This window comes from Empidonax traillii, unplaced genomic scaffold (genome assembly GCF_003031625.1).
Source record: "Empidonax traillii isolate 1590-97213 ecotype Southwest subspecies unplaced genomic scaffold, ASM303162v1 scaffold416:size516265, whole genome shotgun sequence".
In the NCBI taxonomy this organism is placed as follows: Eukaryota; Metazoa; Chordata; class Aves; order Passeriformes; family Tyrannidae; genus Empidonax; species Empidonax traillii.
In genome coordinates, this window is record NW_020955609.1 from 335,817 (window position 1) to 479,995 (window position 144,179).

Consider the following 144,179-nt stretch of genomic DNA (forward strand, 5'->3'; position numbering starts at 1 on the left):
AGGTACTCAATGCACATTTGCAAGTATTTATATATATTTAATTAATGAGAGATTTATTTTTGAAGAACAAATGTGGATGAATTGTAAAAGAATTTGCAACCTACATCCACTTGAGGGTTGACATCTTTTATTTTGTCCTCCTGAGGCCTCTGGCCCTTCAACATAAATCTGGTTTTCTTGGCTTTGCACAGGAATCCATTACAGAGAGTACCACTCCCTAAGTTGTACTCTGAGTTGAACTCACCAGTTCAAACTCATCAGCCAATTAAAAGCTGATGAAGATCAAGAGTATTACTGACTGTAAGGCAACATGTTGTTGATGTATCTTTTGTTGTGGAATTTCACAATTGATACAAGCATATAACCAATATTTGGAAAACCCAACCCAGTGGTCAAGCTTAAGAGTCTTGCTAATGAAGCTTTTTACTGATTTGTCAGTGGTCCACCTGAAACATCACCTTATAATTCCATCAGTATTTGTAATATTTCAGCCTCAAATCTTTAATGACCTCAAGAATAGTTTGTATTCCAATCTGGTTGTGAAATCTGTCTGCTGCCAGAAGTGGTAAATACAGATGGGGTGATTTAAAATACAGATGGGGTGATTTAAAATTTAGTTCAGTATCTTTTTTTACACTCACAACTCTCAGGCTCTCAGATCTGAACATCTCACACGAAGAGCTTTTACTGAATTAAAGTCCACCTCCAGTGTATGCAAACAGCTCTTCTATCCGTGATCATCTGATAAAACAAGTAGCCAAAATTAATATCCATGGTATTTGGCAGGTGTTCTGGATTTACTTGTGAGCATTCACACTCTCCAGACATCTGCCCTTGCTGCCTGCTCCACATGACATTGTGCCCAGTCCTTGTCCCACACTCAGATAGGTCAACATTTAGTGCTATACAGTCGAACATATCTGGCGTTCTGCAACCCACACCTCTACCTTTGCTGTCAGTGTGAGGCATGTCATTCTGCCAAAATATTTTGTTCACAAAATGTCATCATGAAATGTTTTGACATTATCTTTTCAAAAAAAAGTCACCCCTTTCTTCATTTGAAATTATTTGCTGAATTCTACTTGAATCAATGCATAAATTTGTTCATGTCCAAAAGAAATCAGATTTTTGACAAATTAATTGTTCTCAGAAATCCAGTGTTAAATATTCTGTGAAGAGATGCACCTGCATACTCAGATGTGCTATTACAATTATATTTGTAGGTGTTTTCCATGGCAGCCTACCAATGACTAGATGAAATTGCTCATCTCTTCAACTCAGGATTCAGTAACAACTGACACTCTTAAGAGCATTTTGAAAAATGAAAGTTTCCTTAATGGTTCAGTACAATATTATTTGGTACAATTTTTTTTGTTACTCGGATACACTGTAAAAATCATAGCATTTCAAAGTCCCTTGGGGTGCTTAGTATAAGAACTTTGCGCTGTATAATACAGAAGCATAGAAAAGGCTGGTATAGCTTATAAAGGTAAATATTTTTGGTGCTGCTTTGTATGCTGAGGTGTGTTTCTCTTCTCTGAAAAAATGCAAACCAAACCACCCCGCAGACATAAAATGGCCTTAAAAGAAAAAAAAAAAATCACTTCTGAGATAGAAAGTGTTACCAGTAAGGTCCTGCACCAAACCCCACAGAAGTCAGTGGAAAGACCTACTGACTCCAGCTGGCTTTTGGAGCACTGTATATAATACCATAGTGATATCAATAGTTAATTTCTGTATTGCTATGTTCTTCACGTATGAACAGCAAGCAAGAAGTCCACCCTGCCAGACCACTGGTAAAAACACAGTAACAGGCAGGTTTGTTTCTTTTTATTGTGTGGATGTTTCAGTATTAAACATTCATAATTGGAAAGCCTTGTTTGTTGCACACACACACACACAAACCCCTGAACTATGAGACATAAGCATAATCCAATTACCCAGCTGAATACTCAATTGAATCTTGTGCTAGAAAGTGATGGTCCCGTGGTATGCCTACAGTGCTAGAACATACAAATTATTAAATTCAAATTCTAGCTATCAGCTACTGATGCTCCAAGGTAGAACTGCTTCTCTGCTTCCATTTCCCTTTCAGTAAATACTGGCAAAGTGCTTATTTATATCTGTACCTGAAAACATCATAAATATAACAAACAAACTCACACGTAGCCATAAATTTACAAATCGATGTATATCAAGCTGCATTTTTTTTTCTTTTTTGTAACTTTGATTCTTTACAAGGAAAAATGTTTGATGCAAACAGTGTTATAAACTAATTAAATTTACACATTATATGCAATATCTTTCACGTTCCTTACTAAAGCTGTTATTTAAAAAAAAAAAAAAAAAAAAAAAAAAAAAGCAAGGCTCCCAGAAAGGAGCCTTCTCATTTCTGAGGACATATTTTGTAAGCTTCCTGTATTGTTCCATAGGTGCCCAACACCTGGCTGTGATGGTTCTGGCCACGTAACAGGGAACTATGCATCCCACAGAAGGTAAAACCCATCCCATCATATGGGGCCGCAGTGCTCAGGGTTCTCAGCTAGCAGCAGGTGGTTTTTATTCTGTGTGCTTCTTTCAGCTTATCTGGTTGTCCTCGTGCCAGGAAAGGAGGTATCAAAGTGACTCCTACCAAGGAAGAAAAAGAAGATCTTGAACTTAAGTGAGTACAGAAACAGTGATCCACCACCAGCGGAGAGGGGTAAATAGCCCGTAAAGTTAAGGACTTGAGGGATCATAGGGAGATGTCCCAGTAAATCTGAACCATGTGAGAATAGTGCCTAAAATTGGAACCAGACCAAGTGTTTCTGCTTCTAGTGAAGTAGGTGGAGTCCATCACCGAGGAGACTGAACAGTGAGAAAGGATTGCTATATCTGTTTGCATTGGTCCAATTATTTTAAAGAGTGCTATGGAAATGCCACCTAGTTGAAAAATTTGGCAAAATGACGGAAAATTATTACTGCCTGAATTGAAACATGTCAGCTAATTAAATCAGAGTGACACCTTCAAAATATGTCCCAGAGAACTTAAATATATCTAAGTCTCATGTCTTTATGTACAAATTAGAATTTCACTTAAAGTGGAAGCTCAACAGAGATTCACTACATCCCCGGCTTGAATGCACATTCCATTAAAATCTTGAATTTACAACTACCAGAATATAAATGTGAAGACTAAGTTGCTTGCAATATTGTCCTTAATACTTGCTAATGAAATATGAGAAACTGCATAATGCTGACAGAGCAACACAAGAAATCCCTATCCTTTCTTTGCAAATATTTGCATGGGTTTGCATATAAGTTTCCCAGGTATAGAACCCACCCTCTGCTTCATAATAGAAACCTAGACAAAGAGGAGAGAGTGTTGACCTTCCATACACTTGAAGAAGTGTGATTTATTGCCTGCAATGGAATTTTAATTTTCTTTTCAGGTAAAAAACTATCTAAATGAATGTTTTATTTTCTCAGCCTCCACAACTGTATTTTAAATTTTCCTGTCTTAAGATCATCTGAACCTCCATAGCTCAGCTTACCAGGAATTGGATGCTCAGGTGCAGTGTGCCACCAGGGACCAATTCTTAATCCATTAATGTAAAGTAGCAAAGGCAGCTGGAATTGTTTTCTCAGAGTTTCTTGAGACTGTCTTTGCCTGCTCTCTCCAGCAAAAACAAGGATTCTTTTGCTGTGTTTCTGTAGATGTCCAGTGATAGGTTGTGATGGCCAAGGTCACATATCAGGTAAATACACTTCTCATCGCACTGCTTCTGGTTGTCCTTTGGCTGCCAAGAGACAGAAGGAGAGTCCCGTCAATGGGTCTTCACTATCCTGGAAACTGAACAAACAAGAGCTGCCACACTGTCCTTTGCCAGGCTGCAACGGGCTGGGTCATGTTAATAATGTTTTTGTCACCCACAGAAGGTATAACTTTGTGTTTTCTCTTCTCATTTTTCCTTAACATTCCACTGTTGAATTGGCAACGTGCGAGGTTAGAGTCAGAATAAACTGTGTTGAAGTCTTTTGAGTGGCAACCAGGTTTACATTGCAGGTAGCTATAAAACAGAATTACTTCGAGAGATTTAGACTTTTATGTCTTTTTCTATGTTCCCATTGCAGCATGACTTTCCAAGGTCTTCAGATTAGCACAGTGCCTACACAGTTTAAAATTAAATAAAGTTTTTCCTAGGGAAATATGGATTTGTATCTGCATATCTTTAAAAGAAAATGGAAATATCATTTAAATGTCACCAGAAAAGTTTTAGCCTAAAGGCGTTCATTTAGTCTTTCTACCAGTGGACAAGTTGTTTTCATAAACTTTGTATTTAAACAGTTAGAGTCACACATAAAAAAATTAGCATGCAGAACTCATATGGATTAAAAAAGTTTGAAGTTATGACAATCTTACAAAGAAAATTATTCTTACAAAGGAGTCACACATATAACCAATAACAATAAACATCATCTATCACTACGAAAACATTAGTATACTCTGACTGTATTCAATCAATATTACTCAAAGAATCTGCCTATAATATCTGAATTAATATCCGCCAAGTTTAGTTTTCTATCTTTAACAGGAATTAAGTCTGCATTCTCTGTCGCCTTTAGTTTCTTTCTAACACTCTGAACCAACGTCTCCAACACAAGAATATCCAAAGTGACTTGAATAAATTCAGAGTCCAGTGTTATCCTAATTTTATGATTTACAACCCATGTTAAAGTCTTTACATTAGGACACCATTGTAAATTGTAGCTAATTAAGCAGGTAGCATAAATAGTATTTTAGCTGGTGGAAACTAAAAGTACAGATGACTTCTGTCCTACATAAGGCTGAATAACGCTCAAGATGTTACAAGCAAATATAGCTTTGTGATATGATACCCTTTCCTCGGACATTTGAAACCTAACAAGTAAGTCAGGCTTTGACACAATCTTCCAGTTAGCTCTCTGCTCTGGGCAGAGATAATAAGCAGTAATTTTGAGCTGAAGAAGTAGCATCTTTCCCTGTATAGCTTTCAGCTAAACCAACAAAAGCTTGTTTTCTTTTGAATTAATTTTTTTCCAATGTGTAAATGCCATGTCTCTTAGGATTTTTGTTTTTAATTTTTACACACACACACACACAAAACTCAACCATTTTTCCTGTGGAACAAAATTTTCCTTCACTCCTTACTTGGCTACATCTGAATACAAATCCTTCTGCCAGTTCTTCAGCATATGGGTATTTCTGCCTTGTTATTTATAAAGATAGTACTAAGGCAGTGCAATTCATCTTAGCCCTTTAGTGGGCTATAAAAATTGCCTCAGATAATTACCAGCTGATGAAATTGTAAGCTTTGAAATAGCAAAATGTAATTTAATGTGAACAGTGGTTAAAAAGCAAACTGACTATATAATAGAACCATTCCAAAAACCTATTACAGCCTATAGGGTATATCCAGAGTTATTATTGTATTGATCATTATTATGTATCAACAAAATGATCCAATAATTGTGCACCATGGCAATCATCCTATTAACTAAATTTTTTTAGGATAGTAAACTTGCCATTTCAAAGAACCATACTGCCCCTCTCCTCTGGAGCACAATCCCCCAATAAAAACAATTCATAAGCACCGAAACTTCAAGAATTCGGTAAATGCGTCTTCATGTAACTTAAATGTAGCTGCCATTGTTATTTTGATTATTTTGAAATATGCTTAAAAGTTGTTTACTTAAAGGTTGAGATTTCCGTACCAATTTTCAAGATAGAATATACAGTTAAATGGCTCTTTACGAGTTATGTCATTCCCTGAAGCTATACTATAATGGAGATACTGATGTGACCTTAGGTACAGAGGTCTGTCCAAGTGCATGATAATATTGCCTGAAAGGATTGTTGCCATTTTCAAGTGGGTGCTAATGTTTTTTTTCCCATCCGTTTCAGCCTGTCTGGTTGTCCTCTGAATGCACAAACCATAAAAAAGGGCAAAATTTCAGAAGAATTAATGACTATCAAGCTTAAAGCAAGTGGCGGTAAGGAGATTTGTAAAAGATGATGACATTTATTTAGATAGAAGGGCCCTGACTCCCATTTATACTTATGCCCCTTTATGCCATTCTGGCATTAATTCTCACTACTTTCAGTTGTCCCTAGTAATAAAAAATCTTGAATAATAAAAACCTTTTCCTGAGAGATTAAAAAATTATTCTCATTTACATCATGATAAACCAACGTTGAGGGTATTGTCTTGTCTGAGAGCATTATTTTTTTATTTGGATATGTTTTCAGTACTGTTGTTATTAATAAATTATTAGTTACAAATCAGGAGGACTTAGCTAGCTAATGATTAAGGTGAGAAGGGAGAAATATTGTGGTCAGAAAGTGACTCATCTCCCTAACTTGAATACTACATGGTTTATTATCTATGCAGTGCTTAGGCAATTTTGCTAACCCAAGTGCAAAGCAGCAATTACCAAATAGTTACAGGTGGAAATGTGCAGGAGTCTCGTTTCTTATACAATGTGCTTTAGAAAGGTGACCATTGAGCCAGGATTCGGGAAACTTAGTCTTTAGCCTCCAAATGCTGAGCAAAACGGTTGTGTTACTGCTTACGCATTTCCTAAGGTGGCTCCCCAGCAGATTCAGTTCAGGGCTCTAGGTTTTAACAACTGGGGCACAAATCTCCAGGCAGAGTTGGTCTCAAAGTGATGCTAAGCAGAAAGAGCAGCATGTATTGCCAGCAGCTATAACTGCTCTGTATTTTTCAGGACAAGACTTCCATTAAAGAGCTGGGTTTGGGTTGGTTTGGTTTGGTTTGTTGTTTTTTTTCCTATCTAACTTGTTGCAATGTAAAATCTACCTTCCTTTTTTTTTTTTTTTTCTGTAATTCTTATTAACTTTCAGATTATTTCCCTTTTTGTTGTTACTTAAACTTCACTATTTATCATATATAACTAAAGCTATGCTTACTGAAGTTATTCTGCTCAGAGATTTGCCCCCACAGAAATTCTTGCAAGATCAGAAGCAAGTACAGATGAGCTTATTTAAGTCAGCAATTATACCAGTGAAGATGTTACCATGGGGTGTTTCCTGAAAGAGAAGGGTTGCTGCTATGTTTTTTTACAACAAACTAAAAAAAACAACCCAAAGCCCATACCCAAATATTGCAAAAATGCCCTTATATTTTAGGATAAACTTTTCCCTTTCTGGGCAATTTTTCCTTTCTGCGCCCTCCAGCTTGTAGTTACATGTTGCAATGGGGAAGAAAAAGGAATTGTGAAACACAAGGACTAAGATAGCCTCTTCTATGTTTCAGCTCATATAGACGTTTTACAGGTAGGAAACAATTTTGAAAGTAAAAGCAAAGTAAAAGACAATTTGATGATCAAGACACTTGATGAAATACTTGTCATTTTCCCCTAGTTCAGTAACAGGTAACATAGCTTGTTACTTGTACATCAATTTACACGTGGATACTTTAAATCTGATCTTGTTATTTTCTACTATTTACAGGTATTGAGAGTGATGAAGAAATAAGACACTTGGATGAGGAAATAAAAGAACTGAATGAATCCAATCTTAAAATTGAAGCTGACATGATGAAACTTCAAACTCAGGTATGATATAAGTGTGAAAGTTTTACCTTTTCTTACACTATGTTTAAGCATGATAAATAAATGAAATACCATGTAAATGCTATGTTTAAACACAGCTAGTCTCCTGTGCACTAGTTTTCTCATAGCTGTGTGGCACTTATAAGTACCAAAAATCCTACATGGTCTTTTGTCAAGTTCTTGTTTGTTTGTTTTCTGTAAATAAGCACTAGGTTCCTGGGTATTGTGAATGACAAATTCAGGGCAGTTGGGAACTAACCTTGGCAAGCAGAAAAAAAAAACTTATTTACCAAACAAAACGTTCATTTTCCTTTGTTGACCAAACATTTGTTGACCAAACCATGCAGATCTCATGACTTGAGTTTTTAGGGAGGATATTACCTCTTACTAGCACACTCCAACTCTTAATGCAAGTTGACTTTATTCTTAGGTGTACCTAGGAAAATCTCCCTAGTTAACCCACTGTCAGTTACCCAAATAGTTTGAATTTTTTCTCCAGGCAACACCTGGTAAAGAATGTATGCCTTTTGCTTATTAGTGTAGCAGAGGAGTTTGATAGGAGTTGCAGGAAAGGGTTTATTTCGTTATTTTATATACTAGAGAGGTTAAATTGCCTATAAGATGCTGATAGTGGTTCTATGGAATGATCTGCATAGGTTCCATCCCTACAGAGACCTGGAACCGACTGGAAGCTCACATGGGTCAACTGGGTAAAAGCAAGAGCAGAAGCTTGCTCAATATTTTTGGAATAAGAGTTTAAGGAAAAAAATCCTAAGTGAGATCTGAGAACTGAATATAAGTCTAAACTGATATAAACCAAAAGGAGTGTAACCACACCCCTCCGTATGTGTACACTGGAATGTGTAGTGTTGATTCGTGCTGGTTTTGTAATAACCACTGCATGTTTGTTCTAAATAAAGGAGAAGTCCATGCCGCTTTTGCTGGATCTAAACTGAAATGTCTGTGGGGATATCCATCCCTAATTGCACTGCAGGGGGGCTGAGCTCAGTGCTTCAGGACACTTAGTTCTCTCTGGTGATCACTGTGCTGTTTGCGCGGAGACTGCCCAATTTATGCAGTCAGATTTCTTCTCCCCCGACTTGCTCCCTGGTGAAGGCAGTCTGACCAGCAAAGCCTGAACTGAACTACAACAGAAGCAATAACTCCCCTACCTCCTTTTAATCCATCCCAGTCAGGTGTTGGGCTGCTATGAACAGCCTCCAGAGGAGAGGTTAGGATGTATGGCAGACAGGCAAAAAGGGGTGTCTTGCACTGAGGAGCTTTGCTATGTGTGAGGAAAGAAAGTAAAGTGACCATGGCAGGAGGCAATTAAGTAGTGCAAAGAAGTGCATACTATTAAGGGTAGAGTGGTCATAACAATCTCGGATGTGACTGCACCCTTCTGTGCCTTGCAGAGCTTTGGCTGGGCACAGGGATGCCAGTCCTTGTTTCAGCCCTGCCCCACTGCCTGTTCCCAGGGAAAGGAGAAGGGCAGGAGGAAACCAGGTCCTGCAGTTGCTGTTTTTGTTTTTTTCAGCACTGCTTTGACATATAAGCCTTCAGAGCTGAGTGTACTCCAGAGCTCTCACTTTAAAAAGATGTCATTTTTCTACCTTGGCTGCTTTTTCCTGCTCTTCCCAAAACCCTCCTTTCTGTTCTGTTGGTCAGAGATCATCTTTGTGATGATCGCTGTGCGCTCAGCCTCTCGTATCAGTTTCCCTACCACTCTATTTTTCTCTTATTGTTTCCAGTGCCAGCCCTGCTGCTAATCCCAGCCAGCTCACAGCTCACCCAGGAGCAGGGCGGGAAAGCAGCACAACAGCTAATACCCGTGCCCTTGCTTTTGTGGTCGATCAGCGGGGATGCTGTAAGAGCAGGACGGCAATGTAAACATCAACCTCCTTTCTCCTTCCCTCTGCCAGCCCTGCGGCCACACTCTCCATCCCAGCTCCACAATGACCTTCCCCCCTGAGCTCAGCTCCGTCCTCCCGCTGTGGGCCACCCTCCAGTGCCTTCCTGCCACAAGGTTTCTCCATGAGCAAGCAGCGAAGTCCATTGGTTCAGAGCAAATACAACCTCTTCTTTGCTCTGAATATTCAGTGGAGAAGTTTTGTCTCTGCTAAAAAGACATAACTGAGTTTCAGATCTGTTTTAGTCCCTCTCATAATCACTCGACTTATATTTTGGGTTCAAACTGCAGTTACAATGCTGCCAAGGGTCTATCTGTCTGTGTGTTTGTGCATGCCTGTCTTTTAGATTACATCTATGGAGAGCAATTTGAAAACAATAGAAGAAGAGAACAAACTCATAGAGCAGAACAACGAGAGTCTGTTGAAGGAGTTAGCTGGCTTAAGCCAAGCCCTTATCTCCAGTCTCGCTGACATTCAGCTTCCACAGATGGTAAGACCACAGCCAGCAGCTTTGCACCTTCTTTGAGACTGTCTTGCCAGCACTTGAAGCAGATGAGTAAGCTCAGGGACCAGCAGGAGCACTGGAGCTACAGCAGTAGAGAGCTCTTTTAGCCTGATTTACTTTACAGAGATGCTGGGTCATGAAATCTCTGTAATGGCAGGCGCAGTTGTTTCCAGGACTGATATCTTTGTCCTGTACCACACTGTGCAAGGCAGGCTTTTTCCTCATCCCTCCCTATCTGAACATCCACCCTGCACAAAGAGTGAAAATTTCACACTGAGAATCCTTATTTACTCTGCTCCCAAATCAAAACTTTAACGTGTTTCATACAGGCAATTTTTCTGGAGCCTTCTCAAAAATTTCACACCTTACTTGCAAACAGAGACCAAATCTACAGAGGTACTTGGGTTTCCAGTCTCCTTTCCAAATGTCAAGAGTGCCATTGAAAGATTAAGTAAGGACAGTTAGTTGGAATGTCAGCCACAATCTCAGAGCCAAATAAGAGACAAAAAAAAAAAAAAAAAAAAAAAGTAACCATAATACCTAAAACTCCTTTGCTTGCTTGGAGAGTGTGTGGATCCCCCAGCACATGCAACTCCTGTCATTTCCACAACCCCTCCATTAATTTGGATGGCTGCCCTGTTTATGACTTCTCCCCAGTTGCCATATTGCTACTTTTCCATGCTTTGGGGTTGGGTGTTTGGGGTTTTTTTGCCTTAATTTTATCTCCCACAATTATAATCTGTTTTGTCTTTATTTAGGGGCCAATCAGTGAGCAGAATTTCGAAGCATATGTAAATACACTCACAGACATGTACAGCAATCTGGAACGGGACTATTCCCCCGAATGCAAAGCTCTGCTGGAAAGTATCAAACAGGCAGTGAAGGGCATCCATGTGTAGGATGTGAAAGCTGCTGGGCAACAGAAATTACTTAACAGCAGTAAACTCCAGATGGATCTGTTAGGAGTTCATGTACTGCTAAGGGGTGTAGGTTGCCATGCTGCATTTACAATTGCAACATTGCACTAATTTTTTCCCAGCTGACATAAAAAAAAAAAAAAAAAAACCACAACAGACTATTTGTATTAACAGCAATGCACTCTGTTAGTATATTGTATTTATTTCAGTACAATTTCTTTTTTTTTCTTCTTTTGCACTCAGTTTTTGTAAAGTGAATGTAAAAAGTGTGTGCAACTATTTTTTATATTTTTTATTTATTTCTAATCAAAGAGTTGTTTTTTTTATCTTTTAACAGCATTTTTGCGGCCTGCCATATTTTTACAAATGTGTTTATTAATTTATTTTCCAACAGGATTTTAAATAGACTGAAAGTTATACTGTAAATTAAATAACTTGCTGGGTTTGTACAGGAAGATAAAAAAAAACTATGAAAGTAACAAATGACTGAACCGTGGTTCTAGTTTTATTTTCCTCACATCCTGCTTTTTTATAATGGCTTTGTATCAGAAATGGGTTTGCAGTAACATGAGATGTGAAGATGCATGGAATGAGAAGATAAATGGTGCCCACTAGTGGGGAACCTGGGCTCTTAAAAGCACAGTATGCTGGAAAACAGTGTGTTAAAGAATACGTTAGCAATAATGAAATATAGCAATCAGCAGAGCACTTGACTTGGCTGTGTGATTTAGCCTATGAGAATGATTATTTAAAATGTTTCAAGAGAACTTCAGATTTATTTTACCACTGCAGTTTTTGCTCAGAGTTAGCTCATGAAGGGAAATGACAATTATCTCTAAACAAGAAGGGTAATTAGGTAGGTACTGGTACTTTTTTAGTATGAGACGTTGAGGTTTTACCCAAGTGACCAGTATTGCTATGGATTTGGGTTTGAAAAATGCAAACACATCCCAAGCTAAAGGCTTTTTACATAACGAGTCGAACACATCTCCCCTGAAATGGCATTTAATACTGGTTTGAACTTAACGGCAGCTGAGAAGGCAGCGGTCTGGAGGGGAATAATACCCCTCTGGCCTGGCGGTGGTTGCTTGTCTCTTGGAACGACTGGTAGCAACGCCGTGACTGGTTTCTCCCATCCTTCTTCACTAAGACTAGGCTGACACTGAGTTTGTTACCAGTCTCTTGGTAGGATACCAAGTGCTACAGAGCGTAAGACAGGTGGAGGTGTGGACAGACGAGCACTTGCACAGAGGTGCCAGCGTTGCACCTTGGTATCTGGTTAGCCTGGGTGTGGAACTTCTGAGTCCGTCAGAAACTAGCGGTTGCTATAACAGAGGCAATGCCTATTTCAGGGATTGTAAGTAATTAAGCATTGTTTCAAAAGTTTTTTTTATATTTATTTTTTTTAAGAAAAAAGGTATAAACAACCAGCTAAACTGCCTTTTTTGTATGCACACACACCTCATGTGCATATGTGCCTCAGTGTAAATGTATACATGGATCTAGCGTGTGTTTAATTTTCCCGTGCTATAATGAAAGTGTTTATTTTTATTAGCCGCATTTATATTTAGATTGAATATGATGGCATTCACAGGCTTGACATATACAATTATATTATTACTGTTTCTGCACAAAAGTACTATTCAGAAGTGATTCAACTATCATGCACTGTGGTCACTGTACTGCATTAGGTGGGGCTTGCTTTTTGTTGGGAAGTTGATTCAACTCTCTGATCTTAGTTTAGACAGGGGAAAATGTATGTTCTTAGGAGCTATGTTTCTTTTTAAATTGATTTTTCAAAAGCTACCATATGTGCTGTCTAATATAAATAGGAGAACACCAAACAAAAATTTGCTATTAAAGTTATTGTTCTTGCTAAAAACACAAAAAGCAAACATTTGTTATACTTGTTAAATGCATACAAAATTATTTCACTCATTACAAAGACTAAAATTTAATTTACTAAATATTTTAACAAATTTGTTATATATTTTATTTAAGTAAAAAGAAATCTCTTACTGACCTATGTATTTATTATTATGATTTACTATGGCTTCAGGTTAATTTATCTGTGTTTGGTTGTTTGCTCAGGATGTTCTGTGAAGTATGTTTGTATTTATTTGCCTCCCTTGTACTTGATGTGTTTTGTAATGTGCACTGTTTTTTTTTTCTTTCAGTTTTCCTTTTTTTTTTTGTGTTTAAATGCATTGATGAGCTATACTGTAAATTAGACCTTTTGTAAAGAGCAATGATGTATGCATTTTTTTAATTTGGAGTAGTTTGTATACTGTTTCTTCATACAATTAATATTTCTTACATCAAAACAACAAAATTGTGTTCTGTGCTGTACATTTGGTGTATGGTAGAAAATAAAATTGATAATGAAATATTGCAGCAAGTTTTTTTGGGTTTTCAGCCTCTAGATGTTGACTTATATTACACTTTCTTAACCACACCTGGCACTATACAATGTGTCAGATGTTTCACTTGCTTTGTGTACAAAATGTGTCATCCCTGTAAGTAAATTTCTGATATAAATAATTTAATTAGTGTTTTACTTTGTCAATTTGAAATAAGAAGGAGAAAAATAGAACCATTTAAGAGGTCCTTTTCACTTCTGAAGGGAAAAAAATCAAGACGATAATCACTGCATTATTTAATGCATTCTTCTCTTGGCAGTTGTAGATTTCATTTATACTGATAAAGTACAGGATTTGTGCTGACCTTTAACAGCTGCTAAATGATGTTTAAACATAAAAGCCATTGTAAAGTTTCCAGCAATTCGGAACCGCCCACTGTTCCAGTGCAATTTTCTGCGGAGAATTGCAGTGCTTAGACGTTGCACAAATAAAAATCTGCTGGTTTTAGAAAGACAATATTTCCACCTAATGGACTTTCTTTTTTCACTGCTCGTTGTAGCGAAAACAGGCCAGTTTTATTTAGAATGCATGCTAATGGCTTCAGGAGCATTTCTTGTCTCAGATTCCAACCTTCCACAGATAGAGAATAATTTTCACTTAGAAAATAAGGCAAATTTAAATCCCATAAAGCAGCTAGTAATTATTTATTTAAATAGACATATTTAGATAAACCATAATGGACCCTGACAATAAAAAAAATTGTCCTGGATTTAGATAGAATAGAATTTCAAAATTTGCATCACATGAATCCTGGATGTTCACAAGTCTTGACAAGTTTGAACTCTAGAGTCAGCAAAAGACTGGGATGGAGACAGACCTGTCCTGGGAAGCTCTGCTCCACTGGGGTTCAGAGTTTTCTTTGTTCTGGGACACTTACCCAAAGACTGCATGAACTGGTTCTTAGTTAATTATTAGTTACTTACGTAATATGTCTTAATGAATATAAAACAGTATTTTTAGAGGTTCTTAAAATTATTTTCACTTGGACCTTCAGATAAGCAGACACTAAAGGGAAGTGTCTTACACATCACAGATAAAGCAGAAACAGGTCTCCTTTAGCAATGTGCCCTAATCCTAAACAGATAAAGACTGCAGCCAAAATTTTCATTTTATCCGACTGCCTAAGTTCAAATTACAAATTTAGCCTTATTGTCAGATAGGCAGCTCTTCACATCTCATTTCTCAAAGATCTATGCTAAATCTGGTCATCTGCTGTTTATAAGATTGGGGAAAGACAGTGGAATGAGGTTGTTAGGTTCTATGTACACATTAAGAAAACTATGCTGTATTCTCAAATGTTTCCAGCAATCTGAGACAGGGACTGGGAGCAGAAAAATGCTTTTCCTAGTGGTTTTGGATAGGAAATATGATATCCACAATTAATTGATTACATTATTATTATCTAAAGACTATCTTATCTACATTCATCCTTAAACAACTTGCTCTGATAATGTTTCAGTCTTGAAATTACGGCCTTTCTCCAATAAAAAAGAATAATGTAAATACTTTAGCCACATTCGTTATTGAACTTATATAAGCTGAGGAGTTAGGAGTATCCCAAAACAACAAAACATGTTGTGCTTGAAACAACTTTTCAAACCATTTTCATCTTCTGAAGTTTCCTTTTTTTAACAAATGTTCTGTATCTTTCCTTATAGAAAGGGGAAAAGTACTTGATTCAGTAAAAAAACATAAATTCCAATTACTGACCTAATTTTAAAGGAATTGAAGTTTTAAATACCAAGGAGAAGGAAGGAGAGCAAGAATAGTTAACATTTGTTTTCCTGACAGATCAGAAAGACTATCTCGCTTCTTAAATAATCACAATGAAGATTTTTGAGTCCATGTTGTAGAAAAAAAAAATCTGTAGAAAACAGATTGTATTTTATTCTATTAGATTTAGGATTTTATATAGAAGTCTATATTTTATATATAATTTTGTTTCTATTTACTAATTAAGTATCTATTGTCTTCTACTGACTTAGTATATCAAAGTATGTCATGGTTTTTCTACTCAATGCCCCTTCATTCTACTTACAATGAACTTTTAATAAGTCACAGGATTTCTCGATGGAAATTTGCTATCATGTAATCATACAGAGTTATGACAGAAGCCATCCCCTTGGTTTCTCCCCATGTTTCATCAGTGCAATACATTCTATTTTGCCATTTCTGCTATGCTTAAAGTTTTTTTATGACTTATGCAGCTGTATAACTTGGACACTGCCAGGAGATCTGCACCAGATGAAGTCCTTTGTTCAACTCAGGATACTGTGAGATGATAGAGCTCTATTTAGCTTTTGTGTAATGTAGGACAGTGACCTAGTTTCAGTACCTTTCAATATCTCATTCTGGCTTCGTTTTCTTCTGTCTCTTTTGGTCTAGTAAGTCTTAGACAGCCAAGCTTACACATAATTGCATCAAGGATTAGTCTGATTTCCTGTCTGACTTCATGGTACAAATTGCTTCAACTGCATTTCATTCTTAACAAATGTTCTCAGGGACATTGTCTAAGTAAATCTCAGGACTTTTCAGTTATGTGATAACAATTACTATTTAGGTTGCTGCTGTCTGCTCCTGAAACTGTTACTGCATGGGATTTTTTCAAACCAGCTTTTGGTGCCCAGCACCAGATTTTGGTGCCCAGATTCACATCATTTGAAGTGGCCTCATTTTTAGAAGCTAAATGCACAGCTGTTTTTGCCAAGCAGGGCCTTTTCAAAACTCTCTTCTCTGGCCAATCCAAATTACTAGCTAATAAGTTTTCATATTATTATTTCATAGTATTGTTTGACACATATATCTATATATATAGAGAGAGATATAGATATATATTGTTAACACTCATTTGCATGGACAACACACTCTAAAATTCCATACTTGTATCAAACCAGGTATCAAAGAAAACATCATTTATGTTATAGCAAGTTTAACTCTGATCCATACCAAATTCCTCTTTTAAGGTTTGTGCACACCTTTTTTAACTTATTTTCTAACACAAAATAAAAGAAGAAGAAAAAACAAAGGACTGAATGTCATTCTTTATCTTACTGAAGATATCATCTGTCCAAACAGTTCCCTGAAACTTGGACTAGGGTTTAATGTTATCTGATCTGAAATATTCCTCAATTGCATGTACCACCTCATGTGCACCCTCTGCATGCTACTAAAATAAACAAAATCTGGATTAGAAGCCAGTTTCTATACTGATTTCAAAATTATTGGGATGAAATTGGTTTGATCCTTCAGAAGCATGATGAGCTTAGTTCCCTTGGGAGGAAAGTATCTAGAATTGTGAGTCAGTTTATTTAATCCTGATGTATGGTCAAAAAGACCTTAGGGAAGGAATGAAGGCTTTAAAAAACTCATAAAAACTTACCAGGATAACGTGTGTAAATTGAATTCCTTCAGAGAAAGTGCAGTGCAATTGCCATAGACTGAAGAACTGAGCTCTTTGCACTGACACATGGCAGAGACATCACATGTAGGGCATCAGTGCTGAAGACTGTGAGGGGATGTCTTGTGTTTCCCAGCTGGCAGGAGACAAAATGGCACTGCAGGAAGCCCAGCTTTAGGCCTTACTCAGGCTTAGGGATAAATCTGAGCAAGACACTTGATTTCACATCTGTTTTCACATCTGGGAAACCAAAATGACTCTGAAGTGTGTAAGGAATGAGCAACACCATAGGGTGTTGTGGTGCATGCATGTGTATACAATAAGGAAGAGCCAGAGCTCATGTATAAGAGCATGGAGCAGCTATTACTGTGTGACACGCAGTACACTATCAGTTTCACAACAGCAGTTGCTGTGCTTGATGAGAGACACCTAAAGTACCGCACTACACATCACATGCCTTGAGGGCAGTCATAACTCTGATGCAACCAATTCGTTCCCTGCATTTTAGGGTCACTGCATGGTCCCAACTGAGGCATTCAGATCTGCTGCCTCTGGTTTGGTTCCTACACCTGTCAGAACCATCTCCACTCTATATACATCAAGCTCACTAGAAATCTCTACTCTTCCCGTTTCAAACACTATCAGCTCTCACACAAAGCCCATCGTATAGGTTTGGCTCCTTTTTCTTTCCCTTCTAAGGCATTATTACAATCTTCATTTTATTGCTATGCTTCTTACATTGTTCCCTTTGAAGATGTCTTCTAGTTAGTGCTGCTGGTCAGTCTCAAACTAAATTTTCAAAATGCAGAAGCTAAATTTCAAAACAACAGAAGCAAAGGCTATAAAGCAGAAGCATTTTTACTGAGATAATGGAAGTCCTAGAGATTTTGTGAAAAATCAGCTGATGGTTATGAAAGCAAAATTATGATTCATGGGAAGAGAGGAGGGAGGTTCAGCTGTTACAGATTCTGTTTGGCAAGGGCTGGCTCCAGATCAGCATGATGTACAACTCAGACTAGCAGCAAGAATTAGTGCAAGGTTGGCCAAAGAACTGTAACCTTGTGCTTGGTGCAGTGTCAAAGGATGTACACAATACAAATTTTATGCATGAGTATAAATATTTGAGCAAGAAAGCAGATAAAAAAGCAGTGACTGTAGCCCCTGTGTTAATAATGACACTGATGGGGTCAGGGGCACAGGGCAGAAAACCACAGAAGTCCATTGAGTGCCATACTGCATCAGCTCTATCCAGTGCAGAACAGCTCTGTTTTCCAAATGTGAGTCTTTACCAACTTGGTCACACTAAATACCTGGTCAGCCTGCTATGATGCCATCATGAGTAGTGTTACTACCTCTCCTTCTTGGGGAAGCATGCACTACCTCTGAGCTCTGGCTAACCCCAAGATGAGCTTATGTCTGGAAGAATGAAGGCATTTCCCAGCATCAGCTGAGCAGGCAAAGCTTTGCTGGGGAAAAAATCAGCGGTGCAAAATTCCAACAGCCATCATGTCTGCTTTCTCAGGCTGAGGTGGGGGTGGCTGGTGACGGGGAGGAACCAAGGTGCTGGCTGCGTGCCTTTTCTCCTCTGCACGTTGGCACCTTCCCAGTTGCTGCCATTTCCAAGCAGGTAGTGATTGGAGGCTGATGGCTGGCTGGCTGGAGGCCGCTGGAGGCCTCCAGTCTGGAGGCAACCCTTGTTGGTTTTTTTTTCTGCAAGAGGCTTAAATCTCCTTTCACCATCTTGGGAGCATAGCGTGACTGCAGCCATTGCTGGCTGGCCCGGCTGCCACTGTTCATGATGCCCTTTTTATTACCAGATTAGAGGACATTGTCGTGATGCGTATGAGGCCTTTCAGATAAGGCGCTGTACAAGTTCCAGCAGGTTCCAAATACAACAGCGCGGCTTTCGCATCCAGCCTACAGGATCAGAGTTTATTTCCCCAATGCAGACAGCTTTGCACTGCCTTCCTGTTAATTAAAGTAGTGATTACAATACTGCACTGTTTACATGCAAGATTTTGCATGGTCTTGGCCATTCACGTGCAAATGAACTTGTAAGCCTTTCTGTGCCCTAAAATCTGCTGATGTCAGTCTTCCAATTCTAACTCCACGTTGTAGGACATGTGGCTTTCTATAGCTTAGCTTTGATGCCCCCAAGTCATATTATCTCATTTCTGAGCTTCATTATGATAAATCTTTCACTGGTTTTAAATAAAAAACTTTAATTGTACCGTTCTTATTCAGCTTAGGTTTTGGCTCCTGAAGGCAGCAGTTTTAATTGCATCATTTGTATAGTGGCCCAATATGTTTTGGTGTGAAAAGTGCATTATCACGTTTAATTTTACATTATTTTCCCCATATGTTTTAGTTACACTAAAACTTCAGATGGGAAGTGATGAAGCGTTCCCACTGCTCCCTCATTCTCTCCTCAGTGATTTTTAATGAGCTAAGACCACACTATTTTCTTTTGTTCTCATCAGTTGAGGTTTTAGGGAGATGTTTATTTGTAGGGTAATTCTTGTATTTATGTAGAGCAAGGCATTAGACATTTTTATCCTCTACTTATTAACAAGCCAGATGGTACCGGCTGCTACCCACACAGTTCCAATTATCAGATGGCAAACTGAAATATACGTGGGGCAAATGAGAAGATGTATATTAAAGAAGCATCATGAAGAATTGGCTTCTCAGAGATGTTGATTCACAAAGGGGTACTAGCAATTAGGTATGACAGCCTGCTGCTGAACATACAGTGTTGGCCCAGGGGCACAAGCTTTCAGCCTCCAAAATTTTAATACTATCTCTTTCTTTCCCCTATGGTATGAATACATATATTGGAGATCTAATTCACGTATTTCATCCTTTAGATTTCTTGTCCGCTTCAGAGTGAGATGTATTATCAAAGACAATCAGCAAATTAAGATACCTCAGGAAGAAACAGAAGAGCTGAAAATTAGCATGAAGTTTGTGCATCATGTTTCCTAATACACTCTCATGCTCTTCTTGGTATATACCTCTCTAACATCAAAATGTAGGATCCAACAAGTTATTGCTATTCCAGGTCTCAAACTGACCTAGAAATTACAAAATTACATGTGGATTTTTGCTTAAGGGTAACTCTCAACTTCAGGTTTAAATATGAGGGGGTCTGGTCATGCTTATTATGGTTGGCTTCATGGTCTTTTAAAATAAATTTTGTAAATTCAGAACCTGGACCCAGTCCTTACTTAGGGATTCACTCTACATCACTGATACATGCCGGTAATAAAAAATGAGCATTCTAATGGCAGTTTTTATATTTCTTTGTTGTGTTTTGGGTTTGTTTGGTTTGGTTTTTTTTTTTTTTTTCCTGGCCAGAAGACACACCCTCTATAGGAAAAGTTTTAGGGTAAAAACTGTGCACTTGTACCATCTTTATTTTGACACAGAAATAAAGCACAAGCTGGCTGTGAAGATGGTGAATTATTTGGAAAACTTTTTGTGTGACATTTCTATTCCTTTTCCCTACCAGCTGAAGCTGAAAGTGCTAACCCAAATAAAACTGTGAAGAAATTGATGTCCTCAGGTCAGAACAGCTAGAGGGAAAAGCTGTATTTAAGCTAAAGTAATGGTTTTTTTAAGTCCCTCAGTCATTCATATGGGTTACTAGGAGGTTAATCATCAATGTGAGTGGATTTTGCAAAAGTTGTATTGTGAAGCATTTCAGGCTGTTTCTAGTTTCTGTTTATAGTATCCAGTCAAGTGAACAACTCTCTCAACAGCTGCTCTCACAATGCCAGGGAAAAGGTACTATCCTTGCAGCTGTTTCTGGCTCTAACACTTAGAACCTACAGATCTTGGGGAAGTCTTCTGCATGGTTTAAACACCATCTACACTTCAAAGAGTTGACTATGTGCAAATGGCACATGTGCAAATTCTCACTCCTATTCATGGAGAAGTGAAAGATGTGTGCAGGCATTTGTCTGCCATTTGGTTACACAAGTAAATGCTGCTTCTTCTTTCTCACCTTCCATCTGTGAAATGGAGTGACTAATAACATTCTTTTCCTCTTGATGTTAGCAGTAAACTTGAGCAAGATCTGCAGTGGTCCCTGGGAATCTCTAAATGAGATCCTAAGTGTAAATCGATGCTACAGCCAGTCACACAGTTTTGGGGAGTTCAGACAGAGCTTTTGTACCTGACTTAATAGGTACAAAAAATCCAAAACAAACCCAAAACATTGTCCAGTGCTTGTTCATTCCAGTGAAAGCAGCCAATTGCCTACATTATGTTACAGATAAAGGTTAGGCAAAGTACAAAGATTCAAAATAAGCATCTCCTTTTACATCCAGGTTGCAACTGCCAGTCTCTCTCGGTTTACACAATTATCATAGAGGTTCAGTTTTTTGCTTTAGTGTCCTAAAATCCACCAGGTCAAACTTTAATTTGATTTCTGAAAATAAGGAAGCCAACACTTGATCAGATGCTTGGAGATCACTGACATCCTAATTATTGTCAGGTCTGGATTGCAAAGAAGTGATTCAATAGCTGAACATCTGTGTACTTGCTCACATAGAGTTGCTGTTTCACCCACAAGCAGCTGTGGAGTAGACAGGCAAAATTCTCTACATGGTGATAATTACAGTGTGCATTACAAAGGAGGCATAGACATAAGAGCATGCAATCAGATTGGGGTTTTTTAACTTTGGAACAGAGAAACGCGGCTAAATCCAAGGCTAATATACATAAAATAGGTTTCTCAGCCAAAAGATAGGAACATTCAGTCAGATCTGAACAAGATTAGGAATTTCACTTACTAAGCAGGAAACTCTCTTCAGTCTCGGTTTGCTTCTATAGAAGCAGTGGCTAAGAGCTACCCCAGGCACACAAAGTCTTCCAGGGACTAAAATACAATTGATTGTCTGTGGATCTGCATTTTGCTTTAATATGCTTTTATTGCTTTTTACACATGCTTAACTGCTCTGTCCTAAGCAGTGGCATTAGCCATTATATTATCATTACTGACAACTGAAGTAGTGGTGACAGCTGAGTATCTTTATTGAAGATCACGATCTTTTCATCTCACATCTTATGCTCTCTCAGCCTTTTGGTCACATCTTTAAATGAATACTATTGCAGGCCCAGAAAAAAAAAAAAATTGAATGAAATCTTTCTCACAACCAGCTATGCACTGCAGAAACACTATAAAGTAGAGCTTAAATGAAATAAAATGGGATTTCATTAATGCATTATCCTTGTGCACAGGACAGCCTTTTCTCTGCATTGTGGATCTATAAGCTCAACTTGCTTTTTCATTGCTAGGAATTGAAAGGGATTCAGGTATGAAACACTGCCTTCCTTGGGTTAATTCTGACACTGAATTTGCTGTTTAAAGTTTCATAAGAAAGCATGAATGTGCTAGTGTGACCTGTTTGGGATCACTGCCCACACAGTGAGAGAGAACAGTCTCACCCCAGGTAAACAGAGAAGCCTGGACTGTTGCAGGAGTGAATATATCACAAAAATAAAATTATGCCAACGTACAAAAAGATGAAATGATGTCAGGAGTCCAACACTGTACCTTATTTTACAATGGTTGCATTTTATTATCATAGGGGCTTCTGGTATAGTAATGACTATGCAGCAAATTACTTTTCTAGGCAGTAGTTTGGTCCATGTGTTTACATTGTATTTACGGTGAAGAAAAATAAAAATCAAGTTGCTAGCATTTTTTACCAACAGGAAGTCTTGGTTTTGCAGCTGATACATTCAGGAACTGTATTTTCTTCATTGTCTAAACTGGTTCCATAATTTCACAGTTTTTTCTCTGAGGGAAGATACTAGTCACAGCAAGATTTCTGATGGGAAGAAAAAAGAAGCTAGGTCATTCTATAAAAGCAAACCAGCTGTCAAGGTTTTGGTTGTTCCTTTAATAGGTAGCTGTGGAAAAGCATTGTTTGGATAGAATAACTGCAAATCTGGGATTGTGGCATTATGTAGTGTGCACAGGAGGAAAATAAGGAAATGGAAGATTTAATTTAAAGTAAAAAATTTATTTAAGGAGACGAAGAGATGTGAAGGCTGGTAATGGGAGCCCCACAAGGACTGGGCACCGACTAAGTAGAATGTGTCTTTGCTGAGAGTTATAATATTCTGACACACCTGGAACAAAGGTGTGTGGTCAACAGGCTACTGTCAATGACTCTAGATGCCTAAAGTGCAGAGTATCTGGTATTGATGATGTTGTGGGTCTCCCACCAGGAAAAGTCTGTGAGGTGGCTGCAGGCAGCCTCTGGCTCTGGGGAGAGGCTGTCTGGGTTTTCTGGCACAGGAACAGATCTGCAGTGCCCAGGTGTGGCCCAGGTGTAAACCCCCTTGCTTAAAGCCTGCAGAGAAGCGTTGGTCCATCGTTGCCTGTGTCCCCAAGCAATATTTGACACCCTTATATCAGCAGTGTCCAGAGGGCTTGTAACAATTTATACTAGCTGGGGCTCATCCCCTTGTATTTTATATCCCACAGCAGAGAACAAAAATTCAGCAAGATGCTTAAACGTGTTAGTGTGATTTGAACACAGTTGTTCTGCTGACCTTAATGGTGCTATTCACGTGCTTTAAGCAAGGCCTGCACTCAAGTACACTGCTGAATCAGCTGTTATGTGTGTACTGAAATATAACAGTGATTTCTGCAATCAAGGCCAGTGCCAAGCTCTGGTACATCCCTGCCTGGAGTCAAGATATTAGACCATTGCTGCTGTGTGTAGTAGCTGGCATTGCAGCTCCTCTTCCCAGGCCTGCTGAAGATGAGCAGGAAGCATCCACACAAATTGGCTCATGCTGCTTCTTTAATAATTCATGTATTTTTGCTCTCTTCTATAGTTAATGAACCTCCCCCACTCTCACCCTCGTACTCTCTCCCTCTCCCATTCAGTCAGTTTGTTGTGGTTTCATATATCTAATCCATCTGTCACTCGATTATAGCTATCGAGCACCTGTTATGTATTTCTAGAGTTTCATTCAAGCTGTTGACAAGTTATTCACAAATTGGCCCTTGTCACACTGTCATCGTGTGGAGTGCACTTTAGTGAATTCTTTTGGGTACACAAAATAATGAACAGAAGACAGCAAGGCTTGTGAATTAAGCAGTTTGCTATCCTCAATATTTAAAGAACCGTTAGCTAATTGGAAGTTTCTTGTTGGTGATATATTTTTTTAAGCCCTTTCCTTAAAATATTTTGTCTTCTCCATGCAGACACTTTTGCATGAATATGCACAACACAACTTGATTGAGCTGTCAGGGTAAGCTATGTTGACAATGATGCCTTATTTTATACAGTCTATGTTGCAGCTGCGACAAGTTGATCATTGCTTCCTCTGTACAATGCTACTTGCCTATGCTGCTTTGATACTAGCAGGGAAAGCAGAGGGCTGGCTGATGGGCTAACCCTCAGTAGCTGAAAAACTCTTCTCTTCAGGTGGTTATTTGTTTTATTTTTCTCTCAAAGACACCACACAGAAATCAGGTATCAGAGGAGACAAAGGTCACCATCCAAGAGTGAAGCATCTCCTGAACAAAGCCTTAAAAAGTTAAGGTTAAAAGTAGATTCAGCTACATCTTGAAAAATCCTCACTTTCATAACAAGATTTCAAATATCTCAGTACCGGAAGGTCTAGAAATAAATTTTTTCACTCAGTTTTTATTTCTGCTTCCATACAGTTGTTACTTAGACTTTTGTCCTGCATTGCTCATGTAACTCTTAACTTCTGACTGTGATCTGCTGTCACTCCCAAAGTTCTCTTGATACTATAACCAGCTTTTAGTGTTGTAGTAAGGACCTTGAAAGTAATGTGGTATGAGGATAACATAAGCTAAAAGAGGATTCTAACATATTCTCCCAGTGCAGTGTGTTAGTGGTGTAGAAGAAGGCATTTGCAAATACAGGCAAAGTGATTGATCTGTTTGCAGCTATGAAATAAGTTATTTATGCACAACTTGGCTCAAAACAAGTGAATGTAGTACATGCATATCTATATATTTAAAATCTATTTAGCATCAATGAACATATGTACATTTTTCTAGTGTAGTCTGGGAATCCTTTGAATAAGGTTCCAGGGCTTCAGTGTTTTGATCTTTGAAGAGTATTTTTTTTCCTAAATTCAAAAGGACAGAAACTAAAGTTTAGCAATTGTCTTGTCCATATGGGGTGCAAATATAGCACTAGAAAATTATCTGGCAATTGCAAAGGGGCTAAATTACTTCTGCTCACTTGTCAGATTTCTTAATGCTTGGCAGTTTGATGTTGTAAGATTTGTTTTAATTTGTGGTTTCACAGGGAAAAATCCAGCCTGCCTGATCATTGCTCTGATAAACCAATAGGTGGCAGGACTTCAAAGCAAACTGTGAAATAATGAAGCCATTATAAAGAAGTTTAAAATAGAAAGTGCAGCTGTCTCAATAGTTAATAGCTTAACAGTTAACTCAGAAGATGTTATTTTTAGAGTTTTTTGAATATGTTTATAATCATTTAATGCTCAAATCTGTAAACTGCAGTTCAGATACTCAAAACAACTTCCTTTCAATTAAACAAAACAGAGTTTCAGGCTGTTTGTAAGGACATTTAGGTATTAGAGGATGCTGATAGGCATTCATGATTTTTAAGGCATGTAAGATTCAGATTCACACAAACATTCAGATATCTAAATATTTAGTTACTTATGCTGTGTGATACTGTGAAACTGATCACCTTTTAGGATCCCAGCATAAATAGGTTAAGGTAATAAATTCCAGTTTCAAAAACAATTTCCCTTGAGCCAGATCATACACTCAAGCTGAAGAAGCTTCACTAAGAGTTTTAAAACCAGATCACAAAGAATCCATCAGTGCTAATCAGTAGTGATAACTTCTCACCTGCTGCTATCCAACACACTCAAATGAACCTAATCTCAACTTCAGTACCCCAGTACTGAGCTGCTCTGCCCCAAACAGAGATTCCATAAGCCCTGACACCAGAGTTTTAGCCTGGATACCTATCCCATCCTTGTATTAGTGGCTTACCCATCCAGCAGTGTCCTCAGCATGCCTGAGGCATGCTGTTTCCCAGTACCACGGCAGAAAAATAAATACAGGCCACCTCTAGATGGAAGGAAAGCCCAACTCCAGACTACATGACAGCTGAAGGATAATGAGAATAATAGAATAAGTGCAGCAGAGATGGCCTTCAAGACAGGCGAGGTTTTGACAACTAGGGCACAGGCTGCTTAAGTAGTTGACTTGGCTGTGGTGCCCATGTCCAGCAGAGAGCTTGCAGCCAAGAATCCTGAGTGAGGGGAGACACCTCTAAACTGGCATCACATCAGTTGCTTAGATGCATAAGCCCCATTCTTCAGCTTTGCACTATTGGCTAATTTAGGCAGCTTCCCTGCTCAGCTGTTTGCCTTAAAAAGCTGAAAATCCCTTTCTTACAAGCTTAGCAATTCCCATATAGGGATCCCAAGCTGCAAACAGACACTCAAGTTGGTGCTGAAATTACAAGCTGTGAGCAGTTGAGGAGTTGTGTTGTGCATCTTTGCCAAACAATGCTGAAAACCATCTCTATAAATCCCTTCAAATCCTAAATCTTGCTGGCTGTGACGAAACTAGGCTAGGGGAGCTTAAATCACTTTTGAAAATTAATGTAGGATCCTAAGTCACTTATGTGCCTTTCAAAAATTTATTCTTAAAAGTTGGATGCTCAAAAGTGATTTTGCTTCACAAGAACTACTGTTAAGTTTCAGAAATTATTTCTGAAGTGTGCATGAATAAAAAATTATTCATAGAAATAAGGATATCACCATCTGTTTAAATAAAAGGAAAGCATAAAACAGGCCCAAAAACATACTGAGATTTTTCAGTTCATCACTTTGAAATGACTTGGTTTTCACTGGCTTTAAAAAAACCCTAAAATGTGTTCCTCCTAATTTTTTTTAACACATAAACCCAAGTGTTTTCCAAGTATCTCTGATGGGTGGTGTGGGTATTTAATTACAGGATCCTGGTAATGAGGACATCTTGGCCCTTTGTATTGTTTTCTTGGGTGAAGCCAAAAAGAAGTCTCAGGTGTTTTATAACTGCTGAAGTATTGTACTCTAAGGAGCTCACAACACCATAAGTCTTATTTTTGCATTAGAAAAATGAGGTTTGTAAAAATTACATGTTTTACCTTCATTTCAGTTTTGTTCGTCTTCTGTCTTCAGTGTGATTTAGGGGTGTTCCTTCCTACTGTGAATTGGTTCAAGGAGTGAATAGCTTTGAAGAAAAGAAGTCAATATCATTTCTAGAAGCAGCTGTTGAAGATCATTGACAGAACCGTATAAATTTGGGCTAGATTCAGGTGTTGGTTACACCAATGAAAAATCAGCACAAACCTCACTTTTATATGTGCTTCTGATGTTGCTACATTTCCAAAATATGCACCTGTAGTGAGACATGAGCCTGAGCAGAACACTTTGTCTTAGTATCTCTGTTGTCTGCTCTCGAGCAAGAGCAGCCTTTGTATATCTATTCATTTCCTTTAAATGCTTTTTAAAAAAAATTAGTTAGGTAACAGTAAGATTTTCTTTCAATGACTTCTCACAGCAAAAGGCTTGCACTGTCTCTATGCATTGACCTTTCAGCAAACATAGGGTGAGTTGCCATTAAAGGTTTTTAGGACATTATTGGCAAGTGTGATTTTTTTTTACTTTAATTTTCATGCTACTTTGCTTTTGACTATGCACAAGGGATATTTTTAGATTATTGATGACTGCACCATCTGGCTGTATTCTATTAATACCAATATAACTGAGTTTTGCAAACTCTCTCCTTCAGATCAAACCCTTCAGCAACACACCTTTCCACAGCTACAGTAGGTACTCTAGAGTGAATGACCTTGGTTGCACTAAACAACAGAAAGTATTTCCTCATGTTTTAAGCAGTATTTCTACCTGTACTTTCTGGCAGTTGTGAATATGGGACTTCAAAGTCAGAGGATGGAAACAGATTTCAAGCTTAATTATCTCATATCATCAATTCTGAATCCATCTGGATTTTGCTGAATGCAGAAACTTGATGGCTGGGGTTCCTGTTAGCAGTGTCATGGTCTAAAGAAACACTGAAGGACTTTGCCTGGTATGGATTGCTGCAAGAGGGCCCTTACCAAGAGAATGGAAGTCCAGCGTCGTATTTGTCAGTCCAGTGGTATAGCAGGACATGGAGAAATTCCAATATTTTTGACCCTGGAAAAATTTCTACTAGGTCTTAAAGAGGTTGATCTGAAAGCAGTGCAGAGAGTCTGGACTGAGTTTTTTGTAGGCTCTTTTCCTTGTGGTTTCCAACCACCACTGTAAGAGAAAAAAATCAAATATTTCAGTGTTTGTAGCTTTGCTTTCAACAACGATTTTGTCTGGCCTGTGTGTTTAATTTTTAAGTTCTACATGATGTTTTCAGTGCTTCCATTTTTTTTTTTTTATAAAAAGCATATTAATTCACAGAATTCACAAGAATATTGGATTAAGCACTTGGCAACCTAGTTATATCAGATGCTATACTTGGTTTTACTCATAATAATGGAATCGTTTTACCATAATTTTATAATCCTTAGAATTGTGACTTTTCCTTACTTTTTGTTTTGAGACTTAATCCTTAAAAGCAAAAATTTGTTGACACAATGAGTTTTGATACTACAGTGCTGAATATCCATGAACCTAAATGACTAACAAATGTTAGTCACAGAGATAAAATGAATTGCAAATAGGGAATGTCCTGCTTCTGCTGCTCCCCATATTCTATGAATTATTTTAAAAACATTATTATGAAAAAAAACCAACCACATAATCTTTTGTGTGAAATTTATTAAGAGAGAAAAATTTTATTATTGATAATAATTTTTTTTTTAAAGTGTCAAGATCAACTCAGAATAAAACCCAGCATGGTAGTAGTACTGTCACCTGGATATATGCCTGTGTATTAAGATACCTCGATAGACAGAGAACAATCCTTTTTAGGATGGTGACAGCAGGACTTGAAACAAGGATATTTCTGCTCTGTGAGCTGCAGAACAAAGTCCTTTATCTGAGAGAAGGGCTTTACCAACTTCTATTCAGCCACACTGGAGAAACAGTTGGCTGAAAACATAGTATACAATCTTTGTGTTGGTTATAAGCCTCTGAAGATAATTCTTATGGAAATTATTTTTATCTTCTCCAAAGGGAAAATGTTTTGGAAACTCCCTGTGGGTTTCTCAGGCTGTTGGTTCATTACATGGATTACTCCTGCAGTGTTTTAGGTTTCCACACTCTGGACTGAGTTGTGATTCTATATCTATCTGCATTTCTTTCTTTTGCTGCCTTTTTCTTTCTCCAACCCACATTTTTCCCCACTGGGAAATAAATTGTTTCATATTTTTCATTTGAAGCTAAGGCTCCTTAAATGACTTCCATTGAGTTTTTCCAAATCAGGTTCCATTAGCAGAACAAAAATGAAAACAATTCCTGCTGTGGTGAGCCTTAAGAAATGGGTTGTGTAATGAACCAAGACAATGGGTGATTGACAGTCAAGAATTTATTTGGCTTTAGCCCATTTAATGAAGCCAGGATACATACAAAAACCCCTCACTAATGAATAGACTCCCACATCTTTCCTAATGTCAGCAAACAGTCAACCTTATATACCAAGGTAAATAAATACTCAGGTTTAAGGATTTTGATAGTATATGTCCCCAACAATGAAAAAAACATGGTTAATACTCTTTCTTGGGGTTAAAGAAACAAAATTATTTTAAGAGCTACCATTGCCAGCTCTGTGATTGTGGACTGAGACACAAGTAATAATGGGATGGGAGTCGAGCTAATAAGGATATTGCTAAAAGCACAAGGAACCATAGACTGCTAATATAGCATTATAACAGCAGAACAGCAGAATACCAGGAAGAGTAGAGGTCCCCAAGAATTTCTGGAAAAGAAAATGGCACAGTGCCAGCTGGGGTCTTCAGTGCTGGCTCACTGCCAGTATTTCAGGACATCAGATAGGGTGAGTACACCTTGTCACTGTGGTGATTACTGGAGGAATGCTTTTGGAATCCCACAGAAAATGTTCTTGGGTAACCCATTTTAAGAAAAGTAATCCATTTTAAACATATCTGACTTCATAGGACAGTAGAATGGCCTGGGTTGGAAGGAACCTGGTTGGAAGGAAGGCCTGGGTTGGAAGTTATAGTTATAACCATCCTGCCAGGGGCAGGTACACCTCCCACTAGACCAGTTTGCTCAGAATTCCGTTCAACCTGGCCTTGAACACCTCCAGGGATGAGGCATCCACAGCTTCTCTGGGCAACTTGTACCGGTGCCTCACCACCCTCACAGTAAAAAATTTCTCTCTTATATTTAAACTAAACCAACCTTCTCTCAGTTTGAATCCATTCCTCCTGTCCTGTTACTACATGCCTTGGTAAACAGATTCTCTTCATCTTTATTCTAGGCTCCTTTCAGGTACTGGAAGGCTGAAGTTATGACACCCCAAAGCCTTCTCTTCTCCGGGCTGAACAATCCCAATTCTCTCAGCCTTTCAGTCTTCTTAGATAAAAGGTTGCCATTTTCTGAAAGTCTACCTTTGACATGATTCAAATGATCACTTAAAACCTGGGGTGGTAATGTCTACTAGATGACTCTGAAAAATGTGGTCCAGAGTTTAGGAATACAGTATTGTAAGTGGAAGTTAGCATTTGAATAGGAAAGAAATTATATTCAGAAGGAGTGCATAGACTTTTTGGTCCAGAGGGTTCACACTTTGTATCAAATCAATTATAGTATCCCACAAAATGCTCTCCTGGGAATCTCAGAGTATGATATCATAGGTCCACTTGTCTTTTGTAGGAAGTGAACACTTGCAACTTCCATAGACTCAGGGGAAGCAGAAAGTCTGCAGCATTTCATGTAACAGGTCCTTTCATTTGCATTTTTTCCACACTAAAGTGTAAACCATTATCTGTTGTGTTTTGGTTTCTAGTCACTGGACTCTTCAGGATTCCACCTCCAAATGTGGAGAGACTCAGATCTTAGCACTCAAAGTCAGCCTTTAATTATAGGCAAGGAGAGGAGAAGTCTGATCTGCACTGAAAACTACCCATTTTCTGCTTTGCAGTATTTTTTAATTTTAGATTCGTAAGTGACTTTTTTTTAAGCCTCTTCCAGCATGTTTTTTAACTAAGGTAAAATGAAAACATTCTGACCTGGGAAAGACCCATGAAGTTGCTATGCAGTGAGTTGATGTGGAGGGAAATTATGTTTTCTGGTTAGTCCTGTGACATATTTTGTATTGATAGGACTTCCAGATAGCCCTGGTTTGGACAGATGGACCACAATGGAAAAAAACAAGTGTTTTCCTCCCTTGCCTTTCTCCTTCAAAGTAGAAACTAGGTTGGGTTGATAATCTTTAATAAAATAGAAGTATTGCCACATAAGCCTGTGCTATGGATAACAGCATTTGTTCCTCTGAGTCCGGACATTGTGACCTCAAAGAAAGCTGCAGCACTTACTTCTTAGCCATGTATGGTAGTTTGATAGAAACCAGGACCAGTAATCATAAGTAGGATTAAAAAAGCAAAACATCTGGGGACCACCAACCTAGATTATTGAAACATTTCTTTTTTCCCTGTTAAATATTTTTACATAAATTTTAAAATCAGCCTCAGAATCTTATTTTGGTAGCTGCCTTCTGTAAGAAAGACTAATGAGTAGTGCATAAAGTTTTGGATTAATGCTACACGAGGAGTGATAAACCAAGAATGTTTCCACTCCACACTTGAGGTGTGTCTTGGGGAATGCAGCAGGGTGTTAGTTTTTTTGATTCATAGAATCATAGAATCAGATGGGTTGGAAAGGACCTCTGAGATCATCAAGTCCAACCCTTGATCCACTACCACCACAGTTACTAGACCATGGCACTAAGTGCCACAATCAGTCTCTTCTTAAAAACCTCTGGGGATGGAGAATCCACCACCTCCCTGGGCAGCCCATTCCGATGCCTGATTACCCTCTCTGTAAAGAATTTCTTCTAATATCTAACCTAAACCCACCCTGGCAGAGCTTAAGCCCATGCTGTCTTGTCTGCTGATAGCTGCCTGGGAAAAGAGACCAACCCCTACCTGACTACAATCTCCTCTCAAGTAGTTGTAGAGAGTGATGAGGTCTCCCCTGAGCCTTCTCTTCTCCAGTTTAAAAAACCCCAGCTCCCTCAGCCTCTCCTCACAGGACTTGTGTTCAAGTCCCTTCACCAGCCTGGTTGCTCTTTTCTGGAGCTGCTCCAGCACCTCAGTATCCTTCCTGAGTCCTAATAGTTCACACTTATTTCATTGTCAGGGAAACTACTGCTGCAGGATATGCTCATGTAGCTCTTGTCCACCACAGCTGCAATTTATTCAGATCACTGGACTACTACAGCTTTTCACAGGGAGTTACTCCACAATATAGTAGTGCTATTGAAAAATATTTGATAAGCAGCCTTTCTCTTTCCTTTCTCCATTTCATTTAATTTCATCACGTTATATGTGTAATTCTTCTGTCTCTAATTGCCTTTTAAAAGTTTACTAGCATATAGATATTTCGAACAAGTCAGGCAGCTTCAATAGGTAGGGAGTCTTGAGCATAAATGATGGAAGAACTGGGCTGTAATTGAAGGGAAAACCTAATCAACAAGGAGAAAATTCTCGTCATTATGAACACAATGTACCTGGACCACTTCAACCACTTCGATTCATACCTCTCACCTGTAACCAGGCTGGAGGAAAAAGCTTTTATCTTTGTAATACCGTGGGAGGGAATGGTTCTCTGCAAAGAGGGTGTGTGCCTACAGAGATGCTCTGACCTCTAAGCCTTGTCACAGCTTTTACCACAGCCTCCCCTTGGCTACATAAAGTGATTACAGTTGGCTTTGTACGTACATCCCACATGCGAGACTTTATGAGCAACCCAGTCAGGCTGGCAAAAACAGGGTGCAGTGGAGTCAAACTTAATTTATTTCTATGGACTAGAAGCAGAGCTCTAGTTGCCTTGAAAACTTCCATGTGAAACAAGGTTGAGCTGTCAAATATAAATATCTCCATGATTAGGGAGGACTATTTTAAGTCTCAGTTTGGGATTTGGGAATTCTTCATTCTAGCCAAGTCTTTCTGGAGGATATCCTAAACTTCATAGCAGGTAATTATTTCAACTAATTACAGACAATCTGTTCTGGAGAAAATGAGTATTAGTGCAGGACTGAAATGTAATAGAAGACACATATGAGCGTCTATGCAACATTTCCACTTCCAAAAAGCATCAGAAATTTTTGTTCATTATTTTAAAAGGAACCTTAAGTCACCTGATAATATAAGTAGCCCTTCTGCCAAACCTCAAAAGCCACAAAACCCCCAGGCTTCAGGCCCTCAGCATGTTGTTCCTTTCGACAATTTTTTAGAATTCTTTTTCTGCTGATAAATATCAGCTCACAGAATGAAAACAAGGCAACCATGAGAGTGCTCCTGTTTCAAGTGGAAAGAGCAATCATGTGCATCCTGCAAATTTCAGGTTGTGGTGTAGGATCTATAAAAAGCCCATCCAACAGATATGAAGGAGTTAGCCTAATCTGGGAGTATTAAACATATCATGACTTCTGCTTCTGTGCAGGTGTGCCCGGATAAAAACTCCTAATATTTTTTATGTCTACACTCCACAAAGTTAGAAAAAAATGATTTTGATGAAAATAAGAAGACTAAAATACTATTTTTTCCTGAAAAAAGTCTATTGAAAATTCATTTTATACTAGTCAAATAATTTTGAATAAGTTAAACACAAACTAAGCACTATTGAGACCCTACATTGAGTGCTGCATCCAGCTCTGGGGTCCCCAGCACAGGAAGGGCCACCAAGATGATCAGAGGGATGAGACACTTCTCCTAAGAGGAAAGGCTGAGAGAACTGGGGCTGTTCAGGCTGGAGAAGAGCTTTGGGGTGACCTAATTGTGGCCTTCCAGTCAGTACCTGAAGGAAACCCACAGGAAAGATGGGGAGAGACTTTTCACAAGAGCATGTAGTGGACAACAGGGAATCGAACTAAGAGTAGGTTTAGACTAGATATTAGGGAGAAATTCTTTACTGTGGGGGTGGTGAGGCACTGGAACAGGTTTACCAGAGAAGTTGTGGATGCCCCATCCCTGGAAGTGTTCAAGGCCAGGCTGGATGGAGCTCTGAGCAACCTGGTCTAGTGGAAGATATCCTTCTCCATGGTAGGGGGATTAGAACTAGCTCATCTTTAAGGTCCCTTCCATCACAGGCTATTCTATGATTCTATGAGTGTAAGGACAGAGATCCAAAATGAAGTCACTGACTAGTGTTTACTAGTCTTGCAGTTGTAGCATATTTCAGGAAAAGTCAAAAAAATTAGTAAAGGTAACAGTTGACTACAGAATCCTAATAAAACTTCAGGACTAAATTTTAGGGAATCTTTACAGATCTCATCAGAGCACATATTGTAATGCATTGTATAAAATCCTTTTCAGACTAGGTAATTTAAATCAGAAATAATTACTTTGAAGGAAGTGAAGCAATGAAGTTTAGATCACCAGATCTAAGAACATTATTGTTTCCTCAGACAGGCTGGTACTAAAGTCTCTTAATCATCCTTAAGATAATGATGTACCACAGACTGCCACAAGTAGTGACAATATAAGGATTATGCATCTGACATAAAATTCTGAAAGGTAAAGTACAATCTCCATTTTGCTGTCCAACTTTCATTCTGAACTTTCTCTCTTTAGTATACTAAACAGAATTATTCTGCTATGAGAAGATCGAAATTTTTTGTTTATAAAAAGAAATAGGGAAATATCTATATGCTGTAATGCTAGGCCATGGTGCACTTCATTTTCTTCGTGCAGTGAAGGTACATCCACGCCAAAAGCACAATGCTAATAATCTATAAACATTCATACTAAAGCAGTCAAGGACGGATAAAGATGCATTTCACTACTAGACAGGAGGATTTCCTCAGCATTCCTTGGCTGATCTGCAAAGTCCTTCAATGAAAGTTGCACAAAAGTTGTCATCTTACCTTTAATACAGATTCAGTCATTAAATCAATTTTCTTCTCTCTCTTTTTCTCTCTTTCTCCCTCTCTCTCCCTCTCACAAATATCCTGAAAATAACCTTCAGCTTCTTTAAAACATAAAGCTTTGGTGTTTTGGAGAAACTGTAATGAGCCAATAAACCCAATTTGGAGGCTGGTTAGTACCACATAAATTAATTTCCCTGCTAAATGATCAGAGTCACATCCACCTTTTTCACTACCATCTGCCTCACAACAAAGTTGGCACTGTACTCCTTTGAGAGGTGGATTGCAAAAGTGTCATTTAGGAAAGGCTTATTAACAAAATCCTTTCTAAGTTCCAATTTTCCTGTTCCAGGGTAATAATCACAGGCAGCATATATATACCATTAGCAGGAAACCCTCAAACGTCCATATGGCATGCACTTAAAAAAAAAATAATAAAAAATAAATTGAATATGTGTATGGATCTACACAAATATTCACCTTCATTTTCAGGGATTTTCCTATGTATTTGATTATGACAATTCTGCTTGTTGTTTGTTCTGCCTGTGAAGGAACAGTCCCTGCCAGCTGGGGTATTTCAACAAGCACTTTGCCACACCTTTAAAAGGGCGATGGAACAAACCACTTTTCCCGAGCTTGCTCCTGATTCTGCCACTCCTCACACCCCCTCCCCCTTGGTGTGTGACAGGCATTCAAACTCACTCACTCGGCTATCTCATTTAATTCCTCAATTGCTGAGTACCCTGGCTCTGGCTGGAGCTGCTCCTAACCCCCTGGGACTCTGGAGCAACACCTGAAGATAGAAGGTATTGGGCATGGAAGGATAGGGCAGTCTGTGCCAGTTCTCACAGGAAGATTATACGCAGTGGACAGAAGGGTCCCTGAAACCTATTTGGATGTCTAGTGCTCCTACTACTTTTTGAGTTTATTTGTTATTTCCTGCCTATTTTCTTCCTCTTGACACACAAATGCTTTTCCTTCCCCTCTGTGTGATGTGGAGAAGCAAGCTTGCTTTGTAGTTTGCAAAAGCCACACAATCTCTCTGAGTTTACTTAGCCCTCATGTTTACCAACTGTTGTAAAGCAGGACACCACCCAAATTTTGTTCTTAAATTCTGATTAAAAACATTTTTTTTAATTTTCTATTTGTTGTGGGTAAATGTACATGGAGGCTAAGATTTTCTTTATATTGAGAAGACTGTAGTGAAGACAAGGAAGTTTTAAATTTAGACAGGGTCTTTGATTTTGTTTTTTCACTTAGGAGAAAAATGCAGTGACAAAACTGATTCATGGGACAGTGGGGTAGTATGTTTTTCCATGTGAAGGAAGAGAGGGAAATGCTGAATACTCAAGTTAAAGTATATACATATGTGTTCTGCTTTTTTGTAGTCATGTCAGAAGTAAACAGTCCCACAAAATGGAATTTTACTAGTGTCATTTATTTTGCAATGAATGTTACTGTCCCTTCCTGGGCTGAGGTGTCACTAGGCCATGAGATTTCAGGCAGGGGACCAGTACCAATGTGACATACAAGCAATTGTGTTATGTTGTTCTCTTTCACTACAACATGTTATTGTTCACTACAGCATGCTGTTGTTCCACAATATATAGCATAGAGCGGAGCTTTGGTTTATTTTCAGAAATAAAATGTATTTTTTTTGCTCCAAATTCTTAAAATCTCTGTTTTCCCCCTCTTAACACTAGGTCTAAATACTGAAGTAGTAGTAGGAATTACTTGGGTTTCAACGTTCTCTCCTTTCTAAATAACTAGAAAAGACATCATTAGGACAGTTCCCATAATTTTTTTTCTTATTAAGTATAATTAGATTATTTAGTATTATTTTTTTCTCTAATAGTTATTTCATCTGTTTTGTTTTTGTAGGTATTGTAGGGAGGACTGGGTTTTAAGAAATTATTTTCAATAAATCTACTTAGGAAACTCTTCAGACAGTTTGAGCAACAAAACCAGTAGCAGTAACCACATGAGTCAAATTTCACTTCAAAGAAGCTTTTGAAACCCTACTGTGGATTTCTGATCTGTTTTCTGTCCTCAAAATTGAATCCAAATTACTTGAATGTAAATTAAAAATAGCAAACTAGATGACTGTAAAGTTCAAAACCTACACCACAGAATTACTAACAGTCTTTCTTTCAGATCTATTGTCTTCTTCAATTTAGAAAGAATTGAAAGCTTCCTTCTTCACCACTAAAAATTAGCTGCCAGTAGAGCATCTAGAAAACTTATTATATCAAATCTTTAATTCACCTTTCTCAAGGTCATTATAATCTCAAAATGATACTAGAAACTGCAGAGCACATACATGTTGCATGACAACACCAATACTAGGTAACAACAAAACCAGACTATCTTCATGCCTCAGATATAGTAGATTGAAGAGGTACAAGCTCGTGTTTCCTCCTGTCAGTAGCTCAGGCGGTTCTTCTCTATTTCATCATTCAGGAGGTCAGTGCAGGTTTTCCTTTCAGTATGGGAGAACATTCTTGTTCTTTCCCTATTTTGACTGCAACCTGCCTCTCAGATCCTGAAAACATACATATGCCTATTTTGAGCAAGGAGTGGTTGCTCAAAAATCATCACTGGCACTGTCAGCTAAACTGTGCTCTAGGACTGCGATGAGCATCTTAAGGTCTCTTCACTTTGGATAGGTCTGAGAACTGGCAAATTAATTCCAAATAATTTCCATGTGAATGAGGTCTAACTGAAATCTCTGGACTCCCCACAGCTAGTTTCTGTTTCTCCACCTGAATTATGGAGTCTTCTAGCTTTAAAAGAAAAAAAAAAAAAAAAAAAAAAAAAAAAGGGGAATTTCTCCTGGGGAAGAAAATTCTGGGTAGATTTCTGCCCAGACACATGAAAAATGTGAAAAGTGCTTTCAAGCAACAAAAGGTAGCTTCCTTGCAGCAGGAAGCATAGCTGGCCTGTCCCTTCATTGCAGCCTCTTTGTTAGTTGCTGGGTGGTTCAGAGAGCTCCTTGCTGGCTGGCAGCAGTCTAACTGCACTGCACAAAGCTGCTGAGCCTGGTTCCTTCCCCTGTGAAACACGGCACACTGCACTTCTTAAGAAAGTTTAAACATATGTTTTCCTGGGGTTTGTGGTTGAGTTTGAATACAGGAAGCATTGTAGCAATGCCTCAAAATTACTGATTGCCTTTCTCTTATTTCCATCCTCAACATCTTACAAATACAGCCTATGTTTCATTTCTGTTTCGCAGGTTCAGAGCCATTTCACTGCCAGCTAAAAACATAGGATTTGTTTACACTGGTCCTTAAAACACTGATCAGTGTACCTGAAATGTCAGTTTGCCCTGAGAACATTAATCTGGTCAATTTTCCACCATGTACATGATCACAAAAAGCAGAACTCTGCTAGTCCTTCATGCAAATAAGATTATGTGCACAAGGCACAGTGTTAGTATTATCACTGGAGGCATACTGTGCATTCATATAAGGCTATTTTAATGTGTTTCTGGTGTATCAAACCTTTTTATAGACATGGTTGTTGATTTTAAAACAAAGCCATTTTTGTTAGCTTGCTAAACAACAAACCTAAAGCTTGGAAACATAGCTACCATTTCTGTGTACATATTTTTGGCACAAATACAATTTTTTTTAGGGTACATTACTTCCTATTCTAGAGATGAAAATGAAACTAGTCACTGCATGTTTTCAGCTGACTGGATGTAAATCTTTGAAGATGCAGAAGCTACATAACAATATCTAAGATGACATTGTGCTTGAGGTGGCAAGTCCTGTTCAAGCACAACAACATACTATTTGGAAAGCTTGCAAGATTTATTAACCTGACCACAGCACCATGTAAAATGTGGCTCTGCCATTTCTTATTTTGTTCTGAGCATATCCAGACATGAGACACCCTGGATAGCTACATTTTGAAATCCAACTATGAATACACAATGCTCAGCTAGGAGGAAGCAAGTCAACTACAGGTCAAGTTCTTTCCTGATCAGTTTCTACCGTCAACTGACTTCAGCGAAATGAACAGCAGGATGAAGCTTCAGAACCTGAATCTGTGCCCTCCTTCTGGAGCACAGTGAAATTCTGCAGGGACTGCTACCAAGAAGGACTGGAGATGTACTTTGGAACTCTTTAAATGCTTATCTTGAATAAGCCACAACATAAGGTAGATGTGTATAAATCTCGTTTTTATTAGTAATCACTCCCAGAATAATAAAAGGTTGGGGGTTTTACATATATAATTAGAACCCAGTTTATATCAGAATAGACACTAGAAGAGCATACTTTTAAATCTGAAAAAACTCTAAAAGGGAAGACAGAAGAGAATTTGAGGGTCTTCCAGTCCCAAGTATCATAGCAGAGCCAGCCTTCACATCCAATCTTGCTTTCCAACTAACAAGCCAGTGACTTTCCAAGTGCCCACACTGCCATCTCTCAAACCTTAGGGAAGGGTGATTTTTTTCCTTATCACGTGTTTTGGCTGTGATTTTGATGTTGCTCTCCCCAGGAGTCACCCACCCGTGTTTGCCATGCTGTTTCCTTTCTGGATCTTCCATTTTGCCTTCTGTCTGCCCTGTCCTTCAGTTGTGAATCTTTCCTCCTTGGATCATGTCCAGGAGTTTCTGGGGAAGGTGACATCTCCAGGAGGCAGAGGAGGACCCAGGGTGCTGTAGCAAGGATGAGGCAAGGAGACTTTCTTTCCACTGACCTGCCATACGCTTTTGAAAGAAATTAACGGACAAACTTCATACTCCCCCTATATCCTAAAAATCCCCCAAAATCTTACCTTTAAAAATAAAACTAAATAAACAAAAGAAGACGTCTAAGACACAGAATTCCACCAAAGCTTAATGTAGCTGAGCAAATGTGCCATGACTGGTACATCTAAGAGACTCCTTCTCAGCTGGAGCACAGAACAAATGGAGTGAATAGGCAAACAGAAAAAGCAAAAGATAACTCCTTTATCATTACATTCCTCTTTGCTCCACACGTGCACTCTAAAGCAGTGTTTCCTGGGCTGGGCTCATGTCAGGCTCTGCAGGTCTTGAAGCTCGCATGTCTGAGGGTCTCACGCAAGATACCAAGTCCCTGGTGCGTGGGGTGTCTCAGATGTGTCACATTCAGCATTTCAGTGATGCCTACTCAGCATTTTGCACGTAAGTACAAAAATGCTGAGTGCTCTGTTCATGCAGTCTGGAGCAAGTCCTGGGTCATACCATCAGGGTAAGTCATCTTCCCTGAGCCCTACAGCTCTTGGCCTCAGCCCAAGGCAAAGAAAACCAAACAACCAAAACCTTCAAAACCTACTGGAAACCAGCTCAGCTTTACCAGGTGTAAGGACATGGTTTTACGAGTTAACAACAATATTCCATGAATAGAAGAGAGCTCCTCTGTTGGCTAAGTTTGAGAAAACTTCTTGGTTACTGTGTGACTGGGGAACATGTCTAAGAAGAGACTGAGGTCCCACTCTGCATATCCAGGTGCATTTTCTCCACCTGTATTCTGGCCAAACCAAAGCCATCCAGTACTGAAAATCACAAACCTGCTCAGTGCAGAGGTGGATTTGGACTGATCTTTGCTGATGTAAGCAAGCCTGAAGGGGCAGAGCTAAATACTGCAAGTGTAGTGCTGAGCAGGTATCCACACACACATCCCTGCCTGGCTTCAGCTGCCTTCTGGCACCAACTGAGCACAAACACCACTGACTGCTCCCTGTCGGTCACATCTGAAGAGAATTTGGCTTGTTTAATATAGAATAACAAAGGCCAAGAGAACACTTATCTTCTAAATATATAAATTATGTAAACTCTGGGGACAAACGTCTGTTAAAGTTTAAAATTAACTTTTGATTAGAGATGGGCATAGACTGGGCTTAGATAAACTTGGGTATAAACAGGTGAACTGTGAAGGTCTGAACCAGCCTTTTGAGGGGAATTGCAGGCGATTGTGGAGGGGAAGGCAGGAGAATAGAAGAGGAGGACAAAGCTGTAATAAAGCTGTTTATGGACTGTAGTTAAGGGTGAATCAAGAGCTGTGAAAAAAAAAAAAAAGCTGAACAACCCAAACCAACCATAAAACCAAGAAGAAAGTAAAAAGATGGTAATAGAGAAGCCAATAGAATCTCAGACTGTAAGCTCTTTACAGTCTGCCTGCTGTAATCAATAGATATATTTTGCTGGGATTGTTAGGCTGAAGTCAGAGCGACAAAAAAACAGGGAATGTATAAACATGCATCTGTGTAAGAGTATGAAGTACCAATAACTGTCCAGGGAACAAGTTACTCAGATGCTGCCGCTACTCAGGAGAAAATAAAGCCTATTTGCCTAAGATGTAAAGATGGTGTTTTCTGTGTTCACATGATGGTACCAACTATTTCACTATCCTGAAATACTTGTTTTCTTTGGTTACTCAGGGTCTCATTGCCTTGAAAAGTTTCAGTAATTAGTTTGCAAATACCTGATTTGTGGAGCTTTATTGTTTGGTTTCAATTGGGTTGGGTGGGGGATTTTTTTGGTTTTTTTTTTTTTTTTTTAGGTGAAAGCTTGAGTTTTGTTGTGTGAGGGAAAGAAATCAGAGCGAAGGCAACAGTGTAGCTACTCTGACAATCTTGTTCTGCTTTTTAGTTTTGGGGAGCAGTTAGGAAGATCATCATCTCTCCCCCAAAGACACAGGACACACAGAGAGGAAGAAATTCAGTGGGAATAAAGGTGGGGAAGGGATTCACTTGGGTTAGGGGTTTACTTTTTTTGGATTTATTTCTGCTGGTGATGAGTTCTGGGATTTACTGTTTGGGTTTTTCTTCGTTTGTCTTCTTGATGCAACTCCAGCTAGGGTGTGTCAGCCTTCCCCACTGCTCACTGGAAGCCAGCTGCTCTTTCTGCAATCTATCTTTGTGTTGCTGCTTTACAGAGAAACAGTCTGAACTGACAAGATAACTAGACCATCACTGTTGCTTTGAAGAGCCTGTGGAAGCTTGTAAGTGGGTGGAGGCACTTGGTATGGGGACATGGATCTTTTTGTGTCAGATACCACACTTTTTGAAGTAGCCTTAAGATAAGTAAGGACATCACTGGACTAGTAACAAACCTGTCAAGAATTTGGGAAAAATATGCAAGATGCTTCTCATTTTAGACCGAGAAATGTGACCTTTGAGAGTGCAGGTGGGATCTATCTTAAACAACAAAGAGGGAGAGTTGGAAATATGGTGAAAAGATGACAACAAACTTAAAGAATTTTTTTTTTGTCTTTCACCAAATTGTTTGTCAGTTTGTAATATGCCTGTGAATGATGAAGTGCTTGGAAAGATATTGCTGACCTCCTTCAAATCCCTCAGAAAAGGAGTAAAGGAGTTATCTCTGTAGGTGCTGCAGGCATTGAAATGATCCACCTTCAGCAGGGATAGAGATCCCCAGTGAAGTACGCTGTATTTGGCCTTTCTGTGCCGGAAAGAGGAACACTCTGTCAGTCCTGCTGACTTCTGCAGTTAACCTGGTGCTTACTACATGGTAGTGTTGTCTTTTTCCTGAAATATATTGCCATTACGTATGTCTGTGATAAAAAATATTACCCTTGACTAGTTAAGTGGTCCTCTCTGATTCTCTGTATATATCTATTCTGACATTAAACAACCAGGTACTGAAGGTGTGTTGCTTAGATATTAGAGTGGTAGGGAACTTAAGCATCTAGAAAGAACCCTGATAAATGATACACTCTGCAGATAAACCTCTGCCAAATTCTATTCAAATAGCAAAGGGATAATGTGAATATGACTCTAATGAAGGAAGGCTAGAGTTGCCATAATGCATGCAGGTGCAATTGCTCCAAATCACTCTTAAAATCCATTTTCCTGCCAGTGCTCATTCTTCCTTTAAACAGAAGTTAATACTCTGCTGACATTACTGAACTCCATCATGCTCATTATCTCAGGCTAGCATTTAGATCAGGTTTTTGGAGGTGAAAGACCAATTCATTAACTCTATTGTGTCACTCAATGACTTCCTGTGGAGAGATCATAAGTCAGATGGGGGGTGTCACTGCTGGAAGATAAAAGACAGCTATAAAGTAGGAAGACAACTGGTATAATTCGCAAAAATGAGGAAAAAATTACTCTATAGCCTTTAATTTCTATTCATAGTTCAGGCTTTAAGTATGTTATTTAGATAACAGTGCATTTGAGTTTTTGTTTTTTTTTTTTTTTTTTAAATGAGTTTCAGACAGGGAATGGAAGAGGTTATTGGTTAGTTATTTGATGTTGATCTAAAGGGGGAAATTAGAATAGGTAACAAATAACACAGTAATTCCTGCAAAAAAAAATGAATAAAAATTGGGTGCTCTAAAGCCAGATGTGTTAAAATGCCCACATACACTAATTTGTCTTGGCTTATAGAGGAAAATTATTACTTTGTCAAAAAGAGAATTTAATGAAGCTGTTTGAATTGTTGTTAAAGAAAGAACATCTGTCAGAATCAAAATCCACCCATTTGATTAAAACAAAATTTCCCACTGTTTCCAGTGGGTAGAGAAAATGTTTATTTTTAGAATACTCTTTGAAGTATTCTAAAAGAATTCTTTTCCCTGAAAGGAAGAAAAATTCTCTCTGAAAGATTTTTTTAGGACTTTTAAATAGAAAGTAGGTTCCTACTGTTACTGGTTATGACTGAACATGAAGTTTCTCAGTTTGCACATGGAAAATAGACATGCAAAAAATCTTATTTTTTTTTTTTTTGCTTGTAATTCTTGTAATTGAGTTTTTCTAAGAATTTTTTCATATACAGGTCTTTGCAAGTGAAATGAACAACTGGTTAAGAAGCAGTGTCAAATAAGAACTGTCTCTGCCAGAGTGCTTGGCAGCCTCTATCCACCTTCCCTTTACCCGTTGCTCAATGAAACTATAGAACATCATGGAATCATAGAATGGTTTGGACTGAAAGGGACTTTAAAGATTATTCAGATACAACCCCCCTGCCAGGGGCAGGGATACCTCCCATTAGACCAGGTTGCTCAAAGTCCTGTCCAGCCTGACCTTGAACACTTCCCGGGATGGGGTATCCACAACTTCTCCGGGCAACTTGTTCCAGTGCCTCACCACCCTCAAAGTAAAGACTTTATTCCTGCTATCTATCTACATATCCATACACCTACTCAACTTAAAGCCATTATGCCTTGTCCTGTCACTACCTAGCCTTGCGAAAAGTCCTTCTCCAGCTCTCTTGCAGCCCTCTTTAGGTATCGGAAAGTGCTATCGGAAGGCTCCCTGGAGCCTTCTCCAAGCTGAACAACCCCAGCTCTCTCAGCCTTTCCTCATGGCAGATCGTTTGCGGGACTCTATCCTCCCCAAGCTGTAAAAAGCATTGTGGGGCGAGCGGATGGAGGGCCGGGGGCGGGCGGGACGGGACGCGCCTTTCAATAGCGTGAGATACCGGCGGGGCCGAGCGGCAGGGCGGGCGCCTGCAGCAGCCACCTTCGGCCAGCAGAGGGAGCGCCGCGCGTTGTCGCCGGGCCGTGCTGGCCGAGCCTCCCGCTCGCTGAAAGGGCAGGAAAAGAATCCTTGGAGAACAACGCCTTTAGGTAGGCTCCCTCCTTCGGCTGACGGCACGGGGATTTCCAGCAGGTAACACTGACCAAGGGCGGGGATTAGACAGGAAACCAGCAGGTGTTTATCAGTCACAGCACGACAAGAAACAGCGCCACTCTTAAAACTTTCAAGGTCTTGAGCTATCCAAAAAAACCCCCCTACGACATGGGAAGCCTAGATCTTCTTCAGTTTCAGATCTGTTCAGAGAATCACATCATCACAGTACCCGGTTGGGCTGGAAGGGACCACAAGGGTCCTCTGGTCCAACCTCCCTGCTTAAGCAGTGTCATCCTAGAGCACGTGGCACAGGATTGCATCCACACAGTTCTTGAATATTTCCAGTGCCGGAGTTTCCACAACCTCTCTGGACAATCTGTTCCACCGCTCAGTCACCCATACAGTAAAGAAGTTCTTCCTCATATTGAAGTGGAACCTCCTGTGCATCAGTTTCTGCCCATTGTCTCTTCTTTATTGACTGGCACCACCGAGTGTGGATCCATCCTCTTGTCACCCTCCATTCAGAGGGATACATACACTGTATGTATCACATACAGTGATACTTATATACAGATACTTATATAGAGAGTTAACCCTCTTCACAGATTTCACAGAATACTCTGACTATTCTAGATTCTCAAGGGGCTCATAAGCATCATCGAGTCCAACCAGCACCATGGTCTAACCAACTGAGCTAATCTCTCATCCCAATAAATCCTGGGGTTTTTTCCCTCTTTGTTGTTTCATATCCATTAATGATGCAAATTAGCGCAGTTTTCAAGCTACAGATGAACAAAGAAGTAAGTTTTCCTTTCTCTTAGCTGGTTTGGAAACAGCTACCTTCACTTCCTCACCCTGCCCCCATTTCAGCTGACTCTTTAATGCTTAACTATTCCTACCTCAAGTGAGAATCTCTCTACTCCTTTCAAGATGAAAAGCACAACTGAAAGGAACCACAGAAAAAAAAAATAAAGCTAAAGTGGTATCAATATCAATCTTCCTATTATTAGAACAGTTATTTAGTGATAAATTTAGTTCCTCCTACTGTGTTTTCTTTTGTTCTATTTTTCACCACTTTTCACAAAACCCCTCAGTACTTCTCACCCATGTTATTTCTTCTGTCCCCACTCCCCACATCCTGCAGTTGCACTCACTTGCAATATTTTCTGCTATTAACAGACTGGTTGAATTTTTTTTGCATCAGGTAGCAGCTCTGTAATTGGAGACCTTAGAGTCACTTGATATAAAGATCACTGAGAATCATAAACCATTTTGTTCTTGGCCTTTTCCACCAAAAACATTAGCTTCTGAGTCAGCCTGCTTTGAAGCTAGAGAAGCACTACATATTGTCTTGTTGGTTTCTGACTTCAAGCAATTCTTTTCTTCCATTTCCTCCTATTTTTAGCATCTGAAGGCTGAAATTTTACAATATGCTATTGCTCTTTTATTTTTTTCCCCAGGAACAAATGTCAGCACATCAAAAGCTCACTGCTTTTAGTGTGTGTCACTTGAGATCACTGGGGAAAAAAATACTTTGTAAATCTCCTTATTGAATCATTAACCGTGGGCGCTACTATGAATAGTTTTCACAAAAGTTCTGAGATCAGTCATTTGAGCATCACTTCACTGCTAAGTAAAATCCATAAAAGCTCTCAGCACTGAACAAGGGGACTAAAAATAAACATTATCACAAAGGTGAAGAGGTATGCAATCAAAACATTTCTCATGTATGTAGCTTTTGTATGTGTTTTGATAGATACACCTTTTTATCATTTGCAGTGAAAATACCTGTACACGCTCACATACACATATACTTGCATTGCTCATCTCCTCCCTGTTTAGATGCCAGTCTTAAATCTTCCAGACCTGAAATGCATTCTGCAGCAATCCAGTCCTCTCAAACAACCATACAGTAGTTGTTTGTTAGAAAAACAACTCTCAATTTCTAGGAAAATGGTTCATACCATCTTTGTGATACTGAGTTAGCAAGAAGAAGGGGATGTGGGGTCACTGCTGACACATTTGGCAGACACAGGCAAAGCCCACAGTAGCTCCCCTGCTGCACTGGGTGCTGCCACAGAATTTCACCTTCAGTGTATGCAGCTATGTCATGCACATGTGGCTGTGGACAGGGTCAGTCTCTTCACAGTATATACAGCTACAACTCCTATACAGTCTGCAACACAAAGGATATATTAAAGAGTTAGAAGGACTCTTCAATAATTACCTTTCCCGCCACCTGGCCAGAGATGTTCACTGAGGTGTCCAATTTGATGCACCTCTGGGAAGGGTGTGATAAACAGACAGACCTCAACAGATTTGGCAGGAACAGCCAGTACATGTTTGCCAGAATTTTGTTCAGTTTGCCATTCAAGTTTGTGTGTAATGCAATAGGGAAATCAAATATATTGAACATTTAAAACAGGACTGCTAAATTGCCACCTAGTGGTCTTGTAATGAAGCTAATGTCTCCAGCATGCTTATCTGGGAGAAAAAATATCAGTGTGAGTTATGTATTTTTGTCAGGGTGTTTACTGATGCCATGCATGTAGCATGGCTGGAGTGGAAGGGTAGCAGGGCACAACTTCTGAACCAATAAAACACAGGACCATTGGGGCTGCTGGGGCACCAGAGGCAGCTTGTGCAGGACTTAGACATTAACAGGGAATTTCTGAGCTGGTCAGAAAGCCTGTGCATAGGGTGAAAAATGCTGCCAAATACAAGCCTTAGTCTGTTATCTATACTACTTCTTAATCTTTCCCTTTTTAACAAAAAAACCCAGAACAAACAAACAAACAAAAGGTAAATAATTTGATATAAAAGGAAATAAAATATTTTCTGATTGTTGGTAAATGAGTAAAAAGTTAAGATTTTTGTCCTTCTGAGGCTCAACCAGAGAGCTGATTGTGGTCTTTCAGTAACTGAAGGGGGCTTGCAAAAACTGGAGAGGAACTTCTTACAAGACTGCTGAGTCAGAGAACAAGGGGTATTGGCTTTAAACTGAAAGATGGCAGGTTTAGATTGGATATTAGGAAGAAATTCTTTACTGTGAGGGTGGTGAGGACTGGAACAAGTTGCCCAGAGAAGCTGTGGATGTCCCATCCTTTCAAGTGTTCAAGGCGAGGTTGGATGGGGCTCTGAGCACTTTGTTCTGCTGGGATATTCTCCCACCTTGTAGTATCACTCTGGCTGAGTCATATGTTCAGCAGTATGTGCTGTTTACACAGAGCCAAGCACACAAGAAACAATGATGAAGCACATGTGGAACAGTAAGTTTTGCAGTTGTGCTTTTGTGATTAGTCATGTGGGTCTGCCCAGAAGCTACAAAAAGAGACTAAAAATAATCTTCCATATGATGAACTGCAATAGCAAAGTCTCTGGGGATTAATGCATCCTCTATCATTTTACCAATAATCAGCTTGGGGTGCACTGGATGGTGTGTTGACAAAGCTGATGCTCACAGGAGATGGAGGCGGTAGAGGCCTCCTGTTAAGAACCAGTCCTGGAGCGGGGGCTGCCGGCTACATCTCTGGGAGGACACATCAGTTGTTTCAGAGATAAGTCAGAGATAATTCAGTCCATGGCAGCAGAATCCAAATGATTCATCTTCCTCCTCCATCCCATCCCCTGCTGGGACCTAGTGCAGTTAGTGACTGAAGAAGAAACATCAGCTCTGGAAGACAGACTGAGAACCCTTATTGCATGTTTACTGAGGTCCTAAGTAGTGTAAGGTGTCACTAGTATTGGTTCAAGGATGCTGCATAAACTGAAAGCTTAACCTTGACCAAAACACAGCCCCTTGCAGACAGATGTATCCTTGATTAAAGTGTTGGCACTTCTTGTGCCTCTTCTCCCCTTGAGATGAACTGAAAGCCCTGTAAGTAAAGGTCATTGCTTCTCACAGAATATGAGATGAGACAGGTCAGGAAAGATGAAGAGGAAAAAAAAAAAAAAAAACCAGGGCAAGGGATATCACTTGGGTAGCAATAAAATTCCATTGTTGACATAAATGTTGTCTTCCTACACTTCACATTTTGTGACTAAAGTACAACTCACCATATAAAGCACCATATATAGTTCTGGTTTTCCTTTCATATCACTTTTGGCCTGATTGACTTTAATTTGTTTTAAGATACAATCTGTTTTTTTTTGGTTTGGTTCTGGTTTTTTTTTTGTTTTGGTTTGGTTTTTTGGTGGGTTTGTTTGTTTGTTTGTTTGTTTTGGGGGGTTCATTTGTTTTGCATTCACCTATTATTCTTTTAATTTGTTTCACTTAATTTGTACTTTGTTCTTGTTCAGGATTGATTCAGTGAAATTTATACCTTGTTTCTCTTTGTTTCAGACTTGATTTGTACAATGTTTTGTTTTAAACAAGTATCTATTGTTTCACTAGTGTCGGACCTCACTCTATTAACTTAATCATATTTTATTCAATGAAGTTCTCTGTAGGGTGAATAGTTATCTAAACTGATTAACTTTTTTTTTTTTTTTTTTGTAAAACTACAGCTTCCCTTCTTTTAGTTGTTATGGGAGCACAATAACAGAGGAAGCTGTAAACACACTCTGCAAACTGATGTGCCACTAATCCAAAGTATTTATTATAGTAAAAAGACATTCAACTGAAAGTCAGATTACTCCTTAATGTACTCAAGGTGATTTGATCTTTAAGGAGTATACAATAAAGTGGGAAAGGTAATCAATACAATACTGTCTGAGAAACTGCAGGTTTAACTGCATACCTATTGTCAATAAAATTATCCAGGGACAGAATGCCTCATAAATGCAACCAGCTTTTTCAAAAAATAAATGCCCTGTTGCAAACCTGAGAACTGGTAAGCCACAACAAAGAATCTAGATGGCAATTACTCACTTGAACTTTAATGTGTGCCATGAGCTTCCATTTCCCCCAGCCTCTCCCGAGTTAGTTTCTTCAGGGTTTATTAGAATTGGCTTTGATTAAGGGATTTACCATAGAGTCAATCTGTCACTATTCTGCTATCCCAGTAGCCTCCTGAGTTCTCAGATTCTGTTCAAATTGCCATGCCAAATGGCAACAACATAGTTCTGGAAGACATTTGATTTCTGGGGCCTTATGCCTGCCTTAGGTAATACAGAATGCCTTCAAATACATCTCTTGTCAACTTTTGCTGCTCTTTCCAGGTAAGAAGTTCTAGATCCTTCTGTCTTCATCCCCACAAATAGCCACAGTAAATGGCTTGAGAGCATGTTAGATGGGTCATTCAGTACATTTTTATTTGATCTATATATATACATTTACAAAACCACCAAATGCTTCCAGTAGGAAGAAAGCATCATCCAGTGTTACTGTGCCAGCATCGAGTAAGTGAAATAACTATTCAGCTGGCACACAGAGAGAACATGTAGTGGGGAGAACTTACTTGCATTGGCTCTGAAATAGTATACTATTTCAGTCTTGTCTTTGTCTTATAGGGCTATGCAGTTTTTACTCAGTACAGAACAGTCAGACTGAACTTATGCCCCTCCTAAAAAACCAAACTGGTCATACCTAAAGATATGCTGTGAGGCAAGCTATGTACACTAACCGTTGTGGCAGAAAGCTACCTTAAGACTTTTAAAATGAAGTACAGTTAGGCACTTAAAAATGGACCATAGCTTTCTTGGCCTGTTGGCATATCCCAGGTTAACTGCCAAAGCAGGACTTTCACAGGAATTTCTTTGAGAGATCCTAAAGACTTGAGCAGGATACTCACAGCAACAGAACAATTGTGATCCAAAATAAAATTGTTCTCTGAGTATATAGAATGGTTCTCAGTCAAAGGGATGGGAAAAGTAACCAGAATACAGTGGTTTTTTAAAATAATTTTCAATAAAAATTTGTGTGGGTGAAACTAGATTGACCTTTTATAAGCAAGAGTTATTTTTATTTATTCATTGTTTATTTTCACTATGTTTGTGTCTCTCACCTCCAGGAATAAAAACACTGAAGTCAATTCCCTTCTGCCTTTCTTTATATGGAGCTGGTATTTATAATGAGCCTCCAGTCAGCTCTGTCATGTTAAAATGAACTTTCTAAATTATTGTTGTTCGCCTGATTTCACAATCAGCCCTTTGCAACCCACAACACTGTCACTAACAATCTAACCAAAGGCAAAAATTTCTTTAATGTCTAGATCAGTTTATGTTGAATAATCTCAACACCTTTCAGCAGCAGTAGTATTTAAATACAGCTGGAGTGGAACAAAACAGAATGTCTGAATTCTCAAAAAGCCTCACGCATCCACTCTTCCTTCTCCCCTGCTGGAATTCTGTAAGTTATAAATGATGTGGGCTCTTTTCATGTCTTGCTAATATTTACTGTCTTGCCTTGGGTGTAAAGGTTAAAAACTTTTGAGGTGGATGGTCTTTGACACAGGAAAGTGACTTCTCTGTTAGAAAGACATATTTAACAATTCTATATTTAACAACTTAGGTCAAGAAAAAATATCCATTTATCTAGCATCTATCTGCTGTCTTTTTGATAGATAGAGAATAAAAACTATTTTTACATTACATGAATAAAATGTAATGTGACCAGAAATGGTGCCTTTACTTGCAGCTTGAAGTCCATTTCCAGTTACCACTTCATATATACTTAAGTTTTTTTCATTTATAATTCTACTTAGAGTTTTTCAAAGAAAGACAGTATCAGGTAGATAGGATTGCGGGGAAAGGGGAGGTCAGGGTAGGGAAAGAGATTGCCTATGTCAATTCTCTCTTCATCATCTTTTCAATCACCTTTTCATCTCCTGTCCTAAAAAAAATGACAATCTTCACAAAACACTATCTGGTCCTCTTTGTGCAATGATACACAGGGCTAAATCGTGAACAAGACATGTATTTTACTTTTAGTCCTATGACAGAGCAATTCAGAGTACAATCTGACTTAGGCTCTGCTTCAGCACTGGCAGGATTTTTTACCTATTCCAAGGGAGTACAGCTCGCTCACAACAGGGCTGCGAGAGCTTTGTCCTCTTTGAAGCAGCTCTGAATAAAGCCTCAACGGCTTGCCAAAAGAATTATCAAAACTGTAGGTCGCTAGAAAAGCTCTGTGACTGAGCTTTTGTAGGGAACGAAAGGAAGCACACCTAACCGTTAATTCCCGTTTTCCCAGTACTTTAACTTGCCATAAAGGTTGTGGACCACCAGAGGGCATTACATGCCTCAAAAAAAAAAAAAATGCAGATTGGTAAACAATTTGAAAGCAAAGGGAAATTCTTCTTCTAGCCTTCTTAGGATATTGGACATTTCATATTACTAATCAGAAGCTGTTTACAAACAGAACTATCCCAAGCACAGTGTCTATCGGGTATTTCTCAACTGGTCTTTCATTCCAGTAGCTTATTTACTGGGAAAATAGTTCTCACTTGTAAACAAAGAGTGAAAATAAACTGTGAAGACATATTTTCCCTTCTTGACAGCTGAATCTGAGAAAAAACTAAGAGCATGTTGATTTTTCACCTATTAATTGCATAGTTTTAGGTTTCTTTTGTCCTATTCCTTAGCTAACACTCTGCAGGCTTTTCCTACTTTGTGAGCCATGTGTTTACATGGATTTTCCTTTCCTAGCATCAAGTAATACAGAAGTCCATCAGCTGAGGGGCCAGCATTTTGCATATCATTAGTTACAGAAATACGGCACAGCTAGGAGTACATTTGTCCTTTAAAAATTATATTAGAAAAATATGTTTTCATTTTTACAAGTCTGCAATCTTGTCTAAGGACTCTGAACATTTTACCTCAAACAACATGTAGACAGCCTCTAAATTTATACCTATGAACTGTAACTTTCTATGAATCAAGAAAAATTACTGTGTCACTAAAATGGAAAGAAAATAAACAGAAAAGACCAAGAAAACAGCATTTCTCATAATTCTGTACGTTTCTGTGCAGCTTTGCATTGCAACTGCATTAACATTGACTGGTTATTTTCCCAAGGCCTGAGAGTTTTAGCAGCACTTGGAATGATCCCTTAGCTTCACATATGAAAACAACTTTATTGCCCATTTCAATATTCAAAACTAAGTTATCTTTTTTTTTTTTTTTACCAATTTTATTGTATTTCTATTCTGATAGAAATAGGGTCTTCAGGCAAAGAAATAAAAAAGGTGAGTTCACGTACTAATGTACCAATGCATAATTATATGTTACCAGATAACCTAATATACACTTCTTCAGTGTAGCATACTAGCAATTTTCTAGAATGGTCTTAAATAAATAAATAAATAAATAAATAAATGTGTGTAAACAATCTTTTTTAATTGAACCTAGCAATGTTTGGAATCATCTATATTTCTAAAATGCAGTAAAGCTAAAGATTACTGAATAAACTATGTAAGATAATACATTTCTTTTTACAAAAATACTGAATTATCATTGAAGTTGTTGATTAAACTTTGTGTTGCAAGAAAAGAAAAAATCTAAAATGCGCATAAGTCATCAAATAGGAAGAATAGAAAGTAATTTCATCAGTGGAACTTACTTTTACACAAGGATGTAAAGAATACAGCAGCCAAAACTTTTTATTATACAAAGCATCCAGCTTTCCAAGTTAGTAGATGACTGCTTAACTTTGTATCTTAGAATGTAAACATAGCATAATAGTTATTTGTTTCTTTACAAGGCAGGGCTATGTGCAATGACTCACACCTACTGCTTGGAGAACAGAGGCCCATGTGGTCGTTTTCAAGGTGGTTTTCAGCATATCATTACTGGGTAGGATGTACTCGCCTGTTAATCCATTGTGAGTTTGCTTCCTTATTTCAATATTGGCATATTTTATTAATATGTATATCAGAAATCTAAGACTTAAAAGTACAATGTTTGCATTTTAAGTCCAGTCCTAAAATTAAAATACTATTTCCTTCTGCTTCAGTGGATTAGAAGAAAAACGCCTCTCAGAGAAAAGCATAAATGCCCAGAGCCATGTCCACAAATGACTCACTGACACTTTGTGTACACTTTCCTTCTGCTTGTTTCAGAACTCAGAAAAATACTTTGTTGGTCAGAGATGAGGGAAGACCTTGTGCAGCTGATCTTGAAACGATCTCAACTTTCAGCATTATCTAGGCTGCTCTATGAACAGGAGAGACTGTGCTAGGAAGCAAAGGCTAATTGGTCTTGAAAGCAGCTGTCCTGATAGGTAGAATATATATTGATAAGAAACTATGGGGCAGTATTAATTCAAATTCTAAGGCTACTAAGGACAGTATTTGAGTTGTGAGTCTCTAATGCAAACAAAAACTGCTTTGAGTTTAAGCAGACTGTGACTGCTACCCACAAAGCCTGTAAGTCACTGAACTAGAACTTGGCTCAAAACCCATGTCTGGATATGGGCCCTGCAGTCCCGTGCTATGCTGCTAAAAAAAGTTATGCAGGTGCTCTGAAATTTGAGCCACCAAAGTCAAGGAGGCTGCTCGCAGGAATAAGAAAGAATATCTTCTTTTTCATGTTGGAAGGAAGAGATGGAAGGAAGCCTTCAAAACATCTTTTATTTCTTACTACTTTTGCTGACACTTGACTCTTTTTTCTATTAATGTCAACTGTGGTATCACAGTGTAACCTGGGTGGCATGCAAAGAAGTTAATTAGCCTCATGCGAGCCAAAGGTTCTTAGGTAAAAACTTCTGCAGAAATTATAAAGAAATATTAAGTATGCATGTAGTAAATTTTCATTTGTATCTAAACCAGTAATTAATTTACTGAAAAGTTATGCTCTCTAACCAAAAGGATGGCTTCCATCAAGTGTTGTGAATTGTTATTGTTACTATATGCTTATCAGATCTATGTCTTATGAATGTGTTTAGGGCCACTATTTTTTGTTTGTTTTGCTTTTGACACAATTGGGTTTTTTCTTTAGATAAACAACAGATAGAAGGGAGTGACTAAAAATCATCCCAGATTACAGAAAAGCCTGGTCGAAAAAAAAAATATTGCCTTAGTCATATGAGGAAAAATATGCTCTCACTAATATTGGTGCAAAGAATAAGAAGTGATGGTCAATGGCAGCAGCTGGAGGGAGTCAAAAAAAGAGGTGAGAGGATAGGAGTCACTCTCATGGTCAAGGAAGAGTTGCCTCTGCATCAACTTGTAAACAAGCACTTTAATCATGTTTGCTACTTCATTAGAATTTGAACAATTCATATTGAAATATGAAAGATGGTTTTATCTCCCTTCTCTTTTATGTAGATCCTGGGCAGCTTTAAGCAAAACACTTCTCATCTGAATGATGAGGATAACAATAATAACATTTCCCTGTCTCAAAGGGTTGATTATGAGATTAAATTAGATAGTCAGATGTTATAGTAATGCATCCCAGTAAATTAAAAAAAAAATCAAAACAAAATAGCCACATTTACATTCTTTTTTAGATACCTACATTTCAAAAATTTTTTTTGGCAATCATAGGCTGTTTGTATGTAAACAAGGAATTTCTGGATAGTTAACCCCAGAAATTTGAAGAACACTTATTGGGAAATAATTCAGCTAGTTGACAGCAGAATTATATAAAGATGAGGCTATTAAATTATTAAATGACCTACACTACAGCTTCTTGTATGCAGTTTTGCAGCTGGAGGAGAAGTGACTGTTAGGATGCTTAGTTTGGTCTCTTCAAAATGTCTACAGTGAGGATCTGGTTTGAAAAGTGATTATGTAAAAATAGCACTTCCTACTCAGCAGATCTGTTCTTGTGCGCTTTAGTGGGGAGAGAGAGAAAAAAGAAAAAATATCACTGCATATCTTCCCTGCTGAGCCACCATATCTCTGGGGGAAAGAAACTGCATTACACTCCAGTTTATGCAACTTCATCAAAATCACTAATTTAAAGCTATAATGTACCTAAGCAAAACCCATCCTTTCAAAATTGTGCCCTTTGAAACCAGATCTGCATAACCTCATTACCTTCAGCTGAATGGAAATGAATGAAATGAAAGGAAATAAACCCTTCAGACTGAAAAATCATGATTGGATTTCCTCCAAGCTTCCTATCATCACCCAAACTAATCAAGCTATTTTCTCCCCAGGTGGAAAATGAACAGAAAGAGAGAGGTGATGATGATTCTTTTTTTAAATATTTGGCAGGTAATCTCAGAGCATGGAGCCCATATGAGTTTCAAGAGGTTACATGAGGACTACAGAAGGCTAATACTATGATTACAGCTGCTAGCACATGGATGTAAGCAATGCAAAAATCAGATTCATGCAGTTTGGCCATCCTGTTACCAGGATTGTCAGACTCCTAGGTGATGGAGTGGGCTTTGCCACTATCGGCTGCTTCCAAAGGATCAATACTTCACAGCAAATGTTCCTCTTCCAGATTTTCAAAAGAAGTCTTTGTCAGCATGATTTTTTTTTCCCCAGAAAGAGGAGATGATGAAGCTCCTTTAAAAAGAAAAAAAAAAAAAAAGTACAATTTTTAACACAGGAAAATGCATACTTAGTATCTGTCTAGAGATTTGAAAGGACACTTTGATCATTCTTGCCAATTACACACCTGTTAGAGGCGAGTATATTTACATATTTAATATTCAGCTAATCTCAGAAATCTTCTTTGATCAAACAGACATGCCATTTATCCTCAAACGCTGTGCCAAAATCTCATCTCTAGATAGCCTAATGTGTGAAGTGATGAATTTGTTTTTAAGTCTTTTACAGAATGTCTTCCATTTTTCACTTCATATAAAACACCTACCCTTTTAACAAGTATATTGCCTCTCTTGAACACTATCTTTAAATATAAAAGAAATCATACCAAAATGGTTCCCTCTGGGTTTTGCCTTTTGACATTTCTTTACTTAGAAAACTTCTGAGAAGGAAAATTATTGGTATAATGCTTGCAGACACAATCCTTTTCTAAATGAACAGAAATATCTAGATATTTCTCCTTCCCATCTGTGACACATTCAAGTTTGCCTTATAGACAAAGATGCTGAATGACCTTCACTAAGTCCCTGGACCAGTGGACTTAGAAGCTTGACTAGCCCTAGAACTGCAAGTTCTGAGTTAGGGCTCGTGCACAAATTGAAAATGGAAAGATTACTGCCTAAGTTTGAAGGAAAAACCCACATATATTCTGACAGAAACCAGTCCAGCAATACAGGTTTTGCGACAGACTCTGGAGTCAAGTCTTGAGTTTGACATGACAACACCCCCCCCAAAAAAAGCCTTTTTTGTTTGGGGTTTTTTATTATTAAATTGTGTTCTTACAGAATAAATGTTTTCCAAGCAATGTGTAAGCTTGTAATTCTTTTCTTCTTTGTACCAAGCTTTCTCTTAAATCTCCTAAAAAACCCCACTTACTAAAATAAGAATCCACCTAAGAAACCTTTATTCCACAAAGAGAGAGATGCAAACACAGCATCACAATTCCTCTATGTATTAAGAATGCAGCATTGCTTTAAACTTCAGACTAGATCTTCGAGATCTTTCAAGCATGGTCTACATGCTTACTGAAGTACCAGGCACTCCTCTCCTTACAGTACCAGGCATTCTAACAGTAGAGGGTTAAGACCTCTGGCAAGTAAGGCATGCAGTCTGATAACAACACCATAATATATCTGGAGCCACTAGCAGAAAAGCACTACTTGCTTTTATTTTTTTTTTTAGAGTCCTAAAATTGAACTACCAATTGAGGCTAGGGCCACTCATCACCAGTATGCCTCATTAGTGGCATTTGGTGTTTGAAGGAATAACTGATTTTGTACAATTATTTTCAGGGTACAAGGTGCAACTGTATGGACTTATTTAAGCGTGGACTACAGTGCTCAATAATCTATAAGATGCAAAATAGGCAATGAAAATATTGCAGAGAAACAGAAGAAATTCTCTTTCAGAGAGCGTAGCAACCTTTTCTAGAAACTTAGAAATATTCTGGAGGTCATAAATCATAAATTTTCTTACCAACTATTAGATCAGTAAACAGTAGAACTTACTACAAGGATGCAAATAATAATCTTAAAAATTTACAGAGCTAAAAGTAAATACCTTTTAGCAAGAAGACTATTTTTCTTTCCACATCCCTAGATTTTTTACTCTTTTCCTTTAGTCATAAGACTCATTTTCTTTGGAAATGTTTTTTCTACCTGGGATAAATTTGTAGAAACTGATTTACTGAGAAGAATTCTGACACTTTCCTGGCAACTTGCAATGATGGCTGGTGAAAGCAGCTTAATTTTGCTGTAGAAAAAATTTGCAAAAACTCATGAAAATAGCTTTTGAACTCATCCAAACGTCATACCCTTAAAGACAAATCTAAATAGAAATTTTTATTTTTTCTCACTTGAGGAACCCCATGGTATACTGTCTATACAGCTTAATAATAAAGTTGGGGGTTTTTGTTTTGTTTTGTTTTCATCAAAGAAAAAAAAACACACACACTGTCTTTAAGCCTTATTTTTCTGGTAAAGCTGCCTAAACTGAATATCTGTCATATAATTTTGCCAGGAGATTGTTTTGCTTCTAGAAATTTCACCCTGAAGTCTACAAAGTAAGGACTTGATAAGATCCATCAAGAATTAAAAACCAAAAATGCTGGGTATCCCTGTTTTGCCCAATTCCCCACAGTCAGACACAAGCAAGTAAAGGAGGTTCCAAAGAAAAGCCAACATCTCTGTCCCTGCATGTCATGAATTACAGATCACTCTCCTTTGCCTTGTAAAAAATGTAGGGCTTGTAGTACAAAAGCTACCAGAGGACACTACCAGTATTTCAGGTTCTCTACAGCAGCAGGAAACTTGTTGTGCTTAGGGAAACTCAGCAGTACCACAACCCAGCTATTTCTCCTACATCATGGCATTTTGGTTTTTGTTTTGGTAAGCGTTTCAGTCCTGAAAAGAAAGTCCACAACAAATTTGCATGCAACAAAGCAGTATGTTGGGGACTTGAAACTGTGTCTATCTGACAAAATTCATCCTCAGTGCAATGCTTTTTATATCCCCTGTCTTGATAGTTAATTTCTTAAATAAACTTTAGAAGCTTTTCATTTAAATTCTTCATGGGTATAACCTGCTAAAGGTGCTTCAGATGACAACTTAATAAAGGCTGATCTTGTGAAAACAGAACAGAACAAGATGACAAGAAATTAGAGTACTATTCTTGGTTTTCTATATTTTTTTCTAATTCTGAGAAATTTGTTTAACTTTGCTGTACTTCACTGTACTCTAAGGATAATGATACATGCCTATTCTACAGAGATCTGGGAAAATAATTACCTTTACATTTCAAAGCTATGGGAATGAAAAGTATCATTACTTCACTGTTATTTAATTGCATTAAAAATTACCCTTCAGCTTTCATTAAAGTCTTTGGTATTTAATATAACAAAAGTGAGCCAAAATAATGAAGGCCACAGACCTTTATTTTCTCTATGGGTAAAGGTGTTTACTTACATGAATTGATTGGCAGAGCAAAGTCTTTTCAGAGAAACAGCCTATCTTCTTTTTGAAGGAGGAAGAACCCCTATCAGATGTGTATCACCAGTTTAGTTTAGGTTCTTCCCAGCCTTTCTGTAGTGTTTCAGATCTGGGAGCTTTTGGGTTCTGTGAGCACTTTAATAAGAAAAATAACCTAAAAATAATCTAAAGAAATCAAGCTCTCTGGTCTTAATATCCCAGATGGAATGAGAACAACAGTTGGATGCTGACTAAACACAAACCTCTCTGCAGTATTTTAATAAAATTTCCTCAATACTCTGCTGACATAAATAAGGTATTTCAAATAATTTCTTATTAAAAATAAATCTTTTGACAGATCTAAGAGCCCACTGAAAATTAATAACAATTATGAGTAGTGCAACATAACTCCCCCCTTCCTTTGCTCTAACCAATGAACTGTGTTTCTGAAAGCAATTTCTGCAAAATCAAAAGAGCTGTCAGCAGAAAGATGACTACATCACTAAGGTCAGAAGCTATACAGGATCTTTTAAAAGGGAACATTGTGATGGCTGAGCTACACAGGTAAGATGCAGTAATAAACCCACGTAATGATATCACCCTTCCCCAAAGAATTTACATTCTGTGACTAGGCAGATGAAAAAGTGAAGATATTTTGGATGTTATTGTACTTTGCACCAACACCATCTTTGGTGTTACTGATCCATGTGACTATTGGGAAAAAAAGTGTGCTAGAATAACCCTAAGAATATTTAAATACTAGCCCTCAAGAAATAAATTTATCGGAGATATTTTTTTTTCTCGCTCTCTAAATATATTTAAAGCTGTTATGGCTTCAGATTAAAAGTATGTATTAAGTTGGTTTGAAATTTTGGAAGCGGGTTATAACAGATCAGATTTACATCCTAGCACACTAGGGTGTGCTCATCCTAGCACATCCTTAGATCATGACTCACTAAGATGGCAACATTATTGGAATGCCAGGTCCCTAACTTTATGTTTCCACGTCTTTTTTCTGTGAAATGAAGAGTGTATATCCTCTAACTATAAGTCTTCAGACATTACTGTCCCCTGCAGCTCTGACTCACAAATCAAGTACTTATTACAGTCTGGACTCTCAGTATCTCACTTGTGTTTTGATTCCTCAGTTCTGATTGCAATGAATGCTGAAACTCTTCTGCAACAATTAAATTATTTTAAAAGCCATACAAACACTACAACCATATAATTAGTTTGTTTTTGTTGCAGAAAACTAATTAGCCTGTGAATAAATTAATTCTAATGTTTGATGGAGGTCAGTGAATGAATTACATGAAAGGTCTGTAAAACTTCTTTTACATTTAATTACCAGAACAAAGATGAGCTACTGTTACCTTCTGAAATGATCCTTCCTGGCTGCAGGGTAGAAAGTCAGAATAAAGAAAGGTAGTACATTGACTTTCGTAATGTCTGTGATAAAAATGAATGACCATGAAAAGAGCAACCATAGAAGAGCAACCAGGCTGGGGAAGGGCCTTGAACACAAGTCCTGTGAGGAGAGGCTGAGGGAGCTGGGGTTGTTTAACCTGGAGAAGAGAACGCTCAGGGGAGACCTCATCACTCTCTACAACTACCTGAGAGGGGACTGTAGCCAAATGGAGATTGGTCTCTTCTCCCAGGCAACTATCAGTAAGACAAGAGGGCATGGACTCAAGCTCTGCCAGGGGAGGTTTAGGTTAGATGTTAGGAAGAAATTCTTTACAGAGAGGGTAATCAGGCATCGGAATGGGCTTCCCAGGGAGGTGGATGTGGCACTTAGTGCCATGGTCTAGTAACTGTGGTGATAGTGGATCAAGGGTTGGACTTGATGATCTCAGAGGTCCTTTCCAACCCATCTGATTCTGATTCTATGATTCTAATGAAAAAAGCCTCAGGGCCACCTGCCTAGATGAACTTGCAACAGCAGCATACTCTCAATACACAAGGAATTAAAGCTACTCTGACAGTCAAGGTCTAAAGGGCCCAAAAGTTGCAAGCAAAAAGTTTCACAGAAATTTTTAAGGATCTGGGATAAAGCTGCATTAAACAATATCTAAAGCTGCTTCTGTGTCATAACAGAGTAGAAAAAATCCTAAACTAGAATCCAAGAAAGCATGACATTTGTAAAATTATTCAGAACTCTTAGATATCTATGATGAATCTCCTATTGTGGCTTTCTAAAATCTGTTCCTTGCGAATTATTCCAGAAAATAAGATGCCTCTACTCTCTCCTCTTCACAGCTGAGGTTCGGGAAACTACTGCTACTTTTTTTTCTTTTATACATCTAAAAATTCATCTAAAGATTCTGGCAACTTTTGGAAGGCAGAATACTATCATAAAAGACACAAAGAGCAGTGCAGTAGCCTTCATCTAATTTTTTTAGTGTTAAAAGATGTGTATGAACAAAGTGCAGCAAGATTAAATAGCCTGAGTTTGTTTTGCTACTGCATGTATTGTATACCTATATATCTGTATACCTATAATTGAAGAAACACCATGAATCCAGTTGTATACCAAATAATTTTATTTGTCATACAAGTTTTAGCTACACGCTTATTTACGTGCTTATTTACATGCTGGGTAGTGCCTTGTGACTTCTATTGCTCTAGAGCTTTAAAACCATTTGGATGCTACTCTATTCATAGGTCTTAATCACTAACTTTGTGTTCATTATGGGTCCAGTTTGCTATTATATGCCAAAAATTCAAGTTTATTCAAGTGAAAAAAGTACATCGATAAAAAGTATCAGTTATTTTCACAGAATGGGTCAGGTTGGGAGGGACCACTGGAGGTCATCCAGTTCAACCTCTCTGTTCAAACAGGGTTCTCTCAAGCACATTAATGCAGGATTGTGTCCAGACAGCTTTTGAACATCTCCAGAGGAGGAGACTCCACAGCCTCTCTGGGCAACCTGTTCCTTTCTATGCCTTCTCACAGAAAGGAAAGTCCTTGAGCTTCATTTCCTATTCTGCAGCTTAAGCCTTCTTTCTAGAGAACAGCAGTGTTCAATCAGCAGAACTCTGCAATTACCAACTACATGGAAGCCAAAGTGAGATTTGAGTGTAAACTTTGTTCACTAATCTAAGTTGATGTTGCCACAGTCTAAATATGCACATTTACCTGACACAGCCAGATTTAACTGTGATCTAGAATATGCTTTGAGTTCCATTTTTTCAATAGGAAATAGTTATGTGAAGCTCTGAAACACCTAAAAATTACCTACAGGCTTAAAAAAAAAAAAAAAAAAAAAAAGAAGGCAAATAGAAATAAATAGAGGGGCATTATCTAATATTAGCATGTCATTTCCTACACACTTTAAAACATTTTTATGAGTGCAGATTCCAATTTATTATATCCCAGAATATGCAAAAAAAGCACATCAATTCACTTAAACACAGTTCATACCTTGGGGGAAGAAAACGAGGTTTATATTATCGTTGCATTTTTGCCTCCTTCAGTAGCAGGCTATTAAGTCATACAAAGACAAATTTAGCATATAAAAGAATTATGTTCTTTTTCTTTAATGTAATGAGATAATAATGAGATTTCAATTGTTTCAGGATCAGATTCTGCCACTGTTATAATGCATAGCATACTGTTAGCAGAAAATATTTATACTTTTCTAACTCAGGGTCTGCTGAACACTTTCTTGCCAGTGAAGGGCTCAACATGCACGCAAGAAGAAACACTATGTATGACTTGTGTCACCCCACTGATTTCAGGCTGTTACCTTACTTGAGAAGTTGTAACTTGGCAGAGTAATTTTCACACTCTCATACTGTGTGTTTTCAATGTACTTTTTTTCTTTTCATGTAATTGTGTGAAAAATTAGATATTGGGTAAAAGAGTTAAAGGCAATAACCCCTATGAAGCTTTACAGTCTTTTGTTGCCAAATATTTGATTAGCTTTTTTATTTCTTTAGGTTAGTAGAAAACTGAGAACTGCCAGGAATCAAGACGACACATAGAAGCATGTAATGGTCTGGGTTGGAAGGGAACTTACAGATCATCTAATCCAACTTCCCTGCCATGGGCAGGGACACCTTCCACTAGACCAGGTTGCCCAGAGCCCCATCCAACCTGGCCTTGAACACTGCCAGGGATGGGGCATCCACAGCTTCTCTGGCAGCTTCTTCCAGTGTCTCACCATAATACAATCTTTCACATGATTTAAAGGGTGGAGATTTAGGCACTTACTCAGATATTCTGGAGTGCAAAATGCTCAGTCCTGCAGCTACACCCAAGAACAAGTTGGCTTTAACAAGATGTTTCACTATTACCAATATGCAGTAAGGAGAAAACACTGGTCTTTGGCATTAACTCAAAGCTTAACACAAGCACTAGTCTGCTTACTTGTCCTTGTCTTGCACATTAAGATATATGCATTAGTCCAAATAAAACAAATGAGAGAGTTCACAAACCTATGACTTATCACAGCAGTTAGATACAGAATTTTTATCAGAGACTAAATGGCTACCTGAGCTCTTCTGAAACTATTGGACATTTTTTAACTTGGCATACCTTAAACATGACTAATCCATAAAATCTTAATCTGATTATGATACTCTGTACTTACGTATTCACTGCAAAGCTTGGTCTGCCAAGTTATGTCATTTAAGAGCTTCATTTGGGCTTGATCATTTGCAAAGCTCAGTATCACGGTCGAATGCACCAAGAGGCTGTAGAAGTCCTGATAAGACTCCACTTGTGAGCCCATGGCCTCAGAAGACTCATTTAGCCTCAGGCTGCTCTATCCTGTAGGTGTTACCTACAATACTCATCCCCACACTGCTGGTCTGGCTTGTTGCCTTGCTTTTGCCATATGATCCGTTCATAAGATCTATTGCTATAACCACCCTGCTCTGCTTATTCAGCTTAGGTGCAATTGGATTGTGTCCTGGCAACCAGGGCACTGCTCATCCTGTGCTGTGGCTGCTCTCAGCTCCTGGTTCATCTTTAACCTTCAAGTCCTGCTCTTGCTGCTCCCGGGCACTCAGTAGCCACCATTCCTGTTAAAAGTGGATCTCTTTTACAAGTGAGGTACCTGAAAGCATTCAGCATATCATGCAAACAGCTGCGCATGGAGCAACTCAAGTCTACCACTCAGTATTAGCATACTCAGTTGCAAGGTTTGCCTTCAATATCTTGCTCTTTTTTCCCACTTTAGCTGCTCTGCTTTTCAGAACTTTTCAAAATGTGCTAGTAACTCTTCCTCCGAGGTGCACATGCAAGGGTGCTCTGCCTGGAATGGGGTAAACCAACTCAAACAATGCCCTATTTGCAGAGCTACCAGTGGTGCTGAATAATGCTAAAACCAGTCTGGCTCATCAATCCCAAAGTTAGTCATCCTGATGGTGACACGAAGATGTGGTAGACCTGGTGAAATATACAGATAAAGGAATAAACAAGCAATACTACTGAAAACTTATCTAAAGCTGCTAAGCTGATACAGGTGGCCTGGAGATGTATGACTAACAGTATACTATTACTAAAGCCCAGTCCCAAATTTTAACGGCAGTGTCTTCTCGGAGTGTATTGTATGGAGATTTCTCCCTGGAGTGGGGATGTGCTCAAGGATATTCCTTGAGGCTGAGCAAAAGAGATTTACCCATGGTAATTGGCATGGGTGAGTAACATCAATCTCTACTTATTGTTTTTGCTAGCTTTGAGTTTTAACTTAATTGCTTCAATATTGTTTCACAGTGCACTATAATAGTTATTATAGCTCCCCTATTTTGTAGTGCATAATTATGATTGAGATCTTTTTGTCTAATCATTACCATAATAAAGAATATATAGGTTTATGTGTGTGTGTGTGTGTGTGTGTGTGTGTGGTTTGCCATCCTTAATCCTGCAGGATAAAGATGTACAAAGGTTCAATCACACCTATGTAATCCTTTAGACACAAACTGTTGACAAAATCTGGGGCTAAGATGGGATCCAGCTGCACCCAGGCTCCTCTCTGAGAAGTTTAGAAAGCAAGGGAGTCCTTTCTGCACCCTGTAAATGAGCAGCAGCAGGGCTTTATTAATAAACTTTGTCTGAAGCTCCCACTGTGCCCACTACAAGGGTCTAGATGTGATTTGTATGAGAACAGCAGACAGCAGAAAAGATCTTGCCACTAATGCTAGTAGAAACAGCTGGAGAAATGGCCAAAGAGAGACTTGTGCAGCCAAAAAGAAAAATGCACATTGTTCCCCACAGCCACAGTCAATTAATTGATTTCCATGACAGTATCTTACCTAGTAAAAATCTCAAAATTTTTATCTTTCTCACCACTGCTCCAACAGCCAGAGGAATAAAACAGGGGTGAATCCTCAAGGCATTTAATTTCTCCTACTATATACCTAAAACCACAGATGAGGGACTGTAGGAAAGCACTCTAATTAACTGGTTGAGATCTGTTCTCAAGATGTAAAGAGATACTTTACATCTCTCCTAACAATCTATTTTCATATAACTTACTAAATAATGTGCTCCTCAGACACAGTTATGAAGTTTCACTTTTACTGCCCCAGCCATCTGCACATATATCAAAGATTTAATAATAGTAAACTACATCATCCAAAAAGCAAAAACAAGTAAAAAAAAAAAAAAAAAAGGTGGTAAACCTCTGCCAAATTTGGAGAAAAATATCAATTGTTTTTTTTGGAAAGCATCAGGAGTTTGCAGGAGGCTAAAAGAAAAGATTATGTTCTGTTAGAAGACCTTTAAAGAGCAATCTGCATGCTGCATCTTAAGCACAAATCCTGGTAAGCCTTTGGATATAATGTATTATTTGTCCACTTCTCATAAAAATTAATTAAAATGTAGAATATAATATTATATGAACTAAAAAATTACATCAATTTCAGTCATCTCTGTATAAGAAATTGTTTACTTGACTTTCTGATAGTCTGTTGACAAAGGATGGTTTTATACAGTCTGAAAGAAGACTAAGTTAACGTCTCTAATCACTCAATTCTTTGAAGAGATTTAAATTCTCTTAGAAAAAAAAAAAAAGAGTTAACCTTTTCAATTTGCCACAATATTAAATTTCTTAGAAATGAAACTACAAGCATTTTTTGACTCAGTTACAGCATGCAGATAGCTTGCCTTATCTTTCCTACCTAAAAATAAAAGCCACATGTAAGAAATCGAGCATTTAGAAACTATTAGGTATCTAAGTAATCAGATGTTCTTAAAAGCCTCTGAAATTATGGCATGTAGGACAGCTGACTATCATTAACAGGGCTAGTAATAGTGTATTATCAGACCAAATAGAGAACAGAAGCTCTACAAGTTAAATTTTAATACATTATAAATTAAATTACATATTCTTCCATGTTCGATCAATAAAAATCAGGCAAAAATAAAGTGAAAACATTTATTATTTTCAGAATATTTTTTTGCTACTATTTAAAATACAAAATAGAGCAACTTCCTTTCAATATGACTCATTCAAGGGAAGCTCATAGACTGTCTTCAAACTAGTAATCATGGTTGCATATAATTTTTCTTGGTTCGAAGGACTATGTTCCTTCTAAAAAAAGAACATTACAAATTTAGAAAAACACCCTATTCGTTTAAGAAAAGGTTGACATAAAGAGTCTGTTGTTGACTCACTGTCAGCTACATCTAGAGACAAATCAACATATTTCCATGGAGAATGTCTCGTGCTTGCAGTTTACAATCAATGAGGAGGACAGGAGTGAGAATATATGACACTTTTTACTTACATATTAATTTTGTACCCTAATATATGTCTGAGAGAATTTACAAATGGTCAAAAGCAGAAATACTGAAGGAAGACATTTCTTTTCCCATCACAGGCCGTGGAGAAATAAAAAAGAAGTAATATACATGAAACCTAAAAGACAGACACTTTTCTTAGTATCAAATTCTAAACGATTTTTTAAATATTTGATTGTGTGACTAGCTTTTTAGCATGTCAACCATTATACATATGTGCTCAGTTGATTATACTGACAAACAAAATATGGTTATAAACTTAGCAGTGACTACAGGCCACTAGAATCTTTCTGTTGCTACAACCTCAGGCTTGTTCCTAACAGAGGAAAAAAACATAAAGGCGCACGCAAGAAATTGAAAAAATAATCAGAAGACGATTAATCATGAGAAACACATCCTTAGGACCAATGCCTATTTGCATCTTTTAAGTTAAAATATGTGTTTCTTTGTTGTGGTTTTTTTTTTTTTTCCCCCTAGTATGTGCTTTCAGTATTTTAAAAACTTAACTGAGGACAGCTTATGTTCTGACAACTAAAATACTTGTAGCTCTGTGCCATGCTTTGTCCACAGCCAGGAGCACTCTCAACAATTGCTCCATGGGTGCTGAGAGTTCTAACACCACCTTAGCAGAGGATTGTCAAGAGGAAAAAGCCTCATGCACTCTCCTAACCAGATGTATGCAGGCATATCAGCTTTGGTGATTACAACTTCTATTCCTCCTTACCCGGGGCATCAAAAGATGTTTTTGCTACTATTGTATCACATTTCTTTTAATAAAATTGATAAAAGTTGTGACCACTTGAATGGACCATGAGAGGTAGGATGCACAGATAGATTACAGGAATCTCAAATAAATGTATGTAACTCAAACCCCAACACATTTTGTTTGGAACTGATTTGGTGTGCTTCAGAGGAGCACACTGCAATCACGAGGTACATGTTGTGTAACACTGTTCAATTACTTAATGCAATTCATGTTTGCAAAGACTGTATTCAAAATCTACAGCAATAAAAATCTCTAGTCTTAAAAACTCCAAATGCTATAGTGAGGTTACAGTAAGAAACTGCCTTTTTGAATGGGGCTAGAGTGTGCTGATCTAAAAGAAAAAGTGGCAAGTAAGTCCTAAAGACCAGCAGGAATACTTTATGAAGTGATCCAGCAAACAGACAAAGCCTGTAGTAAATGATGATTTACTCCTTTTAAAGATGCTTTTTTCAATCAACTAGCTCCGAAGCTTTTGGAAACATTATTCTGATTCAAAGCTTGATTAACATACAACCACTTTTATATAAAACAGCTATGCTGGGTTTGTTTATCCAAATTGCAGATTACCAAGGTTGAAGATGCAGAAACACTATAGCTTGCATATGTGGATCTTACCAGTCTCACAGGTGAAATCTTTCACGTCTCACCTGTCAAAGCCAATTTTGCACCATGCAAATGTGACTTAACTACTTCTAGAGCCAGGCCACATGGGAAAGAAGTGCAGTTGCAGAGCTGTGTAGCCAGTTTCAGAGGTTCACATCAACAGCCTGCAGAGCCAGGCTGATGTTTCACTACCCCCACTGGGACTGGAGGTTACAATCCAACATGTGACTCTGCAGTCAGACCAGTCCTTCACCGCTTAACGACGAGTGAATTCATTCTTTATGTGCAACTGAAAGGACTCAGCTTGGGTTTGGAACTCTATAGGGGATAATCCAGTTCCCTTCTTAACATAAAGCTTTGGAAATAGCATGATGATTGCTGGATACAGATGAGAGCCGCAGAAGGCACACCCAAATATCTGAGAGTAAAGAATGAAAAAATAAAACATTTTAAAAATGACAGATATGCCAAACATTAGGGCCAAAACAGAAATTTTACCTTAGCCTTATGGATCTGGTTATCTATTTATATATCCATGGCTTTTTGATTGTAACATATTCCACATTTGTTCATCTCTCTTTCACTGCTCTATTGGAGGATTATTTTATATGGGCTTTCTGGACTACATGCAGACATAACATTACACGCAGTTTTATTTTTTTTTATTTGATTTCTTGGCCTTCAGAAAGCATCAGTTTAAAAATTCAGGCAGAAGTAACTTACAGCAAAGAAGATTCTGATTCTTTAGATCTCAGGGCTACCATCTTATTTTTTCTCAAGCTGATTGAATCTCTATATAAATAGATACTAGTATGACAAATGTGGTTGAAGAAGTCAAGTGACATTCAAAATATGTCTTCAGATGTTTGTCAGTAGGGAAAATGAATGGCAGGTAACCCACAGAACAGTAAATATCCATAATTAAAACAGCTACATTAGAATATGTTTCTATGCCTTTTCACACAGCACCTTTTTCATTCACCTAAAAAATAAAAGCCAAGGCAAAAAGGGAAAGACAGAATGAAAAACTGCCAGAAAAATCTGGTTTCATTTACAACAGAAGAAAAGCAGAATCAGAAAACGATCACTGCTTCAAAATGACATTGAGTTATGAGTATTTTCTAAAAAGCTTTTCAACCTAAAAAAGCATGCAATAGCTAATGAAATAACTAATTAGAAATAGAGCTAAGGTGTAGGTCTCTAATACTCTCATCCTTACATAAACCTTCCAGAACTGGTATGGACAATCCAAACCTTAAAAAATCAAACAACACATTATACTGTCACAGCTTTATTAAAATTACACTGTATTGCAAAGCATAAAATAATATTTTAAACACTATCAGCAAAAGCACCAAAAATTTTACAGATTTAAGCTTTCTTAAATTAAAAAAATGGCATCTATCTCTAAAAATAAATGTTAGAGAAAAATAGTTGTTTTGTACGTTTTCTGTAGCATTTGAAAATGTTATTCAATACTACAGAAAGTAAAGTTGAAACTGACTCATATCAAAGCACCCTAAATGCAATGATATGTAAACAGTTTTCATTAATTAAGGAGATGTGCAAAAAATATAATCAGTGCAAACAACACATCAGTTGCTAGCTTTATGCTAATAGGATTGCATTCAAGGAATGTAACTTGCACACTCTACTCTTAAGCTACTGCCATTATTATATGCTGTTTTAGTCTAAGGAACAGTTTTTTCTACATAAATAAGAAATTAAATACACATAACGACTCAAGACATATGACAGGATCTTTATTTGAAATGGTTTCCCTTAAAAATTGTTATGCATATCTAATTTTCTGCTTATTAGGGTAACAGGTAAATCTAAATAATTAATCTTAATGATCCCGATAGCAAATTTCAAATTTCTCTAAAAAATGGCAGTCTTGAGTGGTTTTCTTACTAGACATCTGAATATTACAACCTTCACTAGGAGCAGAGAATGAAGACATACTGGAGTCTTCCACCTAGTTCAGACTTTCCTTATTTGAATTATCATGAAAAAACAATACAGTATCAGGACAGAACACTGAAAAAGTAAATTATGCTTAAATTTGCAGAGACAGTAAAACAACCCCAAACTTCCACAGCATATTTAATATTTGGGGGCACTTTAGCCTATACAGCTCATTGTTTCATGAGGATGAAGGAATGTTCCCTGTGCTTCAGTTAAGAAGCAGGTTCCATTATTTCAATGCATTCAGTTAACAAGTGGGAAACATGGGTTTTGAACTTAGCAAGTTTATACAGAGCTTAGATGGGCTGTCACGTAATACTTTAACTTTTTTTGAGATTATTAACTTACATTCCAATGAAAACAAAGGTTTCCCAAATGATGCACATCTCGAATTTAAAATAATGTGACAATAAATATTTTTCACATCAAGATGCAGAAGATACATACTGCATCAGAAAATGCATACCTTACTTTTGTTTTGACAATGGATGAGAGGAATTAGAGCAGATTTAGAGAACTGTACACGCTTGAGTAGACCTTTATGATGAAGCCTCTTCTCAGCTCTGAAGGGAGATGGCACAATGATGTTCCTAACTGGATATCCATGTCTCCTGTAAATTGAAAAAAAAAAAAAAAAAAAAAAAAGATATAATTTCAAGCATAACATGCTCATTTAAATGGGAAAAAAGATATCTGAAGAACTGTTTTGAAATTGAATGGGGAAAATATGGCCATAATGTCTGTCCTGATTAAGTGTAAACCTTGTCTGACAGGTGATGAGCATGTGTTGGTCAGGCACAAGAATACCTAGGATGAGATGGAAAGAGAAGGAATGAAATACAGGACACTCTCATACATACAACAGGTAGGGAATTATACACACTTATTACATCTAACTAAGAATTATTATTAAAAAAAATTTAATACTCAAAACCAGCAAAAGTTATTCAAGTTTACTACCTGAAGGCAAGGCATATTTCAATGTAAAAATGGAATTTGTTTATTCTTCCCCCTACTCCTCTCATTCAAGGGCCATCACTTACATCAATAAGAGTGGCAGTTTGAAGAACTATTTGAATTCCTCAGTCCAACAAAAAAAAAAGCTTTCTCAGTCAGAGCCTAACAGAACCTCCCCCTTATGTTGCCAATTATCTCCACCTCAGTTGTTGCCATCTACAATCATAGTGTGTTGCAGGTATTATACTAATTCCCTCCCCAAACAGAGTAATACTCACTCCTGGCCTCTTACCAGTTATACTTTCATGTCCTTCATTTCTCAGGGCTTTTATTTAGAAATCCTGCTCCACCAGTACTTAAACTTTGGCTAAAGCTCAAAAGTTTATGCCTCTCAACTAAATTTCACAATACACTCAATGCTTACACCACTCCAAAGTAAATTATCATTATAAATGTCACCAAATTATCTAAATTACTGTATTAGTTTAACATCCACCCTAGATCTTCAGGTTTTCACATCCAGTAGCCTGAAATTCTTAAACACTACACCTTTTGCCTGATCATTCAGTGAATATGAACTTACTGCTCCACAAGTGTGAATATCATCCCTTTTCTGATACTGACTGCAGGCATTTCTCATTCCTTTCCTCAGTGAAACCAGATTATCCAAGCTGCTGCAAGTCCTGACACCTGTACACTTTCTAATTCTTCCAAACATCAGCAGAGCCTACTTTCCACACTGACTCCCCAAATCTCTCATCATTCCTCCAGGTCAAAATCATGAGATGATGCCTGAAAAACCTCAGCTGACACCAGGGCTCAGAATGACCCAACACTTTATCACCTTGAGCTTCTCTAGTCTGTACTGGGGCCCTGCGCTGTCTCAGCTTCCACTTACTCCCCATCTATTCCATTCCACAGTATTTCTTCCTTTCCCAAATTCGTAGAATCATAGAATATCCTGAGTTGGAAGGGACCCACAAGGATCATCGAAGTCCCAACTCCTGGGCTTTCATAGGACCACCTCAAGAATCACACTTTGGGCTTCAGATTGTTATCCAAACACTTCCCGAAATCTGTCAGGCGTGGTGCCATAATCACTCCCTTGGGTAGCCTGTTCCACTTCCCAACAACCCTCTAGTGAAGAACCTTTTCCAAATATCCAACCTAAGCCTCCTGATGACACAGCCTCACGACTTTCCCTCGGGTCCTTCACTCACTGACAACTATCTCCAAAATCATTGGGAATAACAGAACCCTCTAACACTGTCTTTTCAGCGTTAGAAAGCAAGGCATTACTTTATTTGCAGCACTGGGTGTGCATGTGGCCAACAAGAATCCTGGCTCCATACAGATACCAACACATTACTCTTCCACCTATTTGTACATTTTTAACAAAGAATGAAATTAATGTTTATTGGTTCCAAATTACATTAATTATTATTCTATCCACTACTGGTTATCAATCTCTCGTTGCTTATACTATTTAGTTAATACTTTTAGTCTTTTAGCATTTTTTTATTCCGGTAGGAATTTTCTGCCACAAATACTGAGCTTTTGTTAGTCTTCTCTGTTATCTGCTGCTTTCTGCAAAAGGTCCTTGTTTCCAGATGTCCATCTTCAACATACATCTTTCTCTCACGGGTTTTGTTCATTGAAGCATATCAAGGTTAACATCAACAAAACTTACAATTTTAGTACTTTTCCCAAGCTAGGTCTCACAAAAGTTGCTTATGACAGTTTTTTGCTATAGGTTGGCTAAAAGTAATTTAAGACCTAACACACAACCTATGATCAATTTAAACAACTAATTAAAATGTTAAATTGAACGCATTACAAAATATTAGAAAAGTTGTATCATTATAAAAAACCGGTCAGTGCCTGCCCCTCCATTTCCCATGGAAGTTGTAGACTGCTGTGAGGTGTCCCCTCGGCTTCCACTTCTCCAGGCTGAACAAACCAAGTGACCTCAGTTACTCATGTGACTTGTCGCCTAGACCCTTCACCACCTTTGTAGCCCTCCTTTGGACATTTCCTAACACTTCTAGTAATTCCTCTGAGCTTCTCCTGTGATCTCTTCTGCCTTCATGTAGCTTTGCAAACTATCTTTCAGAGCATCGGCAACAACAAAGCCCGAGGGCCTCCCTCTCGGTGCGCGGAACTTTCCGCCGCCCGCTGCGAGCGGCCCTACGAACGGGACCCCGCAGAGACACCGCGCCAGGCCATGCGAGGAAGGCGAGAGCGGGGCTGTTCCGGGCGGACAGCGGGGGCACCTTCCGCGTGTTTTTCAATCCGGGCCTCCGGCGCAGCCCCCGCCGCCGCCCCGCCCCCCGCGGCCCGCCCGCCCGCGCGACACCACGGTCCTGTTTTCCATCCTCAGCCGCACACGGGAGACAAGTGGTGACGGCGACACGGGATTCGCCAGGATTTTCCAGGGACTTCCAGGGCTGCCCAGCCCGGCTGGGGGGGGGGGTTTGGAAGCAGCGCCCGTGCCGGGCCCCGCCGCGCGCCCTCGGGGCGGCCGGTGACGAGCGCCGCGAGCGCTGGCCTCCCATTGGCTGCGGCCGCGGCTCGTTGCGGCCAATCAGGGCGCGGGACGGAGCGGCGCTGCTAGCTCGCCCTCGCCGAGCGCACGGCCGCGAGCGCGGGGGGCGGGGTCACGTGACGCTGTGTTTACATCCTCTCAGCTGTCGGGGCCCGCCCCCTGTCCCGTCCCTCGCGCCGACTCGGCCAGCGGGACCGCAGAGCCCCCGCGCCCCGCACCGCGCCCGCCGCCCCCGGGCTGCCCCAGCGCTCTGCCGCCTGCAGACCCCTCCCAGCCGGGTCTCGGCGCTGCCGCCCCGCACAGGGTCCGCGGCCCGCTGCGGAACGGGTGAGTGTCCCGCAGCGGGGGTGGGCAGAGCTGCGCTCCGTCCGCGCTCTGCGGCGCCCCGGCCCCGTGGGACGGTGGGTTGCGGCGAGGGGTGAGACCGCGGCCCGCCGGCCTCTCCGGTCGGCTGGGCTCGGCTCCCTGGGTGCTGCGAGTCCCATTGTCCCCGGCCCCGCACGCAGGCGCGGGGGAAGGCGGGGGAGGGGGGGGGAATGGGGGTGTTTGTTTTCGCGCAGCCGGGACAGGGCGAGGGTTCGCCTGGGAAGGGACGGATCGGGACGGGACGGGGGCTGTGTGCGTCCGCCCTCGGCAGCTCAAGCCCATTTGTTCTCGTTCTCCTCCTTTGCCCGACCCCCGCCACCCCCCGCGCCATCCCGCCGCCTGCGTAATAAATAATCCCTGGCCCAAAAAAGGGTTGGGAGGAGGGGAGGTGTTTGGTGAAGCTGTCGCGGGCCCGGGGCAGCGGTGAGGGGACGAGGACAAGAGAGAGAAGGTTCCAGCCCTGAGATCCAGGCGGAGGGGGGGGTGGAGGCAAGGTAAGGGCATCGTTCGTCCCCCACTGCGGCTCAGCGCCCTGCATCTTCCCTCATGACGGCAGTGGGTTTGCTTTCTGCCTTTGAGGAACTGCAGTGAGAACGGGAGCTTGCTTTTTTTGTTTGTTTGTTTTTGGTTTTTTTTTTTTCTATTTTGTTTTTGTTTTGTTGTGGTTTTTTTTTTTACCTCTGCCAAGCTTTTATAACCTCACGGTCTTGTGGGGGCTGCGTCTTCTAGGCCGAGGCATCTTTGAGGGGTGCGTGAAGCAACGCTTTGTTTCTCGTGGGCTAAGGAAGGATATTTCTCCTTTCGGGAGAGGTGTTGGTGCGGCGGCAGTGAGTGGAAAATACTTTATTTACATAAACAAAGTGGGTGAAATAGGCGATAACTTCGCATTTCGCCCGCAAGCCGTGAGTCGGTCGGTGAGCATTCCTGGCAGCCGCCGGGGCACAGAGAGAAGGCTGCTCTGCCCCCCGCTTTGCCATAAATGCACATTTTGCCTCTGTTTACATTGTGGTCTCTGTTTTGGCTGGGAGCAGCGTAAGGGGAGGAGCAGGAACTGGCTCCGGGGCAGCCACCTCCGCCCCTCTGTTTTCTTTGTTGTTATCTGTTCGAGGAGGCGTCCTGGGGTCATGTCTGCCCGGAGCTGAGCCGCGGTCTGGGGTTAATGGGATTCCTCTTGGGCCCGAAACCTCGGGCTGCCTTCTGCCGTGCATGTGCTGGTCTTGTCTGTCCCCCGCCGTCGCCCTCCTCCCCCTGCCTCCGCAGTTGTCAGCGGCTCGCAGTGGAGTTGGAGGAAGGGAAAGGGAGGGCAGAGGGGGAAGGAATCTTGGCATTTATTTGATACTCGATCAGCCTGGGCCTGCTTTGTACAGCTCTGTCGTATTAAAAAAAAAAAAAAAAAGAGAGAGAGAGAGAGAAAGAAACAATAAAGCCCTTAAAAACCACCTATGGACAAGAGGTGAGGGGTTCGTTTGAAAACATCTTCAGAGTCTGCAGGAAAGAAGAGATGGAAGTATTGAACTGTTGCAGTGTGTGGAGAATGCTTGTGTGTCCTTGCAGTACTTGCCAGGGCCCACATAGTTACTGTTCTAGTGGGTATTTTTTCATTCCTTTCAAATAAAAGTCAAGCACAGTTGAACTGCACACTTCAATGAGGAAGTAGTGTTTATTCTGATAATGAGCAACAAATTTTGAAACACACACAAAAAAAGACACAGGTAAGGCTAGTCAGCAATTCAGTGAATTAATGAAGATACTCAATTCCTCTTGACCATGTGACCTCTCTGTTGCAGGGAAGGCTTGTTACTTGTTAAGATGAAAAAATTGTAATACCTAAAGTTAATAAATTACAAGCATGTATTGTAAGAATGCCTTTGTAACCTAAATCCATTATGCTTGCAAATGAATTGTAATGTGTGATACATTTTTTTCCCCAACAGGACCATTACCTTACTCTGAGCAGACCATCTCTGGGAGGAGTCAGGCTGTCTTCTGCAGAACTCCTGCCTGATTTGTTGGGAAAGTTTGAAAAATACTTTGGATGCATAGGTGGAAAAACATGTGAAAGATCTATTGGTATTTTAACTGGGTTCGGGTGAATAAATATAATGATAGGAATGTAAGAAGTATATGAGTGAGGTCATAGAGCCACAATGAGGGCTTTGGAGATGGACACTTAGCCAGATGTTCTTTACAACAGTCAGTGTTCCTCAGAAATGCTAGAAAAAACAATTGGATGTTGTTGGGAGGTCTGCAGTGAGGACAATGTCATGAAGTCACAGAAGCAGAAACAGAAAAAAGTATGTAATGCTGAACAGTCCTGGGTGGCCAAATCTTATCACTGTGTCTCGTGCAGGATTAGGTTCCTTCCCTGCATAATCTTTGATCTTTCTTCTAGAATTCCTGTAAAAATATTCATGCCTCTCTAGTTGGCCTTCTCTCTGGATTTTCTTCATCTAATCTGACTGCATCGTGACTTGCTTTAGATATTTCACTAACCAGTTTCAATTTTAAAATTTTATAAATTTATGAAGTCTTGCCATTTTTATAATCACATTCTTGGCAGATTGGTGATTTTTATTGCTTAGTCTTCTGTTTGCCTTTCAGTGACTGTCCCAAGCTGCAGCATCTCCTTTTGAAGAGGATTCTGCCTATTAGGAGAACAAGAATAGGATCTCACTGCCAGACATGTATTTTTCAGTAGTTTTCCATGCCTGTGCTGGACCACACCAGAGCAGTCACTTGTCTGTGTTTCTGCAGTCTTGAAGTGCTTTTGAGATAGTGTGCATTCTGAAGCTAAAGGTAGGCTTAGGCATGATACTACTGCAGGTGGAAGTCTTAAAAGAGAATTGTTGCCTGTGATAATTTTTTTTCTTTAGGCAAATTTGAAAGACATTAGCACAGAGGTAAAATCTGAAATTCTTACAGCAAGTTAGTTAGTAGTATAGGGGTTTTTTTCCCCCCAAAGATACTCCCAAAACTAGGCAAGATAATTTTTCCATGCAGTGTTCCAGAAAGATTTATTTCTGGAGGTCTAAAAGTTCCCCAGAACAAATACTTAAAAAGCATTTCTGAAATAGTTAGGCATATGGGAATGCTTATCCCAGTCTCAGGTACGTGGTGAGAAACACCTGAGAATACAGTCATTGTTTCTCAGTGAGGAGTGTCTTTACATGTGTACTTTTCATTTCCTGCTTTGTTCCCATTTTCAGCAGGAATGTCACAGAAATGTGCTATTCTACCCTGCTGAACCGAAAGGGATGTTCTGTAGCTGATATTTATTTAGCTCTCTGTATAAGAAAAGTGCCTTTTAGTCTAAAGCACTTGGCACTCTTGGATGCAAACAAAGTTTAATATTATCTCACTTATTTTACCTATTTAGAATGTAAATTCCTCAAAGCAGAAGTAGGTAGAACATATGTGCAATCATGTTTTGCAAATGAATAATCAGGTATATTGCCCTAGGGCACTCTGTGAGTCTTCCAGTAGGGTCAGAAGTTGATCTACATGCTTCATCTTCTTCAGCCAACAAGCTTGGATTTTTTAGATGTATCTGCTTTGCAGAATACATAAAAGATGTATCTTTTGATGTATCTGCTTTGCAGAAGTGTGATCACACTGTTCCACTTCATTATTCGTGGAGTTCTAGGGACTAAAGTGTAGTAATTATGATGAAATATTATGGGTATAATTATATGAAAGCATCAGGAAATAACTACTGTGCTTCAATTCCTTTGGGACTTATTTGTATGCACTGGATGTTAATGAGAGGCTTCAGGCCTGCTTCATGCAAGCTCTTAAAGCAGTTGCTGCTGCTGTGTTATTTAAGAAATTCGAACTGGACTTCTGGTCCTTGAAGAAAGGCTAGAATCTGTAGCATCTTAGGATGATGAAGATAATTTTTGTACAACTGAAAGATAGTTGGTTGACATTCAGAACAGTGGTGTTGGTTCTCTGTCCATTTTGTCTTGGTACATCATGCCAACTTGATGTTTCAGAGTTAGTATTGCAACTCCAAAGTTGACAGTGATGTTAACTAGTCTGGAGAGCTTGGAATCCTGATGGAATGTATGTATGTGAATTATTGCTAAATCTGTGTCTGATCAGAAGCTTATTGGAATTGTTGAAAGGAAGTGGTAAAAGTAAACTGAAAACAAAGATGCATTTAAAAATTGCAGTCAGCGCAAAGAAACTTATTTTTGGAAGGAGAAAAGGATTGGAAACGGTATCTGGAAACAACTGCAGGGTCTTTATCACTTGTACCTTTTGGCTGCAATTGGTATGTGACTTATTTCTCAGTGAACTTTATCAGTGTTTAAAATTGAAGCACAAAAATATAAACTACCCATTATTGTGAGGAGAAAGCACTGGTTTAGAGGTCATCACAGAGCACTTGAACAAACAAACAAAAAAAAGACAAACCCCCAAACTCCACAGCCCTAAAATAATTTAGGTGTGACATCAGGAGTCCCTGTGGTTACTCACAGGCTACAGATTCTGGTGTATTCTCACATGGCGAAGTTCTAGAGTGAGGAAGTGACTGTGGAGCAGGATTAAACTGTCTTGTGGCGGAAAAATACTTGGAGCCTGCTGCTTAGAAAATGCATTTAATGAAGGCTAATTTTGGAGTCCTGGCTTTGTTTTATATGTTAAGCAAAGAAAAGATATTAAGATCTTGTTTGTTACAAGTGCAGAATATTGAGTTCTATGAGTTGCACACAAGTGGAGATTTAAGATTCTATGTGTTAAGGTGACATAAAAGGTGACATCTTTGGAATGTCTTTAAAGTAGTGCATTTCACTCAAAGTAGTATTTACACAGCGTACAGTTGGAAAACAAATGCATAATTTGGACTTGCCGTGTTCCTAGAGTGTAAAAAAACGACAAGTGGAATTAATATTTAAAAACTTGTTTCAGGAAACAACTCAGAATTTGCCAACAAAACTTTAAAATTAGGTTTAGAAACTAATAGGCTTAGAGCATGTGGTTTGATAGCAACATGGGATGTTTTGAATCCTGAATGAAAGACACTTATATGGAGATGCTGTAAGGCATCTGAGTTGTCACCATGGAGCTGTTGGATATGAGATGGGATTTACTGAAGGCCTACGTTCTTCGAAGTTAAAAAAATGGCAGACAGGATAAATCTCAAGTAGAGGTAGCTGAGCAGTTAGGGAAGGGAGAGCCTTTGTCTTGGTTGCTGACATACATGCTTTACTGAAGATGCTATGTATTTGTAGACACAACTGTACAAAGAACACATGGACAACCAACCAGTTCTGTGGCAGTGTAGAGACTGAACAGGCCAATGATGCCTTTTATCTGGTTGGCTTTGCAGTCCCAACTGGTGTGTTCCTTTCAGAGTAGTCTTAAATCACACAGTAAGAGCAGCTTTTCTTCCTTATTTGCAGAGAAGCAAAGACAGGATGTGGGCAGAGGAGTTTTCTGTTTTGTTACTTAGTGCTGTTGCCATTTTCACAGGCCAAGTAGCCTGGAGTTGGTATGAGCACTTAATATGGCACTAGAGGTCTGTGTTTGAGCACCTGAGTCACATCACAAGTATCAGAAGCTTGCTGTTATTACAAAAAACTTTTTTTGCTTGATTTCTAAATAGATACAGCTTATTAAGGCTGACAGTAATCATTATTATTTCTTCCTTTTATAACAATTGGCTCGTTCAAGCCTTAAGTGAGGGGTGTGTATTTCTAATGGCAAATTAAGCAGAGTTTTTCTAGTATAGTAGTTTAAGATATACTACTGCATACCACCTCTCATTATAGTGGACAAAAATACATGCACTCCTGAATGTAACTATTGAAAGTATGTTTATTGATGTTATCCTTCAAGCAAAACAAATAGAATTTGCTATGAGTTAGTTGTATTCAGGAGTGAAAGGGAACTAAATTTCAAAGAAAACATCTCAGAGATGACAAATCTTAATTATTTGTTCATATTTAAAAAGAAAAAAAAAGCTTATCTAGAAAGAGATTCCTGCATCAATGCATGATTTCCATAAATGAAGTGATAGTAATTAGAATTGTTTATAGTAATAGTCAGCTAATTAATCATATCCAGCAGTTGATATGCTTGTGACATCGCTGTCCCAAATAAAAAGCTTGGTTCCTATAAATGGTTGTTTTAACATTGAAAGAGGAATTAGGACCATGTGGTTGGGAGAAGGTGAGAAGTGGTCATTATTTTGGGAATTTATTAATTCTGTAGCAGATATTTTTAGCAGATATTCAGGAATTACTATGTGACTTCCTTGACAAACATATGAAAGAAAAAGCCATTTTTCTCAATAATATTTCTCAACCCAGTCAGGATGACTATGCTATGTAATGATCTGTATATCAAAGTTACGAAAAAGAGATGATTGTAGGGACCTCTATCCTGTAATCACTTTCAGTGCAATTTTTTTTTGCTTGATAGGTATGGCTGAACTGTATGCAATGTAGTATTGCTGAAAGAATGAACTCCAAAGTTCTCTAAAGGAGATGCTTAGTATTGATAAGTGTTTAATATTTCTGCAGTACTCATAACTTCAAGTAGTCAGGAATGCTGTGAGTATTTCTACTGGGACATCAGTTTGCCATCATCGGATTTCATTTTGACATGAAAATCTTTGTGTGAGACTCATGAAATTCTTGTTTACTCTAGTAGTTCATGTTGGATTCTGGTAGATGGAGTTTTGCTGGCTCTTCTTCTGCTCGGGCATGTGACCCTGCTGTCTATTGCAAAACTGTCCCCTTTACCCTTTTCAGAATGAACTGTGGCTTTCTTTCCATTCAGTGTAGTCCAGTTTGGTAAGCTTTGCTGTGTTCTTCCGTCGAGAAACTAAATCTGGCATTATTGCGGTCAGAAGGTCAGTGAAACTGGAAGGACACAGAAAATTTGAGTTGCTGAGTTTCTTTGACTTCTGCTGAGCTGACAGTTGCAATGTTATAAAATCCCATAGGCCTTAGTCTCTGCTTATTTGCTTCAGTTAATTATGCATTCATTATGACTAAGACTCATTGCTGCCAAGTTTCCTGAGATTCTGTGATGTTTTCTGAAGTATTCAGTTGTCAGAAAAAGTCAGTGTACAATTTGACTTCTCCATTCTGGCATGCTTTGGATAAACTGGAGATGTCTGTGATATAACTAGATCAAGCTATGTGATTGTAGCAGCCTCTTGTGTTATATCTGTAAACTACACTTTTGTCAGGTGAAAATTGCAGGCTTTGCATGACTACAAAAAACCTGATTGTGGGGATGACCATGAAATTAAGCTGTGCAAGTGCACTGCTGCTATATATAGACAGTGATGTAAGTTTTTCAGCCTCCATGTCTTGCTGAAATATTTGTATGAATGTCTTGAAATGGTCACTGAAGCTTTCACAAATGCTTCAGATCCCCTCCAGACCACATCTACTGCTGTCTGTACTGTAAGTAAATCATAACTTTGGAGCCAGATTTACAGTGGTGTTTGATTCATACTTGGAGACAAAGAAAAACAATAATTCAGAAACATTTTCAAGGTAAGAATGTGCTTATGTATGATGGTTTTGGCTTTTAAGGAAGGCCTAGAAGAGGTTTTGTTCAAGTATTTCTAGTTTTTAGTTTAGGTGTACATGGCCCCAGGTCCAGTGAGTAGTGAGGCTAAGCACGAGTTCTCAGTAGCACACAAACACATGTATTCAGCATGTACATGCATAAGTACATAGTTGGCCACCACACCAGCGCAGAAGGCAGCACTAGTACAAGCACAATCCATTGCCCTTTCTGGACAACCAAGCTGAATGTCTGCGAACATGTGTGGGTATATATTACCATTCTTTCCAGTTACTGGGTTGAGGCACTTGTTCTACCCTAGAATTGACCCTTTGGTCTGTTTATGCCCCATTACCTCTTATACACATGCACGTGCTCAGCCACCAATTCCAAACCCCACGGTTCTCCAGCACCTCACTTGGGCTCCCCCTTGTTCCTTTTATCAGCCAGCTCCTTCAGTTGCCTTGCTCAGACAGTCTGTCCTGTCTCAGTGTCCAAGGCCGCTCTGCCAATTTGCTGGATAGCCCAGCTTGGTACTCCCTGTGATCACACCCTGACCTGCAGAAGGTCACCCTCTCCTGGCACCAGAGACCCAGAAGCACCTGTGACCTGTGGTTTGACTCCAAGTCATGCAACAAGGTCCAAGAAAAAGAGTTACAAAAAGAAATTAATGGTCAGGACAGGCAGAGCACAGCTGGACACACGTACAGACCTCCAGGCTGCTCGCAGGTGACCTGTCCCTCTTGTTACTGTAGCCCTGGCTTTCCCATGAGTGTTTGTCCTCTAGACACTGTGATCCTTTCCTTTTCTCACCTCTAATTCCTCCCCTAATCATCCTCTCACAGGACTTCTGCAATCCCCAAGTGCCTTTCCCCTGCACCCCATGGTAACTCTTCTAACCTTGTAAGAGTCACACCTTTCAACCTGAGAAGTGCCTTAGAGAGGCCTGGTGGTGGTGGGAGTGTGGGGAGAGCCGATGGACCTTCTGTGATAGCCTGAGTCAGGGTATTCATGTGGGTTTCCCTCAGCCATAGGCATACCTCTCCACTCCTTTGTCTGTGTGCAGAACAGTTTTTTCTCGTGTAACCCAACAGGGTTAACTTTGATATGTGCAGGCAGATAATCTGTTTAATCATTTGCAAGCCCAATGGAAAACTTAAGGTAAGAGTTGCTGCCTGGTCACAGGTGTAAATTAAAGTGATACTGTTATGAAAGCAGTATTTGGAAACATTACCTCAAAGCAGGGAGAATGACAGAATGTTTGCATGAAGCCTTGTGGAAAAGGCTTTGATAACAGGATTAATGCCGAATCCTTTTACATTGTAAACTAAAATGCTGAAACTTTTTTTTCCCTCTGGATGACTAGAGACTTGTAAAAGATGTTTTAAGTAGATTTAGTTCATACTTGATTTGTACGTTTTGAAAGTCTTGATAAAGCGTCACTCTCTTTTGGTAAGAACCATGAAGGGATAGCTGATCTCTGTTTTATATAAAGTAAACATTGGAAATCTTAATAAATAGAGAATTATGGACAAAGTCATTTTAGGTTGTGCTGTTTATGGGTTTATGGAAAATGAGAGATTATGGTATGGATCCTTAAAGTGTAAAGCTTTTGGAGATATGCAGGATTTGGGGATTAAAAAGAAGAAAAGTTCAATTAGATATCCATTGCTTTCTTAGACATAACTCTTAGTCTGCATGTATTAGTAAACAAGTTACAGTTGAAAAAAGTGGTGAATCCAGTGTGATGCTTCTGGAAGATTGCATCAGTGAAAGAATTTTGTGTTATGGTTCTAGGGAAGAGAAGTAGGAAACAGGAGTGGGCCGTAGTTATTCTTCCCTCTTGAGAATTACAGGCCTAAGTAATAAAGTAACTTCTCAAAACATATTACTGTGTTGCACTGGACTATTTTAAGAATCAAGCAAAAAGGATTAGGACTTATTTTTCCTTAAATTGTATTTATTTAGCATCTTGTAAGAAGAGGGTATATAATAAATAAAAGTTGAGATTCTCAGGCTGTGAAAGTAAATGACAAAATACAGTATTTAGAATTGTTTGTGCTGTGATTGTTGCATGCTATTTAAGATGCTTTTAGATGTATTTCTAAAGATTAGAAACCCAAAAGTTCTAGTATACTTGGAGCTTGGTAAAGTTGTTTGATATTTGTGTTTTTTATTTGGGCCTGTGTTTTTTTGTAGAGACTGAAGTAAATGCATAACTCTATGATGAGGTTTCAAGTGTCAGGAATGCAACTATCTTCTATTTTTACACTTGACCTCATTTCTATTTTCTTTTGCTAAAGGCAACAGGCGTATGTTGTTCTGTTGCTGCTGGAAGTGAGTTATTTAAATAACTTGAAATGTTTATGTGCAATAAGTTTTTGAACTTTAGCAGTGGGTGAAATAGTGAATATTCTGTCGCGGGCCACGTTTTGCCTACTGAGAGTTATATGAAGTGTGCCTTGATCTGCTTAAGAACTTTTATGGTAAAAGGTTAGGAAAATATATTTCATTTCCCGTACAAAACCATCTTTGTATTTTATTATAAAAGAGGATTCTCTTTCCCCAGTCCCCTGTTGTTACTGATTACTGTCTTCAGGTGACACTGAAAGGAAAGGAGCATCATTTTCCTGTGGTTTGTTACGTTCTAGTCACCACAAACTAGATTATTAAGCATTTTCTTTCATGAAGAGAAATGGGTTTCATTTTAAAATTGAGTATTTGGCTTGGTCTTGAGATAGATATGTGTATATATAATATAGAGATATTTATATATATCTCTCTCTCTCAAAGTGTCTTAGTTGGCAAGGGTTCACAGTAATATTAAAATTTGCAGAAAGGTTTGGGTCACTTTTATGCCTTTTGCCTTTTAAGACTAAACACGATTAGATAAGTAGTTCTTTTTATACATTACTCTACAGCTCTTCTAATTCTTAATGTTTGACAGATATGGCTTATATGAACCTGCTTGAAATGAATTCTCTGTTAAATACCCTTCTACAAAGCTGTGTATAGTGGCAATGAGTTTTGCAGACTGGTCACTCTGTAGCTCACTAATTCCTGTGAAATATGTGCATAGGCAGCAGTTTCTCATCTGAAAAACAGGTGCATGGTACAGACTTGGTGAATATCAGACACCCGTATGTATTAATCATCATAGATTCATATCTGTCATATGAAATCCTGACATTTTAGTCTTGCCAGTGAGCAAACTGCTATTACCTGGAACCTCCTCCTTCTGTGGGTCTTTTAGGCCTTCTTGAGAAGCTTCTCATCTTTCCCCTTTCTCACAGCCAGTCCGTGATACAGCAGTACTCTTCAGCTACTTTATACTGGATAGACTAAAAATAGCTGTATCCTGGGACTAGGCAGAGCTGTAGGCACACCTCTCAGGACCTGAGACCTTTACAAAGCGTGCTATGAGAGCGCTGCTGGGTTCTGTCATGGACACTGGTGTCAGAGGAAGGATAGGGGATCTTCTGTGTTCTAGACATTGGGTTAAATTGATACCCTTTGCTTATGAGATCTTCCAGTGGAGCTTTGACTAGTCAGTAAGTCACCTTGGGCTCCCTAGAGATGAGGACATTTTATCCAGTATCTTACAAACAAGCAATAGGAAATATTTTGGACTGGTGTGGGTAGAGAAGAAATATTAATTGTTTTGAAATTTGCAATTGTTCGGATACTACAGAGTATACAGAATCTGGGCAGAGCTAGTGCTTATTCAGACATAAAGGTATACATACAACCTGTTGAGATATAATCACCAGTTTGCCTATAGCTGAACTCTAATGGCAGGCAACAGACACGTAATTACTATTTTGTTGATAGATTCCCACTGCATACTGTGAATAAAATACGTCATGCTGTTCTGATCAGGTACTACTACCAGGAACTGTGTAGTTGTGCTGCTCAGACCACATCACACACTTCATAGACTTTGGCTCTTGTCATTGTCAGTCAGGTATTCAGAAGTTACCCTTGCTCTCTGAAACTTTTATATAATTTAGAATTTTTTTTTTTTTAATCTAGTAGACTGTATCACTGAACGTGACACACAGCAAATTTTACATCTTTGGTGTGTCTTTTTCCGATGGTACCAGCCAGCAGTATCTTGCTGCTTTGAAAAATGATTTTTGGAGCACGTAGGAGGCTATTTTCTTAACAGCACTTCTGGTCATCTGCTTCAGATTATGAGGAGGAGCTGGCTCTGAGACTGAGCAACAACTAGTTATTAATGCTGTCTATTAGTAATGGACAAAGTCTTTATGCCAGACAGACTAATGTCTTCTGCACAGGTGGTAACATGACATACTTAAAGTCTCATGAGACTTTTGCAAAGACAGGTTAATCAGGAAATTTCAGAGCTGTTAGTCTTCTCATCAGCCTCTCATGCATGGAGGCTTTTTCCTTTTTAAAACAATGTTTCTTAACAAAATATTTATGGCAGATGGTGGCTAAACTAAAACTTATTGTGAAATTAGATTCTAGCAAATCCTTCTAAGAGAAGGAAGTGTTTCTGTACTTGGTCCCAATTTAAAACTTTGTAACGTGAGTGACTAGATTTGAAATGTTTGTAGGTATGCACACTCTTGTGCAGGGGAGGTGTGTGTGGGAAATAATTTTGTGCAGATGACCAGTAGACACTCTTTACTAGCAATTAATGAGTCTGTATTTGAAGAAGAAACTGCTTCTGAATCCTCAGAGGCTCAGCTTTGCAAAAAATTCTTTCATTGCCCAGATTTTTAAGTAGCAAGGAGAACTAAGTCAAGATGTGGGGTTAAGCTGTTAAAGGTTTCATCCAGGAAATATATAGGATTGTTTCCTTTGCTTTATGATAAAAGGTATTGAATTTTAAAGTCTTTATCAACCTACCTGAAAACAGGTGTGACATACAGAAATGATGTATAGAAGATGTTCCTTTTAGCATTCAGTCCTTGCCATTGTGTGAAGAGAGTAGGTAGAATTTCAGATGAGAAAAACAAATTCAGTGCAGGAGAAGGCATAGACCAAGAAAGAAATGTATCCTGTTCCAAAGAAGGAGGAAAAAAAAGGCACAACAAAATTCTATGTTGTTTTATTATATTTTACTTCAAGTTCCTGTGAACTGTATCAAATTAAAGAAAAAAAGGTCAGTGGATACTCAGCAAAGTTGGTCTAAAATTACACCCTTGTGTAACTTCAGTGTAAAGTCATTTGATCATGCCCTGAGATGCTTGTCCCCGCTCATAAATTTGTGGAGTTCCATAAGCTTCAGCTCCTCCTTTGAGAGAAATGCAGCATCTGAGTATGCTCAGGTGACTGGAAGTGGAGGAAGAGTGAGAGCAGGCACATACCTGGAATCTTGTATAAACAACTCTTGAAGGCCTGAACAGGAAGATCAGGGCTTAAGCTTACATCAGACTTGACAAACATTTTCTGCTCAAGTAGGTCAATGCAATTCAGGTTAAGTCAGTAGTTGTAGCTGTTTACATTCATTTGACTTAGCACTAATCCTGAGGTCTGTTCTTTGTTCCATTGCTGTATTGCAAAGAACCTCAAAGTATGCTTCGTGGAGTGCATTGCATTGGAGAGCTGACTGCAGTTGTTTTTGTACTTGCTTGTTTAACTTGAAGTGCTTCTTGAAGCGATCTGCTGAACAGTAGGTTAGGAGTGAATGTTAAGTAAGATGAGTCTAGAGTATGGACTGAAGAAATGTGAAGTGTTTTCAAAAGAGTTTTCCTTAATGCACCAATAGTATGTTAGTATATTCTGAAAACAACAGTTTTTCTTCTTTCATAGCTGTTTGGAGTGACAAAACAAATAGCTGTGGAAGAGAAGGCAGTTCAAGTAGTAGCTGGTTTTCCAAAGTGCTTAAACTGTTTGTTGCCTTTAGTATCAGTTTAGCAGCAAGGTGTGGGTATAAAAATAATTTAAAAAAAAATGTTTGTAAAGGCTTCAGTCTGAAATACCTCCGTGTTCCCACAGTTAATTCTTATTTTTGTAGTTACTTACAGCATGCACTTCATATTTTAGTTTTCTTCAGCCTGCGCTAGTGAAGTTAATATTAGAATTTTTCTTTTCCTTTCAGATCATAATCAATCATTCTGGTGTTTTCATAGCTCCCGCTGAAGTCTTAAACTCAGCTCTGCAGTTTGGGGTTGAATTTCCTTGTGTGAGGCGCTGTTACAACACCCGGGAGACAAAGCAAAACTAAACTAAAAATGGAGAGCTGTGGTTGTAGGAGTTGCTGGATGGGCCGAAGACAGGCAAAACATGATCTTGAGATCCTAACAGCTGCAGGAGTGTCGTGAATGTCACAAATTGAGTCGGAACCGAAATAGCTAGGTCTAACACTGTATTGGTGGCCTGGGGAACTTTAAAACTCTGCTGATCAGAGCAGTGTTGCTGACTTTTGCTATGAGTAAACTGAAATTGTGAAGTGGACTGAAGTGTTTCAGGCACTTATGTGCATTCATGGTTAGTGGCCTTCTATTGCCGGTCACAGAATATTCCTTTCTGGGGAAACTCAACAACTGAATTGTAATATTATTGTGCAGCTCAGTGGTTTATAGCTATCTTTTCCCCTTCACAGGAAAGAGGGAAGATTGACCAAGCAATGTTGTATTCCATTATGAGTTTAAAATAATGTGTCACACTCACGATTGTGTTGTGTTAGTCCAAGCTGATATCTTAGTGAAAATAGTTCTGAAGAGGAGACTTGAAGTATGGCTTATTCCATTTATTATATTTTATCTTGGATTTGTCATGTTTTGAAACAAAATAGGAATCAAGTAAATAGGCTCAAATAACATGTATTTCCAAGGAGTCATCTAACAGGAGTCAAGATGTGTCAGTATTACAAGGTAATAAATTTGTAAGATACTTGACATGGTATGGATTTAGTGATGTCAGTGAGGTTTTTTCTATCAAATTAACTGGATACCTTGCTAGCATGGTATTTAAACTGTATTTAGGAGCGTGTGCGAGTCCTTAGTGACCTGAGGGATTAACTTGAAGTGCAAATGTATTTGTAAAAATTCTGAAACATGCAAAACTTTTGTCCCTTTGAGAGCTAGCAAAAAAACACTCAGAAGAACCCCAAGAAATTATTTGTGATAAGGAATTTCAGTGAAATTGGTTACAGATTAGGTCAGAAACAGGTCAGAGGTGGTGTGGTGCAGTTGTGTGGATTGTTATGTAATGGGAAAGTGTGTTGTCATTTCATTTTTATTGTGAATATAAGAAACTTAAAGGTAGTGCTCCAGCTTCTGAAGATGAATTCATGAGTCGTGTGGAATGAGAAGTGGAGATTGTTTTAACTGTAGTTGGTTTTAATAAGTGAATGAACTTTTTAATCAAGACTATATTGAAATTTTAGCTCCTAAACTACAATTTCTGTTGGCTTCTGTATTCTTAAGCCTAAAGGCCATAGCTGCATTTCGTTAACTTTATGCGCTTTCCTATTTCTTGTGAAATTGCTACACTTCTTGGAGTAATAGGCATCAGAATGTTGGATGTGCTCTTTGTGAACTGCATGTGTTTCACTCTAAGTATCAGTGAGATTTATATTTGCAGCCATGTAGAAAGTTTTATCACAATATGCTGTCTTTATCTTGGTCCTGGGTCAGCTGTCACAAGGGAGATTTTACTAACTTGCTGGTTTTTTTCATCTGTGCTAAAATGGCTTCTGAGGTGTTTTATTTTGTGTGTTTAAAATCTGTCATCTCTGTTAGAAGGAATTTTACTTTCATAAGGCAAAAGCTTTCAAATATGAAAGCATCTGAGGAAAGTGAAAAAAAAGTACAAGTGGTCACTTTTGATGAAAAGATCTATTTCTGTAACTTCCTAGGGAATTTTTTGTTTTTAAACAAAAATCTTTCTACTATCTTTCTACTACCTGTAGCTGTAGAGTGCAGAGTAGAGCACCATAGCTGATTAATGAAAGCAAACCAAAAGCAAAATATCTAAAAAGCAGACAATATCACTGCCATCTACTTAATGTCACCTCCTTCAGCCAGGAGCAGTATATTCCGAATAAGATGTAACCCTCAATTGCACTACCAAATAGCCACTGTTCAGCTGCCCAGGCATCCCGTTTGTGAGAGAAGGCTTTCCATTTCTTTTCTCCCCTATTTTCGACAATGTCATGCTGTCTACCACACGTTCTCTGTTCTTGTCTTTGAGATTCTGCGTGAAATGCTTGGAGGGGGCGTCATCAGTACAAAGTCTTCTGATACTGTAATACCTCGAGCTGACATGATCCCAAGAACACAAAATTACCAAATACCTGAAAAAAGATCTGTTTTACCATTGTAATTGTATTGAAAACTAGGAAATGTCATTGACGGGAAATAAATGTTGCGTGAAACTAGTGAAGACGCTTGTTGATGGAAATACTAAAGCTTTACTTTGGAAGTGCAGCATTTTCCCGTCCACGGACTCTGTGTGTGCCGCCGCAGTGCTGATGGCGAGCGGAGTTCTCCATCTGCTGGTGCGAAGGGGTGGATGCACCCCGCAGGAAGAGCTGGAAGCGACATTGCTGTTTCTCGAATGTAACAGTCTTCAGGAAACTGACTTCTTACCTTTGTGGTTTTAGTTAAAATTATTTCCAAACATATCACAAGGTAATCGTGAACTTATTATGAAAGGATGGCAAAAACTATTGCTTTAGTCACTGTTGGTTATTTAACTGAAGAATCGTTTGATTCATTGAACTTCCAGGTGTGATGCAAGCGCAGACAAGTAGGTAGGGCTGGAATATTTTTATAAACTGTACTTAAAAAAAGCCTCCCTCAGGTTTCATATCTTCTGCCTAAATCTCCCCTTATTTTTTTCACAAGTAGAAAGGAATGTTCCTGTGTGAGTGAACGCACACGCCTACTTATTCTGGTGTGGAACACTAGCATGTTGAGAAATGTGGCTTTTCTACTTTAATCAAAGGTTTTCCTGCTGGTTGATAATTGCACCTGGTGTCTTTTTATCTCTTTCCAGTCCAGAATGTCAGTAAAAATTGCTTCAGAGGGAAGCACACAGCTGAGCGGTGAACAGTCATGTTTCACCCATGATTTTACCAGGGCTTTAGCAGCCCTAAGCATTCCGCCCCCTCCCCAGTAATCTGCCACCAGTTTGTATACTGGGCATGACATGCTGTGGTGTGGAATATCTCTTCGGCCAGTTTAGATCAGCTGTCCTGGCCATGCTCCCTCCCAGCTTCTTGTGCACCTGCTCAGTGGCAGAGTGTGGCAGATGGAAAAGTCCTTGGCTTAGGGTAAACACTACTGAGCAGCAACTAAGCTGAAGTGTGTTATCGACATTGTTCTCATACTAAATTAAAAACACTAGCAGTGTTCCAGCTTCTGGGAACAAAATGAACTTCATCCTAGTCGAAACCAAGACAGGTTCAAACTCCAAAAGTCTTTTTTTTTGATGTTGCAGTGGCAGGAAATCTAAATCTAAACCAAATTTAAATATGCTTTTAAGTTGCTGGGTGTTTCCATTCAGTATTATGGAAAGGTTTGTTAGTTCTGTTTTGACAGAGACCTTTTAAATGTGTTCTAAGAAGTTTCTTCATTTGAAGTATTTAACCATAAAACCTGTTAACTGTGTTGCAGTTAACCCCTCAACATTAGCTTAAGAACCAGCTTCATTCTGTTAAGTGACCTTAGGCATTTGGGTTGTATTTATGAACTCCTGACATGAATATGCACAGATAGGCATGTGCAAAGCCAGAATTTGCTGAATTGTGTTGGAGTATTCTCAGATAAAAGATTACCTTCATATTTTCAAAAAAGAAATATGCTTGTTTGAAGTGTCAGGTGGAATCTTTTAAAACATGATAGCAATTCTTTTCAAGAGTTGGGGTGAGTGTGTCATTGGTTTGGGGTTTGTTTGGGGTTTTTTTTTGTTATCTAGGTTACCTAGAATGTGTAACAAGATTCATGATTACCTTTCTCTTCTCTTGGCTGTCTGAGCTGACATTCAATTACTGTTAACAACTAGCTCACTGTGTACTGTATTCATCTAGAAGTGGTGGATTAAACTTTTTCTCTTAGTCTTCTGTTGCTGTTTTACTGGTAACTCATGCAACATTAAAAATGTTAACATCTGGAATTGATGAGTTTAGTAATTAATAATGTAGTCAGTGCAGGTAAATACAGACCTGAAGTATTCTGAATTTAGTATGCTGTGTAGAATTACACTTACGAGCTGACAAGGTGTTGAAAACTTCTGGGTACTTAAGGAATTGGTATTCCTCTAGCAAATATGACAGGCATTAGGAGAAGCTCAGATACTAGGAGGGGTTTCCTGTTTTGATTCCAGAACAGCAATGTGCCATTGTATTTGTTGTAGTATTCTGCTTCGGCTCAAAAGTGAACATCTGAAAAGCATCTCCTGGACATGACTGCTTACTGGGCTTAGTCTCCCACCATGGGGTGATCTTAGAGCATGTGAATCCAGTTCCTTTCAAAATTAACTAAGCTGGTAAATGCTCCAGCTGCTGTTGGACATTTAGTTCCGAGGATGGGACTTGAACTAGCCCAAGGCCAGTTGCTTTGCCATCTGTTGCCCCCTCAAAGATATAACATGGGTGATAGGTTCTTAGCACAGTAGTGTTTTCAGTGTTAAGCAGGCAATGCAGTGTTAAGAGTTTACATAATGTAGACAGCCCACGTTGACATATTAAGGCTGAGATATGTTTCTGGCTAAGGCCAGCAACACTGGCTTGAGTTAAAATCTGAGGGGTGGAATTTTTATTAAATACTGTCTGCCCTGACTCTTAATAGTTCTGCTTCATGAAGTTATCCAATATTATCTATTTCATCACCCACTAATAGTTGTTGATTTGTTTATCTTTTGAAACTCAAGTAATCTCAACATATCTGTTTTTTAGGATTCGTTTGTGATGTACTTCTGAAAGAAGAACTGAGACTTCATTACATACCTATACTTTTGGGAAAACTCTCCTCCTAATGTGTTTTGCAAACTAATTGAATTACCGTAGAAATTCAGCATGGGAGGAGCTGTGAGTGCTGGAGAAGACAATGATGACTTAATTGATAACTTGAAAGAAGCTCAGTACATTCGCACTGAGAGTGTGGAGCAAGCCTTCAGAGCCATTGATCGTGGTGATTATTATCTGGAAGGATACAGGGACAGTGCTTATAAAGACTTGGCCTGGAAGCATGGAAATATACACTTGTCAGCACCTTGCATTTATTCTGAAGTCATGGAAGCACTGAAGCTTCAGCCTGGATTGTCTTTTCTAAATCTGGGTAGTGGAACCGGATACTTGAGTACAATGGTGGGATTAATATTAGGTAACCTGAATGTTTTTATTTTAATATAGTGTATTTTCATATTTTTAGAAGATTACCCAAGCCCTGTAAAACTTATTTAAAAATGACAATGCTGTACTTAAGGTCGGCTCTTGGAGATACGTTGTTAGAATATTGTTTGTTATCTATGAGCAGTTCACTGGCAGCTGTAGTTCAGTAGTGTTTCATGGGATTTTTTTGGAAGTGGCAATTCTTCCTGCTTTCTGTAGTCTAAAATTCTCATTTGAAAGGAAACGGTCCTTTTGTTGCTTAAAAGGGGAAGGTACAGTGGAACAGTTTTTGAAGACTAGAATTTCAGTCTGCATTTGCACCGTGTTTATGCCCTCACACTGGGTTACTGGTTTGATCTTGAGTTTATGGGAAGAAAAATCTAGATTGTAAAGGCTAATTTCTCTTGAAGAAACGTAATTTAAAAATAAATCTGTATCAGTGTGCAAACATTCCTTTTAGAATATATTTATTGAATAATTTTATTAGTGAGAAAATTTAGGGATGTAGACGGATAAGATGTTTAATCATTGTATGTCTGCAGGTTTTCAAAACTGCTTTAACAGATTAGCACTGTGGTTTTTCTTCTGTTTTCAAATACATTTCATGTATGAAAAAAGATGTAATTAAATATTGTTGTCTAAATTTAAATTTTAAAACCTAGAGAGAAAAGTGCTTTAAATCTTCTTCTATCTCCAGTGTTTAGACTGCAGAGCATATGCACCACCAAATAATTTTTTTACAAATTATTTTCATTACATAAAACAACTGCAGTTATTTTAATACATAGCTTTCATAAATATAATTTATTGACCGTATTGCATGCAGTTTTTCTTTGGTTGCAGAAGCCTTGCTGACAAGTAATATACAGATTTTGCTTATATTTATTTATATACAGTTAAGAGTTGGTTTGTTTAGTTTTTCAATTAGTTACTTTCTGACATTAGTTCTTATTTATTAAAGAGCAGAAATTATGTCTAATAGTGCATAACAAATGTCAGTTCTTGGTATCTGTGGCAGTATCTTTTGTTCCAGTTAATACTAATAAATTCAACAAGTTCCACTGTTTTGTGGAAACAGGAATTATGTTCATTAACAGGTAAAAATATAATAAAGATACCTACTCTCTTAGAGTGTTGCTTTGCCCTATTTGGAAGTGTTCCTGTTTGAGAGTAGCCACTTTTAATTAGATTGTAATATTTTAAGCTCAGTATTAAACCAATCAGGAAATATTGCTGCATTTTTTTCTCCAAAGTGTTTCTTCAGCATAGTGACTAATGGTATTAATTTATTTGTCTTGTGGGAAGCTTTGTTATTTCATTATTCTTTCTTAACTTCTGGAAAAAAATAATGTATATTGCTGTTGCCTTTGTATATTGCACTTCTGTCTGTGTATTTATCTAACCAGTTTTGAGTGGCTGTTAGTTGACTGTTGAATCCTCCCAAGTTTGCCCTCTCCTTATCAAGCAGAATTCTTAACCTTCAGAATAGTATATGCAGAGTTGAAGAAATTAAGCAGGAAAAGACTTGTCTCTTGCAGAGGGTGAGATTGGCTGACAACCCCTGAAGAGCACAGTTACCCTGCAGATGTTCCTACAAAGGCAGCTCAGGTGCTGATATTCCCTAGCAGGGCTGAGCAGCCTGCAGCAGCAACTGCTCAGATACTTACTGAAGGAGACTTAACCGTGTTTCTGTAGTGCTGTATCCTGTTACCAAAATCTGCTTAGTGCTGCAATGTGTTTTGAGTTCTAGGCTGAGGCATAGAAAGTATAAATGCAATTTATGTGCCTTTATTTTGTTACTCAGCTCTTGATAAAATTAGTTACATATAATCATTTTACTTCACTGTTTGTTTTAGGCCAGGGAACAGCTGTTACAGCAAAGAAAAATAAACAGATGTAGCTTCCTGAGGAATATACTATATTTATTTTTAAAAGCTCACTTTTTTTTCAAACCAATTTCAATGTACACTGCAGTGAGCAACAGAGAACCATGTGGGTTTTGACAGTTGCTGGGTGTCTTTCCATTGGACAATGTAGTGAGTAGTATTTCTGCCACATTGGTGATGTCAAAATGACTAGGTTAAATGATCAAATAGTTTGAAACTGGTAATCGCTTCTAAGTATAGCAACATACGAAAAGGACACCGTCACCCGCCCCCCCCCCAATCTCTACAGATTAAATTAATTGCTACGGATACTGTAGAAATGTAAACGAAGTTCGGACTGGGTGGTGGAATTGCCAGCTCATTATTATGGAAGAGGCCAGTTGATTTCAGAGAATAGTAGAGAAGTTGGTTTCATGATTTTAGAATAACTGACTCTGCTGAAATGTACAGCTGTGACTTTCCCAATGAAAGAAGAGAGCACGTTTCTCATCTTTCTGTTCAAATTGTGGATACTGTGATGTACGATGATGGGGTAGTTAGTGTTCTGCATTCTTAGATCTGATTTTAAGCTTTTGGAGCAACTGATGTTTGCAGGATTTTTTAGTTCTTTGTTTTCAGAATAAAATACTGGAAGGTATGTACATGTGAATTTTTGGACAGGTGATGTTGATGCATCTTTTAATGATGAGATTGAACGAATGACAATTTTTAAGTAAAGAAAACGTAAATTGAGTACTCCTGCATGCTGTAGAGTTCTTAGAGACATCATTGCCTATTACAAGAAAACAATAAACAGCGAGGAAGGGATTTCCTAAGCTAGTACTTTTTTAATGTGAGCAATGTTAAACTAAATTTACATGGATTGTCATCAGGAGGTACATGTTTTCACAAGTTCTGAGAACATCCTTTGAATGACACCTACCTCTTGCCTGCAGTTAGAGAGATCTTACAAACACTACCTATGATAACCTAGTGGATTGCTGTTATTTCACCCAATAGAAAATGTTCTAAACTATTTTAAGAATTGCAGTTATTGATCACCTCAATGGCATATGCAGTATTTCTTTTTGCAGTAAAACGAAACCTCTCTTACTAACCCTAGGCCTGTTTTGTTAATCCGTGTCCTAGAAAAGACAAGTTGAATTGTTTCATTGGAGTAACATCATTGAGCTAAATATTTAGGAAAGATTTAGAATGCAGTAGAGGATATAAATATAAGTTTTGTCTAATCTTATTGATGTTTACTTCCCCTTCTTTCCCCTTCCTCTCCCTTTTTCAATTCTATGCTCCAGTGACTAAAGTCCCTGGGCTATGAGTGCATGTTAAATTTAGAATCCTCACAGCAAATATGACTCTCTGATTCAGATTCCTTCCTGATGTGGATAATCCTCATAATACTGTCTCATGATTTCTTCTTCGTCCTGAAAAATAGCATTAACTTTTGGCACACAGATTTACTTGGAATTATCCTTTTCACAGGAAAGCAGTGTTGTGATTGTGATGAGTGACCATAACGTTCTAGGTGGAAATTAATTATTTTATAACTGTAAATTAGAAGCAGACTTCTGACTTTGCAAACTGCAAAATAGAAGAGCAGATAGGGCTAAGGGATATAATATCTAATCTCTGAGTTGTCAAAAATGAAAATTTTGCCATAAGAAAGCTTAAAAATTTAAATAACAAAATACAGACTAAATTTTTTTAATTGTTGTGTTCCAAGTAAGTAATATGTTGGAAAAGAATTTGTACAGACTTACTTCAGTGTAGTCAATGTGGTTTTTTTTTTTTTCATTTTCTGCATGCTTATGAAGAAAATTCATTCCATTGCCACAGTTCTGTCCCTGTTCTTTTAGTGAACCTTTGACCTTTTACCTTCCTCTAAAGTACTGGTAATGCAGATGCAAAAAATAACTTTGTCTAGCAGTGTTGGTAGATTTTTGGTTTTTGTATTTCTAATGTTTTCACAGATGAAAAGTATAGTGCTGTTCCATGCAGTTTTGCTATGCTTAAAGAAAAAAAAAAAGAAAAACCACAAAAAACACCATACTGTTTTTATTTACAGGGCCTTTTGGGATAAATCATGGAATAGAACTTCATTCAGATGTGGTAGAATATGCCAAGGAAAAATTGGAGAGCTTCATAAAATATAGTGATAGCTTTGATAAGTAAGTATCTAATTTGTCTAGCTCACTTTGCGACAACATTTTTGTTTTTAAACTCAGTGCATCATTGCTTATGAGTTTAGGGACAAGAGAAGAATGGCACCACATGACCAAAGTAAAGCTTCCAGTTTGTGACTCCATGAGGTAAGTTGAGGCTTAAGGAAGCACTCTTCGGAAGTATGGTAGTATTTCTGCTGTACAGTACTTAACAAAGTGGATTTCTGTGTTTTGGTGGTGTGTACACGTACACAAACACAGGTATGTACCTGCACATATATGTAAATGTTCTTAGGAGAGTGGCATGATGTCCAGGTGTCTTTGCATGTGTAGAGTAATTTTTATCCATTAAGTAAGTATTTATTGTATAATTATGCATCATCTCTCTCTGCAGCGTTAATTTTTTCTAATCTACCACTGTTGCTCTGGACATAAATGAGTAAATTTTTTTATCTTCATGCTTACTCCCTGAAGAGATGGACTTAGGAGGATTCCTCTACGCTCATAACACTACTCACTTTTACTTGTGGTTATAGTTCTGGGCTACAGGGCTTTGAACCTTATTGCTCCTACCTACTTAACAGTTTCTCATTGTTTTAAGTTGGTCCATAAGCATCTGGATCTTGGGCACTTCTGCCTCTGTGGAAGGGAGAGCAAGGTTCTGATTAGGGCTGTTCTTCATGAAAACTTCTTTCCCTGTGGGCAGTAAATTTTCCAACAGTGATTATAAGGTAGCTTCTGGAAATGGAGAAAAGCTTTTGAATTGTAGGAGTAGCCTAAGAATTGCACGTCCTCCACTTCTTCCAGCCATCCTTTTTCCTGTGTGATGAACTTTATAGCTGCCACACTTTTGGTTGTGTTGGGTGGAGCTCAGTCTCCTTTTTTCTCTACCGCAAACTTCAGGAGCTTGAGTCTGACCGCTTTATGGTCCTAAGTAACAGAAAAGTATCCATCTCTGTGTTACCTGGTTCTGAAGTCAGTTCTGTAATTGTAATATTGGCTAGATTATTGGCTAGATTATTTTACTATCCCAGTAGAATAAATGAAACTATGTAGGAGAAAATACATATGTTTCATTACTGTTGTTTTAATACAACCATTTATGTTGATTGAGCCTAATGTATAACAGAAGCCAGAATTTCTATGTCTTAAAAAAATGTGTGTGAAATACAGTCTCATGTGATCATTATGAATACTGCATTAAGTAGTATTGAATGGTGCTGTATTGAGTTGGATGTACCTGCTAGCTAGTCAATTCCTGCACAAATATTCCTGTACTTTTGCATTTATGTAGGTGTCTGTACTGAGACATACAAAAAGCTGGGTTTGATTGGAATGTCTTTCGAATCAGGTAATATGATTATGTCAAGAAGTAAAGGGAAATTGAGTGAAGGGGTAGCAAGGAAGTTTTGTTATGGTAAATTTGATTAGGATATTTTTGTAAATGAATAGCAGAATAGTGGGGGTTACACTTTAAAAAATGTGAGAACTGGAGAAAACCAAAATTGTTAAACTTGATATAGGTGAATGTCAGTGTTATATATGTATAGTGTTTAAAAGAAGTAAGACTCCTCACCAACCTAACAAAAATTATACTTTTGTGAAAGGACTTTGTGATACAAATCTACTTGGTAACAGCTGCGCTGCAGCTGACATGATAATGGTTGGCTGGTTGGATTTTGTGTTTTGGGGGGGGATTTTTAAGTTGTCTACATAGCTGATTCTGTCTAACTGCTTTCTTTGTAAATACTCTGTATTTTAATGTAGTTAATGAAGATGGTGTGCTTTTTTTTTCTGTTACAGGGTTCTTCTGTATTCTTTTATACTATATTAACATCATGTCTTGAATTTTAAGCTGACTCTAAAAGTAATGTGTTCTGACTCAGTAAGTCTGGTTTTGATTCTTGTTACAGTATTTTCTGGTATCTTCATTTATAAATGAAAGATACTTACGCAAAGTTGTGCGCTGTGGCATCTTGAACTTAACTACTGCTTTGATCGGCTTAGTATTTGGACAAAATACCACCCAAGGAAGATATGTGCGATATCTGTCTACTGATGAATTCTGGTATATCCCTAGGAGGGGTCCTTACTGTTTGAAAACAGATTTTATGGCGCACTGGTATGAATGAAGGTAATTGAGTGAATGTGTGTGTGTGTGTGTGTGTGTGTGTGTGTGTGTGAGTGAGTGAAAAATACCTTGCACTTGGACAGCAGCATCTAGCAAGGCACCTGGGGGACATAATGAGCACAGAGACCATGTTCTGTTTTCCTGGCAGTAACAGAGATACGTGGGTGAGGAATTCAGTAAAGCTTTGCTTTGCTGCTTCCTTGCATTCTCTCTTTAGGGTATGGTTTTCTACAGGCTGGTCTGAATGTTTTAAGCATTCTACTTTTGAAACGTAAACCAGGGTTTTAACCTTATGGGTAGGTATTGGAAAACTTCAACTTTGTTCCTGAGTAAACACTTGGGAATTTTGTTGTTCCTTTGCATAGACCAACAGGCCATTGGTTTTGCATCTGACTTTTTCGTGGAGCTGGGTCATGATGATTTTAGATGGGTTTTCGCCTGATAAAGCAAGATGAAATACTGTGTTGATGCCATTTTTGTGGGGGAATGATCCAGTGTTGTGTGGTATAATATAACTTTTTAACTTTATTCCTGGTAAGAATGTTGTTGAACTGTATTAAAAAAATTATTTCTCTGTGGTTCAAGCTTGACCAGAGACTTGAAATAATGTAAACTTAGCATATCCAGAAAGATTTGAGACACTCTCTTGACTTAAAGTGAGGGTTGTCTGCCTCTGGTAGTTGGTTATATCTCAGTTTTGGCCTCTTTAACTGTTCATCAGAAGAAAAGTTTTTCAGATATCTGTTTCAGAAAGGCAGATAATTCCAGAAATTGCTTGTATCTGTATCCATATCCCACCAATCTATAAAAATAATTTTCCTGTAAGTGGAGGTGGAGTTGTGCATTCTGAGAGATGAAATGCTGCCTTGATTTACTTGTTGACATATGTTTGACAGTAGAAGCATAGAAGGAGTTCCATCTTGAAAGCATCTGAAAGTGTCATGATGGTTAAGGTATCAGGATTTTAGGTATAGACTAAAGAAAATTCTTTGAGTCTGAAGTACACATAAGGCTCTCTTTCATTCTTAAAATCTTCAGAGAGTGCATGCCAATTAAGGGGAAAAAAGCATTCCTTAAGAAGGCTCTATCTAAAACACATATGTTCAGGCCCCGCTTCACCTGTTTATTGAAGGGGAATGTGTTGTCTTTTCTGCTCCCATTCAACTTCTAGACCTAGAATATCCAGCTCGGAGAGAGAGCCACAGGGCAAGGCTAGGTTGCCCATCTTCTAGCACCTTATCAAAAACCCAGCCTGGGTAAGCTGTTGAAGTCCCTGCTGTGAGAGAAAATCACCAACCCTTCTCAGGATCAAAAGAATCCACTTCAATGGTAAGTGACAAGAACCCTAGTACTGATTTTGGGATAACTGTTTTGGGTGAAACTTCTTCCTGGAATCGTGTAGTAGATTGTCTTGGCATTAAAGAATAGTCAGCCGTATCTTCCGTCAGAATATTTGTCTTCATTGAAATTTAAGGCTCCTGGTAGGATTCTGAAGGCTCAGCTTTTTAATTAAAGTAAGTTTGAAAGGCAAAGTTCCTAGTCTACACACAGAAAAGTAAAGCTCCTTCCTACTTCTCAGCTGGCTACTGATTGCAGTAAAATCTAAGCAGGAAAAGCAAAGCGTCTCCAAAACTCACAGCTTTCTCGGTTCAAATCATACTGATAACTTGGTTTCAAATAGTGCAAATAATGCTTTTATGTAAATTCTTGTTGAGGTTTAATCTCACTGGGGCAACACAGACTACAGGAATTCCAGTGGGATTCTTTGGTGCCAGAGGTTATGTTAAACAAAAAGGAAAGGAAAATAAGGATTTGGCGTATATCCATTTTTTTATTTAGAGATATTAGAGAAGTACTGCTTCTAATCCTATGACTTTTAGAGTAGAAGGCTGTAAAAATCCCAGTTGCATCTGCTCTTGTCTGAGGAAAAACTAAATGTTCTTGCCCCCTCAGAACCACACATGAAATGTATTTTCAGAATAAATCCCATGGTGGACACTGCCTTTCATTGGAAGTCTCTGATTGCTACAAATTTTGATAGTATTTAGAATTCTTTGATACGTTAAAACAAGTCATGACAACACTTGATACTTGGTTCCGATAAAAACTATTGCTTTACAAAACCCCACAGTGTAAAACCATTTTTATGCTTCAGTTAAAAAAAGGACCTTGACAATAAACTGAAGTGATAGAAATTTTTTCTTGCTACCCTGTGTGTGTTAACTTTTTTTAAAATTCTCTGTGGAATTGATGAAAAGTATTCCTTCAGTATCATTTTTAATTTTACCAAGGTTTAGATATGGTATCTCATGAAATTTAAATTTTGTAGACTGGTGTTGAAGGGAGAGTGACATTAATCAAGCATTTTTAGGAACCAGTGTTTGACTTTTTCTTCAGAAGTAATTGAATAATGAGCTTTGGTCTAATCAGTGAAACTGATGAGAATATCAGAAATTTTAAACAAGATGGCTGAGAAGAACCAAGAAAATTTTATTCAGAGATGGAAATGACAAATACAGGAGATACAGATTTCTCACTGTCCCTACAGCTTTACCTGGAAGCTCAAAAAGATGTTCAAGGCAAAATTACTGAGTAAATATTTCAAGAACATTACTTTTGGCTATTACTGTTATGATTAAAATTAGTATTACAATTGGATGCAATGGACTTAAAGTCTATAATGGCAGCTTATCATAATATAATATAATTTTTTCTAATTTCTGTAGTGTACATGCAGAAGGTGTCAACAATAGTAGTTGAAATGTGTGTAACTTTCCAACAAAACATGCTAGAAATAGAAAAACACGTGTTTATACATGAACCAAAGACTAGTTTAAAGAACTTGGAAAAATATATAACTGAGATGAACAATGGAGAAAGAAAGAAATAGATAAAATGCAGAACGAGCTTGCCATCTTGCCCTGCTATTGCCCCACTTCATCGGAAAAGAATTAAAAATCTTTAAAAATTGTTTTCTCCTATTAGCTGGTGCAGACTTTAAGTTTCTTAGCTAGTGATTTAATCTTAAATAGACATCACTGAGAGGATATATCAAGGAAAGTATTTATGGGGAAACAAGTGGAAAAAACCTTTTCCTGCAATATGTGAGAAGCACCTTTAAATCTGATTGATGTTAGCTCTAAAGCACTCTTGCAGTCAAGTAAAATAAGAGAAGCTAATGAGCCATAGGAATCAAAAAGTATTTCATGCTGTTGCATGTTCCTGTGCCATGTTATGTCACACAAAGCCATGTGAATATTGACATTCATCTGTTGTTTTCAAAGAAGTTAAGTTTCAAAACCTGAAAAATTGATTAAATGATATGAAAACTTCTTCAGAGCTTCTTTCAGTTGAATGCACTAGTTTTTAAGCAGGTTCTAGGAATACCTGGAGTAAGATTAATGATTTATGAAGTTTTTGTTTGGTATAAGAGAAGCACTGAGATTGTCTTTTTAATGCAAGTGGACAAAGAAGCCAGACCTTTCTAGATTAAATGGTGTAGCTTCTTAGTCTGTGTCTTCGAATAACCACAGGAACTTCCTTGACAACTCTTGTAGCTCTACAGACCAGATTTTGGTTTTGTTTCTTATTCTTTTTACCAGCAAATTTACCAGAACTTGTGGGTTTTTTTATTTCCTCTTTTACTCCCTTCTTCCACCATTCTGGAGAGTCCCTTTTTGGAAAGTATAGACAGCAGTATATTAGACTTAGGACAACAATGTATTAGTGTGGGACAGAAGTAAGTGTTAGTTCCTTGTCATAGTAACAAAAATTGTTTAATGTTTTATCACGTATTTTCAGACTCTACACATTTTGCACATTAATTTCAGTGTCTGGTTATTAATGTATTTGATGATTTAAGGGGAATTTGATATGAAGCTAATTCCATGAGTTCTTATGCTGGATTTACTATTCTGGTTTGGAATATGTATTAAAATATGTTATGGGTTTTTTTCCCACAAAGAGTTATGTGTGAAATTCTTTGTTCTAATGTAGTGTCACTGTAGTTCAAATGACAAATGTTAACAAGTTGCCAGCTTTTTCTTATACATCATTAAAGCTGAACAGTAGTCCTTTGTGCCCTAAATTTAAATAAATTTAAATATATTTCCTATTAGAAGGGAATTACTTGAAGCAGCTTGATGGTACTGAATGAGATGTCAGGCTTTTTAGAGGGTTTGAGTTGACCAGCTAGAGGAAATGAGTGTGGATGGGAAAAGAGCATGCTAAATTCATACTGAAATGGATTTTCTTTCTATAAGGGATGTGAACAGCAAGCTGAGAGATACAAGTGTGTTTAGTTAATGCAAGGATAGGCAGAAGTGTACTGTCAGATGATGGCCTGATACGAGTGTAGTAGCTGAGAGGTGTAAAATGTACCAGGAATGGTGCTGGTATAAAGAAGTAATTTAGTTCTTCTCTTAGCAAAGAATAGGTATAAGTAGTTTTAATGGTTCCCTAGTATTGGCTTTTTTAAGCATCTTGTAACATGTTTTATTGTTTCCCTCAGATACAGATCTGTGGATGCTGACAGTTTGGCTTTTTTTTTCCTTCAAATTATGTAATATTTTTCTCTCCACCTTTATTGAACTTGTTCCTTTTTAAAGAATCAAGTATGCTTACCACTTAAAAGAAAAAAGGGAGACAATTTGTGCATTCTTGCACCTAGTTTCATCTTCAAGAGACATCAGGATAACATCCTACATTCATGAAGGTTGTGTAAGTAGAAGAGCTTAGACCAAGAAGTGTCTTGTACATATTCAGAGCTGGAAGTAATTAAAGGTAGGCTTTGTGGGTGGGTGTCGTAGTAGGACCAACCAGTTAATCCCCTTGTAAGGAAATCCCTGTTATTAGGATGGGTTACTTTACTATACTCTCAGGTTTTTAATTAATATTTTACTATGACACAAATACTAGATTGGTGGATATGGATACAAGAGCAACAAACTTACTTCTTTGCTGTGTTTTTAATGGTTATTAATTTTATTACAGTAATAATACTTTATTGTGTTGATATCTCTAGGTAATCTAACTTAAAAACATGAGCAGTTACAGTCTATTAATTGATCATTTACTTAAGCTTCTGCAGCAAAGGCACAAATTCACTTTAAATTCTACGGATTTATTTTTACATTGAGCTGGAAGAAGAGTACTTTGACTATGTTGACTGTGAACTTGAGATGCTCATCCAGTGGAAAAGGTGGAAGCAGATGGTTCAACAGATGTTTTAAATGCTTGAAACTGCTTGGTTATCTTGGGCCATTGCTACATGTGATCTGTGTGTGCTTAATTTTTTTCTATGGCAAGTGCTCATTTAAACAGATTTTCTATTGCTGTATTATCTGTAATGGGAACTTAATTTCTGTTCTATTGGCTGTTGGTTCTCTTGTAATCAAGATACCATATTCAGCTGAAGAACCTAATGTGACTAAAACTTCTCTGGATTGTTCCACTGCTTTTTTTTCCCCCCTTTCCTTTTGGTATCTGATGCATGAAATTAGTGGGATTTTTTGTGTTATCAGTCAGTATAATGGTTTTGTAAAGCCACTCTTTAGTAGAGGTGAACAAATGGTAAAGAATACTTGGCATTTCTTAGTTCCATTTTAGCTTGGAAACAAAGATTTAAGTGAAATACTACCTCATCTTGATAGGTATCTTATGTGTTTACCAATACTGCATGTTAAAGCATTAACAATTTTGTTTTTATCAATACCATTAATAAAAGATAACTTTGTAACACAGAATGGAATGTGGTATCTCATCTGTTTTGATAACCCAGAGGCAACAGGAACAATAAGAATAAAATATACTTTTTGGATATAGTGATTATTAGGACTAAAAGAATTCGATGTTTTAAAATGGCACTTTGCCTAATATCCTTGATGCTGTTTTTAAACTGGAAGACTCACAAGCTTGTGAAGCTTTTGGTAGGTATTCTTACAATCAACTTCCTTGTATTCACCGAACCTTTGTATTTCAAGTTTTAGATAATTTCCTGATCAATTAATGGGGTCTTTTATACTTGAGTAGAACCAAACTAAACTGTACTTTTTTAAAAAAAAATTATTTGGGCAAGTTAGTAGAACCCTTTTCCAAAATTTTATTTCAGTCTGTGTTTGAAGGTCATCACAAATTACTAGATTAGAGAAATATGAGAAAATGGTACATGCCTTTATTGGGTCTTTGTGGTTCAGAGGTGCATGTATATTTGTCAAATCAGATTTGTCTTAAGATTCAGGGCACTGGGAAAGAGTCTTGCTGCATCACTAGTGAGATGTACATTACATGGAAGCAGTAACAGTCACTGTTGAATAATGTGACTAGGTTTGACAATTCCATGATACTCCAGTATCTAGGAACTCAGTATGCTTTTCTTTCTGGTATTTTGTCACTGCTCATTCTCATGCTCTAACACACCAAGCAGTTGGTTCTGTGAGAAACACAAATGAAGAGGGGTTGCTTTTTGAACAGTCACTTTGCTGTTACCAGAGACAGTTTATGACCTTTTCCTTCCCTTTTTTTCTACATGCTAGCATGCAGGCCAGTGATGTGTGAGCATTGCATGGCTAGGTGAGCTGAGTAGACCTCTTTGTTTTTCATCTTGACATGGTTTGAAGAGGTGTCTGCAGGAATTACATGTAACTTAGTCCACACAGTGTATAGTTTTGCTGTGGGAAATGAGTCTGTCAGGAACCACTAGGTGAAAAATTTATTAAAGTTTTATAAAAAACCCCAAATAAAACTTATATGGAGGAAGAAGGTATTTTTTGAAGTAAATGAACTAATAAATAAATGGCTGTTTTGGTCATGAGCTTTGTGTCTCTACAAAGTTGTGCTAACAACGTGGGGGGGAACACAGTCCAGCCAATTTAAAGTGCCCGTAGAAAAGTCTTTAGTGCTTAACCCACTTCATTCGTGTAAGTGTGTGATTAGAAGTTGCTTTCTGTGCCCTACTGGTTGCAAGGCATGGAACTAAATAAGGAATTCTCCTCAACTTTTACTGTATTTATCAAGACAACTGTAGATTTTCATCCACAGCTCACTTACAGAATATTTTGTGTCCAGGGGATGTTTTTTTGGGGGGCTTTGTTTTGTCTTGTATTATGATTCCTTGTAGAGTTTTGTGTTCTTCCTTGTTTTAAGAGGGTCTGACCACTTGCTTCGTGAGCTTTTAGGGTGGTTTCTAATAGGGAAAACAGTTTGTGATTGTCTGCAAATAAACTTGATGGGTTTTATGGGAGCATTCTGAGAAGATCAGAAGTTGTGAAAGCTGTGGGGTTAGGCAGGCGGGCTGTCTTCATTTTTCTAAAACTAATCAGATGCTGTCTCAAGGTTTAAACTGCATTTTAGAAAAGTACCATATTCATTTACTCCCTGCCCCCTCACCCTCTTCCTGTTTTACTTTTGAAGCCTACAAAGGTAATTCGCTCAAATCTTCAAATTAATTAATGTGGTGATGCTTGATTTAAACTGTAGGCAACCTGAAATGAAAGCTGTATCAGGAACTTCCTGATTGACCTGTAGGTAGAATGTAGAAAATACACGAAAACACGTTAGTCCCAAATGCTTACAGAATGTCATTGCTTCTTCAGCAAAGTGATCAATGCCTTGGATTTCTTTTTCTTCCCAGCATTTAAGCTTGTCTCTAATGTATTTCTACATCTCTGTGCTAATCTGAAATCACTTCAACCACAGTTCAGGCTGGGCTAGCTTTCCAGTTGGGTGCAAAAAGGCATTTTATCTCCACTCTCCTCCCTCTCCCTTTTTTCTCTTTAATCTGCCAGTGTTGTTTGTAGCTTTCTTTTTTTTTTTTCCTCTGGATTTGGAAGATTATGGATGGTTGACCGTAAGCAGTACATGTGAGAGAGAGCTATGCAATAATTGCTAAAGGGTTCTGGTGTCTAGCTATGCCTAGTCAAAGAAGGAGGCATGGCATTAGTTTCAAGATCAAGCATCCCATCTTGGAGGGGAAATATACTTGCAGCAAAAACTTCAACTTCCTGATTTGTTAATGGTAACACTGTAGATCAGAAAGTCAGCCAACCCTCATAGGCTTCAGCCTTAAGCAGTGAAAGCTGCTAACTTTTGCTGTAACTGAAGAAATATTGATTTGAATGTGGTCAGGTGGTATACTGGGATTTGCTAATGCTAGCCAAGCAAAAAAAATATTTTCCTTTGACAGTCAGCTATAAAGTTCATAAAATGGCTCTATGTATTTGATGTTTTTAGAAAAAGTCATTCCTTCAGGATGATGTTTGAGATGCATTGGACTTGAATACTGCCAGATGAAGTTTATGAAGTTTTTCATGCAACAGCAAGAGTATTGGGTTTTATTTAATATTTTTTCTTAAGAAAACTATAAGTCCTTTCTATGAGCTACTTTGTAACCTCTCTTCTTAAATATACTTGGGGAAGACATAAAGTTATTAATTGAAGGAGTTTTTTTACAAAATTGTAAGTTTTATTATGGTATTAATAGCTGGAGCAGTAACATGCTGCAGAGATTTTAAAAATGTCAGAAAATAACAGTGTTGTGGAGCATACATGCAGCTTTAGCAATAAAGTACTACCCTGGACATTTGTCCTTTGGTATTTTACGCAGTGACAAAGAGTTAGGTGCGCTAAAAAGGAGTTGTACAGCTTTCATTTGCTAATGAAAATGAGAACAGATGCTTCTGAGATAATCAATCACTTTTTGCTTTGCGTGTGGTCAAAAAATGTCAGAATTTTCCATTAAATTCTTTTGCGGGATAAAGTGGATTGGGCTTAAGGTGGAAAGTTTGGAGGTAGAGGAAAATGAGTTTTTAAAAAACCTAACTTATAAAAAATTGAGGGGAGCGATTAGGAAATAAAACTTCAGTGTTTATTCAACAGCCTGGATATCTCACATTGTTGATAAATGTACTATTTGAATGGCACTTCTACCATATGACTTAAGATTTTTGTTGACAAATCTATTTCCCAGAGGGTAGGTGACCATCTAGGAAGGTGATGCTTTAAGGCCTCTTCTGTTTTGCATAATACATAATTATAACTGCACAAGAGTATTTCTTTGGTGGTCCCTGATGTGGCAGGAAAAAACTATTAATTACAAATTAGCACTGTCTTAATACAGACTTTTCAAATATGTATTTAATCTTTCTTTATGATACAAGGGAAGATATGAAAAATATTTTTCTGTCTTTATCTGGACTGATTTATCTTAAAAATCCTGATTTGAAATGTGTCCCTTCTTTGTTCTTTTTTTTCTTCTTCCCCTTAGATTTGAGTTCTGTGAACCTGCTTTTGTGGTTGGTAATTGTTTGGAAATAGCCTCAGACAGTCATCAGTATGACCGGATTTACTGTGGAGCTGGAGTCCAGAAAGACCATGAAAACTACATGAAAATTTTATTGAAAGTTGGAGGCATTTTAGTAATGCCTATAGAAGATCAGGTGACTTAGTGACAATTTACCCTTTTAATCTTCTAGTATGAGAACTATATATTTAAGAAATATATAATTTAAGGAATGCTTTAAAATGTATATTTGACTAAGTTAATGTTCAACTAATACCACCTTAATTCAGTGTATTGTTGCAGTTCAGCAGATATTAATCTTTTTAATGAAGTCTTGAACTTTTCCATTAAATGTGTAGGAAAGCATCAATATCCTGCTTCTAACAAAGTCTGTTTCATACTATTTCCTGTGTATTACATCAGTCTCAGGACTGCTTTGAAACCTCTCTGCCACACAGACATTTTCAGTCAGTACTTCAAAACAAAGAAACCACCCTCTGGACCAGGAGAATTAACTTCAGAGAAATACAAAATAACTATGATTAGTGGGAGATTGTAAGGGGAGGAAAAAAAAGGGAAGAAAAATATTACTTTATTTCCAGCAGTTTTCAATATTGCTTTTCCATGTTAGATTTAACGCTTTTCAGACAGGTGTATTATTTAATAATGCTTCGCACTTTTATCACTTTTCATCCTTAGACCTCAAAAGGCTTTACAAAAGTAAGTATTATTCTCCCTGTTTTACTAATAGGGAAATTGAGAAAGACAGATCATGTGACTTGATAGCCTCCTAAATGCAGATAATTACTAAAATGCTTGTTGATAAGCATGCTAGTTACATACAAATAGATAGGGACTTAGAGCATATAAAGTGTGAGGAGCAGTTTAAAGATCTGGGTTACCGTGGCCTGCAGAGACACAGTTAAGGGAATGTTTAATTTTTGATTTGGCTTCCTAAAGGGGTAGAGAGTTTGCCTGGTAGGCAGGAATCCAGTTCTCCTCACAGGTGCAGAGCATATAGAAAGATTGTTACAAATGGCAGCAACGGAGCTTTCTGCCTGCAAGAGAGGAAAACAGGTTTTTGTAACAAGAAGGTTTGTACTCTACAGCAGGTTGCCTAGACAGATTAGGGAATCTCAGTACTAGATTGTTTTTAACATAATCGGAAAAGCGTCTGATTTGACTTTGAAAGTGGCCTTGTTCAAGGAGTAGGTAGGACTCCAGAGGCTGCTTACAATCTAAAGTATTAAAGTATTCTTTGATCTTTTGGAAAAATGAGAGAAAACAAAACTTACCTTGGGCCTTAGTTTTCCAGCTGCATCTCTTCCCATGACCAAAGAGCCTTATTCATTACTCTAGTGACCAGGTTAATATTTCAAGGAGTATCAAAGTCCTTTCTGTTGATAAAACAGCCCTAATAATTTAATTTTGAGGCAAAACAAAACAGTAGTTGGTGTTTGAACACCAGTCTGAATAGTATCGAGTACGACAAAACTGTAACCACTGATTTATTTTGGTTTTGTTTTTATGCAGCTTACACAAATCTTAAGAACAGGACAGAACACCTGGGAAAGTAAAAATATCCTTGCTGTTTCATTTGCTCCACTAGTGCAACCAAACAGAAATGACAACGGCAAACATGACACTGTGGGACTGCGTAAGTGTCTTTTGTGCTCGCTCCCTTTGGCTTGTACGGTTGTTACAGTGCCTGATGGTTGAAGTCTGGAAGTTGAGATACTATGCCACACAGAGACAGTTTAGGAAACCAGTAGCTCACTGATACGTTTTTGTGCTCCCAGTGCAAGTTCTGTGTTGCTAAACAGTTAATATCCTGAAATAAAATGATAGTGTTTCTAGTTTATTTCTTCCGCTTTCTTTTCCTTTTAGGTTCAGCTTCTCTATTATAGCAAGGTATAGATAAAGTAGTAAGCTAGTATTAGGCCTGTCATATTGCTATCTTTTTCAGAGTCTACCAGAAAAAACATTTTCTCTTCCCCCTGAAATGGAAGGAAGAGCTCTAAACTCTAGCTGTGGTATGATAGAATATTAATAACCTGAGTGTGCTCGTGTCTGTCTGCAACAGATATAATATCTATCTGTATGTCATTAGTCACTGAGGTTGGCTTTCTAGCTGCAATGCTCTGAGTAAATAAAGGTATTTAGATAAATAAAGGTATTTAGAAAGTCTTTGATAGTATACCTGTTGCCAAGGCGGTAAGGGGGGATGATAAGGGGAAGGGGAAAAACATGGTAGAGAAAGGTGTAAAGTTTAAATTTTCTGTCAGAGTGCTCAGGGCTAGGAGTAGAATAATAACGCTGAGCTTCAGTAGCATGTGGGAACTGAAATAAACCCAACAAAGAGCCTAAGAGATGACGTTTTTTCTCTCCTGATTTGTCCTGTTAACCAGTAACCAAAGGGAACTGTCCCCTTTGCGTATTTCTTGCCTCCTATGCATATTTTTAACTTCAGGAGTTGAGGTTGTCCGATCAGGTTGCATTGACTGTAACTTCTGATCTGGCTATTAATTTTGAGAGTGTGTATGAGCTTGCCAAGGGTAGTTCACCTTTACTTTTTTTTTTTTGCACAAAGTGTAGAAGATCTTCTCCTTTATGTAGTCTGTTCATTTGCAGGAATAATAATGTTGATTGTTTTAAGACTTGGTTTTTTGAGACCTAAGAAGTAATTTCCTGAAATAGCTTTGTTAATACAAGATTATTTTTTTCCTCTATTCCCTCCGTGGTAGATAACCTGACAGCAAAATACAGAGATGGGTAGTCAAACATTGGTCTTACTGTGATTTTATTCAGTCTAATTCCCTAGAACAGAAGAGAGTTTTCTGTCACCATTCCTAATTTTTCAGAATGAAAATAGTGAAGACCCTAGGCATTCAGAGCTTAAAAGTAGCACAATAATATGTTATAATTTCAAACACAAGCAAGTTGTATTCCTTGATCAGCTTGCCTTAAATGCATTATCTGTGGAACTTAAAGCTAATTCTGTTACTTGAGTCTCTCCTGCGTAGTTCTGTATTCAGATTTTCTATTACCCTGAATAAAAAAAATTTCTGACTGCTTCCCTGAAGGACTTCTTAACTCTCCTTCCTACCTCTTGAGACTTTTCTTTTTTTGTTTTTAGTACAGCAAGTTTTAAACTTTCTAGAAGTTAACTTTTTTTCTTTTTTTGCTACCTCTGTTTGTCCTTGGGACTTCTGAACAGAAGGGCAGGAGCTTTAGGCCTTGACTTAATTTATGAAATATGAATTGCTGGTAGTTACTAATTATAGGTGATAATTTTGAATTTGACTGTGAGGAGCTTAATTTGTCTTTAAACTTTTTTAGATGCTGTTGTCTTCAGAATAAAATAGAATATAATCACATATAACTAGCATTAAATTAATCTGGTTGTTTTATGTTACCTTTTGGCATTACCTGACATCAGTAATGCCAGTCCTAAACATTCTTTCTGTCTCAGGTAAAACAATCAGCCTGCAACTGAAATCAGTGTGTGAAACAATTTTTTGTTTGAACTACATCAGGGCATTTTTTTTAAGCTGAATGGAATCTTTGGAAATGTAATTTTCAAAATGATTTCTTCACTAACTTCTAGTCCCCGTTAATTTTATGCTAATTGGTACAGGAAGAAAAGTGACAAGGGAGAAAGTTGAACAGGCTGCAGCTTTGGTTGATGTGCTTTTTGGGGTTTACTTTCCTTGGAATTAGCCATCCGTAGCTCATTTAGGGCAGGCGTCCACTAGCCCAGCAGTACTTTATCACCTGCATGTCTGTCGTTGGAAAACATAAGGCTTTTGGCTTTTTTCTTACTTGTTAATTTTTTTTTGTGGTTTTGTTTTTTTCCCTTCAGGAATTCAGTAATTCTGATTCTTTTTCTGCTGCAAAGATACGGGTGACTTATGCAGTTGGTCAACTGTGGAGCACTCATGTCTCCCCCTCATCACTTAGATTCAGTAGGAGGGGAAAAGCATAGTGAGTGGAAGAAAACAGTGCCTAAACAAATGTGACTCAGGGGTAGAAATTGTTTTCCTACTGTGGCATCTTAACAGTGCTAGCAGTAGGTGCCAAGATTTGCCAGGTGCTAAAAGGCAACAGTATTTGCTGTATGATGTCTTAAATTTATTTTAATAATCTGTTTATGCTTCCTACTTCTCTTGCACATCTGTAAAAGACTTCTTTGTTTCTCGAACTGTGACACGGGTTTTTGTCAAGGTGACTCTATCCACCCTTGTTTGAATTTGCATATTGTATCACATACTAAAATTTCAATTGTTTCTGAGTGTTAGTCTTACTGCCTTGCAGCTAATGTTTGGAGTGTTTTTCTTTTTTTGCCAGAGGGAGATTTCACTTAGTAAAACTTACTTTTTTTTCATTTTAGCTCCATGTGCTGTTAGAAACCTCCAGGACCTAGCTCGAATATATATCAGACGCACTCTTAGAAACTTCATAAACGAGGAGATGAAAGCCAAGGGTATTGCTCAGAAGGCTCCTCCAAAACGCAAGCGCAGGAGATGTCGTAGGCGCAGGATTAACACCTATGTGTTTGTTGGTAATCAGCTAATTCCTCAGCCTCCAGAAAGTGAAGAAGATGAAAAAATGGAAGATGATAGCAAAGAGGAGGAGGATAAAGATCACAGTGAGGCCTTGAAGCCAGAAGAGCCTCCTCGAAATCTGTTGAGAGAAAAAATTATGAGTCTACCATTACCTGAATCTTTAAAAGCATACTTGACCTATTACAGAGAAAAATAACTTGATTTAAGTAGAAATAATGCCTACTGATAGTTCCTTTATTCTTGAAAATGTAGCATTTATTAAGAAGTAGGTGGACAAATTATCATTAGTCCTTCGTCAAGACTGAAGTACAGCGATAAGTGGTAACTTGTCTCTATCTTGTCTTTGCTACAAGGAAGACTTGCATTCGACAGTAGAATCCCTTTTTAAAAATCTATTTTCTTTAAATTTTGAAAATGCTGTTTTAACTCTGATAGAAATATATATTCCATTATGCAGCACTAATCAATATTTTGCATGGTAAGTCTTTTTTGATCCCTAACAGATTTGTATTGATAAAAGGATGAGTGAAATTTTATATATGCTAAATAATTGGTTAAAAATGTGCATCTGACTTGATGAACAATTTGTCTGTATTTATTATGATTAGGGAAACATTTTAAACATGCAGACACTTATCCTCTAATGTCCAAATCAGACCCTTTTAAAGTTTATTTTACTATGGCTTTGTTGCAATCATTATTACTATGTTGGTATAGATGTATTCCAACAACACAAGTGCAATAAATGTATACAGACACTGAATGAGCTGGCTTTAGTGAAATATGAAAATACAAGTTCTGCCATGTCAGATGACCCTGCTACTTCTGCATTAATCTTTTGCCAAAAGATCTTGAGACAACTAACAGCTTCTCTCAGAGCCTTAAAGAAACACCGTATTGAATAAGAAGCAAAGCAATGCTTACTTCAGCTCTGCTTACACTTCATTCTACACTGTCAGTATTTCTAACTAGAGGCAATTCCTCATTTGTGGGAAGTTTAGGACAGTACATTTTGTTTATTTCTACAGCTCACAGTATTGAGTCAAAAAGTTTGGTAATACAAGATTGTAATTTAGATTGCAGTCATCTATATTTACTGCTTTTAAATAGAGATAGAATTACAACAAAGTTTAGTTTGTATTGCTTATTGGGATAGCTATAATAGTAGAAGTTAGAATTTGTTCAGCAAATGCACTTTAGTAAGTGAATTTTATACTTAACATGCATCTCCAAGAAGGTAGACTTGTGCTAGCCTGTATTTTGTTTCTGAGCATGGCTCTTAGCACAAAAATATTTATAAAATCATATGCATCTTTTGGAAACCTAAGAGTAGCAGTGAAGCTGTGGGGACCCACAATAGTGCTGATTTAAATCTCTCTATGATTTTTCCTCTTCTAGTTGTGAAGTTACTTGCAGTTCTCATTTTTAACTTTGCTTTTACCATTTCAGTTTCTTCATTCTGTTGTAATATAGCCACGAGGGTAAACAGTTTATTAAGAACTTGGCATGATATGCATTAAAAGCCACAATCATTGGAAACGTTTGCCTTTTGGACCCAATGAAAAACATTCCTATTGAAATATCCCGTATGATATATTTTATAATACGATGACACTTTTTTTTGTATGTGTAAAAAAAAAAAAAAAAGAACAGAATAATCCCATCTTTCTAAAGCAGTAAATACTCTTAGTCCAATTGTTTATAACCAACCAGTATTCATATGGTCTAGCAGTCCAATATTGATTTCCAAATACATTAGGACTTTCTTGCGTCCGAGAAGGAAGATAAGACACAATCCCATGACACTGACTCTTTATGGTGCATTTCATGCTGTAGTCCCTGTTTTTTAAGGTACATCATAGTAATGTTTAAATGGAATTTCATGGAGGCCTGTTGTACCAGCATGTGGAGTTACTTTCCGCAATATATTTACTGTATAAGGAAACAAAAGTATTTGAAATAAATATTCTGACTTTATTTTAAAAGCAGAAAAACCTTGTAAGAAATAGTTTTCCAAAATAATGATACTGATAAAGTAATTGTGATGCTTCAGCTGTAAGAATTGAACATAATCTTGTTTTAAATGGGTTATTTTAGTTGGAGGTTAAATAATCTAAAGTTTGAGATGTTTGTCTCTCCTTTTCTTGGAATCTACATCCATAAGCTCAAGAGTATGAGATTACTAAATATTACTTAAGTACTTTAAGGACTTTATACAGGATGGTTTTTGAGAATAAATTTCTGCATTCTTTCATGCTGTATACTTGGAAAAATGGACAGTGGATGACTTGTCATGATTCTTCAGTATGTGAGGGGTTTTTTTTGGAGTCACTGAAAGAGAATGTTTCTTCTGTGTTTTATATGTGGATTTATTTTACACTCTTGAATTTATATTTACATAAATAAAAAGGTAGAAACGCAAAATTAATTAAAACTTAATTTTTGCCATCTCACTTGATGATGGGGACATTGTTGCAATAAAATGTTTTTTGTGGTTTCTGCTTGCTTGAATTTCTGTGTTTCTGTGGAAGTATTTTGAGTTATTTGGAAATTCAGGTAACAGTTTGTTCATAATTAGGTCAATTACCTCTTAATAAAGGCTATTCTTGAATTTCAGAAATACACCTTCTTGCTAAATTTTGAATTTTTCAGAGATGTTACTCATGATGCTGGAGAGCCCAGAAGCAAAAATTGAGCTGTATACTAAAGAACAGTTTCATGGCTTGTTTTTTTCCAAATGTTGAGATTTTTTTTCGTCCTCAGCTGAGCAGCTATCTGGGTCAAAATAAATATGGAAAACTTGGAGGTAAGAGCCACAAGGGTGGTGAGCAGCAACTAGTGAGTCACACTTCCTACTTAAACTCCCTCTTGGTACAGCCTTATTTTATTACCAGTTAGAGGAAAGGTACAGGGTGAGTAGGCTGGGCTGACGAACAGTGGTGTAATCGTGGTCAATGTGAGGAAGATGGGATGAATTGAAACTTCCAGGGGATTTTATCTTCCTTGGTCTGGAGGAGCACCCAAGATCAGTGCAGTCTTTCCAGATGACCTGAATTTTTGATCCCATGTCATTCAGGAAAAACTCAGCAACTGCCTCCCAAAAAACTGGAAAGCAGTTTTTAATGAAATGAATCTGAACAGCTCTATTCAGCTGAGCACTGTCTTTTGCTTGTTCAGGTGCTGGCAACTTAGTCTCTATTTTTTATTACCTTTTTTTTTTCCCCTAAACTACTTTTTTAAGTGCATCATTACCTGTCAGCTTGAAAACAAATCAAGAATGTTATCAGATGGGCTGTGTTCTGATTAAAGCTGTTTTAACTCATTAAATATTAATCCGTATCTCCTCAAGAGTTTTCCTTCCATCATTCATGTAATTGAGTAAAAGTGAAGGCTTTGTGTGATTTACTAGTCAATTATAAAAGATAAAGGACCTGTGTGCTCTGTTCTTCTTAGAGGTGTCTACTGAATTTCACTTTAATGAGCTGCTACTTATTTTGACAACACTTGAATCATGTATGAGATATTTTCCATAAACTTGTTCTGAGAAGGTCATTGGAGTGTAACTGGAACAGTGAGGCTTTAAAGACGTGTGTTTCTTGAGATCTTTTAGTAAAATTACCTTCAGTAAAATCTGGATGGATGGCTTGACAAATGCCTGCCTTTTTCACTTTGTAGCTTCACAGTGTTCAGCTTGTTGAATTACTCTGTTCAAGTAAAGCTGACTTCTTTAGCCACAGGCTTGTACCATGTTTATGGTCAGTATGGAAGCAAGAATCTAATGCTGATTCGTCGGTGCTCTTCAATGTGATGGTAATGTTTTCTTTCTGGAGTCCTCTGATTGACGCTCTTCGTATTCTGTGATGCTTTAAAGAGATTTTCAAAGGGGACCTAAGGGAACTTACATGTCCCTGTTAAAGCTCTATCCTCTTCTGCGAGCTACGAATCTGTGTAATATGTTGCCAGAATATTTTGCAAAATACTTCCGTGCTGGAGAGAAGCAGAAGCACTGCAGAAAGCATTGCATTATTTTCTCTCACTTTTTCTCCATGCATTGGAGACCAGCTGTAATGATCATAGGGTGATGAGAGAACGGAGAGCAGAACTCTGTGTCTCAGTACGTGCTAAATGCTGTCTTCGTTTTTTTTCCTGAGCATTTCCTTGCCATGTTGGTAGCCTTTTAGTCCCAACTGAAAAATAATTTATTGGGGTTTGCTAGTGTGCTGTCATGGATGATCTCCTTGCAGAGAACTGCTCCTTGCAGCCACGTAGACATACAGAGTTAAATGGCAGTTCTTTATTACAGTAATACAATTAAAATTGTAGCACATACATTTCATTTCTAATCCTTCTCCTGGAGTTATGTTCAACCTCCCTTTGTTTCCCGAGTGTTAAAACCACAGCTTGCAACTGCTAGAGAGGATAACACAGTTCTGTGCCTTTGCTATCCGTGGGTGGAATATTTTGTTGTTGTTGCTGGTTCCTTCTCCCCCCTCTTGGGATCACTTTGAGAATCATTTTGATGTTGGATAATGTGCTCTTTGCATCTTCCTTCATTGTTCTGCAGCTCCAGCTTGTATTCAGGTTATCTCTGTATGATAATCTGCATATGATTAGATACTGTATTTTATGATCCCTAAGACTAGTTCCATCAATCTTCAGGTCTGCATTTGTGGCATCTGGCTATTCCAGATCTGTGTACAGCTGTGGGATCTCCAGTACCAAGCGTGGCCTGCATCTTCTTACCTGTGTTGCCTGCTGTGTCCCTGCTTGTCGGGGCCTCTGCTCTCAGACCAGGGCAGCATTTTCTGCACTACAGCGTTGTGTGAAAATGATAAATACCCTGTTCTGCCAACAGTAACAACATACTACTGTTACCTATATAAAACTAAGCTTGTACCATGCAGAGGTAAACATGAGTGAAAGGTTACGTATAGATCACAGGCTGACTGTGGAGGCAGAGAAGTGTTTGTCCTGCCACAGGCAATGTCAGTTCTGTATGTGACAGGGCTACACAAGGATGACAACAGGCTTTCATATCTCTCTTTTTGACTTTGTAATCAAAAGGCATTTTTTCATGGTTGGGGCAGGAGCAGGGATAAAGAAGGAGAGATGAATTTTTACTGGGGAAGTGACTGGTAAATAGTAGTGACAGATCAGTTTATATAATAAAATTAGCCACAAGTTTTGATTCCTCTTTCAATATCTTTCATTTCTGCCATTTCCCAGATCTGTACAATTCATAGTCTTTGTAAATGTTAGCTTAAAGGGAGATTTTGCTCTGTGTTTTAACCACTTTAAATGCTTGGCTTTAATCTTTCTAACTGTATTGTTTTGGCCTTCTTTTTTTTTTTTTTCTTTACGAACTGGCACAGTGCAATTTTGTGCTGTAGTAAGTAAAGGCAACACTGATTTTGTACTGTTAGCTGCATATCTAACAAATTCTTTAACGTTACCTTACAGTAACCTGTTAACAGTAGCACCCTTTTTAGATCAACAGCCTACAAAATTAAGTCTGTTACTTGTGGCATTTTGTATGTCATAGCTTGTGTTTCTCAAAACTTGACATGTCTATTTTCTACAAATATAAAGTAGTACATCCTTAAAAGATGCTTTTTTTACTGTGCTGAAGAATTTTATCTAAACTGTTGTGTTTAATCAAGGACACCAAAAGAGGGCAGCATTGCCGTTTGGGAGACTTACAAGCTGGGTGCAGGCAAATGTTAGGACAGAAATAAAATATCTACATTGATGTTTTCATAGTGAAATACTTCTTTGAGTAACTTGCTTAGATACATATATATATTTGGAAAATGTCAGAAGAGTCTTCATGATTATTCAAAATAATTTTCCGAATTTTTTGGTTTAGGTTTATAGTATAATAGTTTTTTTCTCTGGGGTGTGCTGTAATGAAATCGAAGACCATTCCAGAACCGATGATGTGGATAAAGCCCTTCATTCATAAATATTCAAGGTACCATGCTGTAAAAGGGTCTGTAACGGTTTGGCTAGCTGTGTAATTGGGCATTAGATGCATTCAACTGCCAGAATTGTTTTGGACTTCCCTATTAATGCTTGCTTGAGACCATATGTTGAGAACTGGACATTTGGGCACGTAAGGAAGGCACGGCTGTGCAGTGAACTGCCGTGTGTGACACGCTCCATACCTGTGCATCACCTACAGACCCATGTGATGCAGTAGTCAGCTGCTGCTGTTTCTTCTCTACTGTGCTGTTGCTAATCTCCTGCTTGGAGCAGAGGCGTGGTCTGGAAGTTGTTACACAAATATACATTAAATGTTCCGAAGCATATGGCATTAAAGCCTGGCCCCAGCAATATCACATTTCCCAGAGAAAGAGGGGTAACCCAAGGGAAAGCACTTTGGAGCAGTGCTTGCTGCTCTGCTGCTCAGGGCCCCGACAAGAGTTTTGTTCATTCCAGATACTCTGGCTGTACCACAAACAGATCCCGGTCTTACCTACAGTGTTTGCAGCAACAACCAATCTAGCTGTCCAGGAAACAGGCAGTTTTTCAGTCCTGAGAGTGTATATTCTCTGGATGTTGCTGACTTACTTTCTGAAAATTGGGCAAAATATGAAATGGTGGCTAAAAAATCAAGTGTCATATTTAAGGTATAAGAGATCTATCATACTGTTTCCACAGCTTGATCTCAGCATTGCTAATGATGCCAGTGCTGAGATAAGCACTGGCAAAAATCTTGCTTGGATGCAGTTTCAACTTTTCTTGGGGAAAAAAAAAAAAAAAAAAAAAAAAAAAAAAAAAAAAAAAAAAAAAAAAAAAAAAAAAAAAAAAAAAAAAAAAACCAAAAAAAAAAAAACCAAACAAAAAAACCCCAGCACATATCTAAACTATTGTAGTAGAGAGAGGACATAGATACTGAATGTTTAAAGGCTAGAGTGAGGATTTGCATGGATGCAAAGGTTGGCTGGCTTGTTAGACCAAATAGCACCAAGTGACACTAAGCAACATGCTGAGATGTAGGAAATGGGTAATGAGCTATCTCCTTATGAAAACCACTAGTGCTTCATTCCAAAGCTGCTGCTTTTCTGATCTCAGGCACTCCCCAAAGTAGAGATTGTGTGAATTTGTTGTAGAAAGCTGTTACAGGATCATCATTTTAAGTACCTGCACTAAGTGACTTCTCCATATCCAGAAACCAGGATTTTAGGTTTTGTTTAATACTTTCTAAATATTAAATATATTTTTAAAAGTGACATGGAACTCCATGACCTTATCGCACTTCAGGAAACTTGGTTTAAAAATTAGGCAGACTATTTATTTTCCCTTTGAGCACTGAATTATATCTCATTTTTATGTGTGTGTGTCGAGAAGGTGTGTGATAATAGTATGATAGTAACTTGAGATTTAGTAATGAATTCTAAAATGGCTGTTTCTCTGTAAACACACTGTCCTTTTACTGCTATTAAAATAATCACAATGTCCTTTTCTTCTGGTGCTAGCAACTGTGCTGAGACAGATCTAGTTCTGTCACAGTAACCTTACTGATTTTACCCATTACAGATCCTTCACTGTGTATCTAATCCATGGGCTTCAGCAGTCACTAATTGTAAACTACTGCCTGTATAAAATGCCTGGAGGAGAACATCATCTCTAGGAATGAATCACTGATAAAACGTTGAATTCCAGTGGATAATGAAATTAGGAGATCTTTTTCAGGCAAAAATTAAAAAAAACCAACAAAGGTCTTGCAAATCACAATGGAGTTCCACAATGGTGTTCAAGTGTTCAGCTGCCTCCTGAGGCACCTCAACTAAAAGTTTGTATATCCGTAGGTTCTTAACTGGTACACTGCTCCTGAGTTAGTTGGAGTCACCTCTGTAGGGATAGGTGCAATTGTGCAAGAGTTTGTAACAGAAAGCTAGAACATGTTTCTCTCAGGAAAAGTGCAAAATGCCTTCTCAGCTGGGTAGATGTTTTTATTCTTCCTTCTACATTTCAGAGAAAGTTGCAGGGAGAAGCCACAAGCAACCTCTCTCTCCTCCTGGTATGCACAGAAAGAACATGTTTGCAGACATGTACCAGGTCTGCTTGAGCCAGAAAGGGTAGGGGAGAAGAGAGAGAAGATACAAAAAGCAGTGGAGAAGGCAGGGCATTGCCTTTTTTCCCTGGGACCTTAATGACCTGCAGCATCATTAAGAAGTAGTCCTTGCATCTGAAATAAACCTTTAATAAACCTTTTTTTTTTAATCCTTCCACTGTCTTGGCATGCTTGGGAGGAATACCTGCATATGTTTTGCCTTGGAGAAGGTGAATGAAGCTATTAGAAGCAGCACAAGATGCTGATGTAAGTGCTCTCACAAAACCAGGAAGACAAAGGTTTTCAATGAAAGTTCCTGTGTGGCAGGTGAGAAATCTGAATTCCACATTGGGAGAATTTATAGAAGTGAACAACCAGCATCTTTCTCTCTCTTAGGCTTCAATATGTGGGTCCAGTTTTACTAGTCCCCACGTCATCATGCTGACTGTTGTGAGTCCCACACTATTCCCCACAAGTTACCTCAGATTTGTGGTGGACAGATAGCAGGACACCAAGTCTCACTTCATCTATGTAACCCTTCTGGAAAAAAAGAAGCCCCACTATGGTCTTAGCACCACAGAACAAAATGTATATTTGCTTGCATGTGCTTTATGTTAGGTTCTAATATTTTTTTTTTTTCCTTCAGAGATGATAGCTTTTTGAAGTCAATTGCCTTCAATGATGCAGCCTTGCTTTGCTGCTAAGCTGCTTGAGATTGCAGGATCAATATTAAAAAAGAGAGATTGAAAAGGCTATTGAAAGTGTTTGGTCACAATCGAGAATGACAAAAACACCAGCTATGCTGCACTGACAATTTTTAAAGCTCTGTGTCAAAGCAGTTTCCTAATTAGAGCTTGGGGATATGGCTAAGAACAGATGATAAAATCTTCAATGGAAATAGCTGAGCAGTAAGGTTCTTACTCTACTTCTCTCTGACATCCTAAAAACAAGTATTTTAGAAACTTTCCCTCTTAGAATAGAAATTTCTGACTTGGGTTTTTACCTATAACATCAGTATGCTAGCATTTGCAAGTGTAACTAATGTATTTTGACAAAAAGCAGCAGTCTACTCAGGAGATGAAATCCTGATTACATTCAAGTCAATAGGGACTCTTCTATTGCCTCCTGACTGCAAACAGGTAAAAGGTAGCAGATGTGTAGAGACTGGGGAGGAAGAAAGGCTGTGGAGGCCCCCCCCGAAAAGACTAGACTAAGTCCCTGACAATCACTAAGTGCTGATTTGGGCGACAATTCCTGCTTCCTGCAGAGTCTGGCCAGCCCTTCCACATCCAGGGCTTACCATAACCACCCCATCTCCCACCAGTACAGCATATTTCCTTCAGGGAGCAGAGAAAATATTAGAAAACTTTTCCTGTAGTAATTCAACTACTGAGGAAAGAAAGTGCTGACATTTGCACGTTTTTTTATGAGAAAGGAACAGTACAAGCTTCTATCAGGTGAATGCTCAGCCCTTTCAGTCTCAATGAAGATAAATGATGGAACACAATGAAATACCCTGCTCCTAAAACTGTAAGATTTCAGACTTGCCTTCCAGTCACAACTTTTTTCAGCACTTATTTTTAGTTGAATACTCTCCCTAGCCCTTACAATTCCCTCAGCCCCAGCCTGGACTTTGTGATCTCACAGACACAGAAGGAGAGAGGAGCTTAATGTATATGCCATGCCTAACCTTAAATGTGCAGTTAAGGGGCTGACTGGAGGCAGGGAAAGGGCTACTGGGAGATAGCTCTTTGGTATGGGGCACAACAGGAGTATAGGTGCTCTACACTGTGATCCAAGGGAACAATATTAATTTCTTCTGAAGGTGCCAGTCTGTGTCCAGGAAAATGCGAAACTGAAAACAAAGAGCTTGTCTCTTAAAGTTTTCTTCAAGCTTTTAATGTTGCCTGGCAATAGGAGCATTTTCGTTTGTAGGCAACATGTCCAAAAGTTAGGGAATACTATGAAATGCTAATGTTAAAACTGTAAGATCTAAGTTGTTCAGTAAATTTTGAATTCTGCCAGCAGATTTGAGAACACAGCCTATCTTAGCAAGAGGGATACAGGAAACCTGTGGGGATTTGGAGATTCCTTCCCTGGTCTGTTGATGACCATACAGGTCATTAGCCCATGTCTCAGTTTCCCCCTGGGAAAAAATACTTCGTGTCACTGAATCCCTTCAGCAAATGTTTTTACAAAGAGGACTCCACTATAAGAAGCATTTTATTATTTAAATGAGACCTTATGCAGCTGGCCCTAGATCCTGGTGCAGGATACTTGTGCACTGGCACAAGCTGCTTTCCTCCTGGTTTCTTTTTATTGGGAAGGAACAGGGAAAGGCAGCAGTGGAACACGGAATAAGCAAGAAGAAAAGAGAGGGGAGTTACTTGCCCAGGCTGCAGAGAATGTGATGTAGTTTTTGAACTCTGAATCTAGATAGCTTCTTCCTAGTCACAGCCTGAGACTGATGCTATCTCTGAGGAATTTTGAAAGCAGACTGTTTGGCAGCTCTCCTCTTCCAAGACAATCACATTTCCCCTTTTCCCTGCAGGCATGTGCACAGCTGAGTTGACCAGCCTGGATTTCATTACTTTTCAGGTGAAGAGAAGCTCTTCCTCTGCCTTCTCTTTCCCTTTGAAAAGTCGCTGTGCCTGCTGGCATGAGCCAAGGGCCACAGGTCAAGGTCCTTGCTCTGCTGGTTTTCAGAAGAGCTCTAGGGAAGGGTCAGACCACGGGTGATTGCCTGGGTTGGAAGAGTTTGAGTGACAAGGAGAGATAAGGTTGGGGGCAGCTAGAAGGGGGAAATTATCCCAGTACATGAGCAGAACATTGAAAAGCTCGAATTTCTGGAGATATTGAAGGTGAAAGTGCAGCAAGTCCCAAGAGCCTAGCACTGGCAGGACCTCTGAGCAGAACAAAAAGCAGCAGCAGGAGGGCAGAAAATTCTTTGCTTAAATGAGACGTGTTTGTTTCCTTCACCATGAGGCTGCGTCGCCCAATGTTCAGGAGCCCTGTCTGAATAAAAAAGCTTCTGGATACTGTAGTAATATACCTAGTAGGAAATGCCTTCATGCACAAGGAAGCTGAAGCATGTTGGATGGAAAGCTTTAGGCCACACCATACAGTTGCTGGTACAGGAGGCTGATGTGTGTTTAAAGGTTTGGGATTTGCTGGCTCTCCTTGCCAGGATAACATTTTCTCTGCTCACAAGATAAGCTTCCTACACTGTAGTTTTTAAAGCAAACTTCACTGCACAGCCAGTAATGGCAGATGGTTTTCAGCTTGATTACTTCTACTGTCATTTAGTTAAGGTTCCCACATGTAATTTCTGCTCTCCTTATGTTTGTACAACAGAAATGCTTGTTTTGCCAGAGTGTAATATGAACGAGGAATAGTGGATAATGATTATAGCAACATGGGATTAATTAATTACTATTATTTCAGAATACATAAGAATATGTAAATAATTAGACTTTTGAACCTGCCACCTCCTTGTGAACTGTTCAAAATCAAAATTGGTTTGATTGTAACCGTTTAAAACTATTGTGGACAAACATGCTCTGTTTGCCCATCCAATTCCGTATGTGTGGATTGGATGATCCAAACCAGGAGTTGTGCTATTTTACCTTCAGGAAAGAATTACAACATCTCTGAGAACTTTGTAATCACTGTTTTTATCTTTATAGCCTTGATAGAGATCTGCCTGATGCTTTCTTGGAACCTGGCTAGCAAGCAGTAGCTTATTAAAAAGGTGAACAATGGAAGGCTGCAAATTACAAGGGAATGAAAAGAGTTTGGGTTGGATTTGATCACAATGGTATTAATCTTCTCAAATACAGTATATTACCTGAAGCTGTTAAGCAGTAAGTTTTATAACCACAACCCTGTGTGATGTTCATTCAAATTCTTTTTCCTGAAGCTCAGATCAATGAAAATTTCACCCACTTATTTCTCCTGAAAAAAAAAAAAAAAAGAGCAATTTACAGTCACAGCATCTACCTACAGCTGGTAGGTAGTGCTGGAGGCCTTAGTTAAGTCCTCTGAGGATTATATTGGCATTAACTGATGAATTACAATAAGATGATCAAACACGTTGCCATTGTTGGTACTGTTTTAAGTCACTAATCATTCATGAAGGACCCACATGTCAAGCTCACTGCACAGACTGTGCACCAGTTTACAGTTTCAAGTCAGACCTTGCTTATCCATCCTCAAAGGAACCTCTTCTGTGGAAGGCAGCGAGGTCCTGTGGGAATTCTGCCTGTGTCCTGGGCAGCACAACTTGCCCAGTCAGAGCCAGGGACCAGGAGAGATGTTACCTGCAGCTGAAAGAAGTGTGGAAGTGTGTAGTAGAGGGGGTGGGGTAGCCCTGTGAAATTATTATATATATGCAGTATGGAAGAGAATGGACAAAAAGTTGTAGTGAAAATCACTGAAACATCACTTTTTCTCAATGGATGCCTTTGGGGGTTTTTTGGTCAAAAGTTGTGTCATTTAGGAGGGCACCAGCCCACTCCAGGCTGCTGCACATGAGGAATATACCACCTCCTGTAATAATCATCACCATTACATACCTTCCACAAGAAGGAGTGTGGTTTTATCTTCATAGTTTTCTTTATAATTGGTGCTGTACAAAATAATCTGTGTTTTGCACAGCATTAATCCAGGATCTTAAAAGGTAATTAAGACTGTATGCCCCATAAAAGGTGAAATATACTTAGAGAACAGAAACCTCTGGGAGCAGAGATTTATTTTAAAGTATTTAAATTAATATAATGGTAACAAAGGTTTGCAATGTATTATAAGAAACACCTTGAATTCCCACAGTGTACCATTTTTCAGGCATGAGACCTGAAAAAAAAAAAAAAAAAAGATACAAGTGATAAAAGCTCTGCTCTGGAACAGATCTGCTTACCATAAGAAAAAAATCACCCAGCCTTGCAACCATACCCACAAGCACACTAGGAAAGGGTTTGTATGCATTTAATTGGCCCTGTTTACTTTCTTTATTAATTTAAGCTGTAACCTTATTCTGTCAGAGTGTACAAAACTAGGGCTGTTCAAGCGTAAGCGAAATAAGCTAAATGCAAAACTACATCTGCTTGAAGTTTTATCCTCTATCTTCAGTATTAACCTGGTTGTACATGCACATTACATACCAGTAAAGTCCCTCAAAGAGCATGAACTCCCTTATTAACCTAAAAGATGCCTAAATCATATGTTTTTTTGCAATGAATCAGAACGCTGGAAGATTTAGAAAACCCCGATAATAAACATAGATTTTTTTAGGTGCAAACTAGCTGCTTGCTAACAGAGTCTAACATTGTCTCAGCTCTTTCAGCTAAGTGCTCTGCATCGTTGCAATTCTCTGGTGAATTGTATGGGTACATATATAGAAGATAAACAACAAAAAAAAAGTCAAATAAGTGAAATACTTGATTGTCATTTCAATATAGGCAGCGGTTTCTCAGACATAAATTTTAAATACCTATTTAAAAGCTGGGAATTTCTTCTGGTTTAGGATTCCTTCCGTGTATTATAGGATGTATTTCTTGGACTTGGATTGTGTCAAATCCATATTTGATCTTTTTAAGTCATGTTTTGCTTGGTGTAGAAATGAAGGTTTTACCTATCGCTGTGAAACAATGAAACAAATTGTAAAAAGAAGAAGGATGGTCAAAAAGATGCTTTTCCATTTTGCTTTTCCAAGGAAAAAATAGAATTTTGCTTGAGATTTGACAGTTTTCATTCCAGCTATTAATCTGTGTGTTTTATTGAATCAAAAAGAAGTCAATTTTCCTTTAGTAGGAATGGGCATCAAATACAGCTTTGTTGTTCATGTCTTGGATGCTGTACCTAAAGTTGTGATTAAATGTGTTTGAGGTTTCTCTCTTTTATTGTTGTGACTTTTTGAGCTGGAAACCCTTTCAGTATGGACAAATATATATATATATATTTTGTGAGATGAAAGCACTCAGAGAAATGTTATTGGGCTTGGACCCAATTTGACCTCTGGTTTCTTGCATAGCATTCTTCACCCATTCCTCTTCACCTGACGTCTTGTCAAACCTTCCACTCTCCAATAGCCATTCAAGAATGTTTTGGGGTTTTCTAGTGAATTATATAAGATCTAATTACAAGCCTCCCAGTAACTGAGCAATCTCTTGTCATAAGCTTATCTGAACTGAGTTTAGAAAACAAAGGAAAGGTAGATGGTGTCCATCCAGCCTGAAGATTTTGCTCTGTAGTTTGTAGTTTGTTATTAACATTCCTGGTGTCTTACCTCTCTAAAATTGAAAGAAAGAAGCAAAGCACAGGAGTGCCAGAGGCTCAGGTTTGAGGTCTATCAGAAAGATCAAGTGATGTTTGTGTTCCAATAATTTTTCCAATTGAGCATGCTAAGAAAAGTGTCATGCTCTTGTTCTTTAAATGCGTGATTTGTTTTATGGTATCACGTGGCTGCACAAATTTGCTTTGGTACTGTCAGTGTCCTGGATTTTGGGAAAGCTCGTCAGACATATCTCAGGAGCAGTGGGATGCTTTGGCAAATGCATGAAGAAACTAGTCATGTTTAAGCTTAAAAGTTCTACATATACCTGTTCACACCTCATTCTGTAGTTCTTAGCAGTATGATTTGGCAGGGAGGAAGTTTTCTCTCCCTCTAACACCCTATGTGAATTCTAAGACTTAAGGTTTAAACTTGACAATTTTGTTATAGACAACTAATAGAGCATTTTGTAAAACACTCACCTGTAACTTTTAAAAAATGTAATTTTCCAGTTTTAGGGGTTGGGTTGGTTTGGTTTGGTAGTTGTTGTTTTGTAAGGAATATCCTAATCTTTAGTGTAAGGAGAACTAATCTTCAGAATGGTTCTCCATAAACAAGAACTAGGAGACTACTTCTCTCGTCTTTCCCCATCTATACCTGCAAAATATTAGGGTGCATGAAAGATTTAATCTACAGGTTCAATTCCCATCAACAAACCATTAGAGGAAGTTGAGCTACTAGTAATACTAAACCCACTGCATACAAGTCAAATTCAAAGTGCATATGAATACGTGTGAGGAAACTTGAAGAATACTTCCTGCAAACAAAGCATCTCTGTGTACCCTTTACAGATATTGTGTGCTTCTGAACTCATGTTGGATTTTCCTAGACGCCTCCACAAATTATAGACCAAACCATCAAGGAAAAATTGAGACTTGTTTAAGAGCAATTTCCAGACAACAATTTCCCATCCTGCCTTTTGCCTGGTTTAGAAATGTTTCTTGTAAACGTCTCCATGTTTCTTAGAAATTTATTTTTCAGTCTTCTTTTCCTGGGCTGACAACTTGTTTTCCTAAAAAAAAAACCCACAAAACAGCTAAAGGAATCATCTTTTCCTTCATCAGTGAAAGCTGGCTGCTTATTACTGCCTTTGAAGAGCCCTGTAGAGCAGTCATCTAGATTGCTGCAGTTGTAGCACTGATGAACCTCGCACAGCTGACGCCTTGGATGTGCAGCCTGTCGTTCATGAAGAGCACAAAAAATACTTCCAACAAACTCAGCAATGTCACTTTGAAAAGCCTTTAATGACATTTTTCCTTTTGCAATATATAGCCAGAAAAGTTTCATGAAAATATGCAGGAAGAGATGGATAGCAGAGGAATCTCAGAACTTTGCAAGAGAGTTCTTTCAGTGGGAAAAGAAAAATATTTTAGCAAAACTTTTCAATTTAACTATGCTTGTAGGACAATATACTTCATTTTTACACTCTGTTTCTTTTATGTATCTTTGTGTTCCACAAAATTAAACTGAGAATAGATTTTATTGAATAGAATAGGGAGAAGTGTAGTTTATTTTAGTTTTTATACTGTTCACTGGAAATTATTTAAAGAATGTTCTTTCAGAGCATCAATCAAAAACTGTCAGTTACCGTGACAGCTGGTAATGATCTATAAAATTATAAACTTCTCAGTTTCTAGGTACCAATCTTAGGTTGTTATAAGTTCAGTATTTACTAAGTTCCTTTGTCAGGACTTTTCTTTATACTTACATTGTTCTTGTGTAGAAGTGAAGACAGGTTCATGGAGTATATAAATGAAGGAAATGTTCTTGGAATGATTTCAGGCTGGTTGCTCTTTGGTATAAGAAAGGTGGAAAAAATTTGTGTCAGGCTGCTGTCCAGTTTCTGGAAATTCGTAGATGGGTTATCACATCTGTCTTCTATTAGTTTTTTTTTTCTCCTTTTTTATAGTATTTGTCCAGTTGTAGAAAAATCCTATACTGATTGCACTGTTAGTCTGATCCTGTGAGTCTTCCCATTTTGTGTTTCTAAGCTGCCTTCTAGCCTTAACTGATGACTGGGCAGTCATCACCCACTGCAGCCGATGGTGAATGACTGTATGTGCACATAGGGGTGGAGTTGGATAGTAGCTGTGAATGGGTATTATTCTTAAAAGTTTTTTAATATAATACAATTTTTTTGCATTTAAAGGTAAGATTTTTTGAGTGTATGAAACGTGTATCAGTAGAGTTTTTGTAACAGTTTACAAGGAGTAGCGCTAATAAGTTCATTGTCAATTAGTAATAAAAAAAAAAGCTATAAAACTATTAAAAGGGTGTGTTTTCAAATTTCTAATTGGTTCACTACCTTGTAAAATATTTCCAGTATTTTTTTTCTGTTGAATAATGATGAAAAAAACCAAATCACATACAAATTTTCTTTATGTTCTCGTCTTTTACTTAATGGTAGATGATCAAAACAGATTTTGTGTAACTACAGATCTCATTAATGTGCACTGCTGTATTGGTGTTAATGCCTGATAATTCATTCTAGCTTTGAGTAACAGTGCAGCTTACAGCCTGAGGAAATAACTAGCATACTTACAGATCATAGTCAACTTTGTGTAGGTTTTGTGGCATTTTTCTCCAAATTAATTTTGTTTGGGTAGAAAATGGGATAATTTTTAAGGCAGTTTCTCCTGATAGGCTGGAATTTCTAATGACTGTCATACTTACTGTTTCGTATTTGTTCAAACCTACAAACTTCTGTGGTTGTCCAGCATGTCTTAACCCATATGGGTAAATAAGTCTGGAAGGAAATTCTTGGTTCTGAATGGAGTTCGTATTGTGAAAAGTGGGACTGGAACAGAAAAAAAAAAAAAGCAAGGAAGGACATGCAGGAACACTACTGGTTCTCTTTCCTTTGGTTTCTGAAAAGACTTAAACCCCAAGGCCTACCATGTTGGGGCTGGTCTGTGCAAAGTTGCCTTTTTTATTTAAAATGCATGGCCTTATTTCCTTGGAGGCGGGGAATCTCTCCTTAGTGACTATGCTTCTGTTGGTTTTCAGCAGGGCCAAATGCAACACACCTTTGTTGTTCTTCCATTTGATTTACTCCTGGGAACCTTCTTAATGGTCTTTTTAGAGTCCAATTCAAATTTTGGTGCAGTAAATATGATGTCAGCCTCCTAAAGTCTGCACACCAAAGAGCAAATGACTGCTTTGCGTACACACACAGCACACAGGGCCACATCTCTCCATCTGCAGCTGAAATTAACTTTATCAGTCTTCAAAGGTTCATGTTCTTAAAACAAACTCCACCATCAGTTTTGTAGGAGAGGAGAGTAGAAACAAAATAAGATAGACACTGAAGTTTACTGTGGAGAGCCTTACTTGAAGATCTCTTGGACTGAAGTCTGTATTTTCAGTAGCTGTGAGTGTATATTGTAATTTGTGTGCTTGGACTGACAATGGGAAATATCTAATGATAGCACATAAAAAGAGAAAGTTCAATTTTTTTGAATGCCCCTTCATAGGAAAATTGTGTCTTGATAAGCTATACTAAAAGAATTTATTTCATTAAGTTTTGGTCAGAAATACTTATATATAAAAAAAGTAAAAGAGAAGAAATTTTTTCAGACATTTGGACTGAAAAGAAAAAAAGTCAAAGGCTGTGGGTCTGCATGAAAGTAGCACTGCTGAAGTATTTGCCTTCATTGCTAATAGCATCACGGAGAAGGTGAATTACTGGACTGAATGGATGAATACGTACATGGAATTAAAAAGTAGACTTGCAAGGTGTCAGCATGGACTGTTTTCTTGAACTATTTAGCAAGACCTTGCACATAACACAACCCTAGCAACAAATATCTCCGTTATACTTTTGGCAAGAGAGATATTTCAGTACTATGACAGAAAGTTTGGCTGTGATATAAGAAATTATTACTTTTCACTTCGATTTTTTAACAAAATGTTCTAATTTAGTGTAGGGCAAAGAATTGCTTTACCTTTCAACTTTATTTTTTCTTTTAAAAAATTGTTAAAACTCTGACTTAGCATCTAGTTTGGTTAATCAGTTTTCTTGCGTAGGGCTATGCAAGAGTTACAGTCTCCTAAGATGTTTAAAAATTATTCCCTTTTATTATTATCCCAAAAGGAAAAAAGTAAAAGGAAAAAAACCACAAAACAACACACTAGTGAGAGATGGGTTTGTTCTGTTGTGTCAAATGGAAGCTGTCACTGACTAGCAGAAGTCATACTGGATCCCAAATAAAATAAAATATCTGCAGTCCCTGAGGAACTCTTACATCTTTATTTACTCTGTTGACAGCAGCCCTGATTAGCATGTCATATTTTACTAAAATGTAAGGTCCAGCAGAGAAAAGTGCTGTGTGTGCCACAGCAGCAAACACTGTCTGCAGAGGTTTGGCCAGCAAAGGTCCAGGTCCCTCACAAATAATGCCTGATCAGTTGAGCTGTGGCAGCTTGAATTGAACAAAGGGGACATCTCTACACCCTAGGCTGACCTGCTGATGGGTCAGCAAACCCCCTTTCTGACTGTTTGCCTTAAATACCGGTCTAGGAGTTGGGGTAGCTGAGGTGTAGCTGGTCACCACTGGCACAAGCCATCCAGATATCTGATGAAGATAAAATCTCAAATCACCGGAGTAAGAGTTATCAGAGTAACTATCAGAGCCTGAGTAACTCAGCAAAAGCTTTATGTCAGCAAGGAACACCATCCAGGAATGAGATGTTTCACTTACTGGTTCCTACATGGTATTTGAATGCGAGCTACTGGTGCCAGCATAATTCCTATGGAACTACATCTGCCCAACTTTTCTGGTAATTACTTTGAGGCAGCATGATTTAAGAGTAAATAGCAAGAATAATTGGATTATTTCAGCAAAATTTGCTCTGCATGTAGTCAGTGATATGGAAACAGACTCCATTATTATTTTCAATTTTAAATTATCTCACTGATTAGAAACTGCATCGCAGTTTAAACTGCAAAAGAGCAAGGTATGCTGCATTTATCCAATTTAAACACAATTTTTGCTTCTCTCCAGACATACTTTAATATACTTTGTGATATACACTTTGTGCAATTTCAATTGCTTTTCCTTACTTAGGAGTATTTCTGCTATTGCTACAAAGGCTGCTAATGGTAATTCTTGTTCTTGTTATTCAAGAAATTCTACACCACAAAGAAAAGCACAGCTTATCTCCTGACTTACTTAAATTGTCTCATTAAGTTTGTGGTCTCAAGTAGGATTAGGAGCATTAGACCATATGTTAGTTCTTTGCAAATACATTTATGCAGATTACCTGACTGAGAAGAATTTGATTTTTCAAATTCTTTTTCTTTTTGTTCACTGGGGTGCTAAATGGGAAATTTATCTCAGTATCCATACAGAACCCATTTTCATAGAGCAATTAAACAGTTGCTAAACTTGTTCTTTTTCTGACTCTGTTTAGCTGTTACTGTCAGTGTGAGAAATCTAGTATTTTTTTTACACCACTCAAAAGGCTTACACTTATATAAGCTGCCAATTTCCTTAATCAATCTAAAGTTAGACAAAAGAAATAGAAGGAATAATCTATAAACAATATTGAAATACAATAAATAAATCTTCTATTAGGGTATCACTATGTGAGAATATGACACCGTAGCCTTTATTCATATATTTTAAAGGTCTTAATGAAGTGACTATATTGGTTTATACTGTTAAATGAAGCTTCCAAGTGTAGGCTAAAAAAAAGGGCATTAATCGCCTTTTAAAATTCTGGGTTGTTGATCACATTGCACATGTTCTTCTGTAGGAAAGGCAAAGGAAGAAGAATTTGGAGCTTTTCTTTCACTGTTGCAGATTCTCACTGGATAGATCTGAAGAGGTGGGTGAGCCAGCATGCATTTTGCTGCTGAATGCCAGAAAGAAACAAAAGGAAAAAACAACATAAATGAAAGAATACGGTGTTCAACAAAACCAAAGAGGTTTCTGGGTTTATTTGGTTATTTTGTTGTTACTTTACTGGGCGAGAGAGATTTTAATAAACTGAATTAAAAAATCAGAGCAACAACGAAAAACTGCAATCAATTACACCTCACCATACTCCTCAAGCCCAAAAATAACAATAAAAAAAAAAAAATAAAAAAAAATAGTAGGAGTTTTGGAAGGAGGTAGAACGCAGAGGATTTTGAGTGAGCTGAAGTTGCTGAGATATAATCTTCTGGTACTGGAATCAAATAATGTAGATAGATGTGCAGCAAATCTGCTGTGGTAGATTCCTGTTAAGGTTTTACAAAGAAGGTGATTGAATTTTTGTAAGAAAACCTGGTTAGGCTAGTACTGGAGACACAATAGTAAATTGGAACTACTATAGAAACAGAAAGGCATGAGACCATTATAATTAGAGACCACAAAATAGTGTTTGTGTTTGCACATGGTGAACTTATTTCAGAAAACACAGATTGGGTAAGGTTGGAAGGGACCACAGTGGATTACCCGATCCAACCTCCTTGCTTAGGCAGGGTCATCACAGAGCACATTGCACAGAATTGCAACCAGATGGTTCTTGAATGTCTTCAATGAAGGAGACTCCACAACCCATCTGGGCAATCCGTTCACTTGCACAATAAAGAAGTTCTTCATATTCAGGTGGAACTTCCTGTGCATCAGTTTCTGCCCACTGTCTCTCGTCCTCTTGCTTGGCACCACTAAGAGGAGCCTGGTTCCACGCTTTGGTCACCCTCCCTTCAGATACTTATAGATATTTATGAGGTCCCTCTTAGTCATTTTTTCTTGAGGTTGAATTGGTCCAACTGTTTCAGCCTATCCTCACAAGACAGATGCTGCAGAAATTACTAGAACAAAAGAGAAAAATACAGTCTGAACAGTTTTGTCTGTGTTTGACTTGGTTCTTGCTCATATAATTGTTTTTGCTGTGAATGATCCCACTGGAGCATCAGTACTAGATCTATATCCCAAGTAACTGCACTTTGTTGTATCCTTTTAAACAGAGGAAATAAAAACAACTTTTTTAGAGATACAGAAAAGATGTTTTTATGTATTCAATGATTGTTTAGAATTTCTGAAGATGAAATATAAGATATAATATATAAGAAAAAATTTTATTACTCTACAATTCTTTCAAAGTTTTAAGCAGCTGCAATTGTCCTAAAGAGAGCATTTTAAATATTATGGGTATCACCAACTATTTATTTGGGTATGACTGAATCCCTTACTATCCCTTACTTTCTTTCCTATCACAAGTTTCAAATCATATTCTGTGTTTAAAAGTGATAACACTTGTTGCCATGGCTTAATTCCATAGACCATCACTGGAATTAGTGGAAAGAGGCACTATTAGAAATACTCTAGCCCCTTTGCCTACATCCTACTAGTGTTAGTAATTCAAACATCTCTTGTTTGTGCTTTCATAAGTTTTAGATTTGATTCTATTAGTTATTTGTCCTGGTATTTTCTAGGGACTTCTGATATTTCAAGTGCAGCCTCCAACTTTAAAACTGTCTACTATGATTTAATACAAAAAATGATTTTTTTAATCTGTTACATATGTTTCTGGTTCCTATTTTCTTGGTTGTTGATGGAAAAACATCAGTACCTAACTCCTGTTTCCACTCATTCCTACCCTCTGTTGAGATGCCATGAAACAAATGTATTCTTAATGTATAATGGTGGCAAGATTTTTTTCTCTGGATAAAGGGAGTTTTCTGTTTCTAGAATGATGTCTGTCAGTCTGCATGTGTTTGTTCTTCAATCTCCTTTTCATGTCAATATGGGGAATAGAGTTGATGAAGACATCAATGCGGTAGAGTGAGTAGCTCTGTTCTGCTCGTAAGTGGCTTACAAGATTAAGATGGGGTTATTTAAGCCCCTTCACCAAATGTGGCAGTATAAGGTGTGTTATGGGTTACTTCAGAGGCAAATTAGCTTTTTGGCTGAGAGAGGAGAGGACTTACATTTTTGCATGATTTCAGATTTATTTGGGAGACCAGAGAGGTAGACCTCCTCCTCCAGACAGCAGCTCCCAGCACTGGTGGTCATGTAGCCTGGCAGAAGAGTTTTCTCTCCAGAAGGTACTGGGAGGAAGAAACAAAGACCTTGACCGTGCTGGGAGAAGACACAGAACAGTGTGTGAGCTGGCCTAGGGAACTGGAGATTCCTGATGCTGTTCCTGGCAGCAATGCATTCGACATGGTTGGTAGAATATATACTTACATCATCATTTATTTCTTTCCAGACTGAAAGAACTAGAATGATAGAAATGAAATATGTTAACTGATTGATCTGACAGTGAGGTTTCATAAACAGCATTCCTTCAAGGTATGTGCCAGTGGCCATTTGCACTCTGCCTTAATAACGAAGGTTGAAACAAGATCTTTCTTTAGGAAATCTAATCGCTGTAATACCAAGGCTCTGGGCAGTGAGACCAGCTTGACATTTATTTATTACCTCCTCTGATATGAGGTAACGTGCTATGCCACGTCATTGCCAAATTTCTGGCTTTAATTCTTTGCTGTCTATTTTTGCTTATAAAACCTCTGGTGTCTAAATCTGTGTAGCTCTGTTCAAAAATGTGCAATCACCTGTTATTCTCCTACCTACAATTAGCATGGTAATTTTTGACTATAGCGTGGAATTGAATTGATTGAAGTTGCAAAGGCTTGTGATATTTTAAAAAGTAAATGAAGACATACTGTCTAAAATAGCTTAATTTCTAAGCAGAAATTGTTTTAATTTAATCCCTGTGCCAGATGGATACTCTGTATTAGATAATATGATTTTATGTTTAAGTGCTTTAAAGTTTCTTTGTTTATAAAAGTGCTTCTCAGGGGCAGAGCCTTTCCTTGTCTCGTATAACTAAGTCCCCTCCCCTCCACCTGCTCATTTAGAGCAACATAAATGCGTGCTGCTGCACTGAGGCACGAGAGAGCTCCCATCAGCAGTAATTGTTGACCTACCACAGTTACAGTCAGTGATCAATAGATACTACTTTGCTGCACAGCAACAGCGCAGAGAAATTGTGGAACCCACTGAGAATTTGTTTTCGACATGCAAACCCAGCTGATGGCCTTCAACTGTAACAGATGTCAGAGAGTGACAGGCGCACCAGGGCACCATGAAAGTACTGCTGGAACCTGACTGGGGAAAAAAAAGAACGCCATCAAGTTACTAAGTGCGTTCTAACAAATCACATCAAAGCAGAAAAAAAACCCAACAAAACAAAACCAAAAAACCAAAACAAAAAACCCCCAACGAACAGAAGAAAATTACTACTTTCATTTTCTTTCTTATCTTTGGTTCCAACACGCTGTGTGTGCTGCCGCGTGCGATGCTATCAACTTGCTGCACTAATGAGCAGTTCAGCTGCATGAAACAACGAAGCTTTCACAACGCTGGCCAAGGGGCTGTGTTGCAGGAGAAACTGGAGAGATCGGGAAGAACACGTACTCCTAGGAGCACATTAGCTAACTTTTTTACTTCAGCATGTGTAGATTCATCAGTAATATTTGCTAACTTTCTATCCTTAGATGACTGTGTGAATTCAGTGCCATCCAATTCTATGCAGAAGAAAAAACCTAAAATACGGCATTATTTCTTCCCCTTTGTGCGTTGATTATGTGTACAGTATTTAGCCCAGATGTTTTGTTTATTTGCGATGCCTTCATTCTGGGAGATGTTAATTCAGAGGTGGGACTTGGCTGAATTGTGTATTTTTAATTTGTTGATAGTTTTGTCCACCTCTGGTCATAGTCTGTAAAACTGAGCATGCATGTAGCTACAAAACTAAACATGTGCAGGGTCCATTTAGTCCCAAAAAATGCTTCAAGTTCAGTGAGGCAAAATTGTATTACACGTAAAGAAAATCAGTCTCCAAAAGGAAAATAAAATGTAGTGGTCTCTTTGTATTCTTTTTCTGGGTCTTAAGATGGATTATTATTACCATTCCACTGAATGTAAAGAGGAAATATTATCAAAATGTCAATATCTTCAAGCTCTCTTATCTTTCAAATACCCTATTGTTGTGCACAATCTATGCACACTTCTCACACATGAATGGTCTCTTTATAGACAATGGAAATACTGTAGTACTGCAAAGGAACACTATACTCCTGACAGCAAAAAAAACCCAAAACCAAACATATCTAGGACTATGGTGCAGTCCTCCACATTTGCTACTCAAATGTAACCTGGGTACCATGGAAGAGAGCATTTCCCAAAATCAGCTTTCCCAATGAAGATTTAAAATGGGCTTGCATACCACTGAACGGATCCTGTAGCTAGGTCTAGGACATGCGGACCTCATCGTTGTCCTGGGCTTGGAGCGATTTTTCCTCTGAGCAAAATGAAGAACATCTCCTGTGCAGCATAAATTTTGAGTGTGCAGTGGGCCTGAGGAGAGCGGGTACTCATTGAGCTCCCAGAGCAGCCAGGGCTGGCACCTGTTTTCTCTGCATGGGACATTACAAAGTTCTTCAGAAACAGAAAGAAAATATACAGCTGGACTGAATTCTGGGGAGGGGGTGAAGTTCTTATGTTCTTAGAAGAATAACACCAGATAATATGGTGTAAAAATATTTTAGACCATAGTCCCGTACAAGTTCATATAACATTATACCTAGATTTTCATTATGATTCGACAAACAGATTGTTTTCTTTCTGAAAATAGTCATGTTGTCAGAGGAAATGGAATCCTGTCTTTCTCTTCAGAAAAAGGGTTTTGTGAATTATTTCTGCTAATACTTTTGTTATAACTCTTCAAATATGTCTAAGTATGGAGTTACAAGAGACAGATAGTGCCATCCCTGAGCAGCTGCTGCAAGCCCTCTCCTTCTAGATGGCCCTTGCACTACGTGTTCCTGGATCCCTTTGCAGGAGGTCAGAAGGGCAAGAAGTACCTTTTAGATGGTCAAGCAAGATGTCTAACAATGCAACAATAATAGAGATGTAATGTTGCTAAGATTTGTCTAATTTGAGCGTTCATGAGTTGTGTTGTGAAGCAAACAATCAGCAAGGAATTCAGTCATAGTGTTCTAATACACTGTGTAGTGTTATGCTAAGAACCTTGTTTATGAGGAAGGGTAACATGCCTTATGTAACTAAATATTAAAAAAAATCTGGCATACATTATTTTTATCTATCTGTAAAGCAAAGACTTTAGTGTAGATAAGATGGGAATATTAGTAGTCTAATTCAAGCACAATCATGAGCCTGTATCTAATTGTACAGAACAAAGTCTAGTGAAATCAGAATACTGACACAGAAAAATGTCAGAACATTAGTAATGATGCCACTAAATTTCCAACATAGACTTCTACCCTTTTTCCTGGCGTTAAGCTCACCCTTCCCCTATTCCATTGGATCCAAAGGTCAGTGGCATTACTCAGGGGTTCGATATGTGAAGGGGTGTTTGGATACGTCACCGATATCTGGAGTCCTTTCCCAGAAGGAGAATGGTGTTCATGTTACTGGTTTCCACTCCCATGATCCCATCAGATTTACTATATAAGTACTCCTTGCATGTATTAGATACTATTTCTTTGTTCTCTTTGTTATCTCAAAGACCAGTTCTGCCCAGCTTCAGGTCTTCTTTATTTGTTTGTATGTTTTTTAACTGAAAATTATAGAGATCTATGCACAACTGTGGGATCTCCCATACCAAACCATCTCTTGCCAGGCCATGTCATTATCCACCTATGGCACTTCCTGCACCCCCACTTCTCAGAGCCTCTGCTCTCACACCAAGGTAGCATTTTCTGCACTGCTGCGTTGTGTGAGAATCATAAATACCTCATTCTGCCAACAATAACTGCTTGTTACTGCTACCTATATATAGGTTTTTACCATATAACAAACGTAAGTAAAACAGCTTAGCTGTAGACATCAAGTCATCTGGAGTGATTTCTGTCACTGCTAAACCAAGTCAAACAAAGCTACAGGCAAGTGAAGGAAAGCTCAGCTGGGGCAGTCCAGAGGCTTTGCAAACTTAAAACAAGAAGGTGATCTGCTACTAGTAGTGGCAATATCCTGTTAACAGGGCTGCACAGTTACAAAAATAAAAGGTCCTTTTGAATACACGTGGACATTTTTAATATGGTGCTTATACTTCTCAAAAATTCTCGTTGTCGTAAAATAACATGGATGCAAAAAACTCTGCTTTCTCCCAGTGAAGGACTTCAATTTACAATACATAGCAAAAACACTGCAACCCTATTTAGATATCCTAGCTTGAGAAAAGCAGTTCTCTTTGTGGCACCCTCCACCCCCCACACTCTGATAAACTTTAGCTTTTAAGACTCTCCAGCTGTGCCTCCAGCAGTAATTGGGGTCATTAGTCTTTGCCTTCCCAGGCTAATTACCAGCACAATCCAAATGTCATCAGCTAAAGAAATGGAGCTTGAACAGGTTAAATGCTGCAGCTACATGCAGGTAGAAATAAAGGGGAAGATAAAAGATAAGACTGTTTTCTATGTCTGTATTTTGTCCTCTATCTTAAACACCAAACTGTATTTTCTTCTACAGTCACTGTTTACTTTAACAGGCTCCTAAATCTTCATTTTCCATGAAACAAGCACAAAAGAGATGTTTGTGTCTTGAATGTGCCCAATACTTAAATTGTGTTCCTCTTAAATATAGCTCATAACTAGAAATTAAGTCCATCAATTTCACTCTGAAGGACATTGCATTCAAACTCCAGTATCTAGTTACTTTAGTTCTGCTACAGTGAAAAACTAAAAGATGTTTTCCAAGTTTGACCAATGTTAAAATATTAAAAATGGACTGGAACACCCACAAGAATGGCTAACACATTGTAGTATGAACTTTTCTTTTTAAAGTCAAATTTTGAAATAAATTTATACATTATATATATGCAATATAAATTTGTCTGCAAAAATACACATTAAGAGAGAGAGATGTAAGATAAATCTTACACCTCTGTATCTTACAGAAAAAAATCTAATTTGACATAAGCATTGAAATTACATAGTTAAATCTTTGAACTTATATTAACATATAGAAAGCATCTGTTTAAAAGCTTACTCTTTGTGACTTGGGGAGAAATGTGTGCTGAAGTGCATCATTCCTCTGATGAATGGAGGAAAAATAAGTTTTTACCTCAGATCCATAATTTTGCTCTAAATTGATGGCTGTGGATTGCATAGTAGGTACTTAGTAATGAGGTAAATCAAGGGATATTCCAGTCTCTGAAAGCAATTTTGAGGAAGAGTTCACCATGACAACTCATGTTTCAGATAACTTACGGTCATGCTGATAAGTCAAAATGATTCTATGAGGAAAAAATGCAAATTAGTGGGTCTCTAGGGCAAGATTGCAGCTATATTTGCATTCCTTTAATAAGAGCTTGAGATAGGAATGTGCTGTATGCAATATGTTTTCCCTAGATAAGTATACTGTGTAGCTGTTGCTGGGTGCTGAACTTCAAGACAAAATTTTGGTCACTGAAGAGTGGACTTAGCGAAGCTTCTTGAGGACTGTTGACTAATTGCTGCATATGATCATTTAGAGCAGCAGCTTTTGGACTATGGGTAGGTTTTGAATTGCTCTGTAAGGGGAGGAAAATGGAAAACTGGATCTGGCTTTTATGCAGAGTATCTGAGGTTTTCCTTATGTGCTGTGTGAGTAATGAGAGGAGATCTGAGAGTTAGCTTTAGGCCTGCTGCTTGGGCTGTCAAGAAAATGCTGTGCCAGAATGAGTACTCAGGAAATGAAGGAGTTCTTCTCACCTAACCACTTCTCCATTTATGTTTACAACTCTCTTCCAAGTTTTGGATATCTTCAATTAACATAGTTTTGAACACCTTTCAGTCTCTCTCTGTGAGAAAAGAGCAAAATTTTTGGATAGAACAGCTACACAGTTATATGGGAGATGTTACAAATTGCCTGTCTACTGAGTGGCAGAGCTGGGAATGTATGTAAATTAGGAATAATTCATAGCTAGTGTAGCATATTCACAACTTGACTGAGTCCTTTATTACACATTTATGATTACAGCTGAAGCAAACTGATCTCCTTTGTGACCTATTTAAGTCCCGTAGCTGCTTTAGGTGGCTGAATGGTAAGGTTTTCTTTGCAGTAAAATTTCACTAGAAAATGGCTTCTCAATAATTAAAAGGTTTCATTTATGACTTGTCCTGTTATTGAAGGAGAACAAAAATGTGGGCAGGGAACAATCACCAAGGGGCAAGAAAGGGACAGGAGGTCTGCAGGCAGAAGATGAGTGTAATATGTGGCTTGTTGTGAGGGCCTCCTGTATTCCCATTGCTGCAGATCATGAGTCTGGAATGAAAGTTAAAGGAGCAATTATAGAGTCTAAGAAATTTCTGAGAAAGCAGGAATGTTTTGCAAAGATGATGGTTACAGTCTGTATGCCACAAGTTCCTTGTGTGTTGCGTGGAAAGTTGACAGCAGGTTGAGGGGACCTTATGAACCTTCGTGGCAATTAGTGGAGGATGTTTTTTTCACAGATGTTTTCAGATGAAAAGTGAAACTGATTAAAAATTTTTCTACTGGAATTCTATGCCTTAATGTGTATTTCCACAAAGTGACACTGTGGAAAATACTGACTTCATTTTCCACCCCTAAGAGAATTGAAAATTACATTTTCTAGAATTGTACTGTAGCTGTACTGCACAGGGAGCAGGACATCTGACTCTATGTCTCTTTCTGTGGCATGGCTGGGGAAATAAGCAGAAAGTATGTGGGGCAAAAGAGTTTTCAGTCTCACTTTTCAGGAAAACAAAATGGAAATGACAAAGGTCTTTCAAGGTTGGTCACCTAGTGAGTTTTGCATTGTGTGATGCTTCTGTTGTTTCATGACATGCCATGTTGTTTCATGACAAATTATATTTTGTTAGTGTTTTAATATCTGACGTAACTTACTGAATTTTTTCATAAATCAGTTAATCTCTTTGCCTGAAAAAGCCATCAGAAAACCTATTTATTTGGTAATGTGCTGTATATGCTTAGGAGTATTTCACTTTTCTTGGTAACAAATTACAAAAGTGCATTTTGAAAGCTACTTGAGATCATCTGGACATTCCTTTTGTTTTGTATGAGAGGGAAGGTTTTTTTTATGAGTGTTTAGCTTTGTTTTCTTTCCCTTTTCAGTTTTATTAAATTTGTGTTTGACAGTTGTTTTTCTGGACAAAGTCTTTTCCATAATTGCGAACTAGAGAAGTGCCAGAACTGATGCTGCTGTCCTACCAATTCAGGTAAAAGTTTCCTATTCAGACATCTTTTTATATTAGTGTGCCAAGAATGTGACACAAATGATTCATTACCTAGAGAAAATTCAATAGTTTTTAACAAAAATAATTTTATTTACAAGCAAACTGAGAGATTATTCAACAAAAATAGTAAAAGTATTTTATTTAACTCACTTGAATAGGCTGCAATTGTCTACCAGGCTGGAGTTCTGAATGAAGCCACAAATAGAATGTAAATTATGAGCATAAACACCATTATCCATTTTTCCAGTTCATTTCTTTTGTGTGGTAGCTCTACCTGTTACCCTTTCTGATTTATTGCAAGCTCTGTTGAGAGGAGAAAGAAATCAGGGATCAACAAATGTACAAGGCCTGTGTATGTGCATGTGCCTGCATATGAGACTAAATGTTTGTGAAATACTGGACAAGATCACTGGGTTCTTAAAAAGATATTGATGTCTAAATCTTCTGTTGCATCCTTGTATGGCTTCACTCCACCAAAACAACAGACTTTTCAAGAAGAAAGGTTTTTCTGTTACTTTTGTTTTACAGCATATAAAATTACTTTTTCAAGAATAAAGTATTTTATTATGGCTTTGCCAATGGAGCTATTACTATACTCACCTCACTGACTGCTCCAGGATTTCCTTTTGGTGGAGGATAAAAAGGCAGAAGATTTCCAAACTGATATCTGTATATTGCCCCTGCTATCTCACTGGAGAAGAATGATGTGTGAGCAGTGTGATCTTAAGTTTTGGCCAATGTTCCTTGATAGAAATCATCTTTGAGATTACTTTTGACTTTAAAAAGGGCCTGGATGCTATTTTGGTGATAGAATAATGCCACTATTTTATCTCTCTTCCTCTCTTCTGGATATACAGGACTTGTTCAAAATACTGTATCTACATACTTACATACAGTCTGTGTATGGGGACTTCAATGACTACTCCTCCTCTTACTCAGTCCTAAATCAGTGAATGGTGATGGTCAAAGTTTGATACATGGACTACAATTTCCATGTTGTACCAACACTTTAGCCAGCAGTACAGAAATAGAGCGGGTTAGCGTTGGCTAGTAGCCAAGCATCCACCCAGGCACTCACAGGACAAGCAGAGGAAATAGGAAGAATAAGAACAAGAAATCTTCTGGGCTGAGGTAAAGCCAGGGATCTTTTTTTGTCAATTAATGTTGTGGGCAAAACAAGTACAACAAATGAAAAATTAATGAATTCTCATTTAAAATAAAAATGTAGTTACTAAATCAGGTATGGTAAATAAAAGAACAAATATGCAAACAAGACCTATTCTCCCTCTTATCACAGACTTAAAGCCTCTCCTTCACTCCAGACTCCTTTTACCCCTCCACACCTCAGGTGGTGCAAAAGGGGAATAGGGAATGGGGTTTTAGACTAGGTCCATAACAGCTCCTCTCTGCTGCTCTTTACTCCTCATGCTTTCCCTCTGCCGCAGAATGGACTCTCCATGGGCTGCAGCCATTTGGGAATGTCCATTGACTCCAGTGTGGGTTCTCCAAGCACTGCAGGGGAATCTGGAGCACCCCCTCCCCTCCTTCTCTAGCCTTGGTGTCTGCAGGTCTTTTTCTCACATTTTTCTCACTCCTCTCTCACAGACGCTTTTTTACCATCTCAAATATGTTAGCACAGAGGAGCCAGCAACATTGTTGCCAAGCTCAGATGTGCCCTGCAGGAGGTTCCCTGGAGATGGCTGTGCCTGGCACGGGACAGCCCTGGCCTCTCCTCTCTCCCTGCTGCCAGAACCTGGGCACCTGCACCCAGCACAGACCACATCTGGGAGGTGTGGGAAATAGCTCCAGATGGTTGGAGGCTCCTCTGTCCAGGTTGTCAGGAATATGTCAGGACCTCCCCTGCTGATGCAGCCTGAGCTTCTTGAGATAAAATTCAGCTGTTTTCATCTCACTAAAAAAAAAACCATATGATAATGGCCTTGTAAATGCAGCTCATTGATTCAGGACATGGTGTTGCTTTTTC

At 38.2% G+C, this 144,179-nt stretch overlaps 3 protein-coding genes across 18 annotated transcripts in view; 2 read left to right on the plus strand and 1 right to left on the minus strand.

Moving 5' to 3' along the window:
- Positions 1-13,316, plus strand: part of ST18 (ST18, C2H2C-type zinc finger) — a 186,444-nt gene extending 173,128 nt beyond the window's left edge. For 5 of the 6 annotated variants that reach the window (XM_027894102.1, XM_027894101.1, XM_027894105.1 and 2 more), the window contains 7 exons: positions 2,433-2,495; positions 2,582-2,662; positions 3,697-3,918; positions 5,924-6,012; positions 7,493-7,596; positions 9,850-9,993; positions 10,767-13,316. In XM_027894102.1, coding sequence (XP_027749903.1) covers positions 2,433-2,495; positions 2,582-2,662; positions 3,697-3,918; positions 5,924-6,012; positions 7,493-7,596; positions 9,850-9,993; positions 10,767-10,907 — 844 coding nt within the window. In that variant the 3' untranslated portion in view covers positions 10,908-13,316. Of the gene's footprint in view, positions 1-2,432; positions 2,496-2,581; positions 2,879-3,696; positions 3,919-5,923; positions 6,013-7,492; positions 7,597-9,849; positions 9,994-10,766 lie in introns of those variants that run through there. The other variant, XM_027894106.1, reaches the window with a different exon arrangement.
- Positions 13,317-46,369: 33,053 nt separating this feature from the next.
- On the minus strand, positions 46,370-73,532 carry LOC114062542. Of its 8 annotated transcripts, none has more exons than XR_003572410.1 (5): positions 73,110-73,349; positions 70,346-70,490; positions 55,626-55,784; positions 47,847-48,022; positions 46,370-46,561 (listed from the first exon to the last, which is right to left on the minus strand). XR_003572410.1 is itself a non-coding variant. In XM_027894099.1 (4 exons), the coding sequence occupies exons 1-4, from the start codon at positions 73,389-73,391 to the stop codon at positions 55,740-55,742; spliced, it is 540 nt and encodes a 179-aa protein (XP_027749900.1). In that variant the 5' UTR covers positions 73,392-73,532; the 3' UTR covers positions 55,003-55,739. The 8 variants fall into 8 exon arrangements, 3 of the variants coding, with proteins under 3 accessions (XP_027749900.1, XP_027749901.1, XP_027749899.1); XR_003572406.1 differs by lacking the exons at positions 46,370-46,561; positions 47,847-48,022; positions 55,626-55,784 and adding exons at positions 64,096-64,187; positions 68,410-68,893; positions 72,414-72,481 and having other exon boundaries at positions 73,110-73,532; XM_027894099.1 differs by lacking the exons at positions 46,370-46,561; positions 47,847-48,022 and adding an exon at positions 72,414-72,481 and having other exon boundaries at positions 55,003-55,784; positions 73,110-73,532.
- A 78-nt stretch (positions 73,533-73,610) lies between these two features.
- PCMTD1 (protein-L-isoaspartate (D-aspartate) O-methyltransferase domain containing 1) lies at positions 73,611-115,103 on the plus strand. Of its 4 annotated transcripts, none has more exons than XM_027894093.1 (6): positions 73,611-73,708; positions 92,148-92,574; positions 96,531-96,633; positions 108,021-108,192; positions 109,569-109,692; positions 112,426-115,103. In XM_027894093.1, exons 2-6 carry the CDS (start codon positions 92,268-92,270, stop codon positions 112,794-112,796), a joined length of 1,077 nt encoding a protein of 358 aa, XP_027749894.1. In that variant the 5' UTR covers positions 73,611-73,708; positions 92,148-92,267; the 3' UTR covers positions 112,797-115,103. The 4 variants fall into 4 exon arrangements, with proteins under 4 accessions (XP_027749894.1, XP_027749896.1, XP_027749897.1 ...); XM_027894095.1 differs by lacking the exon at positions 73,611-73,708 and adding an exon at positions 74,125-74,241; XM_027894096.1 differs by lacking the exon at positions 73,611-73,708 and adding an exon at positions 81,982-82,003.
- The last annotated feature ends 29,076 nt before the right edge of the window (positions 115,104-144,179 follow it).

What these genes read in the sequence shown, in the direction of transcription:
- LOC114062542 (XM_027894098.1), bottom strand. Translation starts at nt 73,391, where the DNA reads ATGGGAGGCCAGCGCTCGCGGCGCTCGTCACCGGCCGCCCCGAGGGCG. An exon ending in GATTGAAAAACACGCGGAAG is followed by an intron (nt 72,482 to 73,109) that starts GTGCCCCCGCTG and finishes CAATGAACAAAA; the next exon opens with CCCGTGAGAGAAAGATGTAT. An exon ending in CCTTTTGCAGAAAGCAGCAG is followed by an intron (nt 70,491 to 72,413) that starts ATAACAGAGAAG and finishes TTCAATTTACAG; the next exon opens with GAGACATGGATATCCAGTTA.
- PCMTD1 (XM_027894093.1), top strand. Translation starts at nt 92,268, where the DNA reads ATGGGAGGAGCTGTGAGTGCTGGAGAAGACAATGATGACTTAATTGAT. An exon ending in TATAGTGATAGCTTTGATAA is followed by an intron (nt 96,634 to 108,020) that starts GTAAGTATCTAA and finishes TCTTCCCCTTAG; the next exon opens with ATTTGAGTTCTGTGAACCTG. An exon ending in TAATGCCTATAGAAGATCAG is followed by an intron (nt 108,193 to 109,568) that starts GTGACTTAGTGA and finishes GTTTTTATGCAG; the next exon opens with CTTACACAAATCTTAAGAAC.